Raw genomic sequence first — 144179 nt, 5'->3', positions numbered from 1 at the left:
ATACAAAGTTAATATACAAACACCTGTCACATTTATTTTTTTAAAGATTTTATTTATTCATTCATGAGAGACACACGGGGGTGGGGGACAGAGACACAGACAGAGGGAGAAACAGGCTCCATGCAGAGAGTCCAATGTGGGACCCAATCCAGGGACCCCAGGATCACACCCTGGGCCAAAGGCAGTCGCTAAACTGCTGAGCCACCCAGGCATCCCAAACTTGTCACATTTTTATGTACCAACAATGAAATAGCAGAAAGGGAAATTAAGAAAACAATCCCATTTACAATTGCACTAGAAATAACACAATATCTAGGAATAAAATTATTCAAGGAGGTGAAAGATTTGTACTCTGAAAACTATAAAATATCAATGAAAGAAATTGAAGACAATTGACACAAAGAAATGGAAAGATATTCCATGCTTATGAACTGGAAGAACAAATATTGTTAAAGTGTCCGTACTACCCAAAGCAATCTACTGATTTAATGCAATCACTCTTAAAATACCAACAGCATTTTTCACAGAGCTAGAATAATTCTAAAATTTGTATGGAACCACAAAAATCCCCAAACAGCCAAAGCAATCTTGAGAAAGACAAACAAAACTGGAGGTAACACAATCCCGGATTTCAAGATACACTACAAAGCCGTAGTAATCAAACTGTATGGAAATGGCACAAAAACAGACACACACATCAACAGAATAGAGAGCCCAGAAATAAACCTACACTTATATGATCAGTTAATCTTGGATAAAGAGGCAAGAGTACAGTCTCTTCAACAAATGGTGCTGAGAAACCTGGACAGCTACATGCAAAAGAATAAAACTGGACCACTTTCTTACCATACACAAAAATAATCTCAAAATGGATTAAGGACATAAATGTGAGACCTGAAACCATAATACTCCTGAATGAAAACATAGGCAGGAATTTCTTTGACATTGACCATAGAAACATTTTTCTAGATATAACTCCTCTGGCAAGTAAAATGAAAGCAAAATTAAGCTACTGGAGCTTAATAAATAAATAAATAAAAAGGGTTTGCACAGTGAAGGAAACCATCAAAAGTAACCTAATGAATGGAAGACGATATATGCAAATTATATATCTGATAAGGGGCTATAGCCAGACTATATGAAGGACTTATAAAACTCAACATCCCCCACAAATGGTGCCTCATAAGATCCAACTCTAAAATCCATCCAGAATCTCTAAGGTACAGTCTCCACAATTCTCCAGTATCTTAGTCCCTTCATGGGGACTACTAAAAGACTACTAAAGTAGTCATAAGCTACATATGCAGGTGTTATCCCCTGTCTGTATAACTGCAAACATCTCCAGCTCCTGAATCATACCCTCCAAGGGTATGACTGAGTTCACACACAGTCTTTTTTTTTTACCTGAATTTCATACTTTTATTGAAAAGTAATAACACAACAGAAGATTTAAAGTTTGTGCTTGAAACAATAAAGAGCAAATATGTTAGAAGATAATTACATTAGTGTTGCAGAGGAACAACTTAGAAAATTCTAGCATTTATTTTTTTAATGTTGTTTTTATTTAAAAAAATACATGTTAACTAAAGTTAACTTTAGTTAACATGCAGTATAATATTATTTTCAGGAGTAGAATTTAGTGATTCATCACTTACATATAACAGCCAGTGCTTATACAAGTGCTCCTTACAAGTGCTCCTTACAAGTGCTCCTTAATACCCATCACCCATTTAGCCCATCCCCCCTTCCAACTCCCTTCCAGTAACCCTCAGTTTGTTCTCTATAGTTAAGAGTCTCTCTCATGGTTTGCTACCTTCTCTTTTTCCTTGCCCCTCTATTCATCTAATTTGTTTCTTAAATTACAAATATGTGTGAACTCCTATGGCACGGTATTTACCTTTTCTGACTTATTTCACTTAGCATAATGCACTCTAGCTCCATCCACATCATTGCAAATGGCAAGATTTCATTATTTTTGTGGATGAGTAATATTCCATTGTATATATGTACACATTCTTCTTTATCTGTGCATCAATGGATGGACATTTGGGCTCTTTCCATAATTTTGGCTATTGTTGATAATGTTGCTATAAACATTGGAGTGCATGTGTCCCTTTGAATCAGTATTTTTGTATCCTTTGGGTAAATACCTACAAGTGCAATTGCTAGATTGTTAGGTAGCTCTATTTTTAACTTTTTGAGGAACCTCCATACTGTTTTCCAGAGTGGCTGCAGCAGTTTTCATTCTCACCAACCAATTGTGTAAGAGCACTCCCCTTTCTCCACATCCTCACCAATCATACGCAATCTTTTTATCTTCCCTGACACTAGTCCCTCTTGGAAAGAACTACTGCTTGCATAATTATCTAAGGATGAAACTTTAGAACATGGGTAGCACACTCAATGCCCAAATAATGACACTAATGTCAGGATTTATTCTTGAGTCTGTGTTTGTTGTCCAATTCCACTCTTCCCATTCTCTCTTAAACCCATTCCAACTAAACTTTTAGCCATGTTGTTGATGTCACTGCACAGAGGGCTCTGGGATGAAACAAGATTATTCAAATTCAAACACTCTTCCTTCTCTAGCCTTTTAAATTCTGCTGATAAATCTTGGTTATAAGACTAGAAATGTTTAAGAGCCTATTAAACAGTCCTAAACATAATAAATGCATTCATTAGTTCAATATATTTAATTTTATTTTTAAATATTTCAATTGTTATATCAGGAAAAACCTCAGCAAATTACTCAAATAATTTTTATATATTTAGTATGTTAAATATATAAAGGGCAATATTAACTTCTCTTAAGTGTTCCAATATAGTAAATTTAGAAACATTTACAAATAAAAATTACAAGTTAAAACCTATTTCTCAAGTATGCATTTTATTTTTTTAAGATTTTATTTATTTATTCATGACAGACAGACAGACAGAGAGAGGCAGAGACATAGACAGAGGGAGAGAAGCAGGCTCCATGCAGGGAGCCCAATGTGGGACTCGATCCCGGGTCTTCAGGATCACACCCCAGGCCGAAGGTAGCGCCAAGCCACTGGGCCACCAGGGCTGCCCTCAAGTATGCATTTTAATTTGAAATTATAGACTACCATTCCAAAAGGCTGAAATTTGCTCATTTTAAGCAAATACAATGCTAAATATGAGCAGATTCTTCCCTAACACACAAACATTAATGTTATAATTTTAAGTCTTAAGCACTTATATATCTATTTTAAATCTTAAGGTTAAAAAATGCATACCCATTAAAGAAAACAATCACAATCTCAACTGAGATTAATCAGAGATTTGATAAGTGAATAGACATATGGGTGGATATGTGTGTGTATGTCAAAGTGCCAATTCCCAATGTTCATAAGCCAGCAAATAATTAAGATATATTTCTACATGTTGATGCATTCCCCAGAATACTCAATCGTCAAAAGCTGCTACAAAGAATGTCTCTATTTCCTATACTGCACATTGTTTGTATCCACATGACTCACAGTTATTCTGTTTAATACAAATCCTTTAGCTTTCTCTTTAAAAGCAAGGTCCATGGCACCACATTTGCCCAATGAGAATGAATCTCCGTCCTCTGTGCTTCTGGAAAATGTTGTTCTCTTATACCAGTTAGCACCTTCTGCTTCAAGCAACATATTTAGTTGAATTTATGTGTTACTCTCCTCTCTGAACTGTGAATTCCTTAATGCAAAGGCTGTTTCATGCTTAACTTTTGTCCCAAAATGTATCATGCAAACACATTCATTTTGTAGTAGCTTATAGCAAACATATTTTTATTTGAATTGTAAAGATTTTATGATTAGTGTTTAACTAGGAAAAAATAAGAATTGTATGTTGATTCAGACTACCCATCAGAAATAAGGGGCAAAAAGCCTCAGTCAGCTGAAATGACCATTATATGATTTTGCACAGGCAAGTAATCACAAATAGAGAGGCAGCACAGTACAAGGCTAAAAGCATGGTCATTCAATTTTCTGGGTATAAATCCTGACTCTTCCATTTACTAACTGGGTGACTTGTATAAGCTACTTAACCTCTCTGTGATTCAGTTTCTTATTCCATACCGGGCCTAATTAAAACTCTTAATCCTCATATGATTATGAGGATTAGATAAGATACTACCCACAGAGCACCTGGATTAATACCTGTCATGGAGAATGAAAACCATGGCACAAAACACACTTAGATGTTGTCCTCTGTGGGCAGACAGCAAGTGTTCAATAATGTTACCTATTCTTATTAGATCAATATATCAACTGTTCTCTTACTTCATTACAAAGTAAAATAAGTCTAAATTATGGAATGCAAAAGAGAAATGGGCAAAGGGAAATATTTTCTTAGAAAAGAATATTCAAGGACTCTTAACACCTATTTGCCTAATATGCTTCCCAAGGATCAGATGGTATCATAGCAACAAAACAGTATAAAAAATTATGAAAGAATTCACATTTCTACTACCCTCACAAATTAAGAGTGCACAGTACATAATCTCAGGTTCTTAAAACTTTTTCCATTAAATAAATACAGTACCATTTTCCTAAAATCAAGATCAATGTTATTGTACATTAATTGCTAATTTTTAAATTTAAAAAATAAACTGTTTATATCCCTTTTATGTATCTGGATTTTCCTAAAGTGTTTTTTACTAGAAATATAAAGATTCAGATTGTGTTAAGTCTAAACAAACTTTAATAAGTGATAAAATAGTGATTGAGGACAGTTAAGAGTAAATTAAGCATCAATTATACATATAAATTGTTATTTAAATTTTTTCCAAAAGTTATATTATCATTTTGCATTTAACTTAATTGTGGAAGTTTGCAATATCCCATGTTATTCATGCCTTTCAGAAGTCTAAATGCTCAAACTCCAAAGGTTATTTGAATTGTAGAGCTTTTAAATTCATGAGATCACCATTCAATTGTCTTAATTATGGATCAAATAGCCAAAGAATCAATCTTGAAAAAATACATTGCTGATTTGATGGAGGAGAGTAATTTACCTTTTTAAAATTTTAATTCCAGTATGGTTAACATACAGTGTCATGTTAGTTCCAGGTGTATAGTATAGGGATTCAGCAATTCTAAACCACTCAGTACTCATCACAAGTGCTCTCCTTTATCTGCAGGAAGCAACTTAATTATGACACATATCACAAAATATCACCAAATTTTACCCCGAACCTAAGCCTTGGTCCTCATTTATTCAACATCTGTTTTCTTACATTCCCCTAATAGAGACTATTATTTTTTGGAGCTTATTCTAATTCTCAACACAACAAAAGCTGCCCATATCAATGGAGGATGCTTCCAAATATGTGTGGTTTCTCCTTAGAAATAGGAAAAAGAGACAAAAAGGCTTGAATTCTGCCTTTCTCACTGACTCACTAAAGGACCTTAAGTTAACGACTAAATCATCTAAATTTCAGTTTCCTTACCTGTAGAAGGAGACCGCATACCCCCTCCCTGTTACTGAAATAATTCAGAGGAATGCCTGACTTTCCAAATAACGGTGGCTAATATAATTGCCCAAATTATCATTGCAGGTTCAGAAAGCACCAGGAAGAAAGACACCATATACTACAGTCTTTCAAATAAAGGAGTGAGAAATACTTTCTCCTCTCTGGTCCAATCACTCATGTCTATAGAGTTAGGAGGCAATCAGATATTCAAGGGCAACACCAGATAGCACTTTCAGCTCTGCCTCTGCTGAATTCTAGCTGCTATCCTTGGATAAATACTCATTACTGTTTTTCCAGGTAACTCCACAAGAGTGGAAACAACATATATAGAATCTCAGGAGGGGATGCATTTCAGAAACAGATACAAGGTAGCTCCCTGCTCTGAGGTGGAAGGACACTTACACCATCCAAGGCAGATGGCTATCTATCCCTAGTTATAAAGATCTCTAAGGATTGAACTTCCATAGTCCTTGGTTACCTGTTTTAATGTTTAATCCCTTCTTTATAGTTATGTTCATCTTTATGACCAACTGAACTTTTTGTCTTGCCACAATTTAAAAGTATTTCTTTTTATTTGGTCTCCTGTGGAAGTAAAGAACATCTGTTCTGCATCTTCCATATAATGACCTTTCAAATACTTGAAGACAGTTAAATCACCCCTTAGTCTTCCCTTCTCCAAGTCAAACAGCCTTGATCCCACAGAGCCCTCTCTTAGGAGCTAGTCCCCATTCCTTACATCACTTTTGCTGATCTTCGCTGGACCTTCTCCAGAGTCTCCATGTTCTTTGCCAAATGCAAAGACCAAAATCGAACACAGCAATAATGCCAAATAAAGCAGAAAGATTACTTTTCACTTCTGTAGCCCTTTCTTGATCAAACATTCCAAGTGGTAATGCTTGCCCTTTTTTTCAAAACTATATTGCTCTTCCTAATCCTCTTTGCTCTGTAATCCTGTATGCTGTCATCTTGTGGGACCTTTCTTGTATTGCATATCAGGGGTTTCAAATAATCCCTCCCTGTCAGTAAGGACCAAATTTAGAAGAGCACAGCTTCAGAACATTTTCTACCTTCTATAAAAGCTAAAATTAAATAAGCTGTGAAAAAAATAAAAATTTATACAATTCATGAAATAACCATCAACATTTACATCTTGATGACATTTTAGAAACATGTTTTCTTCATATGTTCATTGGATTCCATTTTCTTTTAAGAATGACATAATCTGGCAGACTTTGTAGGAGTATCTTGCAAACAAAAAACAAAAAGGCTAAAATTTACAAAAGGTTTTGTCAATAAGTTTGAAAAATGGTGAGTCCCCAGTATATTTTAAATCTGATTTAAGTTTTATAATTTTAATTAACACTCTAGAATAATATACATTGTGACAGATGGTAGCTATACTTGTGGTAAGCATATAACATGATGTCTTTTTAAAATACACATTAAACACACATTTTTCTTTTTCTTTTTTTTTTAATTTATTTATTCAGAGAGAGAGAGAGAGAGACTGAGAGGCAGAGACACAGGCAGAGGGAGAAGCAGGCTCCATGCAGGGAGCCCGACTTGGGACTCGATCCTGAGTCTCCAGGATCACACCCTGGGCTGCAGGCGGCGCTAAACCGCTGCGCCACCGGGGGTGCCCAGCACACATTTTTCTGACACCTGTATTGGTTTAAATGTTTCAATGTATTTATTAAGAGATACATTTCTGAGGGTTTTAGAGTTGCCAATAACTCTAGGGCTTTTTTTTTTTTTATTGTGAACTATTCAACTATATTTGAAACCACCTGAAATTTCTCATTTTCCCTCTTTCTGTTCATCATCATTAAGATACCTGACTATGGGGGATCCCTGGGTGGCGCAGCGGTTTAGCGCCTGCCTTTGGCCCAGGGCGCGATCCTGGAGACCCGGGATCGGGTCCCACGTCGGGCTCCCGGTGCATGAAGCCTGCTTCTCCCTCTGCCTGTGTCTCTGCCTCTCTCTCTCTCTCTCTCTGTGCGACTATCATAAAAAAAAAAAAAAAGATACCTGACTACGTACAAATTCTCATTTCACAAGCATGTTAAGCCAAAATTATATAGTTCCCTAATACATATATTATCAGCTGTTCAGATTTTTCAGATATCACTTAACCTTGTACTGCTTAGGAATGCTAAACCCAAAGATGTAAAAAGTATTACAATGAATTGAAGAAAAACAGTAAGAGTATGTCATCAATTTAGAAATTCAATTTTTTTAAGTGGGAATTTTCTTCCCAATTTCTCCTCTATCTTCAGAGCCTCTTCTGGGTGTTGCCATTCTTAACCATTCTCTCAAACAGCAGTACACAATCTGGGCAATATATGAATGAGATGATGATACCCATTTCTGCTCTACACATGAGCAAATGAAAATGTGAACTTACTCTATGAATCCTCATAACTTCATACTCAGGTTAATTTCACATTCTGTCAAAAGACATGTTAAGGAAAAAAAGAAAGACATGTTAAGGGAGAAGGCAAATTACAAACTGGGAGAAGCTACATGAAGTATATTAAACTAAAACAAGTATAAATAAAATACTCCTGGGCTATTATTCAGCCATAAAAAAGAATGAAATCTTACCATTTGCAATGATGTAAATGGAGCTGGAGCATATTATGCTAAGTGAAATCAGTGAGAGAAAGACAGATACCATATGACTTCACTTATATGTGGAATTTAGGAAACAAAACAGATGAACATAGGAGAAAGAAAAAAAGAAGAGAGGGAGGAAAACTATAAGAGAGACTCTTATCTCTAGATAACAAACTGAGGGTCCCTGGAGGGGAGGTGGGTGATGGGAAGGGCTAAATGGATGATGGGTATTAAGGAGGGCACTTATTGTGATGAGCACTGGGTAATGGATGTAAGTGTTGAATCACTATGTTCTATATTTGAAACTAATACTATACTATATGTTAACTTACTGGACTTTAAGACATTTAAAAAACAAAATAATATAAAATATTCCTACAAATGAGGAAAACACAAATAGCTCAGTAATCTTTGGTTAGGGAACACAAATCCAGACTACAATGAGAAACTAACAATGAAATATTCAAATGGTAAAAATAAAACAAATTCTGACCGTATAGGTATGAGATGGGATGTAGAGCCTAAAGATATTTTATTAATTGGTAGTAGGAAGGTAAATTGGTTCAACTACTTTGGAAGTAAGGTTAAACATTCACATGCTCTACAACTGATATATTATACTGTATGGCCAAGAGAAACTTTTGAATATGTGCATTAGGACACATGGTCTGTTTATAGGTTGGAAGAGTCAGGGCTCTACTCTGTATGTTCTTATTATTTTGTCTTCTATTCATTTTCAATCGTATTTCCATTCATTGACATTGTACACATACTAACAATTTTAATTTTCTATTATATTTCATCTCAATGACACATCAATTCACTTAGCCTCATTATTCTATCATTAAGCAGCACAGCAAAAGCCACTCTGATTTTTAAAATACTAACTTAAAGTAGTACAAATTTTTGCTATTATTGTTTGTGTTTTCTACTATCAAACCCTGCAGACATGGTATAGTACAGACTTTGGAAATATACAGATCCCTGCCACTAACCAGCTCTTTGATCTTGGGTAAGTAACCTAACTTCTCTGCACCTCATTGTCATCATCTATATGATAGACATGAGTAAGCTTCTCTTTAAAGACTGTTGTGAGAACCACATGAGATGCTCACTCAGTTTTTACATAGTAGGTACCAACAAGAACATAGTCACATTATGGAGAGTTTCACAAATATTAAATTTTGAAAAATCTCCCTTTTCAAAAAATTTTTTTCTTTTCACATTCTTATAAATGTGAATGATAACTAACACAGCCTAATTTAGTAACAAATGGACTATGATCTGACACCCTCAGGGAAGCCAACACCACAAGCCTTTACTGAGGTTTAAGAGTCTGTGGAACTAGATCTTTTGACATTTTGGAAGCAATGTATAAAATCCATTAAATAATCTGTGTGCTGATGGTTATACCCTGAATCAATATACTGACATCCTTATGTCTCTCTAAAATCTGGGTCTGGTGTGTAATGTTACTTCCTTTATCTTTCAGTTAAGATATGGCATAACCTGATAGGTAGGTATAATAAAAAAAATCACTCATAATATCATAGTTTTTGATCAACTAATAAAAAAGCATGCCAGCTAATATCATTAATAACTACTGTCACGGCTATATACAATAACCATATCAAAGATATAGTCAATACTTTTTCAGGAGCTGAAGTCCCCAAAATGAAGAAAAATAATATGCTCTTCAGAAAATCACAAAGGAAATTCTGAATTACGCTACATGAATGAATCTTGAAGACATTATATTCAGTGAAATAAACCAATCACAAAATAGGCAACACTGTGTTTTTCCACTTAAATGAGTCATCTAGAGCAGTCAAGTTCAAAGACACAGAAAGTAGAAAAGGGCCTGCCAGGGACTGGGGGAGAGAGAAATAGGAAGTTTTGTTAACTCAGTATAGAGTTTCAATTTTGCAAGATGAAAAAGTTCTAGAGATTGCAAGCACAATAGTGTGAATATACTTAACTGAGCTGTATATTTAGATGGTAAACTTTATGTAATGAATAGTTATACTACAAATATAAAATTTATGTTATACATACATGTATATGCTACATAATCATTGACCTGGCAATCTTAGAAGCAATTTGCCTAAGCACATAATTACATAATACCTAGAATTAGGTATTAAAAGATGTAAGTAGGTGTCAGTTTGGGTAATACGATTTTTAATTTTTTAAATTTAAAAATAGTTGACATACATGTTACACTAGTTTCAGGTATACAATATAGTAATTCAACTTCTATGTATGTTATGCTGTACTCACCACAATGTAACTACCGTATGTCATCATATAATGCTATTACACTACCATTAACTATATTCCATGTGCTGTACCTTTTAACCTCATGACTTATTCATTCCATAATTGGAAGCCTGTATCTCCCACCTACCCTCACCCATTCTGTCAAACCCCCCACTCACCTCCCCTCTCACAACCATCAGTTTGTTCTCTATGTTTATAGGTCTGATTCTGCTTTTTGTTTGTTTATTCATGTGTTTTGCTGTTTACATTCCACATAAGTAAAATTATATGGCATTTGTCTTTCTCAGTCTGACTCACTTCACTTAACCTAATACCTTCCTTGTCCATCCATGCTGCTGCAAATGGCAAGATTTCATCTTTTTCCATGGCTATGTAATAACCATTGTGTGTGTGTGTCTGTGTGTGTGTGTGTGTGTGTGTGTGTGTGTGTATCTCTATCCATCCCATATCTTCCTTATCCATTCATCCCTTGATGGACTCAGGTTGCTGCCATATCTTGGCTATTGTAAATCATGCCGCAATAAGCATAGGAATGCATAAAGTTTTTCAAGTTAGTATTTTTATTCTCTTTGGGTAAATACATACTGGTGAAATTATTGAATCATATCCTATCCCTATTTTTAGTTTTTTGAGGAAACTCCATTCTGTTTTCCACAGTGGCTGTACCAATTTACACTCCCACCAACAGTGCACAAGGACTGGATGTACTATGGACAATGTGGCAGTAAGGTTACTTGTCAAGACATTTTTCAGGATGATTTGAACAAGAGAAAAAAGATACCTGCTTATATGGAGCTAACATGTATCTGCCGAGAAAGATTGCATATATTAATCAATCAATACAAACAAAAACATATCAGGTAGTAAAACCTCAGAGAAAAATAAAATAGAGCAAAGTTGTAGCAAGAAACTGGGTGGTTGGTTTAGACCGACAGTCTGATGGGACTTCTATTCAGAGGTAATATATGGACTGACAAAAAGGAGTCAGCCACACAAACACAATGGTCAATCAAGCAGAAGAGTTTTCCAAAGAGAACAACCAGTGTAAAGTCTATGTCAGGAACAAGCCTCATGTTTACAAAGGAAAAAAAAATCAGAACTATTTTTAGAAAAATATTTTTTAAAAACAGAGGAAAAGGATTCAAAACAGTGGAATCCATTTTAAACCTATGGATAACAGTCCTGGACCCCACAAATTATTGCCTGTACTCAAGCCTTTCTTTCTTTTTTTTTTTTTAAAGATTTTATTTTATTATTTATTCATGAGAGACACACAGAGAGAGGCAGAGACAAAGGCAGAGGGAGAAGCAGGCTCCATGCAGGAAGCCTGACATGGGACTCCATCCTGGGTCTCCAGGATCACACCATGAGCTGAAGGCAGCGCTAAACAGCTGAGCCACTGGGGCTGCCTCAAGCCTTTCTTCTTGAAGATTGTTAAGTTGTTACAAAGAGTAACAATCCTTATTAAAAGGAAATGTATTGTTACACCTATATAAGCAAATTTTATTTGTTGCTGTGGGCTTTTCCAAAACTATTTAGAATTAGAATATTTTAAAATCACAGAAAAAATTTTAAAGAGTCCAAATTTATTCATAGGCTGAGAAAGTTTGTTATCACTGTCCAAATCCAGGTGCAAAAACATTTTTGCTAATGTTACAAATACACTACTTTAAAAAAAAGCTACCCAAACACACCTGCAGCTTTTCAGAACTGATTTAATATTGTGTTAAAGTAAACATATTAAGGACATGAATGTTTAGTCATCAAAAAACACTACTGCCCAATTTGCTACTTAGAGTGAATGAAATAAGCTACTCAAATTCTGATGAAAGATAAACCTGCATTTCGTGACCTCCTTTCCAAACTCAGTATTATCAGGTGGTACTCAGTGCTTATAAGGTCACTTTAAAATTAGTTTGGTCAAAGGTCTTACAAGTCTGAGAAAACACAGAATAACGAATAAGAAAGAGGCTGTGTTCTAAAGATACAGCATTAATGCCGTATTTCATTTATGAGGCAAGAGAGTACAGTAGTTAGGAATCCAGGCTCTAACACCAGACCACTTGGGCTCTCATTCCACTCCTGTCTCTTACTGGTTGTTACCTGTATGTAAACTCTATATACTCAGTTTTTCTATCATAAAATTAAACAAGTTAAAACATATAAGATGTTCTACAATTCCTGGCACATATCAGCAAATGACAGTTATAATAATACTAATTATTATTATACAAAAATATATACTCAGACTACTGTCAATCTATTCACTCCCATCAGAGTTTACATATCTAAATATATATCAACACACAGACATAAAGAAAATACATTAAGTAAAATACAAAATTATTCCAACAAACACAGAAATGAAATTTTAGTTTTTAAAATCTAGTAATGCTGTGATGATAATTCATTTCAAGGATGTGCCACACATTCTTTTAATCTTACAGCAAAAACAAATGAATGAACAAATCCCTCTAGTTTAAAAGAAAGACATATACATTTTATTAGAATGTATAAGTTAAGTCAAGAAATAAGCTCACATCTGGAAACTGTTTCAACATTTAAATTAAAAAGAATCATACTAAACAGACCACTTATAATCACCTCAATTTGGATAATTATACTAGTAAGATTATATACATTAGAAAGAAATTAACGTGTATTACCTATCTCTAAAACTAATACTGATGCTAATAAAACTCATAGTACAGGGATCCCTGGGTGGCTCAGTGGTTTAGCGCCTGCCTTCAGCCCAGGGTGTGATCCTGGAGTCCCGGGATTGAGTCCCACATCAGGCTCCCCGCATGGAGCCTGCTTCTCCCTCTGCCTGTGTCTCTGACTCTCTCTCTCTCTTTCTCTCTCTCTCTCTCTCTGTGTCTCTCATGAATAAAAAAATAAAATAAAATAAACTCATAGTACAAATTTTTAGATCTCATTATCTAAACGTTATAGATATAAAACATTACATATATAAAACATGTATTTTACTTTCTCAATGGATGTTTGCAATTACCCTTGAAAATATGTTTGAGGCAAACAAGGGTATTTGATGTTACAATGAACTGACTTACGAGAAAGTGGAAGAAATCCTATCTACCCATGCCCTGACACCTGTCCATAGTACTTAGTGATTACTGGAAATGAACATCTCTAACTCCAATTGAAGCAAAGGACAACTGTGGTGGGCTTTGGCCATATCCTCTTAGATCAAACACATTATTTTCTGAGTATATTTTAAATATTTTCCCCATTAAATAAAAATTAAACAAAATAACTTATCAACTAAGCAAATTAATCATTGAATATGCTTTAAAAAATTCAGAGCAAAATGTATTTTGGCAAATATCTACTGTTCTGTTTACTTATCTTTTCCCTCAGTAGTAGCTCTAAACACATTAAAAGACAGAGGAAGAGGAAGAGAAGGGAAGCAAAGAAAGAGACAGTACGTGTGTGTGTGTGTGTGTGTGTGTGTGTGTGTGTGTGCATGTGTGCATATATCGGTGTGCATGTAGAACATAAGTTTTCAGGTTTTCCAGGCTCAATCATAGGCCATCTATATATTGACTGATTGTAATGAATACAGTAACCAGGAGTTGAAGGAAGATATAGATTATTAACACTAATTATTACTACAGTTCATTAATTCAATGACTTTATAAAAATTGAGCAGTTTGATAGGACTGAATTTAGTTTTAAATCTTTATTCAACTTGGTAAAAAGAGCAAACAACTACATATCACAGGTTTATTTAAATCATCTATTTCTTTCATAAGGTCTTTTCTCTGTTGATTTGTAATAATCAAGTTAAGATTCATTAAATATAAAAAATATATATAAATATATTTTAAAAGATTCATTAAATATAAACTATAAACTTCCCATTTAAGGCATGATCCTAAGGGGAAAAAAAATTAAATCTCTCTGGTAATAAGTTCTTAAAATAGAAAACTACTGTGGGCTCTGGAGCCACTCTGCCTGGATTTAAGTCTTCAGCTAGGTACTAGTACATTTCTTAACTTTTTTTTTTAAAGATTTTATTTATTTATTCATGAGAGAAAGAAAAAGAGAGAGGCAGACACATAGGCAGAGGGAGAAGCTCCATGCAGGGAGCCCGATGTGGGACTTGATCCTGGACCCAGGAATCACGCCCTGAGCCAAAGGCAGATGCTCAACCGCTAAGCTACACAGGTATCCCCATTTCTTAACTTTGTGCCTCAATTTTACCATCCATGAAATCATTTTAAAAATTAAATAATACTAATAAAATCATTTTAGTACTAAATGTCCGAATTTCAATATGTTTTCAATAATGTTAGCTATTTATGTTATCAATAAAATAATGAAGGCATAAAATAAAATGCCTTAACTAACTTAGCCAATGTAGTACCAGAATATAAGTTACCCAGGCAGTAGATCTTGATCTCTAAATGAAAAAATCAGGTCTTTGTCCTCAAATAAACATTTTCTCCCAAAGCCTTATCATTCCAGTCATCTTGATGCCCTGATACAGCAAAAAAACAAACAGTATTCCACTTATCCTTCCTCCATCAGATACCACTGAGTTTCTGCTCTGGTTTTTGTCCACTCTTGCCTGGTCTATAATATCTGGAAACAGGTAGGGATTGCCCTACTTTTTAGTTCCATGAGTGTAGGACCAGAGCTATGATAATTGAGCATATTATAATAAATCCTTGGACTCTTAAAGTGGGACTTATAAAAGACTGATTTAACTGCAGAGGTGAGGCAGGGTAGTGGGACAAGGAGGTGGTTAGAGTATGAAGGGATGAAGTCCTGAACAGCAGAGTTGTCTGTTATGGTGATACCAGGTAAAAGTGATTAGCAGACAATACTGGAAGAATAATCCAAGAGACAATTCAAATAATTTATTACCATTTAACTGACTCCAACAATGAATAATAAAAATAATAAACATGACCAAATTGCATTTATCCCAGGAATGCAAAGATAGTTTAGTATTAAAATATTCCTTAAATATCTTGTACCACTTTAATAAAGGGGAAAATACAATATGATCATCTATCTCTATTAACTGCATATAGAAGGGAACCTTCCATGTCACACACACACACACACACACACACACACACACAACATTATAAAGAGGGAATCAGCAGACACTATCTCTTTAACACCAGGAACAACACAAGAAAGCTCACTATCAACAATTCCATTTACCCACGTACTGAAGTACCTTACAAGTACAATTAAAAAAGAAATTAAACAAGTGACTGGAAGAAAGATAACATAATATCATTATTTCTGAATAATATGATTACCTACATTGAAACCCCACTCACTCAATCTACTAACAAATTATAAGAAATATAATATATACAATGCAATTCACATTTCTGAGAAAATTTAAATATTTTTCTAAAAAGCAAATATTTAAATAAATATACAAAAGGAAGTAAGCAAGGGAAATACATATTCTAGGAGTGTATATATAGACAAAGGACAGCCTGCTCCAAGATGGGCCACTTTGGTATGAATATTATTTTGAGTTAAAAGCAATCCAATCCAGTAAACTCAGAAAAAAAACTCATTACCCCAACTGCCTACTTTACCAAGAAGAGAGCTATTAACAGAGATAGCTCTTTAATTAAGAAAATTATCTGCATAATTACCTTCCTTTAATGGTCTTTCTCTCCTTTGAATCCTCAAACCCATACCCTCTCCTTAACACATATAGGTATCATGTTGCCTCACTGTCTAGAATTTTCATGTCTTTGTGGATCCCTAGTACATATGCTATTAAACCTGATTTTCTCATGTTAATCAGCCGCATGTCAATTTGATTCTTAGTCCAGCTAGAAGAATCTTAAAGGGTAAAGGAAATTCTTCCTCTCCAACATGCATGATAAGAAAGAGAAATATGATTGAAAATGGGGGATAAAGAAGGAAAACACTTAAATTTTTTTTCATTAAAAATGAGCATAGTGGGGACTCATGGTAATAGTGCACTATGGAATGAGGAGCACAATCAACTATGTGTTCTGAGGTCCTTAAATTAAAAAGGAAGTGAGTGGCATGACATCAACTATGTTTTCTAAAACAAATACCTTCAAGGTTTTAGACTCACGCATCAAATTTTTCTGAACAATTTCCTTCCCTCCATTTACATCTCATAACTAATGTATGAAAATTTTGTTCTGATTGATCACTAGATAAGTGTTTTTCTTCTCATCTCTTCAAATCAGTACTGCAGCCAGGGCATTTCTTTCAAGCTCACCCCAGCACCCAGAGGATCACAGTAGTTCAAAATGCAGACAAAATGAGTTTTGAGACACTAATAGTCCACCTGACAGTCTCATTCATAGATTTTGAATAAAACATTGCTAGTTGAATGCCAGAGTCTTTTATAAAGATTGGTTTTCTAATATCAACATCATTTAAATAATTATGAGTAATATAGAAACTAGAGTAATTTTGCTTTTAATCCTCAACATAATTCTCACCATAAAAATAGAATATATGTCTCTATGTCTAACACACTTTTTATATTCTAATAGTTAAGTGTCCTGATCCCTCTGGTTAGTAGAAAAGGTAAGTAAGCACATAGTAGAAAAGATTGATGTGTTTGATATGTGAGTGTGTGTGTGTGTGTGTGTGTCTGTTTACCTGAGGTAGGAAGATTATAAGTAATGAGTAAAGGAAGATGTAAAAGAAGAAAACAATTCCTAGGAGCAAAAGAGTAGTAAGTAGGTAAGACATTCTGAATAAAAGTCGAAGAAGTCCAGTAGATTCAAGGTCTCTTGAACCTTAATAACCTATTCATATTATGAAAACCTTCCTAAGTTCTACCACTGTATTATACTGAATGTCCTACCAGATCAGACCCAGGTGGACACCCAAAGCAGCACAAGAGCAATGTCAATTTTTGAAAATCTGTATCATCCTAAATTCTAATAAGAGAAGAAAAACAGGAAAAACAGAACAACTTGGATAAAGAGAAATACAAACAGCAACATTTCTGCTAATACTAATTTAAGATAATTGTTCAACACATTTGCTTAATAAGTAGTAATAAAAGATAATCTTTGGTAGATAAAATTAGGTAATTTGGTAGGATTTTAAGTGTAAAGGATAAAAATTCCTACTGATCGTATAGGGCAAGAGTGAATTCCTTTCTTCTGACAAACTCAGTATTATTATTATAAAATATTGATGGTGATATGGTTCACTCTCATTCTAGCTTCTCATTATGTAACTCCTTAGAGGGTAAAAGAACCTCAGTTCTGGGGGATCCCTGGGTGGTGCAGCGGTTTGGCACCTGCCTTTGGCCCAGGGCGCGATCCTGGAGACCCGGGATCGAATCCCACGTCGGGCTCCTGGTGCATGGAGCCTGCTTCTCCCTCTGCCTGTATCTCTGCCTCTCTCTCTCTCTCTCTCTCTGTGACTATCATAAATAAATAAAAATTAAAAAAAAAAGAACCTCAGTTCTGATGGGGCTCAGGACACACTACCCCAAAATATGGCATCTTGGCATTCTGAATATTTTAAGCAGAAGCAGGAAGGTCACTCTGACCTCCTCCCTTTTCATTCCCCTTCCTTGAAGTAGTCATAAAACCCTCATCATGTTAGAGGTGCCCTCCCTATACACAAAGGAAAGAGCATCATTATCTCTGAAGATAAAAGACTGCCAAGAAGAATCCTAACAAAGAAGGCTTGCTCAGTGTCCTCCAGTTTACTACAATTACTTCATACTCCTTAACCTATCACATTCCCCCATGACTGTCCACTCTTCATCAAACCTAGCAAATATATTCAGGCCTGTTTCTTTGGGTCTTTATTTCCTCTTGAAGGCTCCTGTGTCACATAAAATATATTAAATAAATATGTAATATTTTCTCCTGTTAATCTGTGTTTATCAGTTTAATTTTCAGACCCATCCAGGGACCCTAAGAGTATCAAGGAAAATTTTGCCTCCCCTATACCTCTTAGAACCAGGAATATCTACACTTCTGGCCAATGGTTTTGTTGTTACAGATGGAATTACACAATGTAATTGGTTCTTCTTTAAATTATCTTCCCAAGTCTGTCATACATTTTAGGCACTAAACTTTTATATTTTATTCTCTCCACCTTTTAAAATCTTATTGCCAAGAGATTCATATTTCCCTTGCAAACCACCTCAAATTCTTTTGTAGAAATGCAGATTTAGATAGCAGATGGAAAGAAAAGGGAACCTAAAAGGGCAGGGATGAGAGGAGGATGTTTGAAAGCTGTTTCACAGAAGCATGGTCTGGCAACATGGTAGTAGAGGGTGAAGAAAACTGAGCCTGAGCAATGTGGTAAGACACTGCAATAAACCAAGTCAATCTAAGAAAAACTGAATTAGCAATATATAAAAGTAATAGCAAATGTATGAACGTAAGGGCAAGTATAAACAAGAGTCAACAGGAATCCATTGTTAATTGTTTTGTAGAATTGCTCATCAGGTAGATTTAAAATATAAAGCCTCTAGACTTAAAAAAAATGGTATTTGTGTATAGGAAGCAGATCTGTAAGAGAATAATAATAGGAGGCTTTTTTGTATTTTATTTTTGGCTTGATGACATATTAAAAAACAGACATGGAGCTAAAATCCCAGAAGAGAAATCAAGACTGCAGATCTGACTCATGATAACTGAAAACTTAGAAGTGGTTGAGATGAAAACAGTGAAATACAAGTGAGGTGAAAACGCCAAAGAACTGTCCTTGGGAAGAGATCCAGGGTGCTGAGAAGAAGGAAGCAGAATCTGCAGAGATAGCAGACAACAGCAAACCAGAAGAAAAATGGTAGGTTATTACGTAATAAAAGTCAAAGGAAGGGAGCATTTCAAGACATTCCGAACTGCTGTTACAGGCATCTACAGAGTTCAAGCAAATCCACTCAGTCTGAAAAGAGATCCTTGAATTTGCCCAAAGGGATTTTGAATGACTACTGAATGAATTAACAGAATTTAAGCCAATAGCTAAATTGACAATAACAAAGACCAGAATCTAAATAATACTCCGAAGAAAAAGGCTATGGCTTTTTCAAAAACATAAATTTTATTTGCTTTTTAATTTATGATTAGCTGATCTATCATCAATATTGCACTGTGTCTACATGGTTTTCTCTGTTGCTTAATTTTAAGTTCAAAAAAGCTAAGATCTATAACTAAATGAAGCAATGGTGACAGTATGTTCAATACAAAATAATCAATTCATCTAAGCCATGAGTCCATTTACTACTCCCTGAGTTAAAATTAATTGTACTTATGAATATGTTCAAATGTGTATTCACCAAAAAATACTATATATATTGATAGGTAGATAGATTTGATGCTTCTTGAAAATATCAATAATATTTGTAATTACTTTCTTGTTGGAGAGACAGAGAAAATGAGAGGGGGGAAAAGAGTGGAAAGGAGAGAAAAGCAAGTGAAAGAGAAAAAAATCAGTGTATATGTCTCAGTGATTTAAAATATCCAACTAATTGATAGTGAGCATATACTGGTATCACATAACTTGCAGTCTCAGTGAGTAAATGTGAAATAATCTTTTGGTTTAGTCGCACCCTTAATTTTATGAGAGAAAAGCTCTATCCAGTATTTTTGTACATAGATCTTACTAGGAAAATGTTGATTTCCTAATAAGATGATTTCTCAATAACAAGTTCCATACAAGCATTTATTTAGAAGAATTATAATTCTAATAAACATGAAACAAAGCAAATTATCTCATAAAAACAAATGAAAAGAATTTAAGAAGAAAGAATTTCAGCTGATAGTATTCACACTTATATACTTGGATATAGGTATTTAATGAAAAATTGGAAAGCATTGCTTTTATAATTAGTATAGTAATATAACATACTATAATTAATTAATAAACTGTACTTTATGTGCATAAGGTAACAAGGCATCACTCACAGTACTTAATCCCTACAAATATAAAGGATAGAAATAATCTATCTTTCTAGATGAAAATATTGAAGATGATCACTTGATCAAGCTCATAAAGCAGAAAATGGTAACTGTCAAAACAAAAACTAAATCAACAGACTATTAAACATTAAATTTCAGTCATATGGCACATACAGAGATGCACTGCTGCTAGGAAAAGAGCAAGATCTGGGAGACAGAAAGCCCAACCTAATTAAACAGGCCAGATGTGCAGGGATTGCTGATGCGCTGGAGGTGGATCTGAAAACTACACTCTATATCCAGCAAAAAATATATTTCAAAAGCAAAGAAAAATATTTTTGTCAACAACTGATAGGTGAGGAAAATTCACTGCTAGCAGACCTGCACAATAAGAAAGCTTAAAAGAAGTTATAGAGTTAGAACTGCACTTTCAATTAGAAATTTTGATCTGCACAAAGAAAAGTACAAAAGTGATCAAATGAGGGTAAATATAAAAGAATATATTTTACTTGGAATCACTTAAAAAACCAGTCTTATGTGAAATATTAATAATGTACTGTAGAACTTGCAACATACTTAGAAGTAAAAATGTATGACAAAAATAGAACAAACGTGGAAAATGAATGGAACTAGGGCGAAGTTCTTACACACTATGTGAAGGGGTCAGAATATTATTTGTTTTTGTTTTCATTTTTGTTTTAAGATTTTATTTATGTATTCATGAGAGACAGAGAGAGAGGCAGAGACATAGGCAGAGGGAGAAGCAGGCTCCCTGCAGAGGGAGCCTGATGTGGGACTCTATCCTGGACCCGGGGATCATGCCCTGAGCCAAAGGCAGATGCTCAAACACTAAGGCACCCAGGTGTCCCATATTATTTGAATATAGACTGTTAGAAGCTAAAGTTGAATATTACAAACTCTTTAGCCGATGCTAATTTTTTAAAGAGCAATTACTAAAAAAAAAAAAAAAAAAAAAAAAAAAAAAAAGAAAAGAAAGTTTAAAGAGGTATAAATAAGTCAACTATGAAGATAAAAAGGATTCATTTTTAAAAACTATATATAAAAGAAGTCCAAAAAAGGGAAGTCAGAAAAAGGCAAAATTTGGGGTACCTGGGTGGCTCAGTGGTTGAGCGTCTACCTTTGGCTCGGGTCATGATCCCAGGGTCCTGGGATTGAGTCCCACATCGGGCTCCCCACGGGGAGCTGCTTCTCCCTCTGCCTGTGTCTCTGCCTCTCTCTGTGTGTCTGTCACGAATAAATAAATAAAATCTTAAAAAAATGAAAAATGCAAAATTTGACACACAGAAAACAGCAAGATGGTAGAGTTAAATCATATATATAATTATGAAAACATAAGTCATCCAAATATACCAATTAAGGGCAGTGCTTGAAGACTAAATTAAAAAAGGCAAGACTGGGATCCCTGGGTGGCGCAGCGGTTTAGCGCCTGCCTTTGGCCCAGGGCACGATCCTGGAGACCCGGGATCAAATCCCACATCGGGCTCCCGGTGCATGGAGCCTGCTTCTCCCTCTGCCTGTGTCTCTGCCTCTCTCTCTCTCTCTCTCTCTCTCTGTGTGTGACTATCATAAATAAATAAAAAAAATAAAATAAAAAAAAATAAATAAATAAAAAAGGCAAGACTGTCCACAAGAAATCCATCTTAAATACATAAATATTGGTAAGTGAAAAGTAAAAGAATACAAAAACATACCATGCAAATACTATTTAAAAACTCAGATAACTATATGAGTACCAGAAGAAGTAAACTTCAGAAAAAGGAATTATTACCAGGAATAAAGAGAATATTTAAAAAATGATGTAGGAGTCAATTCTTGACTTTTATATCTAGAAACATAGCAAAAAGAAAAATATAAGAGTCATAAAGTGAACACATCAAAATACATAAAGCAAAAATAGATAAAACTGAAAAAATATACAGAAAAATCCATTATTATAGTTGGAGTTGGCAACACTCATCTTTAGTTGACCGAGCAAGTAGACAGAAAATCAGTAAGAATACAGAAGTCCTGAAAACACAATCAAGCAACTTGACCTGACTTTTTTTTTAGAACATTCCACCTACAACAGCAGAATATCTTCAGGTGTCCCTGGAGTAGCACTGACATACCCATATTCATATATCTTAATAAATTTTAAAAGAAAGAAATAATACAGAATTTATTCCCCTTTCATAATAGAATTAAAGTAGATATCAGTATCAAAAAGATATTTTGAAAATCTGTAATATTTGGACCTTAAACAACAACTTCAAAATAATTCATGGGTCACAAAGGAAATTTTAAAATCTTTTGAATTTAATGAAAATCAAAACAAACATCACAATTGTTGAAATGCAGTTGAAACAGTGCCAAGAGGGAAGTATATAGCATTAAAGTTCATTTTAAAAAAGAAGAAGGGTATAGCATCAATATTGAAGCTTCTACCTTCAGACACTAGAAAAAGAAAAAACTAAACCAAATGCAACCTGAAGGAAATGATAAAGAGCAGAAACCAATGAAATAGAAAACAGAAAAATAGTAGAGAAAAGCATTAAAGTTCAAAATCTAGTTCTTTGAAAATGTTAGTAAGTTCCCATATAGTTAAATCAGGATTAACTTACTAATATGAGGATGAAAGAGAAAACATCCCTACAGATTCTATATATACGAAAATGATATGACACAGTATTATGAAATTTTTGTGCCTATCTGATAGACAAATGTAATAGAAAAATTATCTGAAAGATACAAACTATAAAATTTTATCCCAAAAGAAGTAACCTGAACTTCCCTATTACCTACAAGAAATTAAATTGATAGTTAACAGCTTTCTCACAAAGAAAATGTCATGACTAGGTTTCACTGGTAACTGCTACCAAACAATTAAGGAAGAAATAATATCAACTCTATCCAGTATTTCCAGAATATCTGAAAAAACAAGTAAAACTTCTCAAGGCATTTTATGGGATCAAAATTACCCTGACACAAAATGAAGAAACATATTTAAGATATATATATCCATCAACTGGAGAATGTATGAATACACAAATTGCCCATCCATAAAATAGAATATTATAGAGCAATATACAAGAACAAACATACCTGCAACCTCATGGTCTCAAAAGCCTTAGTGAAAAATGGCTTTATACTATATGTCTTTAGTGATACTGACATTCTGTAAAAGGCAAAACACTAGGGACAGAAATCAGATGAGTGGTTGTCAGGGACTGGGAGAAGGGCATAAATATAAAGGAAACTTTTTGGCATTATGAAGACATTAGCATCCTGATTGTGGTGAGGGTCTCACTGCTATGTGTGTTTGTCAGAACTCATCAAAGTAAACAATTTTAGAACATCAGTAAATCTGACTTTCAAAAATGAATTATAAAATTAAAGGACTTGCTACTGGCTTCAAGAAATATGGTTAGCTGATTGCTTCCAGTTAACTTTCTTGGTCAGCCTCAACAAATGAGCAGATATCATGCTTTTCTCAGGATGGCCTCTGCAAATCACTAAACAAGACAATGGCTCTAAGATCAAACAATCTCCACCAACTGTGGGATCCCTTTAACACATAATCAGCAGCTCTCTTCTACAGGCCAGGGTGAATATAAGAGAATGTCGGGGCACCTGAGTGGCTCAGTTGGTCAAACAACCAACTCTTGATTTCGGCTCAGGTCATGATCTTGGGCTTTCTGGGATCAAGCCCCATGTTGGGCTCCATGCTCAGCACAGAGTCAGCTTGTCCCTCTCCCTCTAAGATAAATGGAAAAATCTTAAAAAAAACAAAAAAGCTCATGGCCCAGACAATAGTTTGCTGAAAGGAATGGGTTCATAGTGCCTTAAACTAACACTAAATATATCCCAAGAATCTAACATTCAACCTGTGTCACAAATAGTTAAGGCCCATCTCTTCATCACCTGTGGAAATAAATGGAACTTCTCACTACAAAGAGAAATTTCTCTGGAACTTATGGGGATGCCTCATCAATACACCTTGGCCAGACCCTGGAGAGAACATTCTGTCTTGACAAAAAGCTCACCAACTAAACTATACACATTCCTTCTTCCTAAGATTTAAAGCCTCTGCCTTGTGGCTACTATACCAGCTGCCATAAACCTCAGTGCAAGATAGGTGAGACATGACGTTAGCAGCCATTCCTTAAGAAAAACTTTCCCATTCTTCACATCCTCCCATTTTTTTTAGTTTTCTTAAAGATTTTATTTATTTGAGAGTGAGAGAGAATGAGTGGGGAGGAGGGGCAGATGGAAAGGGAGAAGCAGGCTCCCCACGGAGCAGGGAGCCTAACACAGGGCTCCCTCTTAGGACTCTGGGATCATGACCTGAGCTGAAGGCAGCTGCTTAACCCACCGAGCCACTCAGGCGTCCTCATCCCCCAGATCCAGACTTAATACTGCTTCAGAGTATCACCACAGCATCTATGACAGAATGCATTATTTTCCATTATAATTGTTTTTATTGAGCTATAACTCACATGCCATAAAATTCAAACTTCTAAGGTGTAAAATTCAATGTTCCTAGTATATTTACAAAGTTGTGCAATCATCTCCAATATTTAAGTTTGGAACATTTTAACACCCCACAAAGAAACCCGATACCTATTAGCAGTCATTCTCCATTCACCCTTCCTTCCAGCCCCTGGCAACCACAAATCCATGTTCTGTCTCTATGCATTTACCTATTTTAGACATTTTATATAAATGAAACTATTCAACATTTAGTCCTTTTGTCTAGCTTCTTTCACTTAGCCTAACGCTTTGAAGGTTCACCTATATCAAAGCATGCTAACAATATGTACTTCTCTCCTTTTAATGGCTGAATAATATTCCATTGTGTCTACATGCCACATTTCTTTACTCAATCATCAGGTGATGGACATTTGGATTATTTCCATTTTATAGTTACTATGAATAATGCTGCTATGAACACTGGTGAACAAGTTATTAAGCAGACCTATGTTTTCAAATCTCTTGGATATATGCCTAGGAATGGAATTGCTGGGTCATATGGGAATGCTGTGCTTAACTTTTTGAAGAACTGCCCAACTATTTTCTATTTTATATTTACACCACCAATATAACTGCCTTTCATCCACCTAGTCCTCAATTTCTTGAGGGCAGGGACTATCTTATGTTCTATAATATACCCCACATTTAGCACAGTGCCTAATGCAATAGGGGTGTATATGAATATTTGTTAAGTGGATGACTAAACTAAAAGCCCAAAATAATGTTTTTTCACCTTCTGCCTTCTTTTGGAGGGATACTTATCAAAATACTCCTTCATCACAATGCTCCCTTCCAATTCCTTTAACTTGCTTATCTCCAGACTTCCCTCCCCTCTGAAACTAAGTAAATAACATACTCTTAGGTACCAGCACTTCTTGAGATGGGTGCTCTATGATCACCATATCAGGACTGCTCACCTGCACACATTAGAGAAGTTAATATAATATAATCTGATGGCAGAATCAAGTGTTTCCAAGTTGGTACCAATTGGCAGACAGGCAGATAGATATTCATGCATATTTTCAAAGCAATTCTCCTGCAAGTATAGGCCCGAGACATATTTGGCTCTAGGTTACCCTCTGCTGGCCCTACTGTCAATAACACTACAATAGATGCTGTCAATAACACTACAATAGACCTGGGAGGGAAGGAGCAAAGTGACTCCCACAAGGGGCCAGAGGCAACATATGGGGCCCATTCCGTTACAGAGGCAGCCAGAAGATCTGCAGATTAAAGAGCCTTCCAATTCTAGCAGCTCTGGGTGGAGATTAGCCTCCCATGATTGGTACTTAAGTAGACTGAGGACTTCCAGCTCTGGCCAGTTAAAGAGACTACTGCATAGAATAAATATCCACTTTGATCCTCAAACACTAAGTGGACATGTGCACTTACACTTTAAACATGTCCAACTTCTCTTAATATGTAATAGGAAAAATCTCTAATAAAATATGAATATACATTAATTCCCTGTAAAATCTTACAAAAATCTCTCCGCTTCTGCTCCTGAGAAACATTTACTGATATGGAAAGACTCCTCCGGCCACACTGTATACATATACTTTGCATCATTTCAATTTTTTAAGAATAAAGAAGTTATGTGTAACTATGTTGAATAAATCATCAAACTTTTTTATAAATTACCTGCAGTAAGCAGAATGCCCACCCCAAGGATACTGATGCCCTAATTCCTAGAACCTAAGAACATGTTATATTACATGGAAAAAAGAACCCTGCAGATGTAAAGAAGGTTATAGACCCTAAAATAAGTAGATTATCAAGATAATCTAGATGGACTCAGGGTGACCACATGAGCCCTTATAAGGAGAGATGTTTCTCGGGTTGGAATTAGGAAAGATGCTACAGAAGGAGATGTCAGAGAGATTTGAAGGGTAAGACAATTGCAACCTCCTCTTGCCATAAGAGGACCACATGGAAAACAAGAGGACGAATGTGGGCAGTCTGTAGGACCTTGCAGCCCAGCCCCCAAAATGATAGCAGACAAGGAAATGGGGACCTCAGTTCCACAATCATAAGGAACTGAATTTGGCCACCAACTTGAATCAGCGTGGAAACAGATTCATCCTCAGAGCCTCCAGACCATGATTCAGCCCAGCCAACTCCAGGATTTCGACATTGTGATGTACTGAGCAAAGGACCCAGCTGACCCACTGTCCTCTTGACTTATGACCCAAAGGTCTATAAATAAATACACTCATGTTGTTTTAAGCCACTGACTTTGTAGTAATGTGTTATGGCAGCATCAGATAACTGATATATTACCAAATGTCAGTATATTAAATTCCAGAATTCCATGGTAATGAAGCATAATAACCACTAGAACAATCAATTAAAATTGCACACTCCTGGAACCAATTCACATCCCACTATCAAACGTTATTTGTTATGATAAATACATGGGAGATTTCTACCCATAATAACAGGGTAGATTTTAAATTATATCTAAGAATAATATAACAATTTCTAAGTAATTGTCCTCTCCAACACGTACAACTTCAGCATTCATTTTTAAAAAGTAAATAGGTAATTGCTTTGTCACATCTTTCATAGTGGCTTATTAGTTGATATAGTTCACTTTATGTATACATTTCTTTCAGAATATGTTTTAATTTAATATACATGTTTATGATATGTTTAATTAATATATTTAATTAGATTCCTATTTCATGTAAACCATATCTTAGTCATATTAACAAAAGCCAGTGACCGTTAATAAAGTTGAATGAATCAATGTTTACAAAAACATAAGAACACAAATGAGGTCAAAGATTTATAGATCTCAAAAGGACAAAGAATTCTAAGGCAAAAGGTACTTGTGTTTTAAGTACATAAATACATAAAGCCAACAACACTGACTTGTTTTTTAATAAGACTTTATTGGTATCATGACCATATTTCGGTATTTATGTTTCTTAGATCAATAGGTCCAAGGTGTATGTGACTTTTTTTTTTTTGAGAGATTGTATTTATTTATTCATGAAAGACACAGAGAGAGGGGCAGAGACAGAGGGAGAGGCAGAGGGAGAAACAGGCTCCCTGCAGGAAGCCCAATGGGCACTCTATCCCGGGACTCCGGGGGTTATGCTCTGAGCTGAAGCCAGACGTCCAACCACTGAGCCACCCAGGTGCCCCTGCATGTGGCTTCTTGCAAGCACATCACAGTTGCTCCAGTTCCTGATCTGCAAAACAGATGCTTAGGACATTTCAAGTTCTATGTGCTCCAGCCAATGTTTCTAAATTACAACAATGCCAATGAACTTGTACTTTTCCAGAGATTCTACAATATGATATAAAATCTAGATTGGAACACAGACACTTACTTTTTCTGAGTTCTTTCAGCCAGCATTGCAATCTCTATCGCTGCCTTCCTTGCTTCGAAATCTTCCCTTTTCACCACCTCTCCAGTCCCTCGGTAGCCTAGCTCCACCAACTGGCGTGCCAGGCTTTCATCCTAAAGAGAAAAGTAAACTGTAAGATTGGTGCATGAATTAGACATCTCATTTTATTCCATGTATACTGGAGAATTGTTTAAATGAAAAATCAAAATTATTTTTAAATGAGATGTATGAGATATGAAAAATTTTCTTTCTAACAATACTTTCATAAACATCATATTCGTCATTCCTTTCCCACAGATGAACGATGAAGGGAAAGAAAAAGAAAATAACATCAGTCACTAAATTTTCTCTAAGGGATTGGAGGACAAAGTCTGTTTTGTTTTTAATCCATTTATGAGGGCAGCTGTAGATAATTAAGAGTATCTTTAAAACAATAAAACTGAGACAATAGTACTCACACAAGAAAGACTTTTAAGAAAACCAATTGCACAAAAAGAGAATTGGGTTGCTCCCATAAAGTGTAACATTTCAGAAACTTACTTCCTTGAAGTCAATGAACTGATGACACAGAGCATTAAAACTTCAAATACAAAATAAAGAGCAGATGAATTTCCTATTTAGCTGGAAAGATATTGTTTCCATATAATGTTGGTACTAATAAAAACAGAAAAGTAGAAATCCAGGAAGATGACAACAAAAAAGCTTCAAGCTGAAAAAAATCTTCCCCCATCCTTTATTCCTTTTATATTTCAGCTACTTTAAGAAATGTTCCACACATTTGTGTCACTTGTATACCAAATTCAAAAAAGAATACTGTTTCCCCATAATCTGAAGAGGTATCATTTTATATTAAGTTACTGATATAAGGACTAAAGTATTACATAAAAATATGTATATGTTAATAATGTTCCTTATATTATTATCTTGGTTAAATATGAAATATTTGAAATAAAGTGAAAACAGGATACATTTTATTATTACAGACACTTATTTAATACATCACACTGTGGAATCCAAGAACCATCTGGCAGGATTAAATGAGAAAATGTAAGATGGCTGTTTACTAATCTAATCAGCCCTTAGAAGCTGTTTTAAAATTCAAACTATTAGAAAGACAACATTTAGTCTAGAAAACTTGCTTTCCTTTGCTGAACATTAAAAGCAAATACAGTTGACCCTCAAACAGCAAAGGTTTGAACTGTGCAAGTTCACTTACATATTTTTTTCAATAAATATACTGGAAAATTCTTTAGAGATTTGCAACAATTTGAAAAAAACTCACAAGTGAATCGTGGAGCCTAGAAATAGTGAAAGAATTAAGAAAAGGTTACGTGTGTCATAAATGCATAAAATATATGTGGATGCTAGTCTTTTTATCATTTACCCTAAAGCATACACAAACCTATCATAAAAAGTAAAAATTTATCAACACTTACAGACTGTACACCATCTTTTCATTTTTCATGTCTGGTGTTAGGAATACATATAACATCCACAGTGTTCTGTATCCTATAAGACAATATTGACGTAGGTACTGACAGACAATTCATCTTGCAAAGAGTTGATGTAAACCTACAGTTTAGATAAACAACAGTCCAGTACTGTAAATGCATTATCTCTTCCTTATGATGGTCTTAATAACATTATCTTTTCTCTAGTTTACTTCATTGTAAGAATATAGTGTTAATACATATGACATACAAACTATGTATGTTTTATGTTCTCTCCAATTATTTATGTTCTCAGTAGGACTTTTGATCAAAAGTAGGCTACTGGTAGTTAATTTTGGGGGGACTCAAGAGTTGTCCCTAGATATTCAACCACAAGGGGGTCATGCCCATAATCCCCTTGTTGGTCAAGGGTTAACAGCATGGAACTCTATAGTAATGGGGATGCACCTGCCAAGCTAATATAGTGCAAAGCACTAGGCCTCAGGAGGGCTATGGGCCTTTTTTTTCCAACTTGTCTCCTTGCTTACTTTACTGGTTATTCCTAGGCTCTTTTGTACGAGCCACAAAACTAAGCAAATGCCTCCACCTAGTGGAATTAATATTTAATAGAAAAAAAAAACAATGAAGATTGTGGATTTGATTTACAAAAGAGAGATGATCTGACTGTAAGTTTTCATAAACATATTATTACTAAAGGTAAACATATGGGAAGAACTCTCAGCTAAACACTGAGACTGGGCTTTTTTCTAGAAGAACATAAATGGCTCATAGTCAACACGGTATTTGATATAATAAAGACCATTAAAAAGCTGCTGTATTAATTTCACATATAGACTAAACTGTGTTATTTCTGTGTGCCTACCTGGGCCACACAAAATCATCTGATAGCTCTGCACTCATCTACATTATTGTATATTGCAACAAATAACAAGATCTACTGCGAAAACAGAAAGCTGAAGTTGTTTGCCTCGCCAACCATTACCACTAGTAGAATCATAAATCATCTGTCCACTTTAAACGGTCAATTGTCTTTAAAGAAATTATCCTTAAAGAAACCTGAGAAACAAAGCATTTTTACTTATTCACATATTTATCACTAGTGGTGCTTTTCATTCCTTTATGTAGATCCAAGTTTTCTACTGATGTGATTTTCCTTCTATCTAAAAAACGTTAACATTTCTTGTAGCACAGGTCTGCCAAAAACTAATTATCTTACCTTTTGTTTGACTGAAAAATAGATTTCATCTTTATTTGTGAAAGACATTTTTGCTGCAATAGTATTCCAAATTGACCTTTGACCTTTCAGTGCTTTAAAGATGTCACCCCATTGCGCTATGCCTCGTATTACCTCTGAGAGGTGTTTTAGCCTTTCCTGATTTTACAGAATGTGTCTTTTCATTTTAGATTCCTTTAAGATTTTCTCTCTATCAATTATTTTCAGCAATTTTAAGATAGTTCTTGGATTGGTTTCTTTTATTCCACTTAGAATGCCAAGGAGTCTTGGCTCTATGGCTGTATAGTTTTTACAAGATTTGGAAACTTCTTGGTCATTATATTTTCAAATATATTTTACCCCCTACTTCCTTCTGACCCTGCTAGGATTCCACTTACATTTTTTGGAAAGGCAAAAAGATTTTCATTTTTTATAAAACTCTAATGGTTTTGACTATAACAGTTAATTTTCATAAAAAATAAGTGACTAGCCATGAATAATCCAAGAATATAAATAAGGCAGTAATCTTGTACTAATCGTCAATGCTTCTTTCCTCATGTGATCATGAGCCACTGACTTCTGGAGGCCAGCAGTTTGGAACAGGTTAACTATAAGGAGGCATCATGCAAAGCACAATGCAGAGATGGCTCAGCCTTAAAGAGCAGGCTTCCTTGCTACACAGGAACTGTACAACAACATGTGGCAAAGTGGAGCCACCCAAGCAGGCAGCAGATGTCTATGGAAGACTTAATTCGGATGACTATTCTTCTGGGACAGATTTTAGACATCTCTCAGCTGCTGAGAGAGACATTTGACCCTAACATGTGCAATGGAATTGTGCCTTCCAGTTGCCGCAGCCTTGGACCTTGACAGAGTTGGACTGGGACTACAGGGTTCCATCCTAGAAGCCCACAGTGCTGCCCAGGGTCCTACTGATTTATGGAAAGCTGCGTACAGATCTGTGGCCTGGCATGCACAATTCACTACCCAAATAGATTTGGGGCTGTACTGTCCCCAGTCTTGGGCCAGAGCCCATCCCCACCCCTAGCCTGGCTGCACCCCTGGGGCAAAGTGCCTCCCACACTGTTCCTCCAGTAAGGTGAGGGGTAGATGAGTATCAGAATTTGGTGTTATGTGGTGTGAACCAGAGTCCTAGCAGGTGAGACTGGAATAAGGGGCAGCCAGCATCTGGAGCATCCAGGTATTTCTCATCAAAAGGAAGGAAAGAAGGAAAAGGGAGCGAGAGAAGAAGGAGGTAAGGGAAAAAAGGATGAGGAAAGGGAGGGAGGGAGGGAGGGAGGGAGGGAGGGAGGAAGGAAGGAAGGAAGGATGGATAAGACCCAACTACCGCAGGAAGGGTGGGTGAATGGGTCTAGGGCCACTAGACCCTTGACACGGCCCATAGGCTACTGAGGCTTCTTTAGCTTTTGTGTCTTTTGTTATTATGTTGTTTATTGCTGGAAAAGAGTTACTATTAAACTCCAATCTTAGATTTGGTCAACCAAACCCACTGATTGGTTCTAATAGGGATCCAGTTTAATTTTCTTATATTCTCAGGGCAGGTAATCATACTGTCTTTATAATAATATCTGACTTCTTCCAAATATTTTTGACACCCTTCATTCATTATAGCATTGCTGCGGTCAAACTACCAATAAAAAGTTAAGATTACTCACAAATATTTTTTTATCATGTTTCTATTCCAATGCTACACTTTCAAATGTTTAACCACCAATTATGAAGTTTACAGGTGTGTACTATATACTCTTCAAGTTATAACATGAGTTTAGAATTTTATCCTATGCTTTTTCTGCATCTATAGAGATTATATTTCTTTTTAAACTTAATGTCATGAGAAAATATATGAAGCATTTGCCCAAGTTATGAATTCAGAAAAGAACAGACGGTGGTTTTAAAAGTCCCTGATTTCCCACCACAAAAAGTCTTTATTTCACATTCCCGTATGAAGGCTAAATTACCCAGTTTAGTCAGTCCAGGCAAGAAACAGATGACACATTTAAATGGAGTAACTGAACAAAATTGAGTGGCTGAGTTAATTAACAAAGGTATAAACAGGGTTAAGAGAAATCCTAAAGAGATAATGAAGCACCCCACAGCTAGCTACAGCAATAAGCTATTAACAACCACTAACTAGTCCAAATGAGGTAAGAGGAGGGAGCAGTTAATAGAGCTCAAGGAAACAGCTGTAGGACCCGACCCTAAATTGTAGTTTTTTTGGAAGAAAATATCCATGCTAACCTACAGCACAGTATAGAAGGAATCTGGGGAAAAGAACTGCCTAACCTCTCTCTTCCGGCTTCTAATATTTGCTAGTGCCTCTCATCAGCTGAATCCAACTGGCCAAAGGGAAAGGGGGCCCAGTTGAAACAGTCAACAGAAATCAACCTCTTGGGCCATAAAGCAAGTTGGGGTAGGACAGAAAACACCTCTCAAGGGCTAAGCAGAAAATATCTAATATAACCATGGAAAGAATTTCAGATTCAAAATAACATTTTCTACAAGCATAAGGATATTACTCCATTTTCTTTTAGGAATCACTACTGGGAATGCAAAGTCTAAAATCAAGCTGACCCATAGGTAAGTTGTTGACACTTTGAATTATTTTTTTTAATTTGAATTAAATATACAACATTTAAAATTAACCATTTTAAGTCCAGAGTCCAGTGGTATTAAGTACATTCATACCATTGTGCAATCATTGCCACCATCAATCACCAGAACTCTTTCCATCTTACAAAACTGAAACTCTGAACCAATTAAACAATAATTCCCATTCTCCCTTTCTCCCAGACCCTGGCAATGACATTCTACTCTGCCTCTGTGAATCTGACTACCTCAGGTATCTCATAAAAGTGGAATATTTTTTATCTCGTAAAAGTGAGAATTTTTAAAGACAAGACACAGTATTTGTCTTTTTCTGGTTGGATTATTTCACTTAGCATAATGTCCTCAAAGTTCATCTATGTTGTCGAATGTGTCAGAATTTCCTTCCTTTTAAAGCCTGAAAAATATTTCCTTGTAGATATGTAGCACATTTTGTTTATACATTGATCCTATCAATAGCTACCTAGGTTACTTCCATCTTCTGGTTATTGTAAATAATGCTCTATGAATATGAGTACTCAAATATCTGTTCTAGTCCCTGCTTTCAATTCTTCTTGCTGCATACAAATTGTGGGATTATATAGGAATTCTAACTTTAATTTTTTGAGAGGTTGTTCAACAGCAATCAACTGTTTCTACAATGACTGCACCATTACATACTGCCACCAGTGATGCAGTGTACCAATTTCTCCACATCCTTGCTAACACTTGTTATTTTCTGTGGTGGTTTTTATTTTTTTTACTATTATTTTTTTAATAGCTATCCTGGGGACACCTGGGTGGCTCAGTAGTTGAGTGTCTGTCTTTGGCTCAGGGCATGGTCCTCTGCCTATGTCTCTGCCTCTCTGTGTATCTCATGAATAAATAAATAAATCTTTAACAACAACAAAAACAGCTATCCTAAAGGATGAAAAATGGTGTATCGCTGTGGGGTGTTGGGTTTTTTTTCCAGTATAGTTGACGTACAATGTTACATTAGTTTCAGGTATACAATTTAGTGATTTGACAAGTTTATACATATGCTACATTCACCACAAGTGTATCAACCATCTGTCCCATTACATCACTATTACAACATCATTGACTATATTCCCTGTGCTGTGCCTTTTATTCTTGCGACTTATTCATTCCATAACTGGAAGCCTGTATCTCCCACTCCCCTTCACCCATTCTGTCCAACCCCCTCCACCATCCCCTCTGGCCACCATTAGTTTATTCTCTGTATTGATAGGTCTGATTCTGCTTTTTATTTTTTTTTAGATTCTACTTACAAGTAGAATCATATATTGTCTTTCTCAGTCTGATTCATTTTACTTAGCATAATATACTCTAGGTCTATTGATATCATCTAAAATAGCACAGTCTCATCTTTTTTATGGCTAAGTAATATTCCTCTGTGTGTGTGTGTGTGTGTGTGTGACATTTTCCTTATCCATTCATCTACTAAAGTTGCTTCATATCTTGGCTATCATACATTATGCTGCAATAAACATAGTGGTTCATATTTTTGAATTAGTGCTTTCATTTCTTTGGAAAAATACCCAATAGTGGAATTAATGGATTATATGATATTTCTATTTTTTAAATTTTTGAGGAATCTCCACACTGTTTTTCACAGTTGGTGCATCAATTTACACTCCCACCAACAGCGTAATAGAGTTCCTTCATCTCTGCATCCTTACCAACACTTGTTATTTCTTGTCATTTTGATTTTAGACATTCTAACAGGTATTGGGTGCTATCTTACTGTGGTTTTGATTTGCATTTCCCTGATGATTAGTAATATTGAGCATTTTTTCTTTTTTTTAAGATTGTATTTATTTATTCATGAAAGACACAGAGAGAGAGAGGCAGAGACACAGGCAGAGGGAGAAGCAGGCTCCATGCAAGGAGCCCAATGCGGGACTCGATCCCAAGTCTCCAGGATCACGCCCTGAGCCAAAGGCAGATGCTCAACCCCTAAGCCACCCAGGCATCCCAATACTGAGCATCTTTTCATGTGTCTACTGACCACCTGTATATCTTCTTTGGAAAAATGTCTTTTCAGGTCCTTTGCCCATTTTCAATCAGACTGGGGTTTTTCTTTTTGGTGTTACATAAATTCTTTATAGATTTTGTATATTAACCCCTTATCAGATGTATCATTTGCAAATATATTCTCCCATTCAGTAGGTTGTTTCCTTTACTGTGCAAAACCTTTTTATTTCGACGTAGTTCCAATAGTTTATTTTTGCTGTTTTTCTCCTTGTCTTAGGAGGCATATCTAGAAAAATTTTGCTGTGGCTGATGTCAGAGAAATTGCTAACTGTGCTCTCTTCTAGGATTTTTATGGTTGCAGGTCTCACATTAGGTCTCTGATCCATTTTGAGTTTATTTTTGTGTATGGTGTTAGAATGTGGTGCAGTTTCATTCTTTCATGTGTAGCTGTCCAGCTTTCTCAGCACCATGTATTGAAGAAACTGTCTTTTCCTCGTGTATATATGATTGTGGTTTTGATTTGCATATCTAATGATTAGTGACATTAAACATCTTTTGATGAGCTTTTGGACCTTTGCAATGTTCTTGGAAGAAATGTCCAAATTCTTTGCCAATTTTTAATTGAGTTGTTTGCTTTTGTGCTGTTGTAGAAGATCTTTATATATTCTAGATATTAACCCCTTATTAGATACATAATCTGCAAATATTTCTTCTGATTTTATGGGCTGCCTTCTCACTCTATTTGATAGCATACTTTGGTGTACAAAAGTTTTTAATTTTGATGTCATACAATCCAATCCAAATTATTCATCAATTATCATTTATTCTCAAAACTCTAAAATTCTACCACTATCTACTTAGGCGTTCATCTTTTCATTTGTCCAAATACACAGCTAATGGACATTATAATTTTGTGCTTATCTCCAACACAGAGAAATTTTTTTTTTATTATTCAACTGAGTATTTTATTCCCCCTCATTTTATGTATAATTTCTTTCTGGTAAGTTTATTAGCTAGATATTGAGCCTGCTGGAATTATTCTTTCATATTTTTTTTCTTTCATACAATTCTTTCTTATTTTCCTCATCTTGTTTTCACTATATTCCGGGTAATTATATCACCGTTAACTTCCAGATGATTAATTTGTCCTTTAAAAAGCATCCATGCTATTAGTTAGCCCTTTTAAAAATGTTATCAATTATGTTTTTAATTTCTAAGAATTCTTTCTTGCTCTCTGATTGTTCCCTTTTCACACCAGTTTATTATTTTACTTATTAATTTCATTGATACTAAAATGTCTCTGAGATAGAAAATTGGCATTATTGGGATGCCTGGGTGGCTCAGTAGTTGAGCATCTGCCTTTGGCTCAGGGCATGATTCCGAGATCCCGGATCGAGTCCCACATTGGGCTCCTCACAGGAAGCCTGCTTCTCCCTCTGCCTATGTCTCTGCCTCTCTCTGTTTCTCATGAATAAATAAATAAATAATTTTTTAAAAAAAGAAAATTGGCATTATTTAAAGTTCTCTCTGGGATTTAAATGTTTTGTTTCATCTGACATGAATTATCCTCCTTTAATGGATACCCTCCATAGTTGTAAGGTCTAGTCCCCTAACTGGACTCTCCTCTGAACAGATGAACTGTGGAAGTTGTGTGTAGAAGAGCAGAATATAGCAATGTACAGACTTCACTTGAGGATATGTGGGCCTGAAGAAGGAAGGAGAGTTGGGATATATCCCACTCTCTCCAACCCAACTGCCAAAATAAGAGGGGCTTGGCATAAAGGAATGACTGTTTCCAGATTTTATTCTCCTCTTTAGGACTTCTAACAGTATTTAGTCACTCTGTGCTTACTTCTTATCTCTCAGGCCTCTTTATTCCCTCCAGGTCTTCTTATTAGGCATGTACTTCATTTTCTTGAGAGAACAGTTCTCTCATTCATTCTTGGGTTAAATACTGCGAGCACATATGCTATGTATAGGGTGTACTTCTGGTTTAGCTATGTAGAATTAACTTATTTAATCAAACACAAGTTCATTCTTGCCCTTTGTATTATTATTATTGACTCTGACATTTCTCTAAATCTGTTTTATTCATTTTGGCCTATGTTTTCTCTATCTTGTCAGTCTGACACTATCTGCTTTCTAACTTACCAAAAATTTGCACAATTTCTGCCCCCCTAGAGTAGCATCATTTCTTGTTTCCTAGTGCTTTTAATGATTTATTTTCTTTCATATTGACATAGAAAATAGGTAGACAGATGATGGAAAATTAGGGAGGAGAGGAGAGGAGAGGAGAGGAGAGGAGAGGAGAGGAGAGGAGAGGAGAGGAGAGGAGAGGAGAGGAGAGGAGAGGAGAGGAGAGGAGAGGAGAGGAGAGGAGAGGAGAGGAGAGGAGAGGAGAGGAGAGGAGAGGAGAGGAGAGGAGAGGAGAGGAGAGGAGAGGAGAGGAGAGGAGAGGAGAGGGAAGGGGGAGAGGATGGTTAGGTATATCCAGGGATCTACAAGTCTGCTGTGTCGCTTTAATTCTAGCCATACTTTTCTCTTTTTTTAATGTACTAAAAAATCCCTCTTTCCTCTATTTATATACCAAAACAAGCCATTCTCCCAGTGGAAGATTTGAATGATAAGCTACAAAGTGTCTGTTGAATTTAGTGACACATCCTTCATTTGTCACTATAGAAAAAAACAATTTCTATTGAATGATGAAGATGGCAACCAGCTTGCAGTGGGTTGAAAAGTGGAAGATGAGGAAATGAACACAATGATTAGTTTATGATTCATTCAAGAATAATAACTATAAGAAGGAATAAAATACAGATATGGTAGGGCAAGATAGAACTCAATGAGCTCAGAAACGGACTCGAATTAAAGGTGAAAGGAGCTAATCAGTACAGACAGTTCCCTAAAAGCATAAAAGGGAAGGGTGCAGAATGCAGGTAAATATCACCAATCAAGGGTATTAGCTGCAAACAGCAGAACTTACTGTCACCAGTACAAACCTAAAAAGAAACTATTAAAATATGAGAGCCCCCAAATCCCCCGAAAGTTGAGTTAAGCCTACAGAGCCAGAAACAACACTCAAAGCTACAGGAACTGTTTCAGCAAATGCTCCACTGTTGCCACTACTGAAAACAGATACTGTGACTCACCATTTGACTGAGGACATTAAACCCCAGAGCTTCTGCCACGGCATCAACTAAAGCGAAAAGCCTGCACCACCCATTCAATACCAAATGGATTCCACATGGTGCTTTCTTCTTCATGTTACTCTTCTCTAAAGAGCAGTCTCATGCAAGTGTGTGTCATTGGCAGTGCCAACATACCTGCAAAGATAACACCAGAAGCAACGGAAGCGAAAAAGTTAGTTTCCATCTCCACCTTAGGAAGGTGGGACTTAGAGTTTCTCAAAAACCTTATAATGATAATGAGGGTTCAAAATGAGGACATACTCAGGAAGCAGACAGACAGACAATACACATGGTAGAGTCTATTAAGAGGAGGTAAGAAAGAGTGGATGCACAGAAATTAAAGTAGTTTTATAAGTTTTATGCTGGAAAACTGAAGAGGGTTTCAGCTCTTGAACCTTTGTTGACTTTGAGGGTCAACAAAGTCATCTAAGAGTCAAAAGTCTGAAGAAAGTAGAGAAGGTATTTTAAAAAAACAAGTTATGAAACAAACCAACAAGAAATATCAAGAGGCAACTCACAGAAGAAATGAAAATGGACAGGAAACATATAAAGATGATCAACCACACTAAAAATAAGAGAATTTAAAATTAAAACAATGAGTTTTTTCTACCTATGATATTGGCAAAAAATGAAAGGGTTGACAATATCAAGTACTCGTGATGGCCTGAGGAAAAAGATGACTCATACATTGCTGGTGGGAGAGTAAATGACTACTCAAGAGGGCACTTCAACCATCTCCATTATGACCCACCAATTCCACTTTTTGATAGATTTACACCTGCACATAAAGAGGATGTACCAAAGATGCTCATTTCACTGTTGTTCATGATACTGTATAATGAAAACAAAGTTCTAAAGAACCAACCTAAGTAACAAATTCAATGCAGCAATTTATAAAGAATAGGGAGATCTATATAGAGTGACATTAAAAGATCTCCAAGACTTAATGTCAATTTTTTAGGTTACAGAGATATAAAAATTACCCTTTAAGTAGAAAATAACAAAGAACGGTATACGTATTTACATATAATAAAAATATATATAATTTTTTGAAGACTATTCATATAAATACAAGAGGAAGGATATTGGGTTGAAGTACAACACTTGCTGCTGCAGCGTGGCTCAGAACCACAACAAATACTCATCATCTCCTACCTCCACCATCTATGCTGGATTTCCCTCACATTGAACTAATACCGCTGCTAAGCGTCAGTAGCATAACTTGTGGTATGAACAAGACCTCATTCTGGAGAAGTCATCATTCCCTTTTTAAGCCCTGGTTGCTACACTGGTCCATTTACCACCACAAGAGGCATCCAAGTGAATCACCAGACTCTCAAACACATTCTTTCATTATTTATTGTAATACAGCCCTAACCTTCCTGACAGTTGGGGTCCATTACTCTTGCCAAAATAATGACTGTCTTCTTGCCTCCAGATTCCTAGACAAGGAGCCTAAAGATCCCAAGCAGGAGTTGTAACTTAAAATTCAGTGGGACTCTCACTAAGTCACCTGATGGGAGTATTTCCTGATTTGGTATTGTAAATAGCACTCCAATCAGTCGTTAAGGGTTATCTTAGAACTTCTTGCTTGCTGTCCCTTGATCTGTAGCAGAACTAATATGTTCTTTGAGATCTGTAGACCACTAGCCTTGAGGCGTGAAAGATCAAATTCTCCCAGAAAATAAGGCCTGACTACATCAGAAAACAGCTGCTATGGATGCCAGCAAGTCTATTTAGGGTCATGCTGTCAAACGACTTACTGCCTGGGCACCTATTCCTCTGCACACAACCTCCCTCCCTTTTCTGACATTTTCCCCTTTAAAGCCCTCTGGCTTTGCCAGGAAGATGAAGATGGCCTTTGAGACATTTGTCCATGTTCCCAGGTTGTTGACTTTCCACAAGGGACCTTTCATTTCCCACCATCAGTTGTCTCTCAAGTATTGGTTTTTCTAGTGGCGAGCAGCTAAATTGTAGTTTAGAATTTGTTCTCTTCCAGTGAGAGTACCAGGACAATTAACCCTATAGAGCCACAGTGAAGAAAGGAAAACAAATTCCCCAAGTTGGTCATTGGGAATGATGGTAAGATGCTTTATCCTATTAGTTCCCAGATCAAGGAAACAAACCTAAACGCAAAGGTCTTTAATTCAAAGTATTAAATGGCACTCCATCCCCTTAAACTATCATCCACAAATTGGCACTTCAGTTGTGCTTTCAGCAACTCATTCCAATGATCCATTTGCTGGCAGCTCTGAATGTTTCAGAATATATTATGAGATATGAATCACATAGATAGGTTCTTATTCCCACAGCTCCTTTGTTTTAAAATAGGTCCTTGGTCTGACACAATGTTATGTGGAACCCTGTGCCTGTGAATCAAATATTCCATAAGCCCCCATCCATAGATTCAATGCAATTTCTATCAAGATTCCAATGGCAATTTTTTTACAGAAGTAGAAAAAAAATCCTAAAATTTGTATGGAATCACAAAAGGCCCCAGATAGCTAAAACAAGCCTGAGAAAGAACAATAAAGTGGGAAGCATCACACTTCCTGATTTCAAGCTATATTTTAAAGCCATGGCAATCAAAAAAGAATGGTACTGGCACAAAAGCAGGCACAGAGATCAATAGAATAGTATTGAGAAACCAGAAATAAACCCATTCATACACAGTAAATTATTATTTGACAAGGGAGCCACGAATACTCAATGGCAAAGATAATCTCTTCAGGGGATCCCTGGGTGGCTCAGTGGTTTGGCGCCTGCCTTCGGCCCGGGGCGTGGTCCTGGGGTCCTGGGATCGAGTCCCACGCTGGGCTCCCTGTGTGGGGCCTGCTTCTCCCTCTGCCTGTGTCTCTGCCTCTGTCTCTGTGTCTTTCATGAATAAATAAATAAAATCTTAAAAAAAAAGATAATCTCTTCAATAAATGGCATTGGGAAATTGGATATTCATATGTAAAAGAATGAAATTAGCTCAAAATTAACTCAAAATGAGTTAAAGACTTAAATGTAAGACCATAAATGATAAAACTCCTAGTGGAAAACATAAGGAAAAAGTTCCTTGATATAAGTCTCAGGCACAATTTTTGGGATACGGCACCTAAAGCATAAACAACAAAATAAATAATAAGTAAAAGATACATCAAAATGAAAGCTTCTGCACAGTGAAAGAAACAATCAACAAAATGAAAAGGCAAGCTATGGAATGAGACAAAGTATTTGCAAATCCTATACCTGATAAGGGGTTAATGCTCAAAATACACAAAGAATTCATACAACTCAATAGCAGAAGAATAAATAATCCAATTTTTTAAATGCACAAAAGACCTGAATAGACATTTTCCAAAGAAGGTATTCAAATGGCCAACAGATACATGAAAGGAGGCTCAACATCACTCATCATCAGGGAAATGCAAATCAAAACTACGATGAGATATCATCTCACACCTGTTAGAATGACTATCATCAAAATGACAAGAGATAACAAATACTGGTGAAGATGTGGAAAAAAGGGAACCCTTGTCATTGTTAGTGGGAATGTAAACTGGTACAGGTACTATGGAAAACTGTGAAAGTTTTTCAAAAAAATGTAAAATACAACTGCCACATGATCCAGCAATTCCACTTTTGAGTATATATATGTGAAGGAAACAAAATCACTCTGCCAAGGAGATATCCACACCCCATATTCATTGCAGCATCATTTATAATAGCCAAGAAATAGGAAAAACCTAAGTGTCCATCAACAGGTCAATGGATAAAGGTAAGTGGATAAAGAAAATATGTCATGTATTAGAATACCATTCAGCCAAAAACAGATGGAAATCCTGCTATTTGAGACAACATGCATGGACCTTGAAGGCATTTTCCTAAGTGAAGTATGTCAGAGAAAGACAAATACTTCATGATACCAATTATATATGGAATCTAAAAACAAAACAAAACTCATAAAGAGATCTGATATATAGTTACCAGAGGAGAGATGTGGGAGAATCGGATGAAATAAATCAAAAGGTACAAACTTCCAGTTATAAGAGAAACAAGTACTGGGGAGGTACTATACAATATTTTAACTATAATAAATATTGCTGCATGGCACATTTAAATGTTTCTAAGAGAGTAGATCCTAAGAATTTCATCACACACACACACACAAAAAAAAACATTTTTTTCTTGTATCTATATGAAATGATGGGATGTTAACTTATTGGGATAACCATTCTGCAATAGATGTCAATAAGTCATAATGCTGTACATCTTAAACATATAGTGGTATACCTATACCAATATACAATTATAATATACAATTATATCTCAGGACAACTGAAAGGAAAAAAATATTCCATAAGGCCTTAGATAGTATAGCTGGCATGTGTCTGTACACAGAAAAGGTCAACCCATTTCTACCATATATGTCTCTTCCTACCAAATTGAACTGTTGGCCCTTCCAAAATGGAAGGAGTCCAACATAGCCAATTTTCCACCAAGTGGTTGGTTGGTCACCTTGAGAAATGGTGCTCTATCACAGGATTGGCCTTGATTGCTGACAGGCTGGACACTCAGAGTTAGCAGGAGCTAGATCAGCCTTGGTAAGTGGGAGCACATGCTAGGGGACTGCTGCATCGCCCCATCTCTGCTACTATAGGCCCTTCTTCCATGTGCCCATCATGCCAACACTAAGGTAGTAAATGAAAGAGGCTGGCTGACTGCAACTGGATATGTCTTTGTGTCTACCTGGTTGTTTATGCCTCTTCTATGGTAGGCACATTGTAACCGCTTCCACATGTGCAACCACATTTGTTTCTGGCATTTACTAGTACCTGTCTGTCCTTATATAGTCTAACTTTGTGCCACATCTCTGTTCACAGAAAGTAGACCGCTGAAAAGATATTGCCTTACCATAATTTTTAAAGACCACACCTAGATGACGCTATAGTGCAGCTACAGTCCATTTTCAGCTTGCACCCACATTCCAAATGTCTCATTTACACACCAAACTCAGACTTCCTTCCTCTTGTAGCCAGTTATAAGAAAGTCTCCACATAGCCACATATATAAGCTGCAAAAAAAAAGGTGCATTTCCAATAGCTGTGAAAACCTGGGATCTAGACTCCTGCTTATGCAGCTGGCACACCTGCTTTGTTCCCACTCATGCTCTATCCCAGATGCGCTACACCTCCATCTAATAATTTTTGCTGGGCCTGCCTGGCCTTATGACTTGGTGGATCTGAAAGAACTCAGCTCATTATGGGCAGCTCCAAGTGCATGGCCCCTTGTTGATTCCATGGCCAGCTGCTCTATTTTTATCAGAACCCAGCAGTATGCCAGGAGTTTCTGGTATGTAATTCTCTTTCTTATGGACATATAATTCTCCTCTGCATATGTGGACCTGCACTCAGTCTCTCCTGATCCCCTGCTTGCTGGCTATGATGCACTGCTTTACATTAATGCTGTTGCTATATCGTGTCCCTTTCCTATAACAAACTATAGATTTGTAAACATTGTCATTTTGGGTTCTGTGAGTCTTTTGTCAATTAAAGACTGCTCAACCATCACTGCTAGTGCTAAAACCGAGAAAGTCAAATACTGAAAACAGATTATTTACTGATAAATGTTGCTGAGGTTTTTCAACAAAACTACCACTTTGATTAATATACCATTCAATTGTAAAGACTTCTCTTATAGTTGTTTGGTTAATCAGTAGCTTTTGGTTTTGTTTTTGTTTTTGTTTTTTAATCAGTAGCTTTTGAAAAAATGTTTTATTGTAAAATAAAACATAGATACAGAAGCCCATACAAAAGATGTGACAAACAGAATTTAATGTTATTATAACATACACCCTTGTAACCACCATTCCAGTCAAGAAATAAAATTTGCTAGGCATCTCAGGAGCTCCTCCATATAGCCCTTCCTAACTACTACTGTTTTTCCCCTAAAAGTAGCCACTCTTCTGACTTTTATAATAATCACTTCTTTGCATTTCTTTATAGTTTTATCGGCCAAGTGTGTATCCCTAGATACCAGTTTAGTCCTGCCTACCTTTTAAAATTTCATGTTTCTTCTAAATTTCTCTTAATTTACATCTACCCTCCCCCCAATCCCTTTCCTATGTAAGGAAGAATATGTGTGGTCTGATCTATAGTTTCCTACCATCTGGTTTTGCTGATTGTATACTCATGGTGTAGTTCAATGTGTTTCTTTGTCTTCTCTATGTCCTGAAAGGCAGCTGGATACAGAAACTTGATCAGATTTAGGTTTGAGGTCTTTAGCAAGGTTATTAATGGTATTTTGCTTTTTACACACCGATGTCAAGCTTTCTCCTTTTGTGACATTAGTAGCTGTGAATCCTCAATGTTACCAATCCCTATATTGACATCATCTTAATTTTTTTCTAGTGTTCTTTCTATAACACATTAATTAGGAAGGACCTATTATTAAACTGGGTTATTGCATATTGATAACAAATTTGTATCCTTTATATCTGAAAGTCGGATTTGCAGGGTATAAAATCGCTATATCATTGGTTCATATTCTCTTCCCTTGAGCATCTTAAATAAGTAATTCTAATTTGTTTAGCATAAAATATATTTAAAAATCTGATAATTTAATTTCTTTTAACCTATAAGTCACATGCTATTTATATCTTAAAGTCCAAATGACTTTTTGTCTTTTTCTTTAAAGTTCATATAATTTTACTAGATATATCATGGTAATACCTGTTTAAATTCTCAGGTACAGAGTGTATTCCTCCAATATGTCATTTTGAATCTTTTTTATTGTTTATTTCAAGAAAATTCTGAATTATACTTTCTAGGATTTCTTCTGTTCCTTTGCCCTCATTTACTTCTTCAGGGACTCCTATTATCTATATGCCACACGTTTTTTTCTACCTTCAATAATTGTCAATTTTGCTTGAATTCTTTATCTCTTATTTTTTTATTTAAAATTCTCCTCCTTGGGCAGCCCCGGTGGCGCAGCGGTTTAGCGCTGCCTGCAGCCCTAAAGTGTGAGTGTGATCCTGGAGACCCAGGATCGAGTCCCACATCAGGCTGCCTGCATGGAGCCATGGAGCCTGCTTCTCCCTCTGCCTGTGTCTCTGCCTCCCTCTCTCTCTCTCTCTCTCTCTCATGAATGAATACATAAAATATTTAATAAAAAATAAATAAATAAAAAATAAAATTCTCCTCCTGTTAATCATCTATGTCTTTGGGAAATCATCTACTCTGTTTATCCATTCTCATGTTCCTTCTAGTTAGTTTTTATTTCTAAAGATTTTTTTTTTGTTCCTAATTACTTCCTGAATTCTGTTCCCTCATTTCTGAACACTTTCATGTGTGTATCATTGTCTTAATGTCTTTTAGTTTGTACTCAAAAAGAAGGTCATGGTTTTGTTAGGGAGATAGGGATGCTATTTTGCTCCTTACCCTCTTCTATCTTATAAATTTGAATGGGCTTCAACCTCAATGCTTTTCTATGGCTCGTGTTTGGTTCTCCTGGGCATTTAGAAGAAACTGTGGCTTATAGAACTTCCCTCTTATTTTATATCCATATGGTGTTCAAAGCTTTGGCACTTGCTTTCTATTTTTTTTTTTCTTTTTCTATCCTGTTATCTTCTCTTTCTCTTTCAAATTTTGTCTCTACTATCCCCATCCATCTCAATGTTGATTCCACTCCTAACAGTGTGGAGCACTTCCCAGCTATGGAAGGTAGTTTCAAGAGTTACTGGCTATTTGGCTATAGCTCCTTCAGAGCTCGCCTAGGAACCTACATACTCAAGAATGGCCAAAACCCTCCCACTTCCAGCTGCTGTTTTCAAAGCGGACCATTCCACTACCACTGAATAGCTAGCTGATGACTACTTTGCTGTTTCTTGTTTAGAGGTGCTTTAGACGGCCCATTGTCTTCTCTGCTTTTCAACTACATGGATGCCAATACCTTTTCAATGTTATGGCTATGGATGATTTCTCCCCATCTGCTTTAAGGCTGGGGTTCATAGAAATAACTCTCACCTAGCTTTGTTAAATGTTATTCAAGTGTTTTTGGTTTTGCTTACCCAACTGCTCTTGGCCTGTGGATCATCCCATTCTCCCTGTATCCTCCTACTTTTCTCAACCCCCTTATCATTGTTCTTGTGAGCACCACCTCCATACTTACACCTTAAGTAATGGTTGTTCTCCGGCAGTTTGTCATAAGCCCCCTGCCTCATCTCATTTTCCACACTCTATTGGGAATCTTCCCTGCCTCCACTCTTATCTCTTCCAGCAGTAGCTTTTGAAGTCAATACAAGCACCAAATAAAAATGGAGCATACTTTAATTACAAAGAATACAGATTTTTAGGGCACTGTTTGAGACACAATTGAGACACTGAGGATGATACTAGGGTCACAGCATTTAAAATTTATCATTAGGATAAAGTTTCAGAAGTACTGTGGATATGGCATTCTGGATTCAGTTTCACTCCCTGATCATCAGAATTCATGTCCATGAAGAATTAGATATTTTACTTATAGATAAGTACCTCGGCATTCAAATTGGCAAAGAAGTCAAACTCTCCCTCTTCGCCGATGACATGATACTCTACATAGAAAACCCAAAAGCCTCCACCCCAAGATTGCTAGAACTCATACAGCAGTTTGGTAGCGTGGCAGGATATAAAATCAATACCTAGAAATCAGTGGCATTTCTATACACTAACAATGAGACTGAAGAAAGAGAAATTAAGGAGTCAATCCCATTTACAATTGCACCCAAAAGCATAAGATACCTAGGAATAAACCTAACCAAAGAGGTAAAGGATCTATACCCTAAAAACCATAGAACACTTCTGAAAGAAATTGAGGAAGACACAAAGAGATGGAAAAATATTCCATGCTCATAGACTGGAAGAATTAATATTGTGAAAATGTCAATGCTACCCAGGGCAATTTACACGTTTAATGCAATCCCTATCAAAATACCATGGACTTTCTTCAGAGAGTTAGAACAAATTATTTTAAGATTTGTGTGGAATCAGAAAAGACCCCGAATAGCCAGGGGAATTTTAAAAAAGAAAACCATATCTGGGGGCATCACAATGCCAGATTTCAGGTCGTACTACAAAGCTGTGGTCATCAAGACAGTGTGGGACTGGCACAAAAACAGACACATAGATCAATGGAACAGAATAGAGAATCCAGAAGTGGACCCTGAACTTTATGGTCAACTAATATTCGATAAAGGAGGAAAGACCATCCACTGGAAGAAAGACAGTCTCTTCAATAAATGGTGCTGGGAAAATTGGACATCCACATGCAGAAGAATGAAACTAGACCACTCTCTTTCACCAGACACAAAGATAAACTCAAAATGGATGAAAGATCTAAATTTGAGACAAGATTCCATCAAAATCCTAGAGGAGAACACAGGCAACACCCTTTTTGAACTCAGGCACAGTAACTTCTTGCAGGATACATCCACGAAGGAAAAAGAAACAAAAGCAAAAATGAACTATTGGGACTTCATCAAGATAAAAAGCTTTTGCACAGTGAAGGATACAGTCAACAAAACTCAAAGACAACCTACAGAATGGGAGAAGATATTTGCAAATGACGTACTGGATAAGGGGCTAGTTTCCAAGATCTATAAAGAATTTATTAAACTCAACACCAAAGAAACCAAACAATCCAATCATGAAATGGGCAAAAGACATGAACAGAAATCTCACAGAGGAAGACATAGACATGGCCAACATGCACATGAGAAAATGCTCGGCATCACTTGCCATCAGGGAAATAGAAATCAAAACCACAATGAGATACCACCTCACACCAGTGAGAATGGGAAAAATTAACAAGGCAGGAAGCCACAAATGTTGGAGAGGATGCGGAGAAAAGGGAACCCTCTTACACTGTTGGTGGGAATGTGAACTGGTGCAGCCACTCTGGAAAACTGTGTGGAGGTTCCTTGAAGAGTTAAAAATAGACCTGCCCTATGACCCAGCAATTGCACTGCTGGGGAGTTACCCCAAAGATACAGATGCAATGAAACACCGGGACACCTGCACACCCCGATGATTCTAGCAGCAATATCCACAATAGCCAAACTGTGGAAGGAGCCTCGGTGTCCATCGAAAGATGAATGGATAAAGAAGATGTGGTTTATGTATACAATGGAATATTACTCAGCCATTAGAAATGACAAATACCCACCATTTGCTTCAACGTGGATGGAACTGGAGGGTATTATGCTGAGTGAAGTAAGTCAATCGGAGAAGCACAAACATTGTATGTTCTCATTCATTGGGGGAATATAAATAATAGTGAGAGGGAATATAAGGGAAGGGAGAAGAAATGTGTGGGAAATATCAGAAAGGGAGACAGAACATAAAGACTCCTAACTCTGGGAAACGAACTAGGGGTGCTGGATGGGGAGGAGGGCGGGGGGTGGGGGTGAATGGGTTACGGGCACTGAGGGGGGCACTTGACGGGATGAGCACTGGGTGTTAATTCTCTATGTTGGCAAATTGAACACCAATAAAAAATAAATTTATTATTACAAAAATAAATAAATAAATAAAGATAAGTACCTCTATGTACCTACCGAAGGAAAAATGTAGAAGTCCTCTTAAGCAGAGAGAAATTAATTTATGCTAATTTTTCTCCTATTGAATCAACAAAAGACAACAGCTGATTCTGAAATGCATGAAATAATATATTTTATAGGGATCATCTACTCTGTACCTGATCCAATAAATACTGGGAAAATGCAATAAATACTGGTTGGTTATTAGGTGGCTTACTGTATAATAAATTGTGCTACTGGATTTTTCCTGAAATCTCACTTAATCAGTGTCTGCTACATAAGATTATGTCCAAAAGGTTTAGTTTGTGTGATTTCTATTTTCTAAATAATAGAAAGATAATCTCAAAATAAAACCCTGACATTGCTAGTCTCTACAAGTTATTTAGCCATGACTACAATGCATTAGTCAGGGAAATTTAGAAATAATTCTAAAAACATCCTTTGATTCCTTATCTGGAAAAAGCAATTCAATAGCCCTTTTGGTTCTCTACTGGCCACAGGCAACCACCAGTGAAATGAAGGGATAAATGTGTTTATTCAAAATGGAAAAACTACCAAGAAAGAATCTGTAAAATCACAGTGCGAAAAATTTTGCCAAAATTTTTTAAGTATTTTTATATCCATTTAATGATTGGTTTAATCAGTTTAAGGTAACACTAACTCCTAGAATAAAGGAGCTGTTATTTGAATTACTGTTATTTGGGTTAGCAGAGTTAAATCTAATTGCTGATACTGTTATAAATGTCATGGTTTATAGGTATCATCCAGTAAAATGAGCAAAGCACAGTAGACAGAGAATGAAGAGCCTCTTTTATTCTCCTTAACCTATCTTACCCCTCTCCAACTCATCAAATAGTTAACTGGTACAGGTCTTCATTTTTATTGCATACGTCCCTTCCTTCCTACTCTTATTTTAGAATATATGCTGCCAAAGTGAGCACCTTCCTTCCTAATCCTAATCATATATAAAAAAAAAAAATTGTGGTTAGTATATACGTATACTACCTGTACACTTACAGAGATTTAAGATGTTAAATGATAATACAGAAGTTAGGATCATCGTAGGCAAACTCAAAGAGATAATTAAAAAGAATAAAAGCACAATTTACAAAAATATCACAAGATTAATGGAAACCAGCATAGGATGATGTAATATTGTTGGGCTAGTAACAGTGGGAGGTCACTAACACCATTAGGCCCTAAAAGGAGATGGAGAGGAAACAGTTCCTAGAACAGAGAATGCTGCCAGCACCAGGAAAGAATGCTGTAGTTGATGGAATAAGGAGCTGGCCAAACCTAAGAAATGCAGCCACTTCCAAGCCACAACCAGTAGGAAGATGAGAGGTAATAAATTCTCTAACACCTCTCTTCCTGCCCTCTGATCTCATATTGGCTGAAACAAAGCCAAAGCCAAAGAAAAAGAGCCTGGTTAAAGACTGCAAAGGACAGCTTCTAGGAACACACATAAGGTGGAGAAGAATACAGAATGCAGCAAAGATAATATGGCCACTTTGTATGTGAGGCGTTGGTAATAACTTTTACTGAAATCAACTGAAAACTTATAGCCAGAGAATAATATTCTATATAACAGAAGAGTAACTGTAAGTTAATAAACACTTGGAAAATGTTTGCTGAATAAATAAAAGTTAGACTGAACTGCAAGTACAATTCTAAAATCAGATGACTAGAACTGATTCTTAAATTCCTAGAATCAAGGCACTATCTACTACAGTAGGCTCCCACCGAAGGTTTATTGATTAGATGGTTGGATGAATACATGGATGCCTAGATGGACAGATGGCTATAGAGATAACTCATAAATTTTTACACACATAACCTTGAATGTTATCTAATCCAGGCCCTTCAATATGCGGAGGAGGAAATGGAGTTTCAAACTGGTTAAAACACAATACAGAATTAGAACCCAAATCTTATGACTCTAGGCTCTTCTGACTAAAATTTGCCGTCTCTCATTTACCATTTAAAATTTGCTTCTTTCACATCAAAGTCAATTACTGATGACCAAAACACACATACACACAAACACACACAGTGTAAAAGAATCACCTCACGAAGTGTGATCCATAATCCATGGCACATATCTGCTGTAGCATCCATACTACTGAACCAATCCTGAAGAGTCCACTTGTCTCTAAGTGAGAAATGAACTTGCTTCCACAGGAAGTATTTGAGAATATAAGTCCCCAGAGCAAAGGACACTTAAAATTTTTCATTACCCAATCCAAAATATATATACTTGCCTTATTAATTAAACCTTTATCTTCTATGAAAGTACAGTAAGAGTAAGCTAAGCCAGACCAAATTTTAAGTAAATTTCCTTATAATTTCCCCAAATACAGCTACAATTTTCCATTGTAGAGACCTTTAAAGTTCTGATTGATGAAACAAAAAAGTATTAATTTCTCAGTCCTAATTAACATTAATATTTTTTTAATTCTTACATGTAGAACTCTACCTTAAAAAAAAATTGAAACCCTGCTTAATGATACTAGGCTTAAGCTTAACAATTTTTCACATGTGATATGAAGATAATAAACATCTTAATCAAATAAAATTATCTATATTTCATTGGTGTTTATTTAGACATGCAAATATGTGGATGCAAACATTGTTTAGTACCATTACCTTTCAATCTTCATTTTAGAGTCTTAGATGCGAGGCATTCATGACTTTAAACATACTAACTATATAAAATATCAAAAATCTTGTCTGATCAAAAATCAAAAGCTATGTTGTAAGTATCTCCTGGATGTATTTTTTTAACAGATAATTCCAGAAAGATCAAATTATTGTCCAAGGTCACAGAACTTGTGAGTAGGAGCAGAATTAGATGCTTCTACTTCTTAAAAACTATATTCATATCTAGCACCGGCACCTGAATGTGTTTTGGAAAATAAGAACAAACCTTGCAATTCACATTCACATAAAATCATGCTTCACGTGATCTTTGGAGTCCAAAAATTTCAATGCACTAAATTGCAGAATTATGTTGCTACAGATACAGAGTTTGGGGAGTTGACTGCAGGATCCAAATCCTTCACAGACTCCACTGTGACTCGGCACCACACAGTGGCGTTCGCTCTGTGTGGCCTAAATAGGGAGGAGGCGATTTGGGGTTGTGTCTTGGCTCCAGGACGGTAGAATCCCCAGGGCAGTGCCCATTCCGTCGGCCTCGTCTGGCAATATCCCAGGGCTAGAGGGGTCCACGGTTCGCGTCCCGCCTCTCAGGACCCTGTGGCCTATTATCTTCCCGCCCATCCTGGTTCTCCTCACCGAGGACAAGAGCTCTCTGCCCCGCCCGCATCCCATCATCCCCGCATCAAACACACACCTGTAAAGAAGCAGGGAGGAAGACGGTTGCTGCGGGGAACACAGCAGGCAATCCCATGACGTCTAATTTTGCAGTACAGCAGGCTTTTTTTTTTTTTTTTTAAACTACCAACGTTAGTTTCAACTCTCTACTCCATCAATGCCAGGAACCTGCACGGCGACCTGTACTGCGCATCCGTAATTAAGGGGCGTTCTGAACCGACTAGGGTGGGGTGGAAGTCCACAAACCCAGATGCCCCATAAAACGGCAGGGACGCGCACCAGGTTGGTGCTGCCTCGCGCCCTGGAAGGATACGGTCTTCTGTGCTTTAACACAAATTGGCAAAGCAAAGAGAAACGGCGTGGCAGGCCTGCGTTACAGCCCAGGGCAGGGGCTCCGCAGGTCGTCGATGCGGTCTCCCCGCCCGCGGATGCCGAGGGTGCCCGTGTGTTCGCGCGCCGGCCTCCACGCGGGGCAGGAGTCCCGCACACTCGGAGGCCGCGCGGGGCGGAGGGGACCGGCGATTCCGCTCCGGCGCCGCGGGATGCGGGGCCCGACCTGGCCGGGGTCCACCGCCGGGGGGCGCTCACCGCACGCCGCGGGCGCCCGGGAGGGGCGTGAGAGAGGCCGGGGCGGCGTGAGGCCCGGGGGGGCGTGAGGGCCGGAGAGGGGCGTGAGGGCCGGGGGGGGGGCGTGACAGAGGCCGGGGGGGGGGCGTGAGGGCCGGGGGGGCGTGAGGGCCGGGCGGCGTGAGAGAGGCCGGGGGGGGGGGGGGGGGGGGGCGTGAGAGAGGCGGGGGGGGTGGCGTGAGGCCCGGGGGGGCGGGGCGTGAGGCCCGGGCGGCGTGACAGAGGCCAGGGGGGGGGCGTGAGGGCCGGGCGGGCGTGACAGAGGCCCGGGGGGGCGGGGCGTGAGGCCCGGGCGGGCGTGACAGAGGCCAGGGGGGGCGTGAGGCCCGGGCGGCGTGACAGAGGCCCGGGGGGGCGGGGCGTGAGGCCCGGGGGGCGGGGCGTGAGGCCCGGGCGGGCGTGACAGAGGCCAGGGGGGGCGTGAGGCCCGGGCGGCGTGACAGAGGCCAGGGGGGGCGTGAGGCCCGGGCGGCGTGAGGCCCGGGGAGGGGGGCGTGAGGCCCGGGGGGAGGCCTGAGGCCCGGGGGTGGGGGGCGTGACGCCCGGGCGGCGTGACAGAGGCCCGGGGGGGCGTGAGGCCCGGGCGGCGTGAGGCCCGGGGAGGGGGGCGTGAGGCCCGGGGGGAGGCCTGAGGCCCGGGGGGGGGGGGGGGCCTGAGGCCCGGGGGGGCGGGGCGTGAGGCCCGGGGGGGGGGCGGCGTGAGGCCCGGGGGTGGGGGGCGTGACGCCCGGGAGGCGTGACAGAGGCCCGGGGGTCGTGAAGCCCGGGGAGGGGCGTGAGGCCCGGGCGGTGAGGCCCGGGGAGGGGGGCGAGGCCCGGGGGGAGGCCTGAGGCCCGGGGGGTGGGGGGGCGGGGGCGGGGTCGCTGTGCGGCGCCGCGACCCTTACCTCCAGGTAGTACAGGTCCACCGTAGTGATCTGCGAGTCGAGGAAGTCTTCATAGGTGCTGAACTGAGTGACTATGTTGTCCACGGCCGTCAGGCCCTCGTCCTGATCCATCGCGGCGCCTCGGCCGAAGCGTCCCTAGCGACGCACGCGCGGGGGCCGGGCCGGACGTCCCACCCCTCGGTTTCTTCCCCTCGGCCGGACGGAACCGTGCGGAGCCTCGGCCGTGGATCCCGCCCCGGGGTCTGGTCCGCAGTTTCAAGTTTCCCTCCAACTCCGGGGAACCCGCTCTCGAATTACCCGCCGCAAACTGGGGTCCGGCACCACTCAGCTGACTCGAACCCCGGCGGAGCGTGGAGTCACGTGGGAGATGCCCCTTGCAGCGCAAAATGAGAAATCCCGGGACTGCGCGGAGGCGCGGACATCGTTACTGATCTCGTTCTAAAACGGTCTTAATGCGGGACAAGAATACCAAGGCCGGCACTCGAGTAACTGAAGGTCTATTTTTGCAAGAAGCGTATCTCCTAGCAAGTCTGTGGAAATGATCCTGTATCCAAACACAGTAACAAAATATTTAATGACCAAATTATTTTAAAAAATGATATCTTAAAAAATTAAAAAATTAAAAAAATTAAAAAATAAAAAATGATCTTAAAGACAAATCATTGCTGATGTTTGGGTATGAGGAGGAATTTATTTCCAAATTAAAAGAACTCAGTGAAAATATCTTTGAAGACCTCTTTTGGCCCCAAGCGGTTGTTTTTTAGACTTTTGTTAAGTTTCAAAAAAAAGCACACAATAAAAGACTGCTTTTGTTGAAGCTACCTTTCTTAGAGGACAAAATATCTGGAAAATTAGAAAGTAAAGGTTTTTTAGCAAAGACTTTTCCTTTAGAACAAAGTTTTGCATCTTTAAAACGGATTTAAAGTAATCCAGCGTCAAAAATAAATAAATAAATAAATAAATAAATAAATAAATAAATAAATAAATAAATAATAAAGTAATAAAGTAATAATCCAGCGTGACAGCTGGCAAAACTTTTCAGATTTCATATTTAGATTTTAATATTTTACAAACCGTTTGCAAATTAATATATAGTACAATACTCAGCCTGTGGTAATTGCTCTTTAAGTACTTTTGAATTGATTTTGAAGATGTTCAGGGGTGTAAAAAAAATTTTTTCCTTTAATGAAAATATCTGGTAAAATACTTGGCAGTCAGCTTTCCCAATTTGAAAAGCTCATCTCAAAAGTTAGGGTGTCACAAATGTACAAATTTTACGTGATACAGACACAATAATCTCTCAGTTCACTGACTTTTTTGATTAATGAAAATATCCTGAAGTATTTTAAAAGGCATTTAGACTTTTTAATACAATTTATTTTAAAAGGTTAACACAGGAGAAGGGTGGAAGGGCAGTGGGAGAGAGAAGCAGATTCCATAGGACCCCGGGATCATGACCTGAGCCGAAGGCAGATGCTTAACCGACTGAGCCACTCACGTGCCCCTTTTAATGCAATTTAATCATTGATTTCAGAAGAACAGAAAGGATAGAGAAACCTTGAGCACTCAAAATAGAACAACAAAAAAAGAAGGTTGCTGGACTGGTTCAATCAGTAGAGCATGCAACTCTTGATCTCTGGGTGATGGGTTGAAGCCTTATGTTGGGGGAGCCTATTTAAAAAAAAAAAAACACTACAAAATAACAATAATAGCAATTATTTATTGAACCTTTCCTGTATGCCAAACACTGTCATAAGCGCCACAGATTGGTCACATCTTTAACTAGTATTTGTGCTACAGTTAACAACCACTAACAGCTTGACATCATGTAATCTCTAAAAAGATATGAAAATTCAAATAGCTCTGGAATGAGAAGAAATCCATGTGACTTAAGATGTCCTAATTGACAAGAGATATAAGTCTCAATATTCTCTACTATCTAGAGAATAGGTATAGCGAATAGGAAAGTGACTTCTTAAAGTCACTCCTGAAAGAAGCATTATTCTGTGTGAACTGAGCACAAGCAAAGGCTTAGAAAAGTCTCAGCCACTTACCACATACAGAAAATACAAGTATTTGGTTTAGTATAAGAATATTTATTAAGACTACCATGTGCCAGTTCTGTTCTAAATACTTCCTATGCATTGTCTTGTTTGTCAACAAACCCACTCAAAAGGCAATATTAGCATTATTCTCAATATAGAGACACAGTGAATCTAAATGGATTGGTGGAAATGGTAAAGATAAAAATAGCAACATCGCTTAATACTCCTGTTTACCCACAAAGGAAAGCAGAGGTGAATAGAGGTTTGAAGAGCCACATGGAATTAATTATGAAAGCTGTTTTTTGGTTTATTAGAAAAATATGTATCCAACTGTGAGAGGGAGCATGGACTTAGAATAAATAACCAGAGTAAAAAAGGATGGTATATTCCAAGGTGGGGAGGCAAGAAAGATTAGAGTCTGTGTAGGGGAAAGCTGCACATTGTTTTGATGTTATGAGGGGGCAGGTGAGCATAGAGAAAAAGAAGCTTCCTAGGAAAAGAAACAGTAGGAAGGCTTTGAATAGCTTGAAGAGTTTGATAGCTTGAAGAGTTTGCAAAAGGTAGTAATCATGAACTTGAATAAGAGTAGTATACAATAAAAATGGCTTTGAATGATGATCATGCACTACTAAAAAGTTGGGTTTTTAAGATTTTATATATTTATTTGTGAGAGACACAGAGAGAGAGAGAGGCAGAGATACAGGCAGAGGGAGAAGCAGGCTTCCTGCAGGGAGCCTGATACAGGACTCAATTCCAGGCCCCCTCAGATCACGACCTGAGCCAAAGGCAGACACTCAACCCCCCAGCCACCCAGGTGCCCCCAAAAGATCGTGTCTTACTGTCAAAGCCTCCAGGGTATTTATATTTATATTTATATTTATATTTATATTTATATTTATATTTGCTTTGAGGTCCTCCTCTGTCAGGATTTCATCACTCTCAAGGAACAATAAAGCATCTAGAAAATCTTGGGTTCATTAAACTATAGCACTTTGATTACAAGGACCTATATTTTAGTAAAATGCCAGGTCATTGTTTGTTTCTATATCATACTATTATGATCCATTGTGATTGTACATTTTCAGTGGAAACTTCATTAGATTGACTATTTGGTAAACAACTCTTTAATAAAATAATCCCTGAAGCATCTAAATTTAAACAGTTATGTAAATATCTTCAGTCAATGAGCCTAGCTATCTTATTCTAACTCAAAACACTTAGGGTGATTTTCAAAAAGTCCGTTTCTCTATGAATATTTAAAAAGAAAAAGAAAATCTGTAATTCTCGCTAGCCTCGTTCCTCACAGAAAGGCTGAAATTATGGTAGGCCTGATTCCATTGTGTTTTGCTTAACTTTCAATTTAAGTTCAAAACCACTTTTTGATTAGCGCCTGAGAAAAAGAGGGCAACAGAGAAATTAATGAGCTTTGGCAAGTCCCTATTTCCAATTGCAAAGTCTTTGTTATGATTGGGAAGTACTTTATTTTGAATAATATGCATTCCTACTTAAAGTCTGGGGTTTTTGAAGATTGAAACTTGGAATTTAGTACCAAATCCTAGAAATTCCATTCCTTGCAAAAGGACCAGCAAGGATTATGTATATTCACAGCCAAATTCTAAAGTGTAAAAGAGAGTAAACATGTGCTTGTAAGAATAAGAGAATATATGCCATATTTAGCTTAGTTCTGAGTAAAACAAAAAGGGGGGGAAACAAAGGTCCTAAGAATGTAGGCAAAATCTAAGCATAAGTATGTCTTTAAAATAAACAGGCTTTGGTACTGTACTTACCTGGTGGAAGTATAATCAAAGAATTTTAAATTAAACCTTACACTTTTCTATTTCCAGATGTTAAGCAATATACTATGATGTCTGGGAAAGTGAATAGGAAACATACTTTTGGTATGTTGACAAGTTCAGGAGGGGAATGCCACGCTTATTATGCTACTGAGATGCTAAATCCTCTGAATAAGAACTTGTGGCTCTATTAAAATGGACTCAACACATTACCATATCCTAAGAAAGAAAAACATATGCTTGCACTAATAAGATAAGAGATTTGTGTCTGATGTTGCCCAAGTGCTTATTCAGTTTCTTTGGATTGCAGATGAGGACTATTGCTTAACGTCAGCCACGGAGAGTTCTTTTGTGCTTTGTAATAATGATGACATTGAATTTATTTAAGATATTTCTTGTGATGAGATTACTAGACTTCCACACTTTCTCAGTTGTTCCAAAGTGCTGAAGTTCTGGTTTCACAGCTTCCGTCTGGAGACACGATGTATAAATGTGCCATTACACCCGAGTTTTCTCCTTTCTTACTATATCTACCAGTGTATAAGAGGAAGGATCCAGAAGAGAGAAAGAACGAACTACTCCCAGGAGTGGGGTTGATGGGTGTCAACAGCTGGTAAGAGTTGAAAACTACTATTGTGCTATGGGATAGATGATAAACATCATAGCTACAACCATCTCCTTGGAACAGAAGGAAACTTGGACTCTTAATGGCTCTAAGTTTTTTCTAACAGTTTCACTGAAAATTCCCTCAACTTGTTTGACTGAATGGAAATCCAGCTCTACCCTAAAACACCGCTTCCCTTGAATTGCCAAACACTCAGAAAATGTCACATGGAAATAGAGCACTGTCAATGCAAAGTCACCAATTTCAAGTGCATACTCAGCACTGTCCCCACTGTCTTACTGTGTTTTTTCCTTCAATTCACTGATTTTCTACAATGGCTTTTCCTATTTTCTCATCTCTCTTTTATCCTACATCCTCCTGTCTCAAAGAAGATAATCTTAACTTCTACTCCACAAATGAAGTAAAAGTCATCAGATTAAATATCCTTTAGTCAAATATACAAGCCTACTCACACATCAATTCTTTCCTTATTCCCTGTTGCTTCAAAGGAAGAGATTTACCTCCTCTTAGACCTTCATTCCACACTAGTTCTCTCCTTCTGCCTGAGTAGTTAATTTTCTCCTACATATTCCCAGAGCAGTTTCTACTCCCCTCATTGTTATGACCGTCTCACATATAATAAGGTATAGGCAAGATGTCTCCTGTATGTTTTACTCCTTCATTTTTGTAAACTACTAGGTGAAAGGCACTACACTCAGTGTGAGGAATATAAACAACCTAAATCTTAGCACCCAAGTTTCAGAAAGGTCCTTTACAATATGAATATAACAACACAAGGTAAGATGATGTTTTTGAAGCACTATGCAAATCCTGAGCAGCTAAAAATCACTTCTACCAGGGAAATCCAACAAAAATTTTTTTTTGATCTGACAAAAATTTAATGTATAACATGGACTTTGTAGTAAATAGGAACTACTGAGACAGGGATATGGAGCACCAAATAAATGTCCATGTGAATGAAGCACATGTGCTAAAGTTTTGAGGTAAGAAAACACAGTATTGTCCAGGTAAATTTGATTACAGTGCAAGATGTGTGGAACAGTGGGAGAAATAATATGCTAAGTGAGAAGCTGACCAGGGGTGATTTGGCAACTTGAGTTCAAGTTTAATACATACTTTTTACACCTGAGTAAGATTCAGAAGATTTTTTACTTAAGATCAAACTTTCGCCTGCTCAAAATAAGAAATTCATCAATGTGGTTGATTTTTAATGAAAACTTGCTGGTACTTAATAAATTCAAATAATGAGGCACTGACTTGAAGATAAATAAATTCAGGCGATATTTCAGAAGAAAATAAAAAGTGACATCTTTAAAACCCCAGATACAAGGTGGAAACAGGCTGCCTCTCTGAGGAATATATTTAGCCCTCTAAAATACACAATGACCTCTATAGAATTCCTAAGAGCAGAGGCTTGATCTATTTTAAACCACTGTTTTTTTTCTAGCCTCTGAGGACGATGTCAGAGCTCATTAGATATTCAAGTATTTTGGGGTTTGTAATAACACAACCCCAGTTATAACTAAGCCAATACAGAAAAGGGGTTGGGGGGTGGGGGGAGATCACTAGACTTCACCAGCTTCTCTAGATTCAGAAGCATTAAAGGATGGGATGCCCATTCCATTAAGAGCTAGTTAACTCGTACTTGGCTCTGCTTTTCCAGGATATCAAACATTCTCTGATAACAGATAAATTAAGCACAATAATCACAATAAAAGACATTTTGATCCATCTCTCCCATTAGCTCTTACTCATCAAAACAAAGGTAAAACTGATTCACCCAGCAACAATATAACATAACCAGATCAGGCTCTGTGCTAAGTAGGCCCTAAAGGTACAAGACATAAAGCCTGGTCCTTTTTGTCTTCAAGGATTTTAAATTTTAGGGATGGGAGACCCAGAGAGCCTGGACTGGTAGGTGGTTGAGTGAAGGAAGAGATGAACTAGCAGATTTGGGGAAACAACTTTGGAAATAAATGAGGAAAATAAAATTTTATACAAGTTACACAACATGATATACAAGTTATACAACATGATAAAAATGTTTGCAAGATACAAAGTGGAACATGGGTGAAAAAAAATGATTCCATGCATGAATAAGAGACTTAAAGAATGCAAGCATGTTATGTTTTAAGAAATCAGAAAATAATTTTGTCTTCTCTACAAGAAGGGGGTAAAGTTGGATAAGTTCTATGATCTCATCTAGCTTCACAATTCTGTGATATGCTATCGAACATTCATGTTCTGTAAGAGTTTGGGTCTAACCTGAAGGAAGTCTGAGAAGAAAGAGGAAATAGTGGAGTTGTTACCCTCTAATGCACTTTGCTGAAAGAAAACACATTATCGTACTAAATTATTTTATATCCACAAATATCAGCATGCTTGGCAAGACTACCATGTTGTCACAGTGTGTCTGATTTCTTGTTTAAAAAAATAAAAGCCTGTTTCACATGTTTTTTTTTTTTTTTAAGATTTTATTTATTTGTGAGAGATAGAAGAGAGAGAGAGGCAGAGGGAGAACCAGGCTCCCTGATGTGGGGCTCAATCCCAGAACCCCAGGATCAACCTGAGCCAAAGGCAGATGCTCAACCACTGAGCCACCCAGGCACCCCACATCTTTTTTCTTGTTCAAAATTGTCCCCTTTCTTTCTACTCTCTGGATGACCACTCCCACCTACACACCTAGTACATCCATCTCTACATAGCAGTTTCACTTTGAAATGTAAAAACACGTAAGATAGATATTATTTTTAGGAAAATTCAGACATCACTAAAGCTAACCCTAGCCAAATAATCTGAACACCAAAAATATTACTATCTCAGAATCTATTTTTGAAAAAAAATTAAAAGCTTTTATAAACAGCCCCTACTACCATTTGCCAAAATGATGTTAACATTAGCCAAAGGAACACAAAAAATATTGATTTCGATAACAAAGAGTAAATATTTCTGGTGTTTCAGCAGTAAGTACTTTACATGCACACTTACTTTAATGGACATAACACAAATATGTACTTGTGTGACCATATTAAAGCATCTCCAGGCATTGTCTTTTCTATAATCATTAACATTTCTATCAGATTTGTTTTACCTTTCTCCTAAAACAACTTCTTTTCCATGTGCATTCAGAATATCTATCATATGCATATTCAAATAGACGATTGCTAGCCCACATTTTTATCTTTTCAAAATTATTACTGTCCTCAGAATTTCAAATTTCTTTGAGAATTTTCTCCCAGGGCACATCAGCATTAATGTCTCTGATTTGCATTCTAAAACATTGAGACAGAGGACATGATTGGCAGCAACACAACTGGAATGGCTGCGAGTGAGTCTGTGATAAAGTTTTAGTAAAGACCAAAACTTGAAAATGTATACATGCTTATCTATAATTGAATGCATTAATTGTAACTTAGGCCTCTGTTTATGATACCATGCATAATGAACTATGTTTCTTAATTTTTCCCCTTTCCATTTGCTATTTAGTTTATGAGTCAATTATTTGGATTTTTGAAGGTTTTTATAAAGGACTGATAATAAAAATTGATTGTAAAGTACTCTGAAAGCCTCTTCTGATAACTACTCTGGAGAGAAAAACAGGTCTGTACTTTCTGTTCCTTCATAATGTTTCCCAGTAGATTATGCATTCCAGAAAGAATGATATAAATTCCTAAATTTTCTTAAAATGTAGTTTAAGAATATTGTCCTTTACTTCAATCAAAAATCTAATATTTGCCTTGAATCATGACTACAACAATAGACTGTTGGCAATCATTTTGATTAAACTAAATCACTCTAAATTTCCAAATAATTACTAATACACAGGGGGGAATCTAATTTTTAATTTAAAAGAGACTAAAAATAGGGGGATCCCTCAGTGGCTCAGCGGTTCGGTGCCTGCATTCGACCCAGGGTGTGATCCTGGGGCCCAGGATCGAGTCCCGCATCGGGGTCCCTGCATGGGGCCTACTTCTCCCTCTGTCTGTGTCTTTGCCTCCTTTTCTCTCTGTGTGTCTCATGAATAAATAAATAAATAAATAAAATCTTAAAAATAAATAAGACTAAAAATAACCTAAGTAATTTCAAAAATAAAATTTAAACTCCTATTGATTTCTGAAAGTTTGACCTGCATAAATATTCAAGAGCAAAGTATTATTTTTATAAAATACTTGTACATTTTCTATTATAGGCCTATATAATTTATCGACCATTATAGTATACATGATCACATAACTGACTTGTTCCTCCACGTGTTAATTGACCTTAATTAATAGCTTTTCTAGGCTAATAAAATTTTTATTTAAGTCTTTGGATACTGACAGAAAATAATAATTAGCCTTTTGTTAGGTCAAGAAAAACTAAGACAATTTTCCTGAGAAGCCGACATATAACAATATAGCACTGATTTAGATTTTAGGAAATCAAGGTCTAGTTATGTTTAATTGGGAACCATTCTCAAATCCTGTAACTCCTTTTTTTTTTTTTTTTTTTTGTCTAACGAGAGACTCTGGTAATAAATTACAGCTTCCTTCAAGTCATAGTTAAACAGCGAAGTTAATTGAGAGAAATGAGCTGCATAAAACAGAAACCATGTTTTCTACTTTTCACTTAAAGTCATAAGATCCTAAACCCATGAGGTCTGTATGCCTGACATTAGATGACCACTGTTTCCAATCATTGGTCAGGTTCTTGATCCAGAACCAATTGTCCTCATTGATACCCCAGTTTCTAACCTCTAAATTGCTGATGACATTTGTTATTCTTCAGTTTATAATCTAACTTTGCCTTTCTGCCGGATATCTCACCCTACTTTTCCAGGATGACCTTGACCATTGCTTCTGACCTGAATTTTTCTTCTAGGTTGCTTCATCTTTCTCTGAGTAATGCATTTAGCATGACTTCCTGTGGGTGGCGCTCCTGCCTGAATCTCCCCAGCCTGAAAGCAGGCTGCCTCTTTGCCCTGAAGAAAACAGCTTTACCTCCAGGCAAAGGAGGTATGGTGTGGTGGGAAGGGCATGAGGCCTGCCAGACAACTCCCACTGCAGCCTACCTGCGATTCCAACCCAGGATCATTAGTGTTGCTCCTTAAAATAACTTTGTTTTTAGAATCCATATCCTCCTAGCCACCACTCCTACATTCTCCTATTGAAATAATTGTTTTCCTCCATGATTATTGAGCTCAAGGTTTCTTTGATTTCAACAACTGTGTTGTAGCAGAGCACATGGTGCTTGGTAAGAAAGATTTCATGATTCTTGTAATCTGTCTCCCTTTTATTCCGTTTTAGTACCAAGAAAGAAAGAAGTATTTACAAAAGTTTTCCTCCCACCAACAGCAAGCAATTGTACATGACCCAGAGGAGAGTGGCTCAGGACTGATGGTAACAAAAGTGATGGAAACTAACCAGAATGAGCAAACGCCAAAGGGACCCAGGGAACAGTATCAAGACTGATCCTCACCAGATGATTTGAATTCCTAAAGCCTAGGATGTACTGAGTTTTTGTTTCACTCTGGAGGCTGCTGTCCTTACACATGCCTTCTGAGCAGTAGATTTTAACAAGATTAAGCCTCTTGTTGCCTGAAAAAAAGAACACATTTATTGGTAAGTGAATCATCAAAAATACGTTTAATTAAATAAGTAAGCTACTTAACAGCAGTGCAGTACTTTCTGGAACCAAATGTTCCATGTTGATTTGGGATAAGGAGGAATGAGGAGCACCAAAGGAGAGGGCCCAGACCAGGTAGATGGCCCATGGCAGTGCAAGGACTAAGAAGAGGCCATAATAACCATGGGAGGACATGGTGGGAAGAAATCACCAATATAACTGATCGATGAACAAAGGAGGGGCAGAGCTTATTTTAACCAACTTGACCATTTGGGCCAGGTTTACAATTAATTTGTTCTGCAAATGTGCGTTCCTTGCAGAATAGAAGTAGCAACCATGGAAACATGCACGTAGGAGAATGTTTTATAAAGAATAGTCCCTATCCACTCCCAGGCCCACAGCCTCAAAGTTTTGCATGGCCCGGGAGTCCACTTTCCCTTCTTCTCTTGTTCCTGATGCACATGCTATGGACACCCAGTGTAAAGGTTTCATCTGGCTCTGACTCTGGCCCATCCACCCCATACACCTGCAGTGTGGAGGCCCTGTTAATAGGAAATTCTGGAATCCCAGCTAGCTAAAAGGAAGGGATCCAGGTCTGGGTGGCAGATTCTTTAAGCCATTTAACTCCTCAAACTGGGAGGGACAATAGTGCTATACACACGTGTCCATAATATTCATTTAGAGTGACTTTCATTTTAGTTCGAGACATGTACGAGACTTTACTAACACTATTTAGAAAAACAGGGAACATCTCAGCGAATGAGAGTATTGTCTTAAGTGTATAAATACTGGTAAAAATGGTGATCTCTTTGGAAGAAATGTCAAATGTGTTAACCTCTGCTCTCTGGATCACAGAAAAATCTAGTTTATAGCTTAAATATCATGTTTAATTTTACAGACAAAAAAAATTGAAATCGTTCCAATTTTAGTATATGTGCTGCCAAAGCGAGCATGAAAAAAAGTTAAATCCAATGAGGTTAGACATCTAGGTAGTATCTTGCATGTAGAATTAGCTTATAAATATTTATTGAATGACGAACTATTATCCCAAACCAGAGAAAGTGAAAGAGTCTTGATTCCCAGTGGGTTGTTTGGCAGTACTCATGTTTTCCCTTGTCGTATCCTACAAAGCATTAAAACGTAATCACAATCCTATAGGTCCAAAAGCCAATATGTGAAGGGAAGGGGAAAAATGAGAAGACTCCCCTCCCAATCACAGAAATGTGTTTTTGTGCACTTCTAGTTAAGGGAACTCTAGTGTCAGTTCTTTGCAAGAGTATAACAAGATGACCCTGGCAAGAAGGAAGCCATTCTAACTGTGTAAAAGTTTAGCTGTTTTAGCTTCTTTAGCCCAAATATAAAAAAAAAAAAAAAAAAAAAAAAAAAAAAATTGAAGTATATCCAAGTGTACCAATTCTAGAGAATTACTAAACAAAAATCTGGCCTACTATAACTTCCTAGGTATCTCAACAAATGGCCTATGCTGATTTTTACTTTACAGTATCAAATATTTTATCTAAACACAGTAGTTACTTGGGACAGAGGACTGGTTTCAGTAACTCTTTTATTAACAGCGCATTGTTTTTAAAAATAATACAACTACAGATCTCCTAAAAGCATGGAGTCATTCTCTACCAAACCAATGCTCCAAATGTAATTCCATCTGCTTGACACTTTGACATTTTAGGTCTGGAAAAGCCCAGGGTGAAAGATGGCAAAAAGGAGGGAAATTTTAGTACAGAAGTGAAACGGCTTGCTTAGAACAGAGCTTTAGGAAAGCAGAACACAAAACCACTGTGACTAATACATTTTTTCAGATTTATTAAGTAGAAAGGCTCAGAGGCAAAAGAGAGACGAGAGGCAAACACAGTTGGCTCTTGCACCAGCTCTTAGGATTCTGGAGTGATGCCTTAAGATTATTTTCATAGTCGGGCAAGAATGATAGGTTGTAAATGTATAACTCACTGGCAAGACAATACTTTCTGAAAATAGTATTTTCTACTGAGATATTATGAAAAAAATGGATATAAGGGTTACAGCAACTGTTTCTCTAGATAGGATGCACCTGTTTAAGAAAGAAAAACGTCTAAAGAATTTGTTCTCCAATTTCACATCCCTTGACCTTTGCAACCATTAACTTCACAATGCTAATAAGAGACAAACTCAAAGTTTAAATGAACCTGAACTTTGAAAGTATATTAAATGTTTATTCATTCAGACCGAATAAAGTTCCCTTCAAAAAACAGTCAAAAATGTTTCCTTATTTTGCACAAATATAATTGGAAAATTCTCATTGGATGGTCTAGATACTTAAAATTAAAAATGTCTGTTGCTTCAGAAATAATACTTTTTTGGCAACAATTTTATTGAATTTTAATTCACATAACATACAATTCACAAACCTAGAGTGTCTATAGCTCAGTGGTTTTAGTATATTAAGAGTTGTGCAACCAATCAACATGTTTCCGAGCATTATTATACCTCAAAAAAGAAACCATGTAGCCTTTAGTTATCACCCCACCCACCCAGACTCCTCTCCCAGTTGTAAGCAACCACAATTTTCTTTCTGTCTCTATATATTTGCCTGTTCTGAACATTTTATATGAATGGAATCTCATAATATGAGGTGAATTTTTGCTTAGCTTAATATTTTTATGTTCCATTTCTGTTATAGCTGTATCAGTACTTTAAATTTCTGGCTGAATAATATTCCACTATATGGATTATATCACATTTTGTTTTTCCACTCATCAGTTGATGGACATTTGGGTTGTTTTCGCCCTTTGGCTACTATGAATAATGCTTTTATGAAAATTGGTGCACATATCTTTGCATGATTATGTTTTTATTGCTCTTGAATGTATACTAGGAGTGGAATTCTTGGGTAAAATGGTAACTACATGCTTAACTTTTTGAAGAACTGCCACATTGCTTCCCAAAATGTCTACACCAGTTGACATTCTCAACAGCCATATAATGAGGATCCTGATTTCTTTACATCTTTACCAAGACTTGTTATTGTTTGATTTTTTTTTTATTAGAGCTACCCTAGAGAATGTAAAGTGTATTTCAGCCTGGTTTTGATTTGCATTTCCCTGACAACTAATTACACTGTACATTTTTTTCATGGGACTACTGGCCTCTGTATGACTTCTGTGGAGAAATGTCTATTAATATTCTTTGCCCATTTATTAAAAGGTTGCCTTTTTAGTATTGAATTATAGGAGTCCTTTCTGTATTCTAAATATTAGCCACTTATCAGATATATGATTTGCAAACAATTTCTCTCATTAATGAGTTGTCTTTTCACTCTTTTGACAGTATCCTCTGAAGTACAAAAACAATTAATTTTGGTAAAGTCTGTTTAATTTTTTTCTTTTGTTGCTTACGTTTTTGTTGTGTAAGAAACCATTGCCAAATCCATGCTCATGAAGATTTATCTCTATACTTTCTTCTAAGAGCTTTAGAGTTTTAGCTTTTATATTTAGGTCTTTAATATATTTCAAATTAATTTTCGCATGCAATATTGAAGTAGTAGTCCAACTTCATTCCTTTCAGGGTGGAAATAAAGTTGATCTAGTGCCATTCAGCGAAGACTCTTTTTTTCTATGTTGAATGGTCTTGGACACTCTTGAAAAGCAATTAATCATAGCTATGTGGGTTGATTTCTAGACTTTCAATTCCATTCCGTGGATTTATAGGTTTATCTTTATGCCAATACTATGCCATCTTGATTACTGTTGTTTTGTAGTAAGTTTTAAATTGGGAAATGTAAGTCCTCCAACCTTGTTTTTCTTTTTCAAACTTGCTTTGGCTATTTTGGATACTTGGCATTTCTATATGCATCTCAGGATCAGTGTGTCAGTTTCTACAAAGAAGCCAGCTGGGATTGTGATAGGGATTATGTTGAATTTATAGATCTGTTTGGGGAATTTTGCTATCTTAGTAACATTAATTCCAATTCATGAACACAAAATATGTTTGTTTACTTAGATTATTCGTTTCTTTTAAAAAAATATTTTGTAGTTTTCAGAGTATTTTGTTAAATTTATTCCTGAGCATTTTATTCTTTCTGATGGTTTTTTTAATTAAATTGTTTTATTTTTAAGATTTTTTAAAAAGATTTTATTTATCCATTTAGACAGAGAGCTCACAGGGGAAGGGGCACAGGGAGAGAGAATTCCAAGCAGATCCCACACTGACCAGAGCATTGCAGGGCTCAACTGTGTGACACCAACATCATAATCCATGCAGAAATCAAGAGCTGGACACCCAACTGACTGAGCCACCCAGGCACCCCAAAATTTTTTTCTTGATTTTCTTTTTGAATTGGTCATTGCAAGGGTATATAGTAGACTATAAACTCATATATACACACAATATATTGATTTTTATATATTGATCTTGTTGCCACAACCTGGCTAAATTTGTTCACAAGTTCTAGCAATTCCTTAGTGGATTCCTTAGTATTTTCTGTATTCAAATAGAAATCATTTTACTTCTTAGGAATTCTTCTTAAATGATAGTTTACAATATTTTAGCATTAAATGAAACAATTGAATGTATTATGTCCAGGTGTAAGAACTTAGACAATTATCTGGATTTTTCATTTTTATCAAAATCTGCTTTTAAAAAAAATCTGCTTTTTACTAATATATGATGATCTCTGATAAAACATTTCTCCAATTTTTGTTTTCTATTCTTCAATATAAATTGCTTGAACAATTGTTTTTTTCTGGATACTTTACTTCTTCACAGTAAAAATATTGCCATTCTTCAAATATAGAAATGTAATACCACTTATTTTGAAAGGATTCTACTACTTAATCACAGGGTCCATAGTCTTTGATTCAATAAAATAAGACAAATTTCTTTATAAAATGATTTTACACAGAAATCAAAAGTACAGAAGAGCAATGTCATATCACTCACTGTACAGTACATTTGTATTAATATAAATAAGGCAATAGAACATCTGTCCACAAAAGACCAATGAAACTTTAAATATGTGTATCCCCCATATCTTAAAATGTAAATACTTGCCACTTAACAGTTACTTTTCCCTTCTAATTAGGAAACTGCTCCCGTGATCACTTTGCAGCACACTGAGTAAAAATAAAAACACAGCATCTGGCACAAGGCTGATAGCAAAGCAATAAAAATTAGTGAAGAATGATATAACAGATTCCATGAACACTGAGGCTTTCAGCATGGCTCTCTGACTTGGTGCAAAATCCATCTTTCATTCACGTATGGCTGTCTTCATTAGGATTATGTTTCTGAGGCACTCATTAAATGAACTCAGCTGATGGGTCAGAGTGTGTTACCACAGAGGGGACCAAGTTCAGGGGCAACCCACTGACCCTAGGATGTGGCCTCCAGGACCAAGGAATATTGCAAGGAGGGTGATCATGAAGTTCCCCTGAGAAAATAGTATCTCTTCTAAGGAGTCTTATCTGGACGTTAGAAGAGAGACAGAGACAGAGAGATGCCCTGCTTAAGGGAAAGTTAAAATCCCTCATCAGAAAGAAATAGATGAATCTGTGATATGTCAGCAGTATGCTAAGATTGTTTGTATTGTGTGCTTGTATAAAGAAAATATATATAATTGCAGGGAAAGTTTAAGCAATTCGTGTTCTAGTCTGGCTGGCTGTATTTCATATTTTTGACAATTCCCCACTCACATTTTTTAAGACAAAGGTTTAACTGTTATAAAAACAGTTATTGAATGTATATTAAAATTTGGCAGAGCTGATAGCCTGTGTTATCATTAATTCATAATAAAGCAAACCACAAGAATGCTTACTTACAAATGACTTATCCGAACATGCCCCCATAAAGTGTATTGAAATGCTGTTGATTTTCATCTCAGTGAAGCACTGGAGCATCCTTATTAGTAAAAAGGTAAGAAAATCAATCTAGAATTGAATCCAGAGCCTTAGCTGCTATCCAGAATGATCTGAATTTTAATCTTCATCAGACTTTTAATCTTAGATCCACCCTTTTGTGACTATGTCATTTTGAGTAAATCACAAAATCTCTTAAGCCTGTTTATCTTTAAGTGTAAGCTAAACATAATAAAGAGTACTTAGTTTATGAAGTACTTTAAAGGATGAGATGAAAAAATGCACAGAAAAATTTAGCACAGTGCTTGACACATAGTTCTCAAATAGACTTTCAATCTTTTGGTGGGGAGGAGCAGAGAGAGAATACCAAGTGGACTCTTCGCCCAGCCCAGAGCCCTACATAGGGGCTCTATCTTACAACCCTGAAATCGAGAACCTAACCAAAATCAAGAATTGAACACCCAATCAACGGAGCCACTCAGGCATCACAACTTTGAATCTTACTCCTGTTCTTAGCCTAATTATCTTAATTTGTATGTCTTATACTCACATTTAATTATAATTAAGGGCAGTAAGAATGCACTATGGTTGGGATGCCTGAATGGCTCAGCGGTTGAGCGTCTGCCTTTGGCTGAGGGCATGATCCTGGTCCCAGAATTGAGTCCCACATCCGGCTCCTTGCGAGGAGGCTGCTTCTCTCTCTGCCTCTCTGTGTGTCTGTCATGAATAAGTAAAATCTTTAAAAAAAAAAACTTAAAAAAATTTTTAAACATCTAAAAATCTTTTCTTAAAGATTTTTATTTTATTTATTTATTCATGGGAGACACACAGAGAGAGGCAGAGACAGAGGCAGAGGGAGAAGCAGGCTCCATGTAGAGAGTCCGATGTGGGACTCGATCCTGGAACTCCGGGATCACGCCCACTGAGCCACCCAGGTGTCCCTAAAGATCTAAAATTTTTACAAAAATTTGTTTTAATGTGGACTCAAATTTTTATTAATAGGGTTGATTTCAAAAGGTATGGAGACGTTGGCTAGGGGAGTCAAGTATTTCTCACCCATTTACCTATACTTCTGCATACCTATTGATCCACCCAACCTTTTTTTTCTCAGCTTGAAATTTCTCCCACATGAAATTTGTTTATATCCATATATGATAGAAGAAAAGAGAACAAGATGTATGATTGAGTGTCAGTAGGTATAAAATGGAATTTGCGAAGTCTCTTAGGTATTTAATTCCCTAAGTCTCATAAGAACCACAGAAATTATGTCATAAAGGAACTCTACCTGTCAAATTTTTAATATGTATTTGAAACACTTCACAACTCAAAGTTGAGAATTTACTTTGATATATACCCTTTGCATCTCTCTTGCTGAATAAAGCATTCACCTTATAAATACTCAGTAAGATTTGTAGGGGTTTCAGTTTGTTTTCAAAAAAGGACTATAACTGCCTTTGATTGTGGATAAATTCAATACTAATTCTTCTACTTAGGGTCTTTTTTGTTACTAGTTTTCTGTCACAAACTGTCTTCTACATGAGTAGTCTTCCTTTATCAACATGAAATAGCATTAGATTTATACATAATAGATTACATATAACATGTAATACATTATATATAATAGATTATATAATGGTTACATATATTATATATTACATAGTATATAACATGCATTTTAAATATACATGGAGATTGAAAAGGAGATAAAACATAGTTTACAATGTATTAAATAATTGTTATCAATACTTAAAATATATCAGCGAGAGCAAAATTATTTGATTTTTTAACTTTTTAACTTATTTGAGAGAGAGAGAGAGAACACAAGCAGGAAGGAGAGGAAGAAACAGAAACACCCCCCTCCCCCCCCGCCCCAGCAGGGAGACTGATGCGGGGCCAGATTCTAGGATCCTGGGATCTTGACCTGAGCTGAAGACAGATGCTTAACCAACTGAGCCACCCAGGCGCCCCAGATTTTAAATAGCTATTATAACTGAAAAATATTCTTGCACAAGCCACAAAGACCCAAATGAGAGAGGTGCAGTATAGGCTCTGTTTACTAAATCACAATATCATTTTTCAATCCCATCTGCCAATTATGTAAAAGATTTTTTTAATATCTCAATTGGTTATTCTTTCATGCTAGTTAAAAAGTGCTGTACATCTTTAACTAGAGGAGGTCTTGTCTCCTCCAGTCCAATACCTTCCCATTTTACCATGTAGTCCTGGCCCACCTGACTACCTCCAAGACCATGTATCAGTGAAAGAGAAGGAAATGGCTTTTCTATTGAGGCTGCAAAAGTGTGCAGTGCAGGGGATGGTGGGGTATGTATATATGTGTGCACATGAGCATATCTGTTGTATTGATAGACACATATGTGTATCAAGGTTGGTTAAAAGCATATGAATGAAAACTGGCATTATTGGTTGACCTGTGTCTCGACAAAAATGAAAGTTTACATGAAAGTCTCAAATGAGCTTTTCTGATTTAATAATTCTTGGAGATATGTTAGAGTAAGGGGGAAAAAGGGAAAGAATGGGAGGGAGATACACAGGGGAAATAGAGATCTTTTATATATAGCAGAAAGAATAGTTATAGCATTAAAATGTAAAAAGGATAGAGTACAGGAGCAATAAAGGTAGAGGCCATATCTATCCTAAGTACTCCATTTAAAACCTATCCTTCTTTGATTTCCAAACCCAGCAGTTGAAACCAACCATGATGAATAGACCGTAGTAATTGTGTGATACGCTTCATATGATATCGCTCAGAATTGCATATGATCTGGAGCATCATTTATGGGAGGAAAGGACTGTGCTTCAGCCAAGCCCTTCTCGGCTTATAAGTTGGCTTCATAATAAAAAAAAAATCATGAAATCCAATGTAAGCACGTCTAACAGTAGTCTAAAAAAAGAAAAGGCAGCTTTTAAAAGGCAGTTAAAGAATCTTTTCAACTTTCTATGGCAAATTCCATTTCTTTTATCAAAACTTTACAGGTAACTTTACAGATTGCACCTGTGATTGCATTTGTGATTTTTTCAGTTGAAAGAGGTAAAGTGGACATTCTCAGTTCATAGTGTAAGGATAATTCTGGCAATTTCTGCATTTCCCTTAGAGATCTGTCTTACTGAAAAGTGAAAGGTTAACTTTAATAAATGAAAAAGTCAAAGGAAAAAGACTCAAGGATTGAGATCTGTGGTACACTGATTATGTAGTCTCTTAATAACAAAATGTACAAATGTCCATTTTTCATTTAACAAAAGAAACTATGAGTAAAGCTTTTATCTTCAAGCTGGAGGAAAGCTTATTGGGTGGAAGAGATTAATAAACAAGTACAGAACATTTAAGTTATTCTACGTTCTTAGTGGCAAGGCAGGTGTCCAACATGGATTTTCTCACTATGACACCAAAGTTTATTCCATGACCTTCCCTACCTTCCCCTTATACAGAGGATAGTTGTAAAGGGCAGTGAGCCACTTGTGTGTGGGCCAAACAGACCCATCAAGGCTGTTAAGAGTTCCCAGTGGGAACAATGGCAGTGACCTTGCGATATATAGGGTCTCCCAAGTGTGACAGGTCTGATAACCCAGCTAAATGGCAGCGGTTATCTTCCAAACTTCGTTACACTGTGCTTTTAAGAGAATATCACTAACTTCCCTCATGGTATTTTCAGTTTTCCAGTATTCCAAACTTCAAGTATCTGCAACAATAATTCTGAACACAGGCCATGGCATTAGAGTCCTCTAAGGAACCACTGAAAATAAGGACCCCTGGTTTCCCACCTCAGAACAATGAAATAAGACTGGCTAGGATCCAGAGTGGGTTTTCCTAGGTGTGGTCTTAGCCGTCTGGGGTTTTTGTTGTTTGTTTCTGTGGTGTAAATCTCCTTGGAATGGCATTTTTTTAAGTGCCCCCAGGGATTCCAATGTGCAGCCAGGGTGGAGAATCACCTGGACTTCTGCCCTCCTGGTGCTTTTCATTGTCCTTAGGTATGACTATAATGGCAATGACAGACCAGTCACCGCTAAAATCTCAGGTCAAGAGATTTGGTTCCTTCCCTTTTGGTTCCTTTGAGAAAACTTGCTCTAGACCAGTGTTGCCACACTTTCCTGTTCATCAGAATCCCCTGAAGGACTTACTAAAATACATATTTCTAGGCCCCATGCCCAGAGTTTGATTCAGGAGGTCTGGGGTGAAACCAGAGAAAATGCATGCTGTCAAGATCTCAGGTGCTGCTGGTCCAAGGATCACACTTTGAGAACCACTTCACTGAGCAGTTGGTAAAAACCCACCAGGTTCCTTCCTCCATAGCAATCTTTCCCCACCAAAGGCAAGATTCTTTGGCAGCTAGCTTTCCCAAGTCTGCACCTGCTTCCCTTCTGATGGGTGCCTAACCTCTAGCAAACCAATTTGCCTCTCAGTAGCGTTAGGAAGCTTCTAGCAGATTTTACCAGCTGAACTCTGCCATTTGCTTTCAGTTCTTTTTTTTTTTAAGATTTTATTTATTTATTCATGAAAGACACACAGAAGTGGAGACACAGGCCGAGGGAGAAGCAGGCTCCATGCAGGGAGCCCGACATGGGACTTGATCCCGGGACTCCGGGATCACACCCTGAGCTGAAGGCAGGCGCCAAACCGCTGAGCCACCCAGGGATCCCCTGCTTTCAGTTCTTAAAGAACAACTCTCTTGTCCTCGAAACACTTCCAAGACATTTGAACCGAGTACATTTCTAAAGAAATGATATTTTCCCCTAAATGATGCACAACCGTAGTTAGACTACAAGGTCTTCTGAGCATGCCACGCAGACACGAGAGGGCACAAGTATCTTACATTTGCCTTCTCACATGGTGCAAATAAAAGGTAACCCCCTGCCCCCCCCCCCCCCAGGACTTTCCTCCTTGTGAATGCATGAATTCGAGGAACCTGCTGCTGGTAAATAGAAACTGATGCCCAAAGCCTAGAAACACCATGGTTAAACTTAAGTCAGAAAAAAGGAGGACATCTAAAAGTTAGAATAAAAAGGACAGCATTTACCAAAGCCTACCATGGGCCTGAGCATTTCACATCTTTAATTCACAAGATAGTAGTAATCCCTCCAAGTGATTCTTTTTTTTTTTTTTTTTTTAAGCACAGAATCTATTAGGGACCTATGTAAGCCCAAATAATCACTCAGCATCAGAGAACAAGGCTTAGCCAGAAATATCATCCAAAAATCCCAGCCTGGAACTGCTTTTAAGATCCCACTGCTACCACTTCCGAGCATGAGCTGCAAGGTGAGCTGAGAAACCTTCAAGTGATTCTTATGCAGGCTAACATTTTGAGACCATTGGCCCAAGGAAATAAATATGTGAATGTTGGCATCTGGGAAGGAAAAATCACTTTGGGGTTTTCACAGGTCTGGGGGAGTCTCCCCTGAAAGAGAAACATGATGAGGGCAAGGAGGTAGCTGGGAACTTAGGGAGAATCACCCTGGGTGTGGGGGGGGAAGCAATGTACAAAGGAGAGATGAAGTCACCCACTTCAGGCAAGCCATCTGTGTGCCCTGTTGCCCTCTGTGAGTTATTTACACAGAAGATGTTTGGGGGGGGGCCCTTCTGGAGTGGGCGAAGAGGGACATTTCCACCATTCTGAATGTACCCAGGACTGCCTAAATGTCAAACATATACATGGATTTGTACGTGGAGTTAAGAATAAGTCAGGTTTGTGGGAGCGGTGGGTGTGACAAAGCAGGGGATGCAGGGAGGGTGCTGCCTGAGTCAGACCCATTCAGACTTAATTCTGATAGTCACTTCCTAGCTGGTGATCTCAGGCAAATTACTTAATCTAACTCAGGTTTTGTCCTTATCTATAAAAGGGGATAATCATACCTACCTCAGAGAATTGTTGTGAGGATTAAAAGAGATAATGACCTGCTTGGCACCCAGTAGGAACTCAATTGTCCAAAGGCAGCTGGCAGACCCAGCTCTCCCTCAGGCATAATGGAAGCAGTCCTACCTTTTTTCTTAAGTAGAAGCTTTTCTCCATGGGTTTTTGCTTTTCATTATCTGCTTTGTCTTATGTGAATAGAGATGACCAGAGAGAAAGAGCACGTCCTCCCCTGAGAGTAGGTGGGAGCTGGTGACATATCAGCTTCTTCTCTTATCCCCACTCCCCAACCTTTCCAGTCTTTTCCCTCCAGCTCGGGTCGAGGTGGGGGTGGGGGTGGGAGTGGGTATGGTGCCACAGGCATGTTTATATACTCCTCCAACACTCAGCCAGCTCTGCTTGGAGAATCAGTCTTAATTACTCACCTACTAGCATAACTCAGCACATCTGTGTTTTAAATAGAACTATCCTATATAGAACTTAATTTCTCTGTTTCATATTTGGCCTCAAAACGGTGAAACGGACTGACTATTCAGGAGAAAGGAATTTAGGTCTCATTTTTCCCCCTCAACCCAATTTTGGATTTGTGAATTTTAAAAGTAAATACTTATAAGGCACGGATGAATTCTGCATGCCAGCTACCTGTCAAGTGCAGCAAGAAGTCAGCCAGCTACTGCATTAGGTCTTGGTTTAAAGCCACTCTAAATGATTTATTGTTTTTAAATTATTTATGTGGCATTATTCCTTTCTTGTAAAATGCAAAAGTGCTGTCAGGAACAGCACAGCAGCAAGGTTATGAATGGTACTACAAGTAAATCAAGGTAATTAGAGGCTTCAAGTTGCAAATACTGACAAGTTCTCTACCAGCTACCACTTCACTGAAGATAATAAAATTTGCATGATTTCCTGACATTATACTCACACATATTTTCACTGCATGCTCACTGTAATTACTCAGGGCATGATCTCACGCTCATGGCAAGCAGAACTCTCACTGAACCCAGCTGTGTGACTATTATAGATGCTTAGAAATGAAGCGGATGGAATTAAGGGAAGAGTTCCCTACATAGCTTTAGGGATCTGTGATGTATCAACTGAATTTTGACAGCTACAAAAAAAGGAAAATATTCTCAACTACTCCTAACTTGTAATCAGGTCAAATTATAGTGAGACTAAACTAGCTCAAAGGCAGGATTTGAATTTTTGTGACTATTGATTTCTCCAATTTGTTTTCTATTTCTTTGATGTAATAAAAACAAGCCAAAGGTTATTTTAATCCCTGATATGACAGGACATCTAGGCATAACTCTGGGTGTAATGATGGAAAGAAAACTTCCGTGTTTTGCATCAAGGGTCAGAAAGGGATTTGAAGATCCCATGGGCGCCTCTAAGAGCATAGGGTAATTAAAGCAGGTCAATTCAATATCTGGACTCCATGGCTAGCCTCTCATTTTGTCATGCTATTCTTCAGTGCTTGAAGAATCTCTCGTATATGCCAGCACACGAATTCATGTACTCTCCCTGAGTAGGCTCTGAGAAGCAAATGTACATCTGACCATTTGCTCTTTCCAAACCCTATAGCACCCCCACAGCTATCTCTATAGAGAAGGAAAAATTTAGGTTTTGAACTGTGTAATACGTAACAGAGTTCCAAGAATGAATATGCTGTACAAACCAAAGCTTGGAATACAGGGAAAAAAAAAAAAAACAAACCCGATTTGGTTCTCAGCTTTGCCTTGTGATCTGAGGAGATTGATATAATCCCTCAGCCTCAATTTCATCAACCTGCAAAGGAGAAAATTACTCACATGAAGCAGTTGTGGGGGGCTACAGAAATAATGTGAGAGCACTGGGCCTCTAAGAAGTAATGCTCAATTATAAAAGAAAAGATAAAATGAATTATTCAGAAGTGTCTATCCTATTTCATAGATTGTTTTATTAAGTCCACATAGAATAGAAAGCCCTACTATGGAAAGTTAGTGTTAGAGTTAAAAGAAAGCCAGCAAAAGCAAGAAAAGGAACTTTTTTTCCAGATTTTAATAACACTCTTTCAGACGTGAAAAGGAGAATTTTGGAATGAGCCATCTCTCCCCACACCATGGAAAGCAGCTAGTGGTATAACAATAAAAGCAGCCTTAGTTGAGACAATCAGATCTTAGACTTTGGAAGTCATTACTTCAGAGCACAGTACTCTGAAACCCAAAGGTGTCTACTGGTAAATCTTTAAAGTCATGAAATCTGTGAAGGATTCCCATATCCTCACCTGGCTCTGGTCAAAGTTCCAACCAGAGGTACTGATCTTACCTCCTATAGAACAGTTACAATGCAGGCATCTGCTTTCTTTGCATGTATACGTTAGGGAGGGGGGTCACTTTTGTAATGGCAAGCTATATGAACTTGTAGTAACATATATGCAATCTTTAGAAAAGTAGAATAAAAGTCCATTGTAAATAGTTTGTGTTAATTACCCTAAAAGATTACATCAAACTCTGCGGTAGGTTTACTCATCTTTAATTATATCCATTTTTAGACCAGTAGTAACTTATGAGATTTCTGGAATGTGTTTAGTAATCCACTGAGGAGACTGACTCAGAGTCACAGAAGAAAGATATTCAGTATGTCCAATTGCCGTGACTGTTGACTTCTATCATTTGTTACCCACACTTAACATGAATAGGGAATGCATCAGAAGTACATAGTTCAATTAGCACAATAGCAAGCATGAAGCTATTATGGAGATGTGACATATTTTGTGTTGAGTCACATGAGTGGTCATAACTTCTGCTAAAAATATGCGTGTCATTTTTCTTAAAGTGCCCTTTCCTTTGCCCCCTACTGTATTTTAAAGGCAAAACAGACCATCTTTTGTAGAACTCATCAGTTTGCTCATTTTGTTGTTGTTGTTGATAACAATAGTGTTCTCATTTCTTCAACACAAGATATGTGGACAATTAGTCCTATCGGCTCTCCCAGAGACAAGATCACGAGTTTTCCGAATGAGTACCTCACTATGGGGTGTGTGGCTTATCACTGCAATATTTAAGCACATCTCAAGGGCGTTCCTTTGAGGGCTATATCATGGTTTTCCACTTCTGTAAGATTTTGAACAAAAGACATAAATTCTAGTTTACAACGTAGCAGCTGGTCAATCAATATGTTTACAACTAGTAAGTTTTACATATTTTGTAAAAGCTTAGATTTGGATGGTGCCTTGGAAGCAACTTAATCCAACTTGCTGTATCTTAGTATATACATATATGTATTTGCCTTGTTTTTTTTTTTTTTGTCACGTTCATGTTTTAGCTGTTAGATTTTTTTTTTATCCCCTTCTTTTCAGTTGGAAAGAATTCACTGTCAGAATAAAAGAATCTTAAAAGAGAAATGAGCTTATATATCAGTAGGTTAATGAGAGCTACACTAGGATACGTGATCTATTTTGAGAGTGAAGTTGAAAACAATATTTAAATCTAGTTGGAATTTAAAGGTTTTACTTATCTTTACACTGGAATAATCTCATCAGCTCTTACTCCAGAACGGAATAATGTTAAAGGAACCTTTGACAGCTGGCCTATAGCAGCAGAGGAAATAAAGAAATATTTGTTAATTTTTGTATTCACCCCATTAACCATCTTGAGTGAACTAGCCATATCTTACTGGCATCTTCTCTTCCTCTCTCAGTAGTCTATAACTGTTAGATTGTTCATTCTTGGGTACACATCTTCAAAAGTTTCAAGAACTATGTGTTCTTAGAAAAGTTCTTTTTCTTATTCCTCTTTACCTGCTAGGAAAGCTTGCAGAAGTCTCCGGAGTTTTGGTGGAAGAACAGAGTTCTCCATGATACCATTTATAGTCTGAACAAAGGGCAGCTCTAAATGTGGCCAATTTGGAAAGTGGACTGAAGGAGAAGCAGTAGAAAACCCAACTGTGATGGTTAATTTGATCTGTAAAATTGACTGGGCTAAGGGATGCCCAGATAACTGATAATACATTATTTCTGAGTGTGTCTGTGAGAGTCTTTCTGGAAGAGAGTAGCATTTGAATCAGTAGACTGAGTAAAGAAGACAACCCTCCCCAGGTGGATGGGCATCATACAATCCATCAAGGCCCAGATAGAACAAAGAGGTGGAGAGAGCATCAATTCAATTTCTCTGAGCTGGGGCAGTCATCTTCTGCTTGTGGATGGCAGATTATGGGACTTAGCCTTCATAACTTCATGAGTCAATTCCTATAATAAATCTTTTAAATGGATAAGGATAGAGATAGAGATATATCTCTATAAATATAAATATCCTATTGGTTATTTCTCTGGAGAACCCTGACTAATACACCTGCTCACTTTACTGAGAACTTTAGAAATCATTAAGTTAAGCCTCATTAACATGTTCAAGCCCTTTTAGTTAATTCATGGCAGGGCTAATGTCAGGTCACAGACTCCCATCTGCCAGTCTCAGTTCTTCCCATCACAGAACAGTACACACAAATGGCTCCCAGTTTTGGAGAACTTACACAGGAAGTGAGATAATATACATGGAACAACCAAAGGAAGAATTAAGACTTCCTTAGTCATTTTTACAGATCTGCACATAGTACATGTTTGAAAAATACTATCTCACATAAAATGCATGGCTCCTTAAAACAATAATAAAATGGTCTTTTATATATTAAGCTACTTTACCTGGTTACTGACCTATATGATTTGAAACTGGTATTATTTAATAATGAATGTTCATTTGACCTACAAAACGAAATAAAGCATGGAGCTCAAGCAGTTGTTGACTCAATGTATTGAAGCCAGTAATAAGTATATACCATTGAAAATTTTAATCCATACTGCATTGTTAGCAGCAGACAGTGGACCTAAATTAGCTAAGTCATATCCTTATTTCTTTTTGCCAAGGCAAATATCACCACAAAAAGACAACCTACTTTGAACATAACCAGATTAAAGATGGTTGCTGATGCTAAAAATAAGGATTAATATCAAAAGGTACAAGACAGGGACTCCTGGGTGAGTCAGGGGTCGAGCCTTCAGCTCAGGGCTCGATCCTGGAGTCCCAGGATGGAGTCCCGGGATCAAGGCCCACATTGGGCTCCCTGTGGGGAGGCTGCTTCTCCCTCTGCCTGTGTCTCTGCTTCTCTCTCTGTGTCTCTCATGAATAAATAAGTAAAATCTTAAAAAAAAAAAAAAAAAAAAAAAACGAAGCTACAAGACAGAAGTGTGCCTGGCACAGTAAATATGAACACAATGTGACTCACCCACAATGTCTCAATCTTTTGCTTCATCTGCAAAATAAGATTTTCTAATTCTAATTTTCTGTAAGGATAAAAGTGTCGTTTCTGATGTAACCCAACATATGCATTTCTAAAAATTGCTGCAATATGCAGAATTGTGCAATAAAAATCACAGGACCCATGAGAAACTCGGATTGGGGGTAAAGCACTCAAAACTTCATGAGACATACATAAAAGAGGATAGAAACTGAATAAAAATGAGAGTAGAGTTCACACATAGTACATGGTTAAGAAACATTAAATACTATAATGAATGCAGCATTTTACTTTTAAAAGGGTCTTATTTTTGCTTGTACTTAAGCTTCCAGTGTGTTCTGTATAAGAGAAAGAGAAGAAAGATAGAAAAAAAGTGAGGCAAAACTTTTATCATAAAAGAGATGAAGGAAAACAATAGAGAAAAGAGAGGAAGAGCAAGAAAAAGGCAGAGAAGAAAGAGGAGGAAATCAAAAGGAGGAAGAGAGGGAGCAGGCCATGGGTAGAGTTGTAGCTTGTGAGTCATTGTCAAGTGGTTTGTGTCAGTCTGCCATTTGTTTTCTCACAGATCTAGAGTCTGAAAGAGCTGGATCAAGGCTCTGGCAGATATGGTTTGTGGAGAAACTTTCTTCCTGGCTTACATACTGTCAAAAACGGACCCCTGTGCCCAGGAGCCAAAATATGCAACATGAAGACAGAGTTCGTGGATGAAGAAGGAAGATCCTTTATTGCTTTGCTGGGTAAAGGAAGCTGCAGCAGGCTAAGGCCTTCAAAAACACTGCAAACCTGCCCCAGGAGCTGGGGGGTTATAGGCCAATACTGGATCTAGCCGGTTTTGACAGGAATTGTGTAGGTGCTGCCAGCCTCCATAGTTAGTTGTTTTCAGGGTGGCATGGGGTTCCTGAAACAAAAGGCTAAGATGGGAAGAGAGGAGGTTTATGGAAGAAAGGACAAAGGTTACTTAGTTTAAAATTGAGCCTGGCCAAAGCATCCATGCAGCCATGTTGATTTTTGTTCAGATTTATACTTTAAAGCAATTTCATTCAGAGAAGTGTCTTCTTCATGTTGTCCTCACGTGGCCTTTTTCCTCTGCGTATTTGTAAGGAGAAAGAGTGAGCTCTGTTGGCTCTGCCTCTTCTCATAAGGATACTGGTCCTATCAGATTAGGGCTCCACTCTTATGCCCTCATTTAACCTTAATTATCCCCTTGAAGGCTCTATCTCCAAATACAATCACCTTGGGAGTTAAGCCTTTGACATATGAATGTAAGGAGGAAACACAATTCAGTCCCATAACAGGATTAAAAGAGGGCTATCTGAAATCAGGTGGAAAGTCATAAAACAAGATGAAGACAGTGTGGCTCACTGACATGAGGTATGTATAGTATATATAGTGTATTTCTATGCAGTCTGGCTCAGCTGAAATGCCTAGTATTTTTCATAGATGAATTGTATGTAAGCAAATGTCAACTTCACATCATGCGCAAATTGTTCTCTTGTATATTAATTGCATTGGAACAAACTAGTGTTTTTCAAAACAAGCATTATAGCAGGCTTGACTGTATTCATTCATTCTATCAACCTTGAGTGCTTTCTATGTGCTAGGCGCATTGCTTGGTCCAAAGAAGCTAGTGAATATGTTAAACAAGATGAGTTCCCCTAAGGTGCTTACATTCTTCAGGGGGGAGACTTCAATATTGTGATTTCTAAGAAATATAGACTTGTGGCTCGCAGCCCTCCACAACCCTTGAAATTTCATGAGCTATAAGAGCAATGGGAGCATTTTTTGTCATAACATTTAATCAATTGTCCTCAGTTTCTGAAATCACCTCAGAGCCATAAAGGCATAATGAATGTCTTGTTGTTCACAACAGTTTATGTTAGCGAGGTGACTTTTGGAAAACACTGAACGATAGGAGCTGGCTACTAGAAGAACCAAACATAACTAGAGAGTTGGAACTCTCAGTTCTACTCGGTGATTTCCAAGAAGGGGAAAGGGACTAGGGAGTCAAACAATCCCCAGTGGCCAAAGAGTTAATCAGTAATGCCTATATAATGAAGCCTCCATAGAAACCCCAAAAGGAGAGGGTTTGATTCGCTTCCGTATTGGTGAACCAGAACACTTCCATGTACCTTGCGCTGGACCCCAAACTCCAGAACAGAAGCTCCATTTTACTTGGAACCTCACCTATGTATCTCTTCATCTGGCTGTTGATTTGCACACTTTCAAATCCTTTGTAATAAACTGGCAATCTAGTGATTTAACTGATTTCTGAATTCTGTGAGCTGCTCTAACAAATTAAGCCAACCTGAGGAAGGGAGGCATTGGAATTTTTGTTCAGAAGCACAGGGGAACAAACTGGGCTTGTGATTGGATCTGAAGTGGACGGCATCTTGTGGGTCTGAGCTCTTTACTTGTGGGATCTGATGCTATTCTGGATAGGTGGTATCAAAATTGAGTTGAATTGTAGGAGAGCCTAGCCAGTGTCAGAGAATTGCTCGTTGGTGGGAAAAACTCCTCCCCCCACACACACCCTAGAATTGTTGATTCCGGAAACTTTATGCGTTGTATATATCTGAAAATCAGGTGGAAAGTCATAAAACTAGTTAAGGACAGGTGTGGCTCACTGACCTCATGAAATATGTGTTGCATGTATTGTATATTCCTATGCAGCCTGGTTCAGCTGAAATGCCCAGTATTTATGACAGATGAAATTCAGATAAGCAAACCCAGAATTCACATCATGCTCACATTGTTCACTCATATATCAATCAAGTGAGAACAAATTTAATATTTTCAAAACAAATGCTATCGCAGGACTGTACTCACTCATTTAATCAGTAAATGTTGAGTATTCAAGGTGCTTATATTCTACTGAGGGGAAACAGACTACTTACATCCCCATGGGGAAACCAGTAAACACAGAGGTATACAGGACAGTTAAGGAGTGTGGAAAATAAGCAAAAGAAAATAAGATGGGGATGGGACAGAAAATCTTGGAGAGGAGACTTTACACTGATTTATTAGGAAATGCATATCTGAGGAATGGGAGTGGGGTCAGTGAAGAGCTGGAGGGAAGATGGTCCAGTCCACTGTGGTTTGAGCAGAGCAAGTGGGGTGGACAGAGAGCAGGTGATGTGATAGAGAGGAGGACGATCCAGATCCAGTCTAATGGGTTGGGAAGCTAATGGAGGGTTCTAGGCCAGAGAATGGCATGATTTCTGTTTTAAAAATTTCACTCTAGGATGCATGGGTGACTCAGCAGTTTAGTGCCTGCCTTCAGCCCAGGGTGTGATCCTGGAGTCCCGGAATCGAGTCCCACATCAGGCTCCCTGCATAGGCTTCTCCCTCTGCCTATGTCTCTGGCTCTCTGTGTGTCTCTCATGAATAAATAAATAAATAAATAAATAAATAAATAAATAAATCCTTTAAAAATAAATAAATAAATAAATAAATAAATAAATACAAATTTCACTCTGACTTCTCTGTAAAAGCCATGCCACTGGAAAGAGGGAATACCACCTTGGGAGGCTAAACTGGTGGATCCAGGTGGAGACAAGGGTAGCTTGGACTAGGGTATGGAGTACAGATAGCAAGAAGTGGTTAGATTTAGGATTCATTCTGAAGGTTCAGACAAAGGAGTTACTGGTGGATGGGATGAGGTTTATGAGGAAAAGAGAAAGCACAAGAATGATTCCTAGATTTTGGCTCAAGGCACTGAATAAATAAATCATCATGCTGTTTATTAGCCTGTGGAAGTCAGGAAGCTTAACCGGTTTGGGAATGAGAGTTGAGTTTTGGACACGCTAGGTCTGAGATTCCTGCCAGACACGCAAGTAGCAGTGTGGAGGAGGCAGCCGTCATGTGAACCTGGAACTCTGGGAAAGGCTGAGGCTGGGAATTAAAATTTGGGAACCATTAGCATAGAGATGGCACTTGAAGCAGAGGTGAGGTCACAGAGAGCGAGTTTAGAGAGAGAATAGGAAAGAACCAGAAACAGCTCTGGGATCCTGCACGGTTTAGAGGCCAGGTAGAAGAAGAATTAGCCAAAGAGACAAGGAAGGAGCCACTACTGAACTGTCAGAAAGACCAGGAGCTTGTGGCACTTTGGAAAATTCATAAGAAAGAAAAAAGTATATGTTCCACGAAGGAGGGACTGATCAACTTTTTTTTTTTTTTTAAGGTTTTATTTATTCATTCATGAGAGACAGAGAGAGGCAGAGACACAGGCAGAGGGAGAAGCAGGCTCCATGCAGGGAGCCACATGCGGGACTTGATCTCCAGGTCCAGGCCCTGGGCTGAAGGCAGGCGCTAAACCGCTGAGCCACCTGGGCTGCCCGGAGTGACCAACTTTTAAAGAGATTTTCAGAAACGATGGTGATGAGTCACAAGTTGATTACGCTCCCTGTATAATTTTAGGAAATACAGTCCCTGTGCTTTGGTATAATACCTACACAAACACACAGATCCAGAGCCAATATCATGTGGTAGAGCAGAGTTCAAGCCTCAAGATCACACTTGAGAGAAATAATATTTTAATGTCTCTACAGCCTCTGAAACTTCTCAATTGGTCATTGCTTGTGAGCATAAAGATCTTTTATATCTATGAGAATGTTGAACTATATCCAGACAAATGTGAAAGAGACCTTTCTAGATCCTCTTGTTCCCGTCTGAGTTTTCCCTTTAGCTCAGGCAGGGTTCCCCTAAGTGCTCAGTGACCATCATACCTTTTCCTATGTGAATGTATTTCCTATAAACAGTCTGTGGCTGAGAATAGCACAGAGGAAGTTTATTGGGGAGTGCTCTTGAGAGTTACACCTGTAAATAGGGTTGCTAAATTTAATCAATAAAAATACAGGATGCCCATGAAATATTTAAATATACTAAACTAAACCATTATGCACTCTTTACCTGGAATTCAAACTTGAGTGTGTTGTATTTTGTCTGCATCCTTACCTCTAAGGAAGTGAAGAAGGCAGAGTAGAGCAAGAAGGTGATCCTCTGTATGGTTATAACAGAGGCCTCAGATGATCCTAGCCCTACTTTGAAGCTAGTATGTCCCTTTATTTATTACAAATTGTAGTAAGTGGGCCAGGCCATTGTATCTGAATCAGCTAGTCATTGGCCTCAGTCACTGCTTCTGGGAGTGGAAGTAACCTAGAACAAGACAAGGTGGTTCCCCAAGTTCCAGGGACACAACCTTGAGCAACTGCATCTCCCAGTAGCTGGGAATGAGTGCCCCAGGACTGAAGAGGAAATCTGCCCAGAGCACCACAATATCCAAGGTTAAATGCTAACACTTTAGAAGCTATTCATTTCTTTTTAGATGATTTCCTTCTATATCTAATTAGATAAGGTAGTTCAATGTATTCTGCAAACAAAAAGTGCTAAACTAAAACCTGCTATTCCAATGGAAGGTGGTAGTAGTAAAATTATCATAGGTTACTAATACTAATTATTACTGCCCACCAAGACCAGCCCCTCCACCATAGGATCAATGGGGCTTATTTAATTGTCTATCTTCCCATCTCAAATTTAAGCTCTTCTTCTTTTCTTATTTATTTGACAGGAAGAGAGCACAAGCAGGGGGTTGAGAGAGGGAGAAGCAGGCTCCCCGTTGAGCAGGGATTCCCAATGCAGGACTGGATCCTAGGACCCTAGGATCATGACTTGAACTGAAGGCAGATGCTTAACCAGCTGAGCCACTCAGGTGCACCCTCCCCTTTTTTTTAAGTTGGCTCCACGCCCAGTGGAGCTTGAACTCACTACCCTGAAATGAAGAGTCATGTGCTCTACAGACTGAGCCAGCAGACCAGCAGACCATCCTAGATTCTAAGCTTCTTAAAGGAAGAAACCATGCCTTATTTATCTCTAATTACCCAATACTTACTACTGTATCAGGTATACAGTAGGTACTCAACCAGTGTCCATAAAAAACAAGCAAGAAATAATAAGCAAGCCATCCAAATTATAATTGATAACAACCAGACCCACCCTCCATTAGGTGAGACATCATTTTCATTTTTTCCTCTTATGTTCTAGTAACACAAAACTGGCTCTACTTTCCTGGCCTTTAAGCTTATTTATCAGGCAGTTAGACACTTGACCAAATCCTAAGTCATTCAGTTCATTAGATATTTACTTGTTGCTTTACTGTTTTGAGGCATGTTATATGTTTTCATAACATATATTAAAGAGTTAAGGAGGACCCCTGGGTGGCTCAGCAGTTGAGCATCTGCTTTTGGCTGAGGGTGTGATCCCAGTTTGGGGTCAAGTCCCACATAAGGCCCCCTGTGAGGAGCTTGCTTCTCCCTCTGCCTATGTCTCTGCCTCTCTCTGTGTCTCTCACGAATAAATAAATAAAGTATAAAATTAGTTAATTAATTAAAGAATTAAGGAGATACAGATTCCTTCCCCCTTGGGTCCATGCCTTTTGGGAATTTTGAGTGTCCTTCCTAAACAGAAGACAACATCGTAGTTAACCCCAACCATGAAAGCCTAGTGAAAAGTACAAGAGGCCTCTATTTCTCTCTTAACCTGCAACCTCACCTCTTATGAATGCTTCCTTCCATTAACCCTTGAGTGAGTCACGCTGATGCTTGATGATAATCCTCTGGTGGACATGCTTCTCCTCCCAGAATGAGTGTTGACATGAAGAAGTTTCCAGATCCCCTACAGCCAGACCAGTGATCCCAAATTTTAACCACATTGGATCCTGCCTGTACATCCTGCCTCTGGCTCAACACCCACCTTTACGCCCACAGTATGAAGCTGTGACCACAGAGGCAGATACTTGCAGGGTGGTCCTCTGAGCACACCCTCAGGGCAAGAGACATGAAATATTTATTGACTGCAGGCCAACGTTAGAGGCACGCTGTCTGAAACCACTGCAAGGGTACCTCTGGAGCACTGAAGGTAGACAGCAACATTTGCCAAACCCCTCTCATTTGTCCTGGGGGCAGTTCGTTTGCACTAATCTAGCAGCCCCAAAAGCAGCAGCTGTTCTCAAAGGGGTCTGATATACTCCTTTGTTTAAGAGGAACAGTGGGGAGTAGTGTTTTCATTTTTTTTTAAGTGCTAAATTGTTAACAATTTTCCAGCTTCTTGCATACAGGTAGAAAGACAGCTGAAAAGGTAGGGCAGACTCAAGGCCACATTCGCTCCTTCATTGTGTAATCCACACACTTGTTCTAGCCTGTGTACATCTTTGTCTTGGGAAATAAATCAGACTCTGGCAAGCACAAGTCAGTGTTTCCCATTTTTGAGAAATCCCGAAATGAGATGGTCACTGACCTTCCAATCTTAGCTATCAAGCGAGGGTTGCTCATAGACCATTGAAATTTGAGGTCTCCCTAGAAAAGCCTACATTCCATTTTCATATGTTCTATCAGACTCCTAATTATCTTATTATGAACATAGAATAATCTTCATCTTTGTCAATAACCAGTGGAAAACATCCTATAAATTCTCAAAGGAGAGCCGAAGAAATTGGTGAAATACTTCCAAATTATGTAATATAACCTATAGCTTAAGCTTTTGAGTCCATTGTGGTAAGTGGTACTGTAATGTATTAAATTCCTTTAACAAGAATAAGTGCCATTTAACTTAGAACTGGATATAATGCACAGAAGATATGACTCATTGCTCTGATAATATAAGCAAGAATATAAGTTTCCCCCATCCACACTCACACAGGTCCTTTATTTTAGTTTTAGCCCTGGAATCCAGAACAATGCCAGCGTACTGTAAGGGGTTAAATGAACATTGAATGTTTTTATTAGAGATATTTTAGAGATTAGAGATTTCTGCCATAAATTATTAGCGACCAAGAAATTATTATTCTTTTAGTTTGAGTATGTAAGCTCCTTTGGACTGGGGAGTTTGCTAGACGGAGTTGATTTTCACATCATTAAACATTAAACTCCCTTGACTGGTAGAGAGATCTTGTGGTCTGTGCTCTGGGCCAGCAAGCTGGGATGTGTGTCTCCTTCTCCTTTGGTCTCTTGCTCTCCAGGTAGTAAAGGCTAAGAATCTCAGACATGATTTCTAAAGAGAAAACTGACTCTCTCGGAGCTGACCCAATTTTATTATCCAGTGAAACAACTAATGTGGCAACACCAATGGGCATGACTTTCCCTCCTAATCCTAATTGACAAGTACTGCAGGTCTGGGGGGGTGGGGGGATGGTGGTCGTGGCTATGACTGCTATTCTGCTATTCTGTCATTATTTTAAAACATGTTTTCACCTCTTTGTAATGCATCCTTTATGCACAAAACAGAATAGGCTGAGAACATACAACTTTCATGCTACTTTTCGTTTCTAAAATTTAAACTTATTCTGTCCTATGCTTCATTAGGATGTGACCATTAGGGAGGTCTTTGTATACCCTTCTGGTCCATTTAATATTCTAGTAGGCAGTTACACCTACTCTCTGGGGCCCGTTATTGAGGAGAATGTAGGACAACCAGCAAACTTTAAAATGTAAATATATAACCTGTGTCAAACTATGGAAACAGGTTACGGAATACACACATCCTACAAAGAGAACCCTATGATAAAATGAAATATTGCTGTGGAAGCAGAGACATAATTGCACTCCAGAGAGTAAAAAACATTGTGTTGCCTCCTCAGCAGAAATTTACCTCCTTTTATGAAAATCTAATGAATTTCCGGGTTTCCCACAGAGAAAACGACAGAGAATTAAATGAGAAACACGTTGGAACCAGACCTGTCACACAGTGATTATGTATTCGCTAATCTCTCTGTAGGGTACAGAGAAAGTCATTCTTCTCTGAGAGAGTTTATCTGAGTTAAGAGAAAAAACACATCTAGAAACAAATTACCAAAAACAAATGTCTTCACTCTCCCACTGATACCTACTGACACCTCACCGGACTGCTTGTTTGGCCTCCAAATAGCAAAACAGCAGGATTTGCACAGCAACATATTTGTAGGCTTACCAATGAAACTGAAGTTTTATACAATGAGTAATTCATTGTTACTTAAATGCAGCTTGCAAGTGCATATTTTTAGTTTGGACTCAGGATTTGTGTTTGAGAAGTACAAGTACAGTGAGAGGTGTAGCAGGGGTTCTTACTCTTGTAGGAGTATGTGACATTTCCTACGCCACATGAGCTTCTGTCGTCATTACCTTCATCAAATCTCAGTACCTATATTCATCCTACAAGCATTTCTGAGCACCTGACATGTGCCAGGAACCTATATGTAAACGCAATTATATACCAAGTTCTGGAATAAGTAGAATATCTCATAGGCTTCACGAAGTCATTAAGTCAGAGGGACATGTCATTCAAAATTGCTATCAGCTGAGAGCATTTCCTAAGTTCTTTTTATTAGCCTGAACTTGGGTTGGGCAATGTGCAAATGAGGGCAGATATATTTCCTCCAGAAATTCAAACCCAGAGTGTACACTGATGTTAACATTCACAAAAGAACATGCTGAACAAGTATTGAGCAAATAAAGGAATGTCTCACTAGTGTAGTGCTTTGTGCAAAGCAGGATCTCAGATTATGTTTACAGAATAATTGGGAAAGTAAGGGAATGATGAGGGAAGTTATGTCATGAGCTATATTTATTTGGAGGAGTTGTGTCAAGATGAGATTACATCATGAATTTCTAGAAGGCTTCATGGAGAAAGTGGGATCTTAGTCAAAACAGATATGTTCAAAAATTACATGTTTAATAAGGTCCTAAAACTATTGATTATCAATGAAAGGTGATACTACTCTGACCACTCCCCCATGGAATAATTCAAACTTGCAAAATCCATAAAATGCATACCCAAAGTTGATCCCCATTTTGTAAATCTCTTGATCTAATCTCACACTTTGTTATTTATTTTTTAAATCAAAGCCAAGGCTTTTCAAAAATATCTATGTTTGGGGCATCTGGGTGGCTCAGTTGGTTGAGCCTCTGCCTTTGGCTCAGGTCATGATCCTGAGGTCCTGGAATCGAGCCCCGAGTTGGCTCCCTGCTCAGCGAGGAGTCTGCTTCTCCCTCTCCCTCTGCCCCTCACCTCACTCATGCTTGATCTCTCTCTCTCTCTCTCAAAATAAAATATTAAAAAATAAAAAGCATCTATGTTTATCACCTTACTGACAATTTTTTTCATGTGGTTTTCTGGTATAATCTGGACATAGATTTTTAGTTTTATCTGAGAAGGAACCATGTCCTTTTTTTCCTACCTCAACGTTTTAAGACTCATCCAATCAATGATGACAAAGCTGGAAATGATGTTAAAGATTATATGATGGACAATGAAACAAGGGCTAGACAGTGACTTGTGGTAAATATATGGCAGAGTCAGAAAAAAAGATAATTTAATAAATAAAAAGTGTGTAAGAGCTCTTGATTTCTAATCCACTATTTTTACTACATAAAATTACATACTGATGGATGATTTGTAGGTCAATTGTCTCATGGTATATCTGAATGTTTGTGGTTCTTAAATGTAAAAGCGCCTGTATCAGCTCAGCTGGGGTTGGGTTCTCCTCCCTTCCCTCACCTGAGACTTTCCAACAGGCAAAGTCAGATGGAGGAGCTAAGTCTTTTCTTTGACTAATAAATTATATGATAATCTTATCTCAAAAACTGGCTAGTACAATTGGACTGACTACTAAAAGACAAAAGCTGATGAGTCATGTTTATTTAGCCAGAAGTTTCCTTCTCTCAAAACTTTTAAAAAAAGATTTCATATGATCAAAATTTAGATGTAGCAATGAAATAAATCTTAAAGGAAGTGTAGAACTCCTTTGATAGGGATCCCTGGGTGGCGCAGCAGTTTAGCGCCTGCCTTTGGCCCGGGGCGCGATCCTGGAGACCCGGGATCGAATCCCACGTCGGGCTCCCGGTGCATGGAGCCTGCTTCTCCCTCTGCCTGTGTCTCTGCCTCTCTCTCTCTCTCTCTCTCTCTGTGACTATCATAAATAAATAAAAAACAAAAAAACTTTAAAAAAAAAAAAAGAACTCCTTTGATAAATTATTTTTGTTTGTCTCTCAATGCAGCCATGCCAGCAATATTTTTATTTTTAAAATTAACTGTACAGGGGAACCGGGGTGGCTTAGTTAAGTGTCTGCCTTTGGCTCAGGTCATGATCCCATGGTCCTGTTCAGTGGGGAGTCTGCTTCTCCCTCTCTCTCCGTCTGCCACTCTCCCTCTCTCTCTCTCTCTCTCTCTCTCTCATAAATAAATAAATAAATAAATAAATAAATAAATAAATAAAATTTAAAAAGTTAAATGTACAAGCAATTTTCTGCAACTGTAAAAGTGGTGCCATAATTCAAGGTTTCAGTTTGTGCAATATTTTCATTCTGTTATTAAAAATGTGGGAAGCCGCAGCTTAGTCTCTTTGTCTTTTGGAAGGGTAAAAAATGTTAATTTAAGAAAATTATTTAATTTTCTATTTCAAGATCAGTTTTATAGAAAATTTACCTATCAGATTTATGGTGTTTTATTTTCACTTTCAAGGAGCAAAGTCATCTAAAACAATAGAATTATTATATTCAGAAATAACTTTTGTCGTTATCCTTTATTGTCATCACATGATTTTGAACTCCTGGCCCACTATAACTCAGCAAAAGAACGAAGATAATTTATATACACCCACACTCTCAAATTAGTTTCTTTAGAAGGAAGTGACAGTATCATTTGTGAAATAAAAACCACAGTGTTATTACATCTTATTGTTAACCTCTATTTATCTCTATAGATGTTCCAAATAAAGAATATCTTAAATTAAATTAAGCATAATATAATTAGTAAAACTGAATTGTCAATAGGAAGGTATTTGCCATCTCTCTCCTAGGCCCATTAGGTCCCTAAATTTTAATGCCAAATCACTGATGTTTTTAGATAAACATAATCATGATTAAACAACTTCATTTGATGTTAGGTGGGCCAAGTTACTTAAAAATTATCAAAAACAACATAAGCAAGGACCCTTCATCAAAAGTTCTAGGTAGTAGTAAGGAGTTATATTTATACATGTTTTCTGTACCTGAGTTCCTTCAATTAATTAATTTAGGTAACTTTAAGCTTCAGTGAGCATTAATTAAATGTACTTGTGTATGGCCAGTAAACTGAAGATACGTGTAACTTAGATTTTTAAAAAAATTTTAGCTTGCCTTTAAATTTTGAAATTAATGAGTCCTGACTTGCATAACATATATTTAGTAACTATCCTACTTTGAGTTTCATATACTAATCAAATCAAACTAGGACTACAAGATAAGCTATTATTTTATGGTTTAAACTACCAGCAGCATTAGCCTAATATAATATATGCATTAATTTAGTTTGTTGTTAATCATCATTAATACCATCTTTTCCTTGCCCATTTAGGAACTCATGTCTACTGTTCTGTTTTACGATTTTAATTTTTCCTGTGTACTAAGAACTTGATACATGGTGCACAATTCTTAACATATTAGAATAAACTAAAGGCTATTTTCAGCTTTGTACTGTGCATTTAGGTGATATGCCAGTTGGATAACAGTTGGACATATTCGTCTCCAAAATCTTATTTCATTTAACCCAAGAGAATTGTATAAAGAAAATTTTTGTAGTATTTCATTTTATATTTTTAAAAATCATGCATTAAATGCAAACAATGTTTAGTCAGATTATTGACTTTATAATAAAATATGATACTAGAGTATAGGCGTGATGTTTTTGCTGATCGGTGATTTCATATTATACGTGTATAGTTTGTTTCCATTTAAAAAAAAGCAATCTGTGTAAGTAGTAGTTGGTTCAATTGTGATAAATTTCTACTGCACATTTATGCACCGAAATAAACCATACCTTAAAAAAGTTTGTCAGGATCTTTTAAAAGAAGCGTCCTTAAATAGAAAACACAAGCTTTCTGTGAACTCTTGTTCTTCCTGTGAAAGACATACTTCTAAGCTTTAACTGTACTTTTTTTTATTGGCACATTTCTGAATGTAAACACTCACATTTTATAGAACTTCATAGAAATGATTGCCCAAGAAAACATATAAATTATGTAAATTCTCTCAAGTTAAATTTTCCGTGATTCATGCCCAATATTCAGTATGCGGGTTGAGAATTAAGTGCCACTTTCAATGATCAAGTTCCCAAATTAAATTCCCCATACCGCATGGCCAGCTTTTAAAAAAATCTACATCAGAAAGTATCTATCCTAAAGGGCTGTCTATTCACTGGAACGATTACCTTTAGGATAGCAAACTCAAAGGGCTCTAGTCTGAGTAATAAGAATATTTTTGACAATGGGACTCGATGTGCATAGCTGTGGCATGATTCATCTCCTACAGGTCTTCACGTTTTTCTGCTAAGTGGGTTGCTACCCGTGGATCTCTACAGTGGGGATAGCAGAGGGTCACACAAGAGGTATTTTAAAGCACTCTGGTTTCATAGTGTGTGCTTGATGGACAGAATAAAATGTATTCCTCCAGCTGTTCAAGAATGAGGGCAGGGTGGGTAGATAAAAGGAGAAATACAGGCAAGGCAGAATTAGATCCCAATAAATGCTGCAAACGTAGTGTACTTGTGCCTAGAATCCTTTTCCTTACCTCCAGATTGTAATTCCATCAAAAATCCTAATATCTTCTCCTTAACCCTAACCCGTTGCAGCCCAGCCACCAAAGGGGTAGGATTCTACATACTGTCATGAATTCACACACACACACACACACACACACACGCGCGCGCGCGCGCGCGCGCGTGCACGCACATGCACACATGCATAGACCTAAGCCTTTGGTGCCGTTGAAGAGGATTTAAGCATTTTTAAGATGAAGAACTAAACTTACATTATCTGCGGTACGGTAAAAAAAAAAAAAAATTATAATAATAATAATCAAAAGTGCAATAAATAAGAAAAATGAAAAAATCCACTTGTTACAAATGGGCTATAAACACATTTATATTCATAAACTGCATTCAAATGGTTATGTCATATTAATTAAAATAATAAAAGTAAGAAAATATGCTCAATGCAGAGGTACTTTAAAAAACCAAAAAACAAAAAAAAGTTAATAAAATATTTTATCTGCATCAAAATATTCTTTGGAAACCAAAAATAGAAATGTATCCATGTATGTTCTTTCGTGTTGATCTGTAAAAGCCAGAAAATCACATAGTCCGCGCTGTTTAACTTTCTGAAAATACAGAGCGTGCACTAAACCTAAAGCGAAACGTCTTGGCGCTCCCGGCATCAAACACACAATTCCAGTGCAGTCCCCGTCAGAGGACGTTTTTGTTTCAGCCGCAGTGAAACGAACGGCCTGACTTCAATGCAGGGTAGTAGGTAGAGCTTGCGGCTGCATCCAAACGGTTCTTTGTGTTTTGTGTTGTGTTGTGTTGTGTTGTTTTCGCTCTTCTGGGAGCTGTAAAGACCCATGCAGCCTCCCGAGGGCAAGGCATGGTTTCTCACCAGGCCACGCGGAGTCTCACCCAAAGCGAAACTTGAGTCTGTATTTCACTGTGTTGGGACTTTTCCGAGGAGCAGACAGGGGAACCTTTGGCTTGACGTGGCTGGGTGGCTTCTTCTTCTCAGGGACAGTAACTGTGAAAGAAAGTTCTGGGTGCTCCAGCTGCTTGAACCTTGGCAGGAAGTGGGTGGAGACGTGCTGGGGTTTGACCCTCGGGCTGCAGCCCCGCTTAGCCTTGCCCCGCTTGTTGAGCGCCACGTACCACTCCCGGCCCGCGGGCTCACTTCGGTGTATTGCGGAGGCGTAGGTGTTATAGCTGTTTTCTTGAAATCGCTCCCTGAACTTGCAGTCATCTGTAAACTTGGCCTGGGGGGGAGAGAAGAAGAAGCTGAGGTCGTACCAATATTTCAGCATCTAATAAAATGAGGTCTTCTGCGGTAAAAGGAAACCCAAAAACTGTTCACCAAAGCCTTCCTCCCAGGCCTCCCCCCACCGCCTCCCTGTTCTCTTTTGCAAAGACGTTTGCTTCTTTCAAAAGGTTGCTTTAAAATACCGTGTGCATTTCTGTCCTCCTACTTTATTCATCCTGGTAATGCCGATTTCGGTTTACTATGTACTTAGTGAAATAGTATCAATAATTATATAAAAATGATAACAGGAACTGTGTTATATTGAAATTCTGTTATGGTTCTAAATTACTTTGAGATTGGCAGTAAAAAAAAATTGACTTTTAATATTTTAAGATTTTTTCCCCCCTCTTAAGCCATCGAGAAAATAAATAGAACTGAATTACTAAGGAACAATTGCCTCGTAAAACAGGAATTCATGTTCGGAGAAATGGGGTCATATTATTCCTTTGAAACAAGAATACATTTTTCAGTGTTAGCAGTGTGATTCATGGTGCTGAGAGAGGGGTAGCATATGGCCCTATTAATATTGCATGTGTTAGAGTTCTTTAGGAAAAAATACATCTTCACACAGTGATACAGGAGAGAATATTGATGCCAAGAAGAAAAAATTTACTTTTGGAGTCACTAGCAATACCTCATCCAGATCTCTCTCTCTCTCTCTCCCTCTGCAGACACACACACACACACACACACACACACACGCAATGTCTGCCCTTGAGGTAGCATAGAGGAAGGGAATCTAAGAGGATGGAAGTGACCAGGCAGAGGGTAGGGAAATCTCTCTAGAAAAGGTGACATCTGAGCTACGTTTTCAAGTACAACAAGATACTAGCAAGGCAGGTGACATAAGAAAGTGTTCTCAGAGCAGGAACAGTGTGTCCACAGGTCAGCACGACCCTGCTACAGGTGTTGACTTCCATATAGGATGTGTGGTGGGAGGAAGAAGAAGTAGGGCTGACCACGTGGGCCAGGAAGGGCTCTGAAAATCCGTAGTTTACCGTGCTTGCAATGCTGATGATTTTCTGTTTACTGTGTACTTAGTGAAATAACATCAATGTACATAAAAACAAGAGGAACTTTTAATATATTTGAATTCTGTTACTGTTTTTAAGTTACTTCGAAATTTCTAATTAAATTTTTAACAGACAATTTTGTTGAGGAATTAAAGGAAAATGTATGGAGGAAGAATATGAGCACGGAATCAGACCTACGATTCTGCCAATCAAGGTCTTAGCTTTAGGCTCCTTAACCACATCCTTATCCATAGGGCTCCTGTGAGTACCAAAATATTTTTCTAAGGAAAATATGGGTAGCTTTCATCAAATGCAAAAGAGGCCAAAACTCCCAAAGAAAGAGAATTCCTATCCTAGGCCAGACCACCATGTTTCACAATTTCAAGGAGCACCATTGCCTAGAATTCCCGGGTTTGTGAATACCAAATATGTTGATGTCTACAGAGAAAAACACTAAATATATAGATGATATCCTTTTCATATCAGACCAAAAGGTACTGTACTGGAATTAAGATTTCTTTTTTTATCTTGGTTTTTCTAATTAAGCCAATCTTTTCTCCGCACAACGCTGTCATCTGAAAGTCAGAATGCTGGAAGGCAGTCTATGTAAATCTACTGTTGATGGTCACATTAATTTTTTGACTTGTGCAAAGTACTGACAATACTGGTAGACAACCAATTTCAAGGGCTTCCAACAGCACGTTTACATTATATATGACAGTTTACCCAATTTATTTACATTCAAGTATAGTTCAATCAATAAAGCTCTTTACTTGAAGGCTATGGAGTTATATATATCTAGAACTTCCACAAGCGTACTGGTGATTTGCTGGATTTGATCTCTAGCAGCTGGAAGCGGATGTTTTAAAGAGCCACCACCATGGCATCCCTCTCTTCCTAGCATACCCTACCAGCCTATGGCTAGGCCAAGGGTGCTGTGCTGACGTCATTATAGTAGAGTATACATTTACTATTCCTATTTTTTATTGAAAAGACTTCCTGTCAAATGTAGATGTTTTTATGGTTGCTTAGGTTTTAAAAGGACTTAAATGCTCTCCCACTTCATTCAATAATACTGAAGTTTTATTTTAAAATAAAACCTATAGTCATCTGTAATGTTTTCTGCTACATAAAACAATAAGCATTTTAGAAAAGGTATAGGAGGTTTCATCAGAGAGTAGCAGGTATATTTACCCTGCCTCATATTTTTTTTCCTCAAATGTACTTGAAAAATATTTTTAAAGATATATAATACGTTATACCTTGACCTGACCTCTACTCTTGTTTTGCAAAAATCCATTTTCCTGAAAAAAGGATAGCAGTGATTTCTTTATTCAGTTTTGACAGTTTTTTTTTTAAGTATACTGCATTATTTAACTATTTCTTTACTGACACACACTCACCATGGCAATGTAAACCTATAGCAATTCTATCTTAGAGTCTTCATATGGGTGAAAGTCCACCAACTCCACCTCCTAAAATTATTCCATTTAAAACCTTACTCTTTTCCTCCTTAAGATTTGTGTTCTTAAGTTCTTTCTTAAGATTCAGGCTCTAGGGACGCCTGGGTGGCTCAGTGTTTGAGCGTCTGCCTTCAGGTCAGGGCCTGATACCAGGGGTCCTGCAATCGAGTCCCACATCGGGCTCCCTGTGGGGAGCCTACTTCTCCCTCTGCCTGTGTCTCTGCCTCTCTCTGTGTGTCTCTCATGAATAAATAAATAAAATCTTAAAAAAAAAAAAAGGAAATAGATTTTAGCTCTAGATTTTTCAAGGGTTACCTGTTACTGGGGGCAGAGATGTCCAGAACCTGAGGACCCGTGCATTACTGGCAGCCCCGCAGCCTTTCCAGCTCCTTCATTAGAATAGGAGTAAAGGCAGTCAGACTATTTTGGCTTTCTTAATTGACTTCTAAATTAATGTTTTGTCTGAAAAATTTGCCCAGCTGTGATGGAACAGAACTATTTGAAACAAACATTTCAATGAATTTTTTCATCAGGAGATCTAGTTTCTTCTTGAGGGATTGACTGCTTCTGTCACTATTCCTGCCCTTGTTCAGACAAGATGGTGACTCTAAGCAATGAATTTCTGTCCCTAATATCATGCATGAACCATTTTTGTAGCAGAGAGTCAGTAAGCAATATAGGTCTTAAATATACAGTTATTTAAATATATATACATTTACCATTACTCAGTTTTGGATAATACATTTTCCAAGCTACTTTTAATTTTTTAAATCTCCTGTGAATTGGGGCATCTGGATGGCTTAGTTGACTTAGCGTCTGCCCTCTGCTCAGGTCATGATCCCAGAGTCCTGAGATAGAGCCCAAAGTCAGGATCCCTGCTCAGCAGGGAGTCTGCTTCTCCCACTTCCTCTGGCACTCCCCACCCTGCTCATGCTCTTTCTCTCCTCTCTCTCTCAAATAAATAAATAAAATCTTAAAAAATAAAAAAATAAATCTGTGAATTGTAAGAAGTGCTTTGGCAAAATACATATTTTTAAATAATAGAACTACGTTATTTTTCTAGAAAAAGTGAGGTTGCCATGAAGACTTTTTCTGTTGTTAAGGTGTGAAGTAGAGAGGTGAATGAAATTTCAAATAAGCTACTGAATTCAGAACCCCCATCACCTCTTCCTGCTAGCACCATTGGCCACTATGAGACCAAACACTAAAATGTTCTTAAAGAAACCATACCTTTGTTTCAAATTTGTAGTTTACAAGTCTAATGACAGCTGCTTATTGATTATGTATCCCATGTCAGGCACTGTGCTAGTTGCCACTTTTACAATGAGAAACAATACAGACATGGCGCTGTCCATGTTCTTTGTTGAGTTAAATTATATGTTTTTCTCTTAATTTCTCCTTGATCTTGCAAGTGTAAAAACAAGTTACATTCAACAAATAATAATTGCAAAATTAAAATGAAATATCAGCTAACTTTTAGGTAATTTCACATAGTCCTGATGTAATTTAATATAGTCCTCATGGACCAAATAAATAAAACTTAAAACTATTTTTGCTTGGAGAGCCTAATTCTTCAGAGGAGGGAAAAGAATGCAATTAAGGAAAACAAGAAATTTTGGATTAGAAGGACACTGTGCCTTGATTGTACTCATCTCTTCACACAGTGAGAACTCACAATGGATGTTTAGAAGAAAGGTCAAATTCAGTTCAAAGAAACTTTGATTAACTGGGATATTTTAGAAAGGACTAATTCTGCTTAATTGAAATCTGAGGTTCAAGTAAGGCAAACAGAAAATTCTTTCTGAAACATTATTTTTTAGAAGCTTTCTAAAACCTCTTAACATAGTTTTGTTCCTTAGTAAATATCCTGTTGTGTGATGATTGAGGATCTTGCAGTGAATGAGTTAGGCTATGCAAGCAAGCAGCAATTCTCACTTGGTGCAACAACAGAAGTAGATAGGTAGTATATGCAAGGGGTATGGGGATAGGAGGGAATCTGGACCAACACCGGTACAATGCTTGGAGTTTGTGGGATAAATAAAAAAATTAAAATCAATTTCCATTCTTCATTTCACTTTGTTTTCTTTGATTTGCCTCCCTTTTTTGAAAAACCTTATGAAGAAATAATTAACCAAATACAAATAATTAAAATGTTATTGTGGGCTGTGATATTATTAAATAATTAAAATAAACTGTAATAAAAAAAAAAACAATTATAAACCAAACTGTACTTTAAGCAAAGTTCCCTTACTGCACGCACACCTGCCTCCTTTCAGTGCTTCTTCCATCCCATCCCGACTCCCACATATGGGGCTGCCCCTCCAAGGTGCCTGTATCCTAGGCTGCTTTGTATCATTGTGGTGGATGTTCCCCCAAACAAAAACATCCTCCTTTGGTGGTGATTAAAAGCTAAAAGGCAGACCCTGCTCCAACAGCTTCCACACAGAATACCCCAATGCAGGGCAGCATGCGCCCAAAGGGGTGCCTTTTACTCTTGATTGCATAGGCTCCTTCTAGGGGTTGCAGCCATACTATGCTATCTTCAGGGCAGAGCCTACTTCCTGTTTGGCACTGGACATCTGTCCATTCTATGTCTCGATTCTTCATCCTGAGTGACCAAGGGAATATGCAAGCTGGATTTAATAATAAACCGACCTGAGGTAATGTAACGAAGAATACGAACCACAGGATTTCTCACCCTCCAAACTTTATGAATTGACTTAAAAGTACTCCAGGAGCCAGTGCAAAATGCAGATTCCCCAGGCCCTACCTCCAGAGATTGTGTCTTAGTAAATCAAAGGCGGAGTCCTTGGAATTGCCTCATTAACCAGCATCCTGTGTGATCTGATGCGGGCAAGCTAAGAGTTTTCTCTCTGATGTTCTTCTTAACTCAAAAAACTGAGCTACTGGGGGCTCCTATAGGCCAGGGATTTTACATCTCTTATTTCACTCTCACAATAATCTCATGACGAGCAAGGCACTATTATCTAATTCTCCAAGGCAGACAAGTAAAGAAAACGATCCACGAAAGCCCGATGTTTACCAAGTGCCAGGTTGGGCACCTGTGACCTAAAGCTCCAATTTCCCAGTTTCCTAGGTTCCAGCTCTTTAACACCACACAAACCCAAGGGCATCTCCTAGACTTGTCTTAAAGTTGATCCATGTTAAAATACTGATGAAGAACAATACCATTCCCCCAAACCAATGAAGAACAAGAACACCATCCCTCATGTTGGGCTAAAATGGATCTCTGAAGCTACAAGTCAATGCATCACATCCAGATTTCCTCAATAAAACAGGCTCTCTAGCTAGATTAACATACTGTGAAATTAAGGGAAAACTGACATTTACTGTAAAGGCAGGGCCCTGAGCCCGTTTTTTTAGCCTACATTGCTGGACATTTGGTTTTACTATGTAAATTGAAAGCCCTTAGAGGGCAGGTAGAATTTCTACTCAAATGCCTTTATAGAACTCCTGGGCTCGACTGGGAGAGTGTAGTGCTTAATACGTTATTTTTTTAGAATGATGGTAAATATTGCTCAAGTCTCCATTTCCCCTTTCAGTAAACATGCCTAGCTATTAAGGCTGCATACTCTTCCTCACACTGCCCCCAGCGCAGGAAGTCCAGTCCAGACTCCCATTCTGGGCAAGCCAGCTGGCACCCTCTGAAACCAGGAAAGGAAGACGTTCTAGTCCTTGCTTAGGGCTGATCAAGCACACATTCCATGCCTGTTTCGTAAACTCTGCAATTAGCTTTCCTTCCAAACATGATCCCCTAAAACCCTGAGAAACAAAAATAATTCCACCACATGCTTCTCTCTGGACCTTTAAAATAAGCTAGAATGTTTTTTCCCAATAGGCAATGAGCTATCATGCATACTTTGTTAAAAAAGGCTGAAAAATGCATTATAACCATCTTGTTCAGGATTTACATTTTCTTTAGGGAAAAACAAAATGCACCAGGGCTTTAAAAGAATTATGAGATTATGATTGAAGAAATCTTTGCCTCTTTAAGAGCTTGCGCCTGGGAATTTTGCTTTCAAATTAGGCTCCTTGAAAAAAAGGAAAACTCTGGAGATAAGGGACTTCGTAGGCACAAAAAATTTGGACCTACACAAAAAAAGGTCAATGATAAAAAAGGATTTGGGGCTGGTCTAAATATCTGAGGGGTCACAGCTGTCCAACCCCCAAATCACAAAGTCTTGTTCTGAGAGAGGAGACTGGATCATTATACAGCTGCCTGAGAGCAAATTAAGGAAGATCTTTTTAAAATGAAATGCTGAATACTTTCCAGGCACTATGCTGAGTGTTTTATATGTATTATCTCATTTAAACCACTCAACTGGGCAGCCCCGATGGCGCAGAGGTTTAGCGCCGCCTGCAGCCCAGGGCCTGATCCTGGAGACCTAGAATCGAGTCCCACGTCAGGCTCCTGCATGGAGCCTGCTTCTCCCTCCTCCAGTGTCTCTGCCTCTCTCTCTCTCTCTCTCTCTCTCTCTCTCTCTCTCTCTATGTCTATCATAAATAAATAAATAAATCTTTAAAAATAAATAAATAAATAAATAAATAAATAAATAAATAAACCGCTCAACTATCACAATAGATTGCTCCTTTAGTTTTCCTTCTTTTTATAGTTGATAAAACCAAGGAAGAGAAAGATTAAGTAAAATGACTAGGTTTAATTTAACTAGATTGACGCAATCTGTGTTCATAACCACTACACTCAAGGTCTCTCACTCCTACATCTGAACCTACCTCAGATAAATCCAGAAAGGCTTTCTAGGGGGATTTTGATAGATAAAACAAACCTGAGGAGAGAGCAGGAACAGGGTGAGGAAGGAACAGGAACAGACAAGCAGGCAGAGAGACAGTGACAAAGAGAAGTAAGCTCATTTCCACAAGTACCTCAGCCCAGAAAATTGAGAAGGAGAGTGTAGGTCACAGAGAAGGCTCTGACGAACCCTCACAGCAATCAGGGAGGCATCTACTCCCACTCTCATTGATTCCCAGTACATCTTGAGAAGACCAGACACCTTCTTCCTCATAAAGAATGCTGAAAAAACCTGTTCGGTAGGAATCTGGCTGCCCTGTATATTTGGAGGATATTGGTAAAGACTGTAAGGAGAGCTGCATGTGGGTTGCTAGATTCTGTAGGCTGAATGAGTGCCGGAAGAAGCACACACAGAGATGAAGTTCTAATACAATTTCTCTTACTGAATTACAGAAAGAAATCAGCACGAATGTTGCCTAAGTGTAATCATTCTGGGCTCTTATTTCTATCCACCATCTTTGCGTCTGCGAATAATGAAGCGTTTTCTAAATGAAAAATCTCAGTGAACAAAACAGAGCTCTCTTCTGCTTTGAAAGTTCATCTTGAAAGGTGTTCCCTATGCAACGTATCATCATATTGAATGACCAACGTGTAAAAGTCTGTGAAAAGTTCTGTGGCAAACAATCCCTCTGCTTCTCTAGACTTTAAAGTCAAATACCAGAGACACAGAAATAAATGGGAAAAAAAGAGTCCCAACAGAGCTTGGGTAAGGGGGTCCACAGCACAAGAAAAATACTGTAAGGACATACCCCAATATTTATTCTTTAACATGTAGTATGAAAATATTATTAAACTATGTGATTATTAATTCCTAGAAAACAATGTACCTGGTTCCAAACAAAACTTAGTGTCTTCTTTCAACTAGCTTTTCCCTAAAAAGCATTATAGCATTTACAGAGAAAGAGAAATTTAAAAGGATGGTTCTGGTTCAGTCACTTGTTAACTGTGTTAACTTGGGAAATGAGTTAACATATCTAAGACTCTTTCCTCACCTAATCATGTAATGAGATAATGTGAGTAAAAGAGCTTTTAAAGAACTGTGCAAATACATTGTCTGTGCCTAGCAACTAATTTTTAGCATTCTAATCATTACTATAAAAACCGAGTTGAAAATCTACAATTATCCATTAATATTCTTCAATATACTGTGGGAATTACTTTCCCCAGAATTCTGGTTCATAATTACTTTTATAAATAAAACCCTATTTACCTTTATAAATAAACTCTATTAATTTCAAATGTTTCCAGTTTTGTTAAGATACAGTTGGCATATTAACACTGTGTAAGCTTCAGATGTACAACATGATTTGTATATATATATATATATATATGCTTGTATATACAGCAAAATGATTATAAAGTACCCTTTAAATGCCTCTGCACATATTAATTTATTAATTTAAAGCAGCTCATGGATTACACATTTAATCATAAGAATATAAAGGTTTTCAGCCTTTTAAGTGACAATGCAATTTAGTGAAGATCAAAACTAAATCAAATAATTATATCTAAAGTTACAAGAACAATTTTTCAATGTGTTTAACTAGAAGAAAACAAGAAAGAAACCATCTGGGCATAAAACTGATAATTGCTAGGATTAATACTATTTCTAAATTAAACTTTATTAAAAATAAATCACTTCATAATTTAATTAGGTTTCCATCTAAAGAAAAAGTGATAATAAAAGCTCAGATAGGAGAAAGTGGGCTTGGACAATTGATTTAAAAAGAATCCACATAATTGTAGGGCTTTATTTTTTATCTACAATTCAGCTCAAAGTCATTAGAATGACTTTTATATCAAAGAGCTTCAGTGAGTGACAAGAGCAAGACTTGCTTTGTACTGTTTAAAAGTCATTATTCCATGAAATAACTTTAGCCTGCCAAGATGAGAAAGAATAACAGATGCTGTTTTTTCATTATCTGCATTATTTCAGCCAGCCATCCTTAAACATTTGGGTCAAATTTCTGAAAATTTGTTACTTGCATTTGACAGGGGAATCATGTATCCTCACCTCTCGGTGTGACCTTTCTAATTGGCATCCATTTGTAATACTTTGAGTAGTGTGGCAATTATCCTTAAGATGGCTCAAGTTTAGTCTATTTTTTGCATGTACTAGAGCATAAATCAGAACAATTTAAAAGTTAAGGTACTCACCCTAAACAAACCAATAAAAGAGTTTCTTTACAGTGCACTGCACTTTATGATGATGCTTAGGTTCTGAAAGTGTTTCAATTTTCTACAACCTTAAAGTAGGCTGTGGAAAAGCGATTGTGTTTAGATGTGCTTGATCATTGTCTTCTATTTTGCATGCTGATTTTTTTAAATCAAATTTTTTTAATAAAATGGCATGTCCTACTTTTGCGCAGTGATGCAGAACTTTGCCCCTTAAAATAAATAAATGAGGAGTGATTACCTTATGAAAACAATATTATAGTTTGCTGAATTACAATAACCACCTCAGAAGATAAAGCAGGTAAATCTTTTTATAATTCTTTTGATTGGTGATTAAAGAGGTTAGCAACGGTTCTTCATTTATCTCAATCAACTGAGATTTTAGTATCTATTATATTTAGATTACCAAATAATAGATAGTATATATTGAGCGCTTACAATGTACCAAATACTGTTTTAAAAGTTTTAAAGTTTTATCTAATTTAGTCCTCATATAATTATAGAAATAGCTTGAATTCTGCTACCCCCTCCATGAGATATTAACAAGTCACCTTTAGAAAAAGGGAAATTGAATGCTAGAAAAAGGAAAACTGAAATTCCTACACACTGAAGCAAGTGAAATTCTCAATGAATTTTTTTAAAGATCTGTAAGTAAAAATCATAAATAGTAAGTTTCAACTGATTACACTCTTAATTAAAAGTTCCTATATACTTCAAAAACCAGAAAAGTGATTATTTCTCCAATTCATTTAGTAAAAATCAAAGAGAATAAGAGTTAAATAATAATTGCTTGAAAAAATGATGTAATGTGACAAATCTTAGTACACTACAGAAAAAGCATACATCACTTTTTAAGTGCTGGGCATATGTACTAAATCAAATCTGTAAGTCATATCTGTGAGTAGCAAAACTAATCTGACATAGTTTATTATCTTTCAAATGTTTTAATGCTTCTCAACTAATGAGCATGTTCAGACAAAAATAGAAATCTGTAGTTTGTAAATTGATTTAAAAATGTAAAATAGCTTGAAGAAATTTTTGAGTGCAAAATTGTCTTCATAATTTTAAGAAGTATCGTTTTTGATGCAACAAAAATACAAAATGAGTCTTCAAATGGATAAATTGAATTTCCCTAAGAAAGATCAAAATCTTCTCATTATTGGTTTCTCTCCATACTTATTGTTGTGAAAATATATTACTTACACCTAATTTTTGAAATCATGAATCGCTTGTAAAATTGAACAAGAACCTGATCTACTAAGTATGCACAATCACGAGAAAAATGCACATTTTAATTGTTATGTAGTGTTATTAGTATTCTCATATTTCCCTCAGTTGGACCAATTTTAAGAAATAAATAATGGCGATCACTTTGAGAGTGCTATTTTCAAAATCATTTATTCTTAAGTTTTTTGTGGACTCTTATTTTTTCAAGTAAATGAAATATGAATATGATTACTTATAAAAACATGTATAATTAATTTGGTTAAGTGTACACATACTTTTTAAAAACCCAAGAAATCATTAAGTCCTCTGAGCCAATTGTTCATCTAACAATGTGGAAAATCATTTCATTCCATTCTACAAATGTAAAATCTCCATAACACCTTTAACAAATAGAAAGTGGTTCTACTTACACTTGCATGGAGTTTTCCTTTTTTTGACATCGCTAAAAATTTGTTGCTGAAAACTCCTCGTATTCCTACAATCCCCTGAGACACAGCAAATATTTCCAAAATACCTAGGATGACAGAAATCCCAAAATAAAACACAGACTCCTCTATAAATCATGGTGAATTCAATTTCTACATAGATTCTTTTCATTCTTTATAGCTGTGATTTAAAAAAAAAAAACCCATAGTATTTAACATCCTTATTTTTCATGACCTTCATTAATGTTAAAAAAAAACAACCTAGAACACAAGTGTTCCCTTAAAATAACAAATTTTAAAATTCAAAAATTTAGTTCTGATTCATTAGTAATCCTTTTTTGTTACAAGTGATAAGTCACTTTTAGTAAACAATTTTTAAAAAGATTTTATGTATTTATTCATGAGAGATACTGAGAGAGAGGCAGAAATATAGGCAGAGGGAGAAGCAGGCTCCCTGCAGGGAGCTTGATGCGGGACTCGATCCCAGGATCCTGGGATCACGACCTGAGCTGAAGGCAGATGCTCAACCACTGAGCCACCCAGGTGTCCCAACAATATTTAACCATAGAATTTTTTCAAGTTGTAAAGGAATCTAAAAGAATTTCTTTAAATACTTTTCAAAATAATTCTCATCCATTGTTTTCTATCATCGAGATAATATACTGCTTTTAATATTAAAGCTCATAAAGTCTGACCCAAGACTAATATAAACCATTGAAAGCCAGAGACAAATTCTTTATTTATTTACATGAAATAAATCCCTCTTTCCAAATTATAATACCTACACAAGTACAAATCAATATACACCATATTCAATCATTCAATGAGTAGTTCATTTAAAGATTACACATAAAAAGATGTTGAAAGCATTATAAATAATTTTGGATTATTGGCTCAATGAGCATTTAACGCATTATGCTTTGAGACATCTTGCATTTTAAATGGCTTTCCTGGCAAAAAAAAAAAAAATAATGAGGTATTTCATTACATTATTGCTTATATTTAGTATTTCATAGTTAGCAATATCAAATCAATATCCTCTGTCTCCTATAATAATTTGAAAGTCCATCAACTGTGTCAGGAGAATCACACACCATAGTTCATGAGGTATGTGGGGGGGGAAGAGAACAAAATAATGTACTTTACTAAAGCTATAAAGAGACTTATCTTAGGAAGAAAGGAAGGAAAGAAGAAAGGATGGAAGAAGGGAAGTAAATCTCAACCTTTCAATATACAATATTCTGAATATATATACTAATTAGGATATCTCAACAGTATTCTGTTGAATAGAGAAATTTACCAGAATTTTTAAAAATAGTAACCTCACCCTGCAGTATTTGAAGTACATATAAAATTATTCAGTTAACAAAAAAGTAGTTCTGTGGATATACATGTATATGATATATATAAATACTTATATATGAATATTTTTATTAAGCACTTTTTTGTACAATGTGAGCTAGTACCTATAATCATAGCAAATACTGCTGCTTATTCAACCTGATTTCTTAAACACTTTGTCAGGAAGTTCATGGGGGGAAGGGGTAGCTGAAGAACTATTGTCTTTGTTAAAAGTTATTTAGTCCAGACTAGATAAAACACATTTCAAGGAAACTGCCACTACCACTTTCTTAGTGTATGTTTCTTGAAAATAAAACAAAAAATCCCAAAAAACTATTAGAAAGGAACTACTCTTGCTTTTAAGAAGAAACTCTGAAAGAAACATTTCCTCAAAATGTTTTCAAAATGCTCTTTTCAATATATTTGGATGTACAAATTATTTGGGTGTGTGATGCATACCCAAGGATTTAGAAGCATTATCATTTAATCAAATAGTGACAAAGCATACAGAATGCTTTGTAAAGTTAGATACAATAAACGATGTGTATATCACGATGCTGTGATCATGTTATTAATAAAGCATAAATAGAACATGATACAAAGTTATATTTCTATCACAATTACAGTATGATATTAAAACAGCATTAATGATTTTAGATATTTGGAAGATGGGGGACGTGATTATGAATGCTGTGTAAACGTGTTAAAAAACGAGACACAGAAATATGAGAAATTGTCTATGTGTGGAATAAGAGAAACACAAAAGGGACAATATGGAATTGGTAGAAAAGAAAAGTTGGTTGTATGTTTTCCCCCAACTTACTCATGATTCTACATTGCTAGAGAGTTTTTATTCCATTCTTTGGAAAATTACTTGGTTTGGCAAACGCAAACCTGTACAGACGTGTAAGTGAAAAAATACACGGTAGCATAAAAGATAAAATTCTTATTAAATATATCTTTTTACAGGTTAACATTTGAGAGGTCAAGACAAAGTCCCTTACAAATATAAATATTTGTTCAATGGGAGCACCACTTTGCCCATGTAAACTATAGCTTCTGACAAGTAACATATTCTATTTTTAAAAAACACATTTTGAGTCACTTGTTTGCTAGCACACTGTATATACATTCTGTGTGTATATGCTATGTAAAATTTGCATCATAACAAATTATATGAAGAAGAAATCATACATGGAAAGTGTTATTATTTTATTATACACTGCTTGGTTTCTTTTCTTGCAAGTTCCAGCATAAAAATGATATATTGCCTGGGAATTAATGGATTTTATAATTTTTTTTGGATTTTATAATTTTGAAAAATTAGGGGATCCCTGGGTGGTTCAGTGGTTTAGCACCGCCTTCGGCCCGGGGTGTGGTCCTGGAGACCCGGGATCGAGTCCCGCATCCGGCTCCCTGCATGGAGCCTGCTTCTCCCTCTGCCTGTGTCTCTGCCTCTCTCTCTCTCTCTCTCTCTGTCCCTCATGAACAAATAAATTAAATCCTTAAAAAAATGAAATAAAAATTATATTTAAGTGAAAACTTAAAAACATGCTTTTACATATATTATTCTATTTAAAATCATGAGGGATGCAGGAAAGATAAAGATGAGATCAGATGAAATAATTATTTTTTACATAGGCAATTTTGCTATGATCTTCTAAATCATGTAATTATGATGTAATATTGAGAACGGTATTAAGATCGTAATTTCCAAAGTAATTTCAACGGTAATTTCACAGTGTCTTTTTTACTAGAATGTTGGAGCAGATTCTACAAGCCCTACAATTCAACCTCCTGACTGCACCTCCAAGACATCATGCAATTATTGATTTTACCATGCCAAATCTCAGTAACTCACTAAAGAATTCTATACAGTATCTTATATCCACATGCATTAAATCACAAATACATAAATCCCAGAAAACATTTCTGTAAAACTAAATTTTTCTTAATTTCAATAATTTCCTGACTCTCATTAGAATCAGTAATAATAAACCTTATGAGAATTCACAATTCACATTATGGATGCCAAGATGGTATTCCTAAGCAAAATTGTGGAAGGCCAAAGTGTATCTCACAGATCAGACAGATAGTCAATGAATATTTGCTAAACTGGATTGTTTTCTTTGACCTTCTCACTACCTCTCTTTTGTCTTTCAGGACACCCTATGCAGCTTTGGCCCTCTCTCGCTTGGGGGATGGGGCATGGGGAGAGGATCAGTGTAATTGTTTCCTATTACAGTGCTAGTGACAATGTGTTATCTCTCCTAGGGTGTTAACCTGTAAGAGGATCAAAAGAAAAAACCAGCACTTAACAGAAAGAGCTATTTTCTCTTGGTAGAATTTGGGGGTTGACTTCCAGATTGAAGGAGGCAAGAATTTATACACAGGTTGTTTAATCCACCTACTTACAAGCATAGGCATGCATTACAAAGTAAGTTTTTTTCAGTAAGAAAATATATATCTAGGTGTTTACCTTAGTCCTTTCCATATTTTTTAATACAAGAATCTATTAATGATGGTCGATAAAATTATATAGGTGTCCCCCTTTTTTCAGTGAATAACATGATAACAGGTAATCAGAAACTCTCATCAGCTCATCTGAAAATCCTCAAAGAAAAATAATTTAAAACTGAAATTTCTCTACTAGCATTCACACAGCAACAGATATGCTGCATCTTTATCAAATCTGAGTCTTGAAATATCCAGTTTAGCAGTTTTCAGTGATTAAATTAGTAACAGAAATCTTCCATTTGATGTTTTCTATTCAGTTACAGATTCTGGTTTAGCTAGGCATGGGGGACTATACAAAGGTTGAATTTACATGACATCAACATTGATAGTGAATTTTGATTTTTAAAACTTGGTAAAATTGGGATCCCTGGGTGGCTCAGCGGTTTAGCACTGCCTTCAGCCCAGGGCCTGATCCTGGAGACCCAGGATCGAGTCCCGCGTCGGGCTCCCTGCATGGAGCCTGCTTCTCCCTCTGCCTGTGTCTCTGCCTCTCTATCTGTGTCTCTCATGAATAAATAAATAAAATCTTAAAAATAAATAAATAAAAATAAAAATTGGTAAAATTGAGGGTTCAGTTTAGTCAGAATATATGTCAGAATTTTCATATTTTATGTGAACACTTTGACTTGTGTAGCCATAGCTTCAACTTCTGTTCCCTGAACTGATAATTACTTGACTTCCTATTCATCAGTGGCCCCACGTAAGTCAACAGAAGCTCTGAAACTAAACATGAAAGCATATAAATTAAAATCTTTGTTTCAATTTAATAATTGGATTTTATTATCCATCTTGTCCATTTTTCTTCATCTTTCAGTAGTATTTTTTCATAATACGAGTGTATCTGCAATGAGCTTGACTATCTTTTCTGTCTCCAAAACTTGGGATAACTACTGTATAAGAGAAGCGAAGAACACATTGAGTGGTATGCCTTAACTAAATAAATTGTGTTTCGAAATCTATGACCAGGGTGTGCTTCTGATGGCGAAACTTAGAAAATATTCACAGTTTGCAGAAATTTTAATGTCAAATGATAGTTCTGAAACATATGAGTGTGTGTTTATCTTCTGACAAACATTACAGAAAATTACTGAGTTTAAAAGAACCTGTTAGAAGACAGTTTGATGCAAAGTTTTTATTCTTTTCTGAAGTAGCATCCTGAGCCCAAAGAGATGTAAGTTTTCTATTACTGCTAACTCATAGAAAGTAAAATGAGATGATAAGGTAAAACTTTTGGTGTATCCTCTATGGTCCTCTTTGGTCCCAGCTTTCAGCATCTCTTGTGAGACTTAAACAGCAAATGTTTCCTTCTGTCCTCTAACCAACAGCCCATGACCAATGCCTTAGTTTATGTATGTGTTGGGAAACTGTCAAGTGCTGCTTTCAAAGAGTTATATGACCACCCAATAATTAGCAGGCTTCTGTTTCTCTTTCACAGCTATTTAGGGCAGAAACTTATTTTAAATTTCCAAATTACATGCTTTCCCACTAAACATGACATATTTCATAAATTCTTTATCCATCCATGGTAATGAAATCGTAGTTAGTAGTATTGGACACTCCAGACATCACAAAGCAGAAAATCACCATAATTTAAATACTTAAGCTATGGTTTCCTCTGTGAGAAAAATCTATGGAAGGCAAAACAAACTAAAAAATCCTCCAACTCTCAAAAGTAATCAAAATGTCAAGCTTGATGATGATGCAGGTAGCCTGTTATGGATGCATGAATGAATGAGTGAATGATGGCAAGCCATATGAAAGATACAAACCAAACTCTGAAAGGCTATTCTAAACTGGAATGAACTGGGGACGGTTAAGGAGGTTTTACTTAGATGCTGTTTAGTAAACATCCCTATTCTTTTTTAGGTATCTTTCGAAGTGGATTTTAAAATAAAGTATACCTTGGAAATAGCAGATATTGGTCAATGCCTCCTTTAGCTGAATGTACTCTTTGTTGATCTGTTCTCATTTTCCTTCCTATGCTTTTCTATAACTTCCCTCTATGGCAAGGCCTAAGCTGCAAAAATCTTTGCCTTTTCCAAGAGGAGAAGGTGAATATCTTGGGAATGAGTCTGGTGTTCCGAGATCCCCAGTATACCTAAACCCACCCTAGATACATTCCTTTATCCTCCCCACCCCACCCCACCCCACCCCACCCCCGCCCTTACCCAGAGATCCAACCTGCAGCTTTTGCATCTAACTTTGGGTCCTCCCTTGGGAACACAGAACTTATCTAGTGCTGGTGCTGATTACCTGGATAAACTACAAGAACAGCACAGAAACAGTTCTCCTGTAAAAGAAAGGTGGAAAGAAGAAGAAGTGGGGAATGAGCTCTGGTGTCTGATGGAGTAAAGAGGTGGTGGGGGGGGGATGAGAAAGGCCAATGGAAACACTGAAGTGCATGTGCCTCGCTGCGCCTGAAATCTCAGCAAACTCCCCTTCACCCTACCAGACTTTGCCCTTCAACCCCAAAGACGGCGAGCTGTTTGAAAAGAGTGACATGAACCTTGAAACCTGGAGAGAGGCTCCTCCGGGCGGCGCGGGAGGCCCCGGGACTCGCAGGGGGTCCCCGATGGGGCTCCAGGCCGCCCGAACCCGCGCAGGCGGCCGGCAAGCGGCCCGGCTCGAGGGCCCGGACTAGGCAGGGAGGCAGGGGCGGCGCGGACCGCGGGCCTCCTGCACCCCCGGAGGGGCCCGCCCGCCGCCCGCCGCCCCCCGCCCCAGGACGCGCGCGCCTCCAGCCCCGCTGTGGCGCCCGCGCTCCTCCCCAGCGTGGGGCAGCGAACGCTCGGTGGCCCGTGGGGCCGGTTTGAAGCGAAGCAAGTCAAGTACACCTGGGGCTACCAGGCTGACACACGACGGCCAGGTGACCCAACGCCGCCGCGCAACCTCCCCGCCACCTTCGCGCTCTTCCGGGACACCTGGCAGGCCCGGCCGGAGGTCTGTCTGCTGGATCAACCCCTGCTGCATGAGCGGCCCGGCCCCGGCCCTACCGAGGGAAAGCCCCCAAGGTCGCCCCAGGGCCGCGCGCGCCCCCAGATCGTCTCCCCATCAGCTGCCTAGAGGCAGTGAGAGCAATCAGGGCGGCGTGATAGGCCGGGAAGACTAGGCAGATGGGGCGGAGGGAAAGAGGCCGTGGGCAGAGGGGAGAAGAGAGAGAGCTAAAGAGAAAGCTCCGAAAGAACATTTAAAGCTTAGCATAAAAAAAAAAAAAAAAAAAAGTACACAATACACCTGGAGGGAACTGAACCTCCTCTGAGTTCCTTCCAAAATAAAGAACTTTTCCTTGATTGTCCTTGGGGACCAAAGGCTGGCCGCTTCCTAACGAGGTAGGTGTTGCCATGGTCTCAACATACTAAACGTTGCTGAACCCAACTCGGAAATCAGTCACCCGAATGTCCATCCCGTATCCTTCCCCAAACGTGTCGGGTTTTCCAGATCACTGCCTTCCTCTACGCAGGGGATGTCTGGTCTCCCCTCGAATATACATACATGTTCTCTATGTATACAATGTGCAAATATGTATATGCAATAGACATAAACACGGATAAATATATGTATAATATATATTACTTTGGGGTTTCTGGTGGCCTTTGTGGGGGGCAGCATGTGAGACTTGATTCTTCTAAAAAAAAAAAAACTGTTCAGTTATGGACAAGGAAAAGGGATGCACTTTGATGCCTCAAGAGAAAATGCTAGTCTCAGTAAACAGAAGCAGGAGATGAACAGAAACCAAAGAGGCAGATTTTTGTTTCTTTGCTCCAGACACAGGCTGGAGGCCCCTCGTGGGGACCCCGGGAACCTGGAGACAAGGTGCCCGTGTCGCGCTCCAGCCCCTGGCAGCGCACACGCCGGGAATCGCCTTTCCTCTTACCCGCGATGGGGAGACGCAGCCCCCCGCCCCCACCCCCCCCCGCGCGGCGGTTTCGAGGGCCGGCGGGGTCCCAGGGCCAGGGCGGCCAGGGCGGCCAGGGTGCAAAACAACCGCGGTCCCTCCCGGGTCCCCCGCCGTCCGCTTAGGACGCGCTCTGCCGGGAGCGCGAGCAACTTACTTAACATATTGGCTTCGTGGGAGCCATTGACTTTGCCATCCGGGTAGATCTGCAGATGGAAACCGATGCCCACTCTGCAGTAGAGGCTGCCGGTCCGGCGCCCCGAGGGGCTCCACTGGAAGCTGCCCTGCTCCGAGCCGCTTCCTCGGATGCCCGGCGAAGCCCCGGGGGCGGAGGAGACGGAGGAAGAAGAGGAAGACGTCGTGCCCCCGCTGGTGCTGCTGCCGCCCGCGCCGCCCGGGTTCCGGCCGGTGGCAGCGGGTCCGGGTTGCCCTTTGGGGGCGAGGTGCTTCTCCCCGTGAGCCCAGGCGCTGAGGATCAGGTGGCTGAGGAAGAGGAGGAGGAGGAGGGACAAGCTCATTCTTCCAGCCGCGGGGGCTCTAAGCGCATCTTGTAGGGCCGGTTCTGGGCTCGGCAGCCCCCGCGCGGCTGCGTGCCTCTGGCGCTGCCCCCCTCGCCGCCCCGGGTGGACATAGCCTCGGGGAGGAGAGGGAGGGGGAGCGAGCGGGGAGGCCACTCGAACGGGGCTCGGCGCGGGTCCTGGGATATTTATACCGCCGGTGACCTCACCGCTCCGTGCACGCCTGCGAAGCTTCCCCTCACCCGCCGCTTTGTGTACTCTCCGGCCGGGGCCGGGAGGGAGCCCGGCGGCCCCGGGGGCGGGGGTGTGCAGGCGGGAGGGGATGGGAGACGGCGAGTGGGAGGGGAAGCGGGGAGGGCGCGAGCTGCACCCCGACGCCGGGCACGCGCAGACCCGGCCACGCACCCCGGCCGCCCTCCCGCGCCGCCCCGCGCCCCTCCCGCTGGGGCCAAGGCTGCGCGGCGCTCGGCTCCGCTCGAGCGTACGAATCCCCGGGCAGCAGCACCCGCAACGGGCCGGGCCGGGCCGGGCCGGGGTGGGGGGTGGGGGTCCAAACGGGGAAGGGAGCTCGCGTCCTCGCCCACCTCGCCCACCCGCGTCCCAGCAACGCACTCCGCCCACCCAGCACCCAAGGTCCAGGTCCCCTCCCGTCGCCGAGCAGACAGCGCCTGCACAAGCCCTCCCCGGGAACCCCTCGGGAACAAGTCGGGCCGGGAGACTCCCAGCACTTCAGAGCGCTTGCAGCGGGGACCCCCCCCCCGCCCCGCCCCCGGGACTCGCAGTCCAACTTGGGAAGCCTTTAGTGCGCGCGGCAGGAGGAGGCTGCTGTGGCTGCTGGTCTCTGCTTTATTCAGCAGCTAAGGCACGGGTTTATTCGGCAGTGGGGGAGCCACTTTGAGTCTCTAGGCCACGATTCGAGCTACTTTCCTACTGGAAACGCCGGGTCGTGCTCAACGTTTTGCCGAATTTGCTTTTCCTTACGGGAAGCTCTCGGTCCGCTCTCGGCGCGCTCGGGAGCCGGGCAGGAGAGGCCGGTCTGGGCACCAGCACACGGGGTGACCGCCCGGTTGTCCTCTGTCCCCCCAGGATCCCCTTGGCAGGAAGGATTAGCCAAGGGCTCGCTCGGGCTGACTCTGAGCTGCAGTTGACTGAAGGACCGACCCCAATGAATGATTAATGATGCGCGCGCCGGGTTTCAGGAAACCTGAGAACCCGAGAATTTCCGCGTGTGCAGTGCCTCTACTGTCAATTATCTGAGAAATATACCTGACTTGCATTCTTGGAATGTTTGTCTGCAAACATATTTGGAGCTTTAAACTGCACTCTGATACATTATTCATTGGTCATTTTAATGAAAAGACTGTAACAGTGACCTATAAGGTCGATTCACATAAGCTGAAGTTGATGCTAAGATGTAGCTTTATCCATTATTGGATTCCCATTTAAGGGTTCCTATCTCACTAATGAAAAGCTTGTAAGAGGCATTTAGGTTTTCCAGGATTGGAAATATTCCATGACTACAATATCTAACATCAAAGCAGCTGTAAAACAGAAAATCACCTGTACGGTCCAGTGAAGCCACTGTGGGGAAGAAAGGTCATATCACACACGACGTGCATAGCTTGGGCACATGCCCCTATTACACTATGTAAGATGCTGTCCTGGACTGAACACCCCTTCTCTTTCTACTCTAGACTTCTGGCTTTAGCTAGTGCGGGCAAGCAGAGCCTTACAAGGCAATCCTGAAAGTGGATATTTGAGAACAGACAGCAGTCCCTCAGAGCAGTATACTTGCCTGAAGTCTCTTTCCTGAGTGAATGATTGTGGGATGCTGACCTGGGCACTGTGCCTTCTGCAGGTGATGCCCTTGGTTCTGTGACAAAGCTGTCAGAGTTAAAGGCCCATAGGTAGGTGCCACTGGATGCCATTAATAAGTTCCCTTTCCTGTCACACAGTCTATCCCATGCCTCAGGGGGCAAAGATTTTCCAAACAAATCCGGTTGTTTATTTCTCTTCCTCTTCTCCCTCAGGAGTCCGCTGAAAGAGCAGAAGTACTTCCAGCCTCAGCCTCTTCCCCAAACCTGGGAAGCTGAAGACCACTTGGCCAAGCTTCTGGAGGCTGAGATTTGGCCTCTTGTCTTCAGCTTTTCAAGCCACACCCCCATTGAAACAACCGTTTTTTGTGTCCCTCTCTTCAGCTGCAAGAGTCCAGTAGAGGACCATACTTTTGTCTAGAGATGACCTAGGAAGGCCACAATATCAGCCTGGGCTTTAGTCCACCTCATCCTGGAGGCTGGCGAGGTGCACTCAGACTTCCTCTGGGATCCGAGGGCAAGATTTTAGGAAATGCCTTGTGTTCGCTAAGACAAGAGAAGTGACCAGCTCTCGCCGGCAGGGATTGAATTGGAACCCAGACCCTAGGTTCCTTTTCAACTCTCTTGGATACTGGGGCAGAGGCGGGGTTGGAGGGTGGTGAGTAGTGCGTGCTTGGAACAGAATCCTCCTGGTGTGCGCAAGCAAGCAGGGTGGGGCCCACTAAACTTTTAAAATCTGTAAGGAGAGTTAAACATGTGTGTGGCTATTTAAAAAAAAAAAAAAAGACCTGCAGAAGCTGAACAGTGAAAGAAGACGACACTTCACGGGGTTCGCCTGCAAGCCCCCGGCACCGCAGCTTAGCAGAGCTGGGACCGCCCTGTGCCCCGCGGCGCGCCCGCCCTGTCCCGAGCCTGGTCCAACCCACCGAGCCGCCGACCCCGCTGAGCCTCTGTTCACCGCAGATGTGCGGCCGGAAGAATCCCCCTTTCCGCGTGGGGGCCACCCCAGGCTCTTTACTCCCCTAAACTCCACTCAGAGAGTGCCGACCACTTCTCCTCTGGTTACTTCTGGGATCATCGGAAGCCCCCTGGCTGGAGACGTCCCTGAGGCCCACCCCCAAGCCTCCGCAGAGCCGGGCCAAGGTCCCTGGGCGCAGGCTGACACCCACGCAGGGCCCGGGCGCGGTGCTGGTCTTAATTCCCCGCAGTCTCCCGGCGAGGACGCGAGGACCCGGAGAAGGTGCGTGCCACTGGCCACCTGCGGAGGCAAAGCAAAGGGTCCTCCAGGGCTAGTTTCCACTCATCGCCACCCGACAAGGAACCAGGAACCCGGAAAACGAATCCACAGATTAGTGGCCACCAGCCACCTAGGCGCCAGGTTCCAAGGGCAGGTGCGTCACGTCGCCCCCAACCCCCGCCACCCCCCTCCCGCGCGTGTACACACACACACACACACACACACACACACTCTCCTGGGTATACCTGCCGCCGCCCCCACCACCTCAGGCTCACCTCGCCTAACACCAGCACCTGCCTACTTCCTAGGCCTCTTCTAGTTCTGCCTGGGAAACCAGATGGCAAATTTCTCTCATGTCTTCAGTAGCTATGAGCTGGTCACTAGCGACAGGACTCCCAAAAGTCTAGGGAGAAAGAAGTCAGGGCCAAAAAAGTCAGTGACCACGCTTCCCTTCGCGGAAGGGAGATGTTCATGACTAACAACCTTCTCCTGATTGTAAACAGAGGCCAGAGGTTCCAGAGGCCAGCCGTGGGTCAGGCGGTAAGGCCAGTGCCTGGTCCATCCTATGTGCGTGGTGCAGGGACAGAGGGAAGGTAAGGAGGTAAATCGTGGGATAGGGTGAGCAACCCTGGGCAGTGCCAGCGGGAGGCTGCTGGGAGTCCCCGGAGGCTCTCCAATCTAGAAACCAGGCTGCTACTGAACCAGCAGATCTTGCCCAGGCTTTGTTCAGAGAGCCTTAGTGGAGCCAAATCTCTGGGGGATTTGGGGGTGCTCACACTCTGCGAGGTTTGCCCAGTCTGAGGTTTCTTTCTTTTTTTTTTTTTTTTTTTACATTTTTTTATTTATTTATGATAGTCACACAGAGAGAGAGAGAGAGAGAGTCAGAGACACAGGCAGAGGGAGAAGCAGGCTCCATGCACCGGGACCCGATGTGGGATTCGATCCTGGGTCTCCAGGATCCCGCCCTGGGCCAAAGGCAGGCGCCAAACCGCTGCGCCACCCAGGGATCCCTAGTCTGAGGTTTCTTACACTTGAAAACAAGAACTGATTTTCATTGTTTGATCCAAGCACACAAGAGCCCAGAGGTTTTCAGAATGTTTTCCTGAGTGAGCTGCTTGAACCTGGCCCTATGGCCAGCCCTCCCTTTGCATTCCTGCCACCCCTTCACACACTGAGAGGTGGTATCCAGGTAGCAGGATCACTTTTTGCTAACCAGGTCCCTGATGACCTGTCAGTGAGGTTTTCTTCCATAGTTTGTAATGGAGGCCCAGTTGTCTTGTGGGAGGAGGCAGGAGTAGACCCTGTTGGGGCCTTAAGTCCATGTTCTTTCCAGGACCCTCTATTTCCTCCAGGCCTGACTTCTCACCAGCCAAATTGGCAGCAACTACATAACAAATACCCTGTGGCTGAAAGAAGGCTGAATAGGCTGAGAAGGATGGGGAGAGACTGTGTGAGAAGGAAACAAAGACAATGCACAGACCGCATGGCGGTGTGTGATCAGAAATTCTGCGGGTCCTGAGGTTATAGAGCTCTTCCTCTGTCTCTAGCATCCGTTTCTTCCCTCTGAGGAGGCACTTATTTTGAAATGGCCAAAGGCAGCTGGTTTTCTCTATTTCATGTGGAGTCAGAAAGCAAAGCAACTTTTGCCAGTAGAAGTGGGTCTTTTGTGACTTGAATTGACTCAATGAAATCAGTGATCTTTTCTTTAAAAGTAACTCAAAGCTCAATTAAAGCTCAACTATATACCTCAACGATAAAGCTCATTTGGGTGCTTTTCAACTAACCTAGCAGCTATTTTGGTTTTCACTTCTGATAAATCTGTGCACTGAGTCCCAAAGCACTACAGGCTCCCAGGTACCTTAGCATGCAGTTTCCAATTCTAGGGGAATCACTGTTCTGAGAGTACTGGAAGCCTCTTATATAGTCTATGACTAGTCATAGAATATGAAGGGTGTGATTCCTAGTGCTTATTATACATGAGTACAAAAAAATAGGTATATTTTTAAAGATCATGTCACCCTCCCTTCCCCAAACAGCCCTTTCTGCCCTTTGTAACAGGTTGTTCCTGGCACATTCTGTATCTAATCATGTTTAGAGAGGTCATTTTGAGCATACGTGGAAAGATGTAGGTACTTCTGGTCTTAATTTCCCATTCGAAGTGTGTTCAGTGGTAAGAGTGGGGAATCAGAGACTTTTCTTGACTGTGAGAGGAAAAATGGTTGAATTAGAAATACTGCCATTGGAATAGCTCTAGCATTCTGGATGTTTGGTTTGTATCCAGAGAGGCCATAAGCAAATGGGCACTCATTCAAGAAAAATGAGGGCGGGGGGATAGAGAGAATGGAGGCACAGTGTCCTCTTCTAGGACATCCCTCTTGTGCCAAATGAGATAGGAGAGAAGAGAACAGAAGTGAGACCAAGTCTATTACCAGTGATAAACAGATAGGAAGCTGCTGAAACCCAGGGTACATGGGCTATCCATTCACCACCCCAGTCAAAGACCATTTGTTCCAAAAGTAATTTGATCAAAACTGATTTCTCAAAGTCTGAAAGCCAGTCCACGGAGACTAAGTTTTTCTTTCTAATAACAAGATGCTTATTTTTTTTTCCAGTGTTAAAGGGACAGGGGGGCCAAAATCGGAGATGCAACTGTTGTCAGGGAAATACACAAAACCGTAAAGATATCTTTAGCAATAGCAAGTGGATGTTTTGCTTTTGTTTCGATTTTTTTTTTCCAAGAAAAGCATAGGTATCACATTCTAGAGAAATACTCCTTACATACTTTTCTAAAATCTGGAACTTTCTGAGAAGTCCAAAAAGTGATTTCAGCTTCACCAAAAGCTGTTTTAAAAAGACAAAGCAAAGGGCACCTGGGGAGCCAGTCTGTTAAGGGTCTGCCGTCAGCTTAGGTCATGATCCTGGGATATCCTTAGTGGGGAGTCTGCTTCTCCTTCTGCCCCTCCCCCTGCTCCTACTCTCTCTCTCTCTCAAGTAAATAAATAAAATCATAAAATCTTTTTAAAAAACACAAAGCAAATAAATAAATATAAATATAAATAAAACAAAGCAATGACAATGACAAAAAAATTTGTAAAATAGTATCCCATTTCTGTGACATCTAGGAGAATTATTTGTGAAAAGCCTTTTTTGTTCCTCTTATTTTTTTTTTTTTTTCCACATTGCAAAACTGCTAGCTCAAAAATCCTGGACCATTCTTTTGGTAACCACAGTATAAAAGCATTCAGTAATCACAGTATGTCACAGATAAAATTGAACTACTCACATGACTACCCCGAGTTCCCATGTAAACAAATACAAATGAGATTTAAATGAAGCCAAAGGACCTAACACAGATAATTTATTTTGAATATTGTGATTGTATATATATAATATAAAAATCATGTTGATAAAGTCCATGACTTTTTCTAATCTATCTGTGTCTTTACCATTGGCCCATACCAGACCAGAGCAGTGACAGGATCTTTAGATCCTGGAAAAAAAAAAAAAAAAAAAAAAGACTAATTCATATTCACAGATTTTTTTAAATTTGCATTATGCAAACTACTTTGCTATCTGCTCCCTCTTTGAAACTCCTGCATGATCCTTAAGTAAGAGGTTGAGGAACACATACTATATTATTATCAAGACTTTTCTTGGTTGTAGATGAGGCAGTTTCTTGCTGGAACCCAGAGGGGCATACAATGGAACTCGGTGCTGTGATGAAGGCCATGACCAAATGTATTGTGGCTCAATTATTGCTTAGCTGTTTCACTTTTCTTATGGGTATAAATGGTCTCCAATAAATCATAAGTTCCTCAAAGGCAGCCTCCTTTCAGCATACACTGCCTTGTAATCCCCCAAAGACACAATAATGTGAATCCAGAATGAGGATCCTTATCAGAAAAGATGGCTTACTAATCATTTCCATTTATCATCAAAAGAGGCAGGAACATTAGTATTTTTTAAAGATTTTATTTATTTATTCATGGGAAACACAGAGAGAGAGAGAAGAGGCAGAGACATAGTTCAGAGGGAAAGCAGGCGCCTCACAGGATGCTGGATATGGGACTTGATCCCCAGACCCCAGGATCATGCCCTGAGCTGCCGAAGGCAAATGTTCAACTGCTGAGTCACCCAATAGTCCCAAGAACATTAGCTTTTAAAAGTACATTGTAGAGCAGCCCGGGGCAGCCCGGGTGGCTCAGCGGTTTAGCACCTGCCTTTGGCCCAGGGCGTGATCCTGGAGTGCCAGGATCCAGTCCGACGTGAGGCTCCCAGCATGAAACCTGCCTCTCCCTCTGACTCTTTCTCTCTCTAAAAAATAAATAAATAAAATCTTTTTAAAAAGTACATTGTATGTCCATTTGGTTTATTTTATAGATTCCACATATAGGTGAAATCATGTGGTATTTACCTTTCTCTGTCTGGCATATTTCATTTAGCATAATACCCTTCAGGTCCACCCATGTGGTTGTGAATGACAAGATTTCATTCCGTTTTGCGGCTGAGTGATATTCCACTGTGTATATATACCATCTTTTCTTTTTAAGATTTTATTTATTTATCTATTTTGGAGAGAGAAAGAGTGCAAAAGTCAGGAGAGAAGCAGCGGGAGAAGGAGAAGCAGACTTTGTGCCAAGAGTGGAGCCTGACTTGGGCTCAGTCCTACCACCTGAGATTATGACCAGAGCCAACACCAAGAGTCGGACGCTCAACCAACTGAGCCACCCAGGCACCCCATACCTCATTTTCTTCATCCATTCATCGAACAGTGGGCACTTTTAGGTTGCTTCCATATCTTGGCTATTGTAGATAAGCACTGTAATAAATATAGGGGTGCATATACCTTTCCAGATTGAAGTTTTCATTTCATTTGGATAAATACCCAGAAGTAGAATTACTTGATTGTATGGTATTTATATTTTTAGTTTATTATGGAAACTCCATACTGTTTTCCATAGTGACTGCACCAGTTTGCATTCCTACCAACAGTTCATGTTGGTAGGAAATAACAAGATGTAGAGAAAATTTTATTTTTTTAGTGGTTTCCTTCATTGTACAAAAGGTTTTTATTTCGATGTAGTCCCAATTGTTTATTTTCACTTGCTTCCCTTGTCTGAGGAGATAGATCCAGAAAAATATTGCCAAGGATGATGTCCAAGAAATTACTGCCTATGTTTTCTTATAGGAGTTTTATGCTTTCAAACAAACAACCAAGAGAAAAACAGACCCATAAATGTGGAGAACAAATTCATGGTTGTGAAAGGAGAGAGAGGAGAGGGGATGGGCAAAATGAGTGATGGGAATTAAGAAAGGAAAAACATCAGGGAAACAATAAATAAAGCTTAAAAAGTTTTTTAAAGTACATTGTAATGCTGGGAGATGTGGTCTGTGATTTCCTCTATCAAGAAGATGAAGGACTTGGGAAAGTGTAAGTGTGAATGTATGCATTTTTATTGTTTGCATCACTATAGCTCTTAATTACACTAATCATTTTCACAAATGGGCTTTGTTTTCTAGCTGGCTCCTTGGCTTTTGGCAGGCGGCACCAGGGAAACACCTGTTGTCTGGTTATACAGAGAAACACCTGTCGGTGGAGCCACTAAGTACTGACATAGGGGCTGTCATCCATAGTCTTGGGAACCTTTGCAATTGTCAGCAGAAAGGAAGGAGCACCTGCTTAGGGCCCAGGAGGACTGAATGATTGCTCATTGACTTTTGACAGAAGATGTTGATGAATCCAGTCCCCTTCCTCTGCCTACTCCCAAGAAATGCAGCCTGTGGCTGCAACATCTGTTAATTAGTAAATGAAGGTGGTCAGATTCAAGGAAAATTCTTTTAAAAAGGGACCTGGAGTTTAACACATATGAGGGCTTTGAAGCATCAAACTCTAAGTGGCTTCCATGGACAAATATCCAGTTGATAAGAATGGAGGAAGGGAAGCAAGAAAAAAAGAGAAGATAGAAAGAAACAATGGGGGATCCCTGGGTGGCTCAGCAGTTTTGCGCCTGCCTTCGGCCCAGTGCATAGTCCTGGAGTCCCGGGATTGAGTCCCACATTGGGCTTCTGCATGGAGCCTGCTTCTCCCTCTGCCTATGTTTCTGCCTTTCTCTCTCTCTCTTTCTCTCTCTGTCTCTCTCTCTCTCTGTGTATGTGTCTCTCATGAATAAATAAATAAAATTTAAAAACAACAAAGAAAAAATGGGGCAAAGAAGATTTTTTCCATATGATAATCTACTTCAAAAAAAAATTTACCATTTTGAGAGGCACCCAGGTGGTTCAGTTGGTTAAGTGTCTGACTTTTGATTTCTGCTCAGGTCATGATTTCAGGGTTATGAGAAGGCACACTGGACTTCCTGCTCAGCAGGAGTTGGCTTGAGATTCTCTCTTTCTTTCCTCTGCCCCTCCCCCTGTTCTCTCTCTCTCTCTCAAACAAACAAACAAACAAACAAATAAATAAATAAATAAATAAATAAAGTCTTTTCTAAAAGAATACCACCACTTTGAGTACATTGGTGGTATGAGCCTGGCTCTATGTAGAAATTGGTATATCTAGTCTAATAGGATTTACTGGAAAAGTCAGTGCCAGTTCCTGAAGTAATCAGTTGTTCTTTGATAGTTAAGATATTTATATATGGCTTATACCCATACATGGAGAGGAATAGGAAAAAAAGTGATGAAAAGGTCTGGGAAGAAGAGAGAGAGAAAGAGAAAGAGAGAGAGATTGGAGATTAAAATCCTACATTTTTCAAAGATAGATTTTTAGCATCAATATTTATTTTTAAATTTCCTAACCTCCTGTTCCCCATGTCCAAGATATATAGAAATCCATACCAGCTCAGAAAGATATCTTGATCCTGATTCATCCCATAGAAGATTACCCACAGAGCTGGGCATTCTATGGATGGGGCCATTGAGCCTCTCTATTTGTATCTCTTTCTAGCTGGGGCTGTTACCCAGGATACTCCGTGGGAGGAGTTGCCAGTCTGAATTCCTCCTCCAGATGGAGTTTGTTTCTCTCTTCTACGCTACTGTCTCTCACAAAACCACCTCCTTTCCTTACGTTATGATTTTTCCTAGACTTAGGAGCTCTCTTGGCATGAGATAAATAATGCTGGAGAGAAAAGCAGAGGAGGGGGATGGATACAATTGTAGGTAGGAAGGAGGACAGATGGGAGAAGTCATTATGAGGACTTTTAATCTTGGATTCATTTTTTTTTTCTTTTTTTCCTGTCCTACACCCACCATATGCAATTTACCAAGGAACTCCTTTGGGTTTCATCTTCAAAATGTGTGCAGAATCCAAACATTTCTTATGACCTCCATTGCAACCACCCAGGTTTAAGCCATCATCACCTCTCATCCAGATGGCTCGTCTCCCTGCTTTTGTCCTTGCCTCCCTACACTTCATTTTCAGTGTAGCATTGTAATCTTTCTAAAGATAAAAGTCAGTTTATGCCACCTGTCTTCTTATAATTACCAATCACTTCTCACTTCTCACCTAAAATAAAAGCTAAAAACCAGCCTTACCTGATCTCCAGGCTACCTCTGTTCAGACCCCATTGGCTTCTTTGCAGTTTTCCCAACTCAGCAGCCACATGCTCAGCTTAGGACTTTTACAAAGGTTACTCCCTCTGTTGGGATTGCTCTTCCGCAGCATATTTGGCTGACTGACTCCTTCAAGGCTTCCTTGTATATTTTTTCTCAAATGTCACCTGGCCAACCTGTATAAAACTACACCCTCTATGCACTCCCTAACACCCACATGCTTTTCTTTTCTTTTTTTTTTTTTTTTTAGATCTTATTTATTTATTCAGTGATGCTGCTTTTATTTCCCTCTGAATTTTTGCCACCCTAAGTTCCCCTTACAATTCCATCTACCTTCTCCACCCCGTATTTGGAATGGGTAGATGTGGGAGGGGGTGAACATGCAAAGGAGCAGGAGGCTCACTCTTGTTCTTACACACACATACTAAACACCAGCTAACCCTTTCAACTCTGTTTCCTGTAAGAATTTTGTAGTAATGGCAACTCACAGATAGAGGGGTTTGGAAGCAGCAAATGGGGACTATGTGACAGAAATGTGGCTGGTTCTTTGTGGTACCCACACTTAACAAAACAAAGCAAACCTTATACATCCAAATTTCTTAAAATCTCAGCACCATAGAGGGGAAACCTGTGGTGCTTCAAAACCTAGTTCATATTGTAAAGACACTGGGGAAGTGGTGGAAAAGACACTCTAATGAGAATCAATGTCTATGAATTCTGATTCTGCAGCTCACTTCTGCATATAAACACACACGCATGCAGAGTAACAGGGTAGCATTAGTTAAATCTGGGAGCCTCATTTTCATTCTCTGTAAAAATAGGGGTGATCATTTCTGTTTGATGTTCTTTGTTTTGAGAAGGAAATAAGAATACATGTGTGACTATGAATGTGAAATCATTACACAAATTTAATTTTTAAAAGATTTTATTTATTTATTTATTTATTTATTTATTTATTTATTTATTTATTTATGAGACACAGAGAGCGAGGCAGAGACATAGGCCAGGGGAGAAGCAGGCTTCCTGCGGGGAGCCTAATGAGGGACTTGATCCCAGGACACCGGCATTATGACCTGAGCCAAAGGCCGATGCCCAACCAGTGAGCCACCCAGGCATCAATTATACGCAAGTTCAATTTATACGCAAGTTCAATTTATAATTAAAATTACATAATCATAAAAATTGCAATTGTTTATGTTAAATTTGTCAATATAATGCATTTCCTTAGTATACCAAAAAAAAAGTCTGACTAATGTATGAGTATAAAAATATTTTAATTATGGGCATCTGGGTGGCTCACTAGGGTAAGCATCGGGTTGTTGATTTTGTCGCAGGTCCTAATCTCAGGATTGGAAGACTGAGCCTTCTTTCCCAGCTCCAGCTCCACACTGGGGGTGAAGGCTGCTTAAGATTCTCTCTCTCTCCCTCTGCTCTTCCCCTTGCTTGCATGCTCTCTCTCTCTAAAATAGATGAATCTTTAAAAAAAAATGTAATGAGGGGAGTCTGGGTGGCTCAGTGGGTTAAGCATCTGCTTTCGGCTCAGATCATGATCCCAGGACCCTGGGATAGTTTCCTCCTCAAGCTCCCTGCTCAGTGGGAGTCTGCTTCTCTCTCTCCTCTGTCCCTCCCCCTGCTCATGCTCGCTCTCTCAAATAAATAATAAATTAAATCTTAAAAAAAAAAATAATGAGTTCATCTTGCCTTTGAAAAATGCAGATAATAAAATAAATAAAATTAATGGTGCATATATCATACCTTGTGTCCGAAAAGCATGGTTTGGTCTGTGTTTACAAGGTTGGATTATGACTGCTGACAGGTATTTCAGTAGCTGAAAGGCAATTGCAGTGAACATTTGTGAATTATAGGAGGAAGGAGGTTTATCTGCTTTATCCTGAAGAACACTAAAGGTAGATATCAAAGTGCAGAAGCCCATCTGCATTTTCAGCTCTCTTCCTCAAATAATAGTGATCCCTTTTATTGCTAGAATGATATGAAAGCAGCAAGAGCCCCTAGTGTGTCATCTGTTCTGACTGTGAGGCCTCCGGCCACTACAATGCAAGTTACAGGATGTAAGGATCTGCTCAAATAACTTGCCTCCCGCTTAACAGGAAAGCAATTTTGCTTCAGATTTCCATATCAGAATACCTTGGTAGCAGCCACCTGTTGCCATAGTGGTCAAAGCTATGGGTTTTAAAATCAAGCAAATAATCTCACAATGACTGAATCAAATAACCTCACAGTAGCTGAGGTGCTAGAAATCACTCAGAACAAACTCCAACCCATTTTCATTTCTTTTTCTCCATTAGTAAATCTGAGATACAAACTTGTTAGCCTAAAGATGGTTTCTCATACATGATTATATTTTAAATAGGAAAAAAAAAAGTATTTTATGGCTTCTTAACCCCATTAAGTTTCATCTGTAATGTGCTTTGTTTGGAGAAAGATGAGCAACAAGATTGTATGCTTAATATAACAAAGCATTATAATCAAAGTTTTGGGAAATGTCTAAGATTAAAAATTTTAAAGGTCAATGTATCGTAAGGTAAATAAAATCATAAAAGAATCATCTATTTCAAAGGCAAATAGATGCTTTGTTGCTTTGTAACCAAAGCGAGTAAAGCATCTTGAAACATTTGAAATTGTAATTAAAATATTGGTTTTATATGAATTAGTAAGGAAGGAAACTCTTGCCACTTCCCATTGTAATTGTTTCATACCTAACCTTGTTGCCTTTTCAATGGCAACACTGAAAGCCAGAAGAGAGATTGGTAACTAATCAAAACCCTGGGGGCTCTTATAGCTGCTGCTGCTTCTTCTTCTTCTTCTTCTTCTTCTTCTTCTTCTTCTTCTTCTTTCTTCTTCTTTTTTACATTTTATTTATTTATTCATGATAGACACAGAGAGGGGCAGAGACAAAGGCAGAGGGAGAAGCAGGCTCTCTGGGGAGCCTAATTCAGTACTTGATCCCAGGACCCAGGGATCCTGCCCGGAGCCTGAGCTGAAGGTGGGGGCTCAAACACTGAGCCACCCAGGCACTCCCTCTTATAGCTTCTTAAAGGGAATCACAGGAAACCACCTTCAATGTAAATGTTAGGAACCAGATCTGAAGTTTCTTTTTTCTTTTCTTTTCTTTTTTAAGATTTTATTTATTTATTCATGAGAGAGAGAGACAGAGAGACAGAGACACAGGCCGAGGGAGAAGCAGGCTCCCTGCAGGTAGATCCTGGGTCTCCAGGATCACATCCTGGGACGAAGGCGGCGCTAAACCGCTGACCCACCCGGGCTGCCCAGATCTGAGGTTTCAATAAGAATTGAAACAAGACACAGGCATCCAACAGTAAGAAATCAGCATGGACCTAAACATGAGATAGAAGATGCTCTAGTGAATTACTCAGCATTATTCCTCTCTATGAGCACACTTGACCTTGGCACATAAAACACACAATCAACCTTCCACAACCAGAGCAAGGCTCAGAGCACTTCCTAGCTCTGCAACCTGGAGCAAGTTTCTAAACCTCTCAGGGCCTCACTCTCCTCATTTGTACAATAGTCATAATAATCTCTTCTGTTTTAATGATTGCTGTGAAAATCAAGAAATTACTGCATATAAAATTATCCATTCCTGGCACATTGGGTGCCTCCAGACCATTAACCATCAAAATACAATCTCCTTTTCTCCTCTTACAGAATTTGGAGAAAAATCATTTTGGAGGAGAGGTGGATTTACATTTTGGTGCTAGTCAACAAATGCATCTAAATGAACTTTTCTGAATCAGACTTCTTCAATTCTGTAAAAGGGAGAGAAAATGAGTGGTAAAAAAAAATCACAAGAAGTTTCTTTTGTCATAAATATCAGAGACAATGTCATCAGATGACACATGGAGAAATGACAGGCCTCCGATTGCACAACAATGGTACAAAAGTTTTGCAGACTATGAAATATGATCTTACATGTCTCCCCATTACTGGAGTGATGACATTCAGGCACCTATATCATGTGTTCTACCAGTGAGTGAAGCTGCATCTCTTCTAGATAACAAAGACACCTGTCATGTAATGCCAGAATAAAGCCTTCAAATGACACTCCATTTGTCAGATCATTATGTTACAAAACACGTTTTTCTTCTAGGGATTTTTCAAAATGAAGGCCATATTAAAGAGTCCTTCTTGTGCTAAAAACAAAATATTCAGACAAAGACAAACAAAAACAAACATTCCAATCGCAAGGGGAAGATTACAATTGCCAGGAAGCACACATAATCCTGTGCACAATTGTGTGTTACTTTTGCTACTCAGCATGAAACCAAAGCAATTGTACAACAGTAGTCAATGCTCTATTTAATTTGTATTTTGTTTTCGTTTCTTTTAAAAAACCTACATACAGTAAAATTCATTCTTTTTGTGTACCGATCTAAGTTTTGACAAATGAACAAACATGTAACTATCACCACAGTCAAGATCTTAATTGGGTTTTAATTGGCCCTACGATAAATGCAATGTAATGTCATATACATGACAAGGTGTAAGTGATTCTGTCCTTTAAATGGAAAACACAAAGGAGAGGGGGATGGTTCCTTCCACTTCCCACAATTTTCCTTGTCTAACTTCTTTTTTATTGCTTTATTTATTTTTAAAAATATCTCAGCTTCGTGTGAGCTGCTTTCTCACAAGGGCCTTCCCTGACTTATCTCCCAACCCAGATCCAAGTTAGGCCCTTCCATGATGTGTTTTCAAAGTATTCTATTCCTTTTAAAGTTTCCCTGTATGGACACAATGCTGTCCATGCAGCTTTTTTTCTACATAGCTTTTTATGAGTCTGATGTCTGTCTCCTAAACTGGGTAAGCTAAAAAAGTACTTGAGTGTGTGATTGGTCCTGCTAGTCTCTCCAAAAACAGCATTCATTTCAAAAAACATTCCAGGCACTAGCCTCATTCTTTCACCAAGGTCTAAACTACACTGTACAAACCTCCCTCCAGGGGTTAGGTAAAAGCTGTGAAAGTGAAGAAAGGTCAATGTGTACAACTGAAAATCAGCAGTTTGATTTATATGTGCATAAGCAAAGTTAAATTTGGAAGCTTTCTTGTATGGACTTGTTTCCAATCAGCAAATGGCACAAAAGTTGCCACCTGTTTCACTTCTCCTAGGATAAGGAGTTAGCCACACTTGGGAGGAGTTTTTGCTGGACAATAAACTGTAAGCCAGGATAGTCCACAAAGGTTAATCTGGGTTCAAATACTGGAAAGAAAGCCAATATGGATGCTAACAAAGGCAGCTTTTACTTTGTTTTACTAAAAAACAAGCAATCAAGGTAAGTAAAGATCATATACCATGAAAGTTTACAAGGGAGTGTATGTGACTGATCATTTCTGCTGAATTCCTCATGCTAGTGTGTGCAAAGGGGTTTGGTTTATTCAGTCCCTTAAGGAACCAGTCAGGTAAGAGGACCCCCAAAAAACATAAGCCTATTTCTGCCTTTTATACTTCCAGTCTGGGGGAATGGGCTACATAAGCAGCCAAGATCCTATCAACTAGGAATTCTTGCTATTCCACAATTAAATGTTCCCAAGTTCTCTTTCTTATGTCATCAACAGATATATAGCAACCCAGCTATGGACTACCATGAGCTCCATGAGGGCAGGAACTGTTTGTTTTAGTCGCTATTAGAATTTGCATGCATTTCCTAGCATGATGCCCGCAACTGAGAATACACTCAGGAAATATGTATTACACGAGCAAAGAAATGAATGAATGAATGAATGAATGAATGAATGGGTTCTGGTTCTAGCCCTGCCATTTATTAACCTGTGGTTAGCCAAATTACTTACTTTATCAATGTTTCAGGCTTTCCTCAGCCATATGATGTAAAATCTGTAAAAGTGATTAGATTAGATAGTTACCAAGATTCTTATAAAAACAAGGCAAATGTCATAAACAAGATCAATAGGAAGTCACTTATCTCTATTCTTAATCTTGAGCTTTACTGACCATGAAGCTTATCTCAACTAAATTACATTAAAGGGCAGGAAGAGCATGTTTTAGTCCTGACGATGCTGATTATTAGACTGTGTCTCTGAACATATCACTTAAACTTCATAGACCTCCGTTTTCTTTTTTTTTTTCATTTTCTTATATATGTTTATATATAAGAAGGATGAGAACATTTCTGACCTTCTTTAAAATCGCCAACATTTGATTAGTTTATTTATTTATTTTTAAATATTTTATTTATTTATTCATGAGAGACAGAGAGAGAGAGAGAGAGGCAGAGACACAGGCAGAGGGAGAAGCAGGCCCCATGCAGGGAGCCAAACGTGGGACTCGATCCCGGGACTCCAGGATCACACCCTGGGCTGAAGGCAGGCACCAAACCACTGAGCCACCCAGGGATCCCCTGATTAGTTTATTTAATATGTTTTGTTTAAAGTTGTTCCTTTTCGTGTGAAAATCCTTGAATTAATGTCTTTTGAATGCCCGATTTCTGATGATTTTCTTTAAACTTAAGTCAAATGAACAAGTCCTCTAAAACTCATGAAAAGGATATATATTATGGGAAAAAGTTACTTCTGAAAAAGACAATAGAAAGTAGGTATAAAACTGCGAGAAACAAAGCATAGAGGTATATGATACCCTAGGAGATACCCTGGGGATTATTGTGCCTGCAGAAGGATTAGGGGAAGGAAACATGATCAGAGCATCCTTGGGACAGGAAGAGGAAGAGTGCTCTCTAACTTACAAGAGTGGGTTAATCATCATTTCATCTCCCAAACTTTCCATTTTTTGTTCTCTTTGAGACAAGGATTTTCTACTTTCAGGCTGGGGGAATTCAAGCAGATTCAACGATTCAAATGGAACAATTTTACTTCTCCTAGGACAAATAGCTTTCATTTCTGCAAGGATTTCTTTTAGTCTTTGGAAAAGTGCTAAAGATCCAGGATTTCTCCAGATTTCAACCACATTTCTGACACTGTACATCCAATAAGATAGGGCGTATGGACATAATGGTTTCCTAAAGGTATTTTTTTAAAAAGAGAGGAAATGAAACGTCTTTGTTACAACTCTTGGAGATTGACAAAACCAGGCAGGATCAAACTATCTTTTATTGTATATCTTTCACACTTTTTTTTAAAGAATGTTAGTTTGCATTTGATGAAAGAAAGACACAGAGAAGGTAAAGGAACATGCCCTTACTCAGTGCAATTAGATTGGGAAAAAGATTAGATGTGGTCTTAAGGCTAGAAACTCAAGAGGGACAGAGATTCTCTGAAAAGAAGCTAGACCTGTATATAGTTACATATAATCCATTTGAGGAAGAAAAAGATGAAGCATTTTAAACAACCTTCCTCTTCCATGAACTCAGGCTCTAAAAAAAATAGTAAAATAGGAGAAGGGGCATAGAACAAAACAAAAAGTAAATGAGTGACAGAAAGAACAATTTTTGGAAGGATAAAAAGCTAAGTAGATCAAGACAATGGAAGTTATTTATGAAATGACACTAATTTCTAGCTTTCTGGGGCACCTGGGTGGCTCAGTGGTTGAGTGTCTGCCTTTGGCTCAGGTCATGATCCCACAGTCCTGGAATGGAGTCCCGCATTGGGCTCCCTGCATGGACCCTGCTTCTCCCTCTGCCTCTGTCTCTGCCTCTCTCTGGTGTGTCTCTCATGAATAAATAAATAAAATCCTAAACAATTTATAGCTTTCTAAGGGACATCTTCAACTAACCTTTTCAAGAATTCTAAAGTTTTACATGTCCTAGATATCATTCAATATCTTTTTTATTTTTTATTTTTTAGAGTGAGGGAAGAGGAGAGAAAGAGAGAATTTTAAACAGCTCCATGCCCAGCATGGAGCCAGGTATGGGCTAGATCTCACAACCCTGAGATCATGACCTGAGCCTAAATCAAGAGTTGGCCACTTAACTGACTGAGCCACCCAGGTGCCTCTGATTCATTATCTTTATCTTAGATTTGATCAGAGCCTGAGACAAGGATTGGGTCTAGATAGTTTAATTGAAAGATGATCCTAGAAAGCAGAAAAGAGTCAAGAGAATGAAACCAGAAATGGAGAAAAGGCCAAAGAAAGGGAGGGGGTGGATTATTAAACTGGTTACCAGCATCAGTGGCTGGGGTTCAGACCCACTGGGGACATGATGAGCTTCCTTTGGAACCTACAACAAAATTGTCTCACACAAGTATGGGTAAGATGGAGCAATCATTCACTGATTCCACTTCCTCTTCCTTCCAGGCTGCATCTGTGTGCTGTGTGCTGTGTGCTGCCCATCCCTTAGAAGAAACACCTGAGATAGAAACACAGACAGGTATAATAGTTCCTATTTGGAATAGGACCCTGGCAATACACAATAACTGCTTCTTCCAGCAGTGCTGAAATCATCTGGGCAAAGAAAAGATGGTGCAAAGTATCTTTTCTATTAGTATCTTCACTCCAAATTACTCCACCTCATATTCACTTTTTCCACTAAATTCAATCACCTTGTACTGAGTTATCCAAAGCAGAATGCTTTGCATAACATCATACATCTCCCATCTCCCATACTTAGTTTTGAGAAGTTTTGCTCTTTCCATACTTAAAAAAATTATGCTAAAACACACATAAAACTTACCATCTTAACCATGTTAAAGTAATATTAGTTCAGTAGTGTTGAATATAGTTACATTGCTGTGAAATAGACTTCCCAAAATTTTAGTCTTGCAAAACTGAAATTTTATCCCCATAAAACAACAACATTTGCCTTTTATACCAAAGGTGGGGGAACAGACCATATCAGTAGCCAAGATCCTTTCAGCTAGGAATTCTTGCCATTCCACAATTAAATGTTTCTTTTTTTTAAGATTGTATTTTTTTAAAGATTTATTTATTTATTTATTTATTTATTTATTCATGATATATATATAATAATATCATGTGTCTCTGCCTATATATATATATATATATATATATATAGAGAGAGAGAGAGAGAGAGAGAGAGGCAGAGACACAGGAGGAGGGAGAAGCAGGCTCCATGCAGGGAGCCCGACATGGGACTCAATCCCCGGTCTCCAGGATCACGCCCTGGGCTGAAAGGCAGATGCTCAACTGCTGAGCCACCCAGGCGTCCCCACAATAACTATTTCTAAGTTATCTTTCTTATATCATCATTGAATACATAACAATTTGTTTAAAAAAAGATGAAGGTCATTTTAATATTTTTCCAGTTTTATTAGAGAAATAATTTACATACCTCATTGCAGAAGTTCAATGCATACACTATGATGATTTGATCTACATATATTATGAAATGATTACTACCATAGGTGCAGCTGCTACCCATCTTTTCATATAGATATGAAATGAAGAAAGAAAAATATTTTTCTCCTTGTGATGAGAGCACTTAGAATTTATTTTCTAACAACTTTGCTGTATATAATACAGCAGTGTTGGGATCCCTGGGTGGCGCAGCGGTTTGGCGCCTGCCTTTGGCCCAGGGCGCGATCCTGGAGACCCAGGATCGAATCCCACATCAGGCTCCCGGTGCATGGAGCCTGCTTCTCCCTCTGCCTATGTCTCTGCCTCTCTCTCTCTCTCTGTGACTATCATAAATAAATAAAAATTAAAAAAAAAAAATTTTTATAATACAGCAGTGTTAGCTATTATGAAGTTGTACAATAGATACATCCCTAGTACTTATTTGTGAGTGGAAGCTTGTACCTTTTGAACACCTTCCTCCAATTCCTCCTCCCCCAACTCACCCCATCCCATCCTCCACCTCTGATACCACTTTGATTTCTTTTTCTATGAATTTAATTTTCTTTTTTTAAAGATTCCACACAGAAGTGAGATAATACAGTATTTGTTTTTCTCTGTTAGACTTATTTACTAGCATAATGCTTTCAAGATACATGTCACAAAGAGCAGGATTTCACTGATTATGGCTGAATAATATTCCATTGTATATGTACCCCACTACCTCTTTACCAATTCATCCATTGATGGACACTTAGATTGTTTCCATGTCTTGGCTATTGTGAACAATGCTGCTAGGAGGATGGAAGTACAGATATTTTTTTGAGTTAGTGTTTTTCCTACCTTTGAATATATTTCCAGAAGTAGAATTTCTGGATTGTATGGTAGTTCTATTTCCGTATTGTTTTCCATAGTGTCTGTATCAATTTAGAAATTCAGGGATAAATTTCACTTGATCACGATGAATGATACTTTCATTGTGCGGCTGAATTTGGTTTGCTGGTATTTTATTGAGAATTTTTGCATCTATTCATCCATGATATTGGCCTATGATTTTCTTTTTTAGTAGTGCATTTTTCTAGTTTTGCTATCAAGATAATGCTAGCTTCATAAATTAAATGTGGGAGTGTTTCCTTTCTCTGATTTTTTGGAAGAATTTGGAAAGGATTGATGTTAATCCTTTAGATGTTCAGTAAAATTCACCAGTGAAGCTATCTGATACTGGGCTTTTCTTTGTTGGCAGATTTTTTATTACTGATTCAATCTCCTTATTAGTAGTTGGTCTGTTTTCAGATTTTCTATTTCTTCCTGATTTAGTCTTGGTAAGTTGTGTGTTTCTGAGAGTTTTTCCATTTCTTCTAAGTTGTTCAACTTGTTGGCAATATAGCTGTTCATAGTAGCCCTTATGATCTTTTGAATTTCTATGGTGTCAGTTTCAATGTCTCCTTTTTAATTGATAATTTTGTTGATTAGGTCCCTTCTCTGTTTTCTCTGATGGGCTAGCTAAGAGTTTGTCAATTTTGTTTATCTTTTCAACGAACCAACTCTAATGTTGGTTAATCTTTTCTATGGTTTTTCTGTTCTCTATGGCATTTACTTCTGCTCTAACCTTTATTTGTTTCTTTTGTTCCACTAACTTTGATCTCAGTTTATTCTTCTTTTTCTAAGTCCTGATGGCGTAAAGTTAGGTTGTTTATTTGGGATCCATTTTACTTCTTAATGTAGACATTTATTGCCATGAACTTCCCTCTTAGAACTGCCTTTGCTGCATCCCACAAATTCTGGTATATTGTGCTTTCATTTTTATATGTCTCAGAAAACATTTTTACTTCTCCTTTACTGCTCCTTTACTTCATTGATTGTTCAGGAGAGTGTTTTTTTTTAAATTTTTATTTATTTATGATAGTCACAGAGAGAGAGAGAGAGAGGCAGAGACACAGGCAGAGGGAGAAGCAGGCTCCATGCACCGGGAGCCCGACGTGGGATTCGATCCCGGGTCTCCAGGATCGCGCCCTGGGCCAAAGGCAGGCGCCAAACCGCTGCACCACCCAGGGATCCCAGGAGAGTGTTTTTTAATTTCCATGTGTTTATGAATTTTCCAGTTTTCTTCTTGTTATTGACTTCTAGTTTTGTACCACTGTGCTCAGAAAAGATATTAGATTTTAATTATTTCAATATTCTTAAATTTGCTAAGATTTGTTTTGTAGCCTAATGTGTGATCTATCCTAGAAAATGTTCCATGTGCATTTGAGAAGAATGTATGTTCTGCTTTTGTTGGATAGAATGTTCCATTCATGTCTGTTAGATCCATTTGGTCTGTAGAGTTGTTCAAATTCACCGTTTCCTTATTGATCCTTTGTCTAGATAATCTACCCATTGTTGAAGTATTAAAGGTATTACTGGGATATTGAAGTCCCCAACTATTGCTATTGCTGTTTATTTCTCCTTTTAGTTAGTTTTTGCTTTATAGATTTAGGTGCTCCAATCTTGAGTGCATAAATGTTTACAATTATTATAGCTTCTTGATGTATTGACCACTTTATGACTAGCTTTGCTCAGTACCTGAGCCAAGAGGCAGGCAAGCAGAACAGATTACCCCCCAAGCAAAGCTAGTACTAAGCCTGGATGTTTCCCATGCTGGGCACAGGCAGGGGGATTAATTCATAGCCAAGTCTGAGGGTAACTTCCAGCCCCTTCCAAATACACAGCATGTTTGAGAAATTGAGACTAGTGTTCCACCTCCTTCACCACCTTCCCAAGGGGCTGAGACATACTTTTACATGCTGTGGAGAAAGACCTGCAGCCCCATTTGACCAGTTCCTAGAAGCTGTGCAGCCCAACAGCACTCAAGCCAAGAGAAGGGCAGACAGAGTGATGGCTTGTAGAGCAAAGCCAGTGGTTCTGTTTGGTCAGAGAACTTAGAGTGTGACTCAGCTGGAGTTAAGAAAACAAAGAGCTTTATCAATTTTAGAGCTGCTTCTCCCACTGCACCTGGGCAGAAAATCTAATTCATAGCCCCTCTCATCATTGAATACAACCTTTAGCCTGTCTGACAAACCTAACCAAAGCACATGGGAAGCTAGGCAGCCCATTCAATAGCTCTATCGATAGTGCACTTGAGAAGAGAATATTATCCATGGCTTCTTCCTCTGTGGAACAAAATCGGTGGCCCCACCTGACCAGGAACTCAGTGCATACTCAAGCCTGATTTAGGTCCCCAAACAATGAACTGTGCAAGCCCTGGGCCCTGGCTTGCTGGCTTGCCAGGGTAGGAAAGCTAATTCATATCCCCAGCTACTACTGAATATAGTACTCAGTCCTGAGCATTTAGCAAGCCTGACCAGAGAATCCAGGCAACCATAGACCTCATGCTATAGCTTCACTTAAAAGGGGGAGATAGTGACATCACCGAGATGGTGAAAGAGATTGTCCCTGACTTTGCTCCTTCTCACAAGAAGAACAACTAAAAACTATTAAAGAATAAGACACTGTGAGGTTGAAGTGACCCCTCATGCCCCATACCTCAGAGACCAGACAGACTGTATTAGGAGTGCAGTGCTATACAATGACCCCATTGCCTCTCCCCCAGGCCAACGTAGCACCACTCAGAGAAGTCTCCCCCGAGCCACCAGTTCCTGCAGTGGGGAAAAAAATCAACCAGTCTCCCCCAGTACCGTGGGTCACTTCGCAGGAGCCCCTCCTCTGATCCCACACTATAGGGAGTGGAGGAATCTGCAGGGCTCAACCACTGCAAATGTGACTGGGACAGAGAGAAGGGAGAGGCTGGAAACAACCTGTATGTGGATCTTGGCAGACTGAGTTCATACTGGTAGTGCCCACATAGTAATCTCCACCTGTGGCTTTGCTTATTTGTAGAACCAGGTTGGGGGCACACTCTGACTAGGGAATTCAGTGGGGTACAGATCTGCCTGGTTTGAATTTTCAAACAAGGGGTGTTGCTTGCCCAAGACCCCCGTTTGCCCGTGTGTAGCCAAGGTACTGAGTCATAGCCCCACCTGCTGTGGACAGTATTTTCTGGCCCCCTTTGACCAGAGGGGCTGGCAAAAACTCCTGGAAGCTGTGTGACCCACGGTACTGGGGGAGACTGGTTGATTTTTTTCCCCACTGCAGGAACTGGTGGTTCGGGGGAGACTTCTCTGAGTGGTGCTACGTTGGCCTGGGGGAGAGGCAATGGGGTCATTGTATAGCACTGCACTCCTAATACAGTCTGTCTGGTCTCTGAGGTATGGGGCATGAGGGGTCACTTCAACCTCACAGTGTCTTATTCTTTAATAGTTTTTAGTTGTTCTTCTTGTGAGAAGGAGCAAAGTCAGGGACAATCTCTTTCACCATCTCGGTGATGTCACTATCTCCCCCTTTTAATTTTTTACTTAAAATAATATAAATTTTCATTTGAATATAATTAAAGAATTTGTCAAAAAGCAGAGGAGGTCCAATCACTTATGATTCTAACACCTAACCATACCAAAGTCAATACGTTTGGTCTGTTTATTTTCTTTTTTATTTATTTTAATAAGGAAGTGTATTTTTCACATAATGACAACAATATTGTATGTACAATATAGTTCCTTTTTATTTTAACATGGCAAACACAATCAAATTGAAAATAGATAAAATGCGATAAAACACATAGGTCAAAAAAAAAAAGATCAAGAGCTCAAGTACAAGATAGACATTAGAGGACCTACATAGTTTCTACTAAAACACTCACAAACATGAGGCACCTAGGTGGCTCAGTCTGTTAAGTGGCTGCCTTCAGCTCAAGTTCTCAGGGTTCTGGGATCAAGCCCCATGTCTGGCTTCCTGCTCATCAGGGAATCTGCTTCTTCCTCTCTCTCTGCCCCTGCCCCCTGCTCATTCCCTCTCTCTCTCTCCTCTCTCTCTCATAAATAAATAAAATCTAAAAAACAAAACCAAAACTAAAACCTCACAAATGCAATACACAAGTAAGAGATCTGGGGCCATTAATTTGCCACAACCTCAATATAAATCTCTACTGAAATAAGCCTTCTAATATCAATTGAAATATCGGGATACTTTAAGAAATATATAGATAAATATTTCCAAGGCAGGATAACATATTTTAAAATAGAAACAGAGTTACAACCAATATGGTGTAAAAGATCTGAGAATATTATCATTTGATCGAAAGATCTGGGGATGTCTAGCATAGAAAATAGAATTGGAGAACTATATATTTTTTTGGAATTAAAACTTTTTGACAGCATTTATTTGGATGTATTTCTGATTTCAACCTAAATATAAAAGTAAGTACATAAAAAATAAGTGGACTTATTGCCATAATTTTGTTAGAGTTGAACAACTCATCAAGATCTTTTAATGATTCATGTATGAAAACCTGGAGTTCCTTCAGTATGTTTGTCACTGTGATTGGGAAAATCAGCCCATAATTTCCAAACCAAATGAAATCCTAGAAGCACGTACAATTACAGAACTGCATAGATTGAACTTTACAAAAAAAAAAAATGTTTTGTGTTTTTAAATATCGGATCATTTAAGTTAAAAGAGGAATGCAAACTTATTCAAGCAAAAGAGATGGATATATATTTTTTTAATTTTTATTTATTTATGATAGTCACAGAGAGAGAGAGAGAGAGGCAGAGACACAGGCAGAGGGAGGAGCAGGCTCCATGCATCGGGAGCCTGACGTGGGATTCGATCCCGGGTCTCCAGGATCACGCCCTGGGCCAAAGGCAGGCGCTAAACCGCTGTGCCACCCAGGGATCCCATATATTTTTAAATATATAATTACTGTTGATATGTGGTACATTCTACCATGCTTTTTAAATGCTATTTCAAACATTGATCTTCAAACATATATTTGGGTTGATTCTTGTTTGTTTTAAGAAATGAGATATTAGGGATTCCTGGGTGGTACAGTTGGCTAAGCATCTGACTCTTGGTTTCGGCTCAGGGTCATGAGATAGAGCCCCATGTCTGGCTCTGAGCTCAGCACTGAACCTATTTAAGACTCTCCCCTTTCCCTCTGTCCTTCCCTCCACCCCCCTGTGACAGGCTCTCTCGCTCTCTCTCAAATAGATAAATAAATCTTAAGAAAAATGAGACCTTATAATACATATGGTTGTGCTTCCCTCACATAAAAATATACCAAGAGTAGCTCCCTTTGACTACATATAGATCAACATGTGTAGATCTAATTAACTCCCTCAAATATTTGCCTTATGTCCATGGAATAATATATAATTAATATATATTTTATGGTTATTTAATTTTTCTAGTATTTTTTTACCATAACTACTCACAATGCAAAACATTCAAGTGTACCGCTTATTATATTTCTATGAGATAGATTCCCCAAACTGGAATAGCTTTAGATCAAATGTTATGTGCAATTTTTATTTGAATAAGTATTTTTCTAAAGATTTTATCTATTTATTCATGAGAGACACACAGAGAGAGAGAGAGAGGCAGAGGCACAGGCAGAGGGAGAAGCAGGCTCCATGCAGGGAGCCCAACACAGGACTCGATCCCAGGTCTCCAGGTTCATGCCCTGGGCTGAAGGCAGCGCTAAACCTGTGAGCCACCAGAGCTGCCCCTATTTGAATAAATATTGATTACTTTTCAAAAAGTAGTATAGCTCTCCACAGACCCCTCTAACAATGGATGAAACTTTTGACTCTCTAATTGTACAGAAGCATGGATATTCTGAATTTTACATTTTTGTAAAGCTGTCTTCAATTATTTAAAGGGATTTGCTAATAAAATAGAACTATTTTGTATAATTCTAGAGCATAGAACTAGTATAAATGAAATTAGCTTTTAGCTTGGTGTAATTTTCTAGCGATTAGAGCTGTTCATAAATGAAATAGATTGCCTTATTAAGAACTCAGTTTACTGTTTCTGGAAACTGTGCTTTGGAAATAACCTGGTTAAAAATAACCCTTACATTTGCATAGTAGTTTGTAGTTTACATAGCACATTCATATATTTTGATTTCCATTCATCTTTGGATCTCCATTAATCCATTGTATGTATACACAATTTTTTTTAAAAAAATCTTGTTTCCTGAAAATTTTTATTTATTCCCAAATATATTGTTTCATTTACTTTCTCTCTCTCTCATCCCCAATTTTTCACTTTGGCATTTTGGAAGAACAGAATATTATGGGGCACATCATTCATCCAGAAGTATGTGGTATTTCATCAATAACTTTATATTTTTACATATTATATACCAAATTAATATTCATTGTAAAATCTGAAAATTTAGGGATGCCTGAGTGGCTTAGCAGTTGGGCGTCTGCCTAGGCCCAGGGCGTGATGCTGGAGTCCCAGGATGCAGTGCTGCATCGGGCTTCCTGCATGGAGCGTCCTTCTCCCTCTGCCTGCATCTCTGCCTTGCTCTCTGTGTGTCTCATGAATAAATAAATTCAATCTAAATAAATAAATAAATAAATAAATAAATAAATAAATAAAATCTAAAAATTTAATTGAGACTTACCCATAAACATAATAGGGCTTTTTGATTTAGACATATTTCTATGCCCTAGCTAATGTCAGTGATACTGAAACCAGACTTTTACAATATATCTCTCCCTTCCTCTCCCCATAACTAAATTTTGATATGAAAATCAAGGAGAAGTCTTTAAAATCAAGCTAGAGTAGTTTCAATTAACAGCTTTTATTTTGGTAGAGGATGCAGTTCTTAGAAAGCCAAGGAAAGACAGCATTCGTAGAATAGTAAACACCACAGACCTCAGAATTTAGTGGTTAAATATCTTGGCAGCAATGAGACTAGTACACCATCTCAAGGACAGGTGACATGATATTTCCCAGATGTCACTGTTTAGTTGTGTCACTGTCCAGTAGCAGCCACTGATTCGAAAAACAAAAACAAAAAATCCTTCCTCCCCCTGAAGGAGCATGGCCAGCACTGAAGGCAGTAGGGGAGGTGTTGGCAAAGTACCGGAACAGGTGGCAGCAGCAGGTGTGATAGGCGAGAGCTGACAAGGGCACCGAGTGTGCTGTTGGCAAGCTGTCGGGAACCAGAGTTCAGGAACTACTGAGAGCAGAGAAAGAGCAGAGATGGTGGCATGGGGATAGAGGAGCAGGGCAGAACAGACTGTCATAGCAGGATGACAGGTACCCCCTGAACAAGCACAAATAGGGAATGTGATGAGAGTGGAAGTGGTGGCCCACAGCCCCAGACCGGCTTGGGAGGATCACACGGTGATGACAGCGAGGCCTGCAGTCCTCCAGCCGATGTGCGAGTCACCCAGAGCTCACACGGCAGAAGGCAGCCCGCACACGGCAGCCACCGCGGAGAAAAGAGAACAAAGAGAAAGGAAACTTGGTGATATTTTATTTTTCAATTACTGCTGATACTGCTTTTGTTTTTCCATCCAAGGAACAGTGATGTGAGAGGAGCATCTGGGGGTCCCCAAATACTCTAAGAACCCAGAGTTCTTAGCTTCAGAACCAGAGATTGAATATCTTGTTATGGCCTCAGTTCTATTTGCTCTATAGCCCTCTGAGACCAGCTATCATGATGGCCAACGATACATGATGGTAAAATGCCTTTCTCATATGATTCAATTGAATAAATATTACTGATGCCAGATTACTGCATAAAAAATCTGCACAACAGGGAGCCACTGAGGACTGCCGCTCTGCTGGATTTGGATACTGCCTTGACACTATGTAACTATACAGTGTGAAGACATTTAATTCAATGTGACAGAACTCCATCAATATTTTACTATGTCTGCTTTGACAAATTGTCTCACAAAAGAAGACATTCCTGGAGGAGGATAGTATTCCAAAGCGTTAATCCTGCTCAAGGGAGAGTTGAGTTGCAAAGTTTAGTTTCAGTAGCTTACAATGTATTAATTTTTTTGATATACTTAATGATAATTTTAAAGATAGTGGTTTTAAAATTGCCAAGTGGTAGCAATGAAAATATTGGTTTATTCATTCAGAAAAAATTTTCCTTAGTGCTTACTTTGTGCCA

The 144179-nt window shown here is 38.6% G+C and overlaps 2 protein-coding genes and 1 long non-coding RNA gene across 21 annotated transcripts in view; 1 reads left to right on the top strand and 2 right to left on the bottom strand.

Annotated features, from left to right (window-relative positions):
• CFAP299 (cilia and flagella associated protein 299) overlaps positions 1-54464 on the bottom strand; it is a 622454-nt gene extending 567990 nt beyond the window's left edge. For 2 of the 16 annotated variants that reach the window (XM_049105122.1, XM_049105123.1), the window contains exons 1-4: positions 52543-53114; positions 38591-38764; positions 28158-28288; positions 21400-21534 (exon numbers count right to left, since the gene is read on the bottom strand). In XM_049105122.1, coding sequence (XP_048961079.1) covers positions 21400-21534; positions 28158-28288; positions 38591-38704 — 380 coding nt within the window. In that variant the 5' untranslated portion in view covers positions 38705-38764; positions 52543-53114. Of the gene's footprint in view, positions 1-21399; positions 21535-28157; positions 28289-38590; positions 38765-52542; positions 53125-54037 lie in introns of those variants that run through there. The other 14 variants (XM_049105112.1, XM_049105114.1, XR_007407864.1 and 11 more) reach the window with 14 other exon arrangements.
• A 7646-nt stretch (positions 54465-62110) lies between these two features.
• LOC112646583 (uncharacterized) lies at positions 62111-83330 on the top strand. Of its 3 annotated transcripts, XR_007407866.1 has the most exons (4): positions 62115-63494; positions 63786-64100; positions 75078-75222; positions 79600-80561. It is a non-coding gene; the product is annotated as an uncharacterized LOC112646583 (long non-coding RNA). The 3 variants fall into 3 exon arrangements; XR_004811402.2 differs by lacking the exon at positions 79600-80561 and adding an exon at positions 81648-83330 and having other exon boundaries at positions 62111-64100; XR_004811403.2 differs by having other exon boundaries at positions 62111-64100.
• A 9281-nt stretch (positions 83331-92611) lies between these two features.
• On the bottom strand, positions 92612-115621 carry FGF5 (fibroblast growth factor 5). 2 transcript variants are annotated; one of them, XM_025426711.3, is made up of 3 exons: positions 114969-115621; positions 107044-107147; positions 92612-95880 (listed from the first exon to the last, which is right to left on the bottom strand). In XM_025426711.3, exons 1-3 carry the CDS (start codon positions 115327-115329, stop codon positions 95533-95535), a joined length of 813 nt encoding a protein of 270 aa, XP_025282496.3. In that variant the 5' UTR covers positions 115330-115621; the 3' UTR covers positions 92612-95532. The 2 variants fall into 2 exon arrangements, with proteins under 2 accessions (XP_025282496.3, XP_025282506.3); XM_025426721.3 differs by lacking the exon at positions 107044-107147 and having other exon boundaries at positions 95726-95880.
• Between the last annotated feature and the right edge of the window lie 28558 nt (positions 115622-144179).

The sequence above is a fragment of the Canis lupus genome, chromosome 32 (assembly GCF_003254725.2).
Source record: "Canis lupus dingo isolate Sandy chromosome 32, ASM325472v2, whole genome shotgun sequence".
NCBI lineage: Eukaryota > Metazoa > Chordata > Mammalia > Carnivora > Canidae > Canis > Canis lupus.
This window is presented reverse-complemented; position numbering and strand designations above follow the sequence as displayed.

Excerpts from the sequence above, each read along its gene's own strand:
- FGF5 (XM_025426711.3), bottom strand. The coding sequence starts at position 115,329 with ATGAGCTTGTCCCTCCTCCTCCTCCTCTTCCTCAGCCACCTGATCCTC. Across the intron at positions 107,148-114,968 it reads CCACGAAGCCAATATGTTAA|GTATTTTGGAAATATTTGCT; the intron begins GTAAGTTGCTCG and ends CTGTCATCCTAG. Across the intron at positions 95,881-107,043 it reads AAGGAAAACTCCATGCAAGT|GCCAAGTTTACAGATGACTG; the intron begins GTAAGTAGAACC and ends TCTCCCCCCCAG.